General features: G+C 42.3%; 2 protein-coding genes across 2 annotated transcripts; one reads left to right on the top strand and one right to left on the bottom strand.

Moving 5' to 3' along the window:
- Positions 1-28682: 28682 nt before the first annotated feature.
- NRIP2 (nuclear receptor interacting protein 2) lies at positions 28683-37194 on the top strand. Its single transcript, XM_063447737.1, has 6 exons — positions 28683-28931; positions 29826-30074; positions 32240-32322; positions 35522-35625; positions 35912-35964; positions 36076-37194. Exons 1-6 carry the CDS (start codon positions 28731-28733, stop codon positions 36211-36213), a joined length of 828 nt encoding a protein of 275 aa, XP_063303807.1. The 5' UTR covers positions 28683-28730; the 3' UTR covers positions 36214-37194.
- Positions 37195-43453: 6259 nt separating this feature from the next.
- Positions 43454-115669, bottom strand: ITFG2 (integrin alpha FG-GAP repeat containing 2). The gene is made up of 12 exons (XM_063447747.1): positions 115110-115669; positions 114758-114853; positions 114604-114645; positions 111675-111834; positions 87486-87622; positions 82172-82317; positions 63723-63817; positions 47499-47552; positions 46717-46808; positions 44602-44719; positions 44320-44493; positions 43454-43799 (listed from the first exon to the last, which is right to left on the bottom strand). Exons 1-12 carry the CDS (start codon positions 115203-115205, stop codon positions 43708-43710), a joined length of 1302 nt encoding a protein of 433 aa, XP_063303817.1. The 5' UTR covers positions 115206-115669; the 3' UTR covers positions 43454-43707.
- Positions 115670-144179: the final 28510 nt, after the last annotated feature.

Raw genomic sequence — 144179 nt, 5'->3', positions numbered from 1 at the left:
TTCACCCTCCCGCTTTTCTAACTCAGTTCACCCTCCCTACTTCTGTCTCAGTTCTCTCTCTATACATGAAAGCTAGTTTTTTTTCTTTACTGTCTTTAGGCAGTTCATGTGTTGTCTAAATTCATTCCCAAGATACTGCAGCTGGGTGCAGCTGTGCAATAACTTATGCAAGCTTGAAGTCGTTTAGTACCCTACATTATCATAGAAATGGATGCAATATTCTGAGCGGTGGGTGGGGGCCCTAAATACTAATAAGGGGGGGAACCTAATGTCCTCCCCCCTGGCCCCCACCCCTTTGCCCCCAAAAATAATTAACCCCCTACCTACCCCCCTCACCCTAAAAATAATGAGGGGGGACCTTTAACTAAGTACCTGTAAAAAAAAAAAAAAAAACTTACCATTCGATGTTTTCTTTCTTCTAAAATCTTATTTTTTCAGCTCCAAAAAAGGCCAAATAAAAATCCATAATAACCGACGCAATTAAAAAAAAAAAAATTCCCACGCTGTGTAATTTGACTCATAACACTCTGGTTACTTAATCCACCAATCAGAGTGTTATGAGTCAAATTACATAGCGTGGGAAAATTCCAAAGACCTTTCCCACGCTGTGTGAAATGACACAGAGCACTCTGATTGGTGGATTTCAAACCAACCAATCAGAGTGCTGTGACAGGTAAATGTAGAGACTTACCTGTCAGTCTCTTCAATTACCTGTCAAAGCACTCTGATTGGATGGTTTAAACCCACCAATCAGAGTGCTCTGAGCCTACTTGCAGGGCGGGGCAAGGCTTTACAAGCCTTCCCCCGCCCTGCAGAGCTCAGTCTGCGTGGAGCCCTCGCTGTGTGAAGATGGATTATGTTTTTTCGTGCTCCCCCCTTATTTTACTGTAGGGCCCCTACCCACCGCTCAGGGGTGGGGGCCAGGGGGAGGACATTAGGTCCCCCCCTTATTAGTATTTAGGGCCCCACCTACCGTTTAGGGGTGGGGGCCAGGAGGGAGGACATTAGGTCCCCCCCTTATTCTGATTTAGGGCCCCCACCCACTGCTCAGGGGTAGGGGCACGGGAGGAGGACATTAGGTCCCCCCCCCTTATTCTGATTTAGGGCCCCCACCCACTGCTCGGGGGGGGGGGGGGCAATAGCCATAGGCTGCTCACTGTTTAATAGACATGCTATAGCGAGTAGGGGCATAATTTACTAATACTAAGTAATCTTTACTTAGTATTAGTAAATTTGTCTGAAAGACCAATTTAGGTCTTTCAGCTTTTTAGTAGATAGCTCCCTAATATCGTGGGAATTACAGCTAAACCTGGCTTTGTTTGTTTATTTAAAATTGTATACAATGTAACATTCTTCTTCTTTCACAGGGTAAGTATATTAGTACTTAGGCAATACTATGCTTCGGAAATTCGGTAATTTTGGAACTTCAGGACATCGGCAATTCGGAAGTACCCGAATTTCCCGAAATTCGTCCGAATTCATATTCGGACCAAAACGAATTGCACATGTCTAATTCCTAACACTATTGATGACCCGAGTAATCCTTTAAAGGGAATCTAAACAACTTGCTGAAGTTGTTATGGCGCGAGGAAGTCCTGGACGCCGGCTTACCTGAAGGGGTTATACTATTTAATTGATGGTTTAACCTGCAAGTGTTTCCAGTTGCTCTGCCCCAGTACCTCCGCTCAATGTTTAAAGTTTAAATCAGGAAGGCTATCAGTAGCTCTTAACTAAGAGAAGACAATGAAAAAAGAATTGCAATAAAATTAGAAGCAAAGCTAGAAATATAGTTTTTGTTTTTTCTCTCCTATTCAGCATTTTCAGGGTAAAATTTCCTAATGGGTTCGCAACAATTTACAGTTTAGTAAATAATGCTGAGTAGGTTATTTACTAAATGGTGACCTGCCTGCAATTTAATGAGGAATAGCACATTTTAGATCAAAGAAGATGAGCAGGAAACAGAGCTTACTTTGAGAATATTTCATAGTTGGTCATTTTGTACAAAAATATGAAATTCCCAATATTCACAGTTTAGTAAATAACCCTGACAGTCCATATGTTAGGCTAAAAGGATTCAAGTGGAATGCTTGGGTCCGAAAATGTCCAGTTTGCCTTGTAGCAAAAATAGTCCTATCTAGTGAGGGAACCCACGTGCTATCAAATAGTTGATAGTGGAAATGTCAATGTGACGTCTAATGAATCAACGCTTAGATATAATATGAGCATGATTAATTAATATGTCTTATTAATTATGTATGCGAGTCTGTTAAATGAATATATCAAAAAGGCATACATAAATGCATGACACTCCAGCTGTTGTGAACTAACCATACCCTGCCAGCTTCTCTATGAATATATGTTTAGCAGAATGGTGTGGCTATGTTTTATATAGCAATGTATGGAGTATATATCCCAGCCTGAACAAAGGGCTCCAGACAATAACACTGCAGTTCTGTTACATCTGCCTTAGCGTCTGTCTATAAGAAAGTTAGAATGATGGTAATAGTAGAACGCTGACCGTGGAAACAGAATGCTATGGAGTAAATTGATGAGGTGGAAACTGGGTTGAGCTCAAATGACTTCTATAAATTAAGTAGAATGTGAATAATTAAAACCAAAAGAGTCTGTTGACCAAAGCAACTACTTTACAGCATTGTTTAGGGATGTGGCTAGGCTAATAGAACCAAAAAGTGAATTTGCCGCTACATGCTATACAAAGGATCAAGGAAATGAAATTCACTTGATTATTAATACTATCACCCATGGTGAAATAACTAAACTAAAAGAAAAACTCACTTTGGGAAAGATTCATGATCAAACAGCCACTCACCAAAATCCTTGAGTAGCCCTACTTGTAATACACTGGGCAGAGACTTAGCTAGGTCACTTGGCACCAGGAGGGAATACTGTCCACCCCCTCCCCTGAATTTTATATCTTTTGTGTGTCGTTTTCAAGTCTATTCTTCCCTCCCCCCCATAATTTTCTATCTTTTGTGTGTCGTTTTCAAGTCTACTCTTTACTTTGTGTGTTTCTCCTAATCGCTCTCTAAACCTTGTGTCTTAAATCCTCTGTTTCTTGTGTGTCTCTTAACCCAGACTACACCTTCTCTTCTGTATCTCTTAACTACAGCCGGTTTCTTAACTCTCTTACCCTTTTTTTTTGTCCCTCATATACATATACAGATATGTAATCATACATGCATTCACATACAAACATGGACACACACAGTCATATACCCAGACAGACAACCACACACAGTCACAACAAAAAATGTGTGTGGCCGTGTACTCCTGCTCTGGAGCTCCAGTTTAAACTTTATATTCGGCTGACACATTTGCTGCCACAGTAGTGCCAGCAGCATTTTTTTTTTTGGGCCATATTTCATAGCATTACATGATTATACACACAGTCACTTACACATACATATACTTAGACACAGTCACATATACACAGACACACAGGGTCATACATCCAGATGCACAGTCAGACACAGTAGTCAGATGCACACAGACAGACACATACACTATGTTGCAGTTACACACACATACACACCACATATAGTCAATGGTACACAGTCATACACATAGTTACAGACACACACACACAGGGACCACACAAATAATTACAGGCATACAGTCACAAACAAAGTCACAGTTACAAGAACACACTCATTACGTTTTGGAAAGATTTATGATCACATACATTTACAGGTACACACACCGTTACAGTCACACATCACAGTTGCAGTCACACACAGGCGTACACAATCACCAAATCTACCTCCAAGGTATTACCTTAGTAGGTGAGAGGTGGGAGGAGCTGAGGGTGGAGCACATTACCTGGTGTTTAGCATGCGGCTGTTTCTAGTAAAGCATAGCTGAGTCTGGGCTGGTGGAGCGAGTCTCTGAGGCTGTTGGTTCGAAGGACCGGTGGCGCGGCGTCCCTCTCCATCCATAGCCCAGGGCACATGCTATCCCAGGCAAGAACTGCACCGCACCGCACAGCACCCCAGTTTTGCTGCAGACACTTGGTTGTCTATTTTTACAAATGGTATTATGGGGTAATTGTATTACCATGGCAGCTATACTGTGCCATATGTAGTTTAGGCTCAGGAAAATCTACCAGCAAATTTAGATCCAGTAAATTCTCCCAGTTTGAAGAATTTTTCAAATTTGGCTATTTTGACCATAAATTTAAAATCCAGTTTGGATTTATTATAAATTAATACAAATTCCCACTTTAGTGAATAGCTAATATTCTAAGCCTGATTGCTGCTCATGCACTTTGAGTCTCAATTATGCTCTATACGAGTGGAGTCGAGCTAAGTAAGTTAACAGGAGGCGCAGGAGATGAGTTATACATAAATGTATTCAGAATGCCAGTGTGTCCATTTTCTTTCAAATGTATATTAAAGATTTAGCAATTAAAATTGTATTAGAGAAGGAGGAGCACAAAACATTTTTTCTCGTTCTCTTCCTATTTTATCTAGGGACAAGTACAGATTTAGAACAATGATTGACAGAGTCTCCAAACTATTTTTAAGGACCTTAGATACACATATTTTTTTTAATATGGAAGATAGGTAAATATATTATTAAATGCCTTGGAATGTAACAGTTTTCCTTTAAAATATGAAATATGTAAAGGGATACTATAGGCACCAAAACAACTTCAGTCTAATGAAACAGTTTTGGTGTATAGATCGTGCCCCTGCAGTCTCACAGCTCAAATCTTTGCCATTTAGGAGTTAGTTCACTTTGTTTATACAGCCCTAGACAAACCTCCCTGCATGTGACTTACACAGCCTTCCTAAATACTTCCTGTAAAGCGAGATCTAATGTTTAAACTTTTATTATTGCACATTCTGTTTAATTTAGGCTGTTAACGGCCTTTTAGACCAGGGATGTTCAAAAGGTAGATCCCCAGTGGTTGTAGAACTACAACTCCCATGATGTTTTGCATGCCTTTAGAATGGCAAACCTTTATGGCACCCCTGTTCTAGACCCTGCAGGAGCCTCCTGTCTGTGATTTACAGAGCAAGAGATAACATCTGATTTAAAATGAAACCATTTTTTTCTTGCAGGCTGTGTGATTCACAGCCAGAGGAGGTGTGGCTAGAGCTGCATGGACATGTATGTACGTAGCGGGGAATGTGGTGCGACTAAGAGTAAGGAGACTACCCCAATTCTCCCCCCAATAATGACAAACAACGAATATTGGATGAAACAGGCCACAGCATTTATTAAACTTACAACTGTAGTACTCAACCGAACTTTATTCTTTTTCTTTAATTCAAATATAAATAAACATATAAATATATACATATACATACCATAATTAACATATAAATTACACTTATTGCCCTACAGCCTCCAACTTAAATAACCGTCCTTGCCAACAAACTTAACCAGGTGCCTATGCACCAAAACTTTTTTTTTTTCGACAATCTTTATTTTTGGTTTTCATAGCAAGATGCATAATAACAATATCAAGTAATATTATGACGTAAATACATTTCAACAAGCATATAACAGGTATACATAGGTTAATCCAGGGTAGATAATTTTTAGATATTAAGCATGTGAATGCGCGCAGTATTCTCAACTGCCATACTTAGTTGAATAACCCCTATTAAATTAGGGGTGGTAGGGTGTTGTTGAACTCTTGTGTAAACCTACTGTAAGACATATCAGGCTATCTAGGTTCCTGTTCGCTGATTAGTGTTACAAATTTATACCCCTACAGTGCTACGTGTTACTTCATCCTATCTTACTTCATCTCAACTTTTCGTCCTGCCCCTCTAATTCCCACCCGCATCATGGCAGTCTTGCTATTTTTTAGTAGTTATGCTATGAGTCGTCGTCTCAGGGTTATAAGGCCACGACTGAGTAGGTCGAGTGTGAGGTGGCCATTACTGGTTCAGATGAGATTGAATGGTAAACTGAGTATTAGTAAGTCGTGTTGGGGGAGGGGGGGAATCGACCCTCTGGGGGGGGGTCTGTGAGTCCGTCACTCGGAACGTCCAAGAACGGTTCGTGGCAGTTACCATAGCAACTGGTCACAGTGTGGAAGTCAGGAGGGCCGTCTCTACGGAGGCTTTAACGAGTCTGTCCGTCGGGACAAAGGGGAGGGGGGGGGGAGAGAGAGAGAGAGGGGGGGGAGGATGGGGTGGGCAGGGTTGCGTGCCTCCGGCCCCCCGCTCCGACAACCGATATGTGCCACAGCCAGGGTGTCCAGATACGGGTACATTTCTCCTGTCTATCCTGCTAGGCCGCCGCAAGGGATTCCATAGTGTAGATTTCTCCCACCCTATCCATCCACTGCCGGAGCGTGGGCGCATCCCGCTGCTTCCACATCGTGGGGATCAGTGAGGTGGCTGCCGTCAGTAAGTGTTTTAGCAGGGACTTTTTATAGGCTGCGAGCGACATGTCTGTGTGGTGTAAAAGCATGGAGAGGGGTTGGAACGGCAGGGTAACATCCGTGATCTGTTGGATGGAGTCTCTGACCGAGGTCCAGAAGGGGGTAATCTCGGGGAAGCTCCACCAGATGTGAAGGTAGGAGCCGTCTGTAGCTCCGCACCTCCAACAGTCTCCGGGTATCTCCGCATCCATTCGGTGCAGAGTGTCTGGTGTTCTGTACCAATGCGTAAGGATCTTAAAGTTTGTCTCTTGGAATTTGGAGCTGATGGAGCATTTATGAGATAGTGTGAAGATCTTTTCCCACTCCTGGTCTGTGAGCGTGGTCCCCGTGTCCCTTTCCCATCTGGATACATATCTCGGGTGTGACAGGTGTTCACTAGTGAGGAGATGTGCATATAGCCTGGAGACCCCCTTATCTGGGTGAGACCGAGTTGTGCAAAGTGTTTCAAACTGTGTGGTGGCTCTGTGTAAGCACCGTTTGGCTGGAAAGGTCTTGTAGTATGATTGAATTTGTAGGTAATGGAAGGTGTCTAGTCCCGTGGGTACCTTGTCCCCTAGGATGTCCGCCAGAGGCTTAAGTCGGTTCCCTTGTGTGAGATGGTGAAAGCTGAGCCAGTCGGTATCGGTGGATGTGTTGAGGTCTGCGGGTGTTAGTCCCCCTCCCACCCCCGGGTTATGCGTTATGGGCGTGAGAGGGCTGTCCGTAGTCGTGAGTTGGTGCGAGTATCGCAGTGTGCACCAGATTTTCAGTGTGGCGTCAATCAGTGGGTTGCCAGTTCGCAGGGATCCTAGCGTTAGAGTGCTTAGCCAGAGACGAGAGGGCAGCGAGCCGCCAGCCTGCGCGAGTTCCATGGGGACCCACAGTTTGGTGGTTGGGCGAGCGTGCCAGTCAACTAGCCTCAGTAGGTGAGCTGCTTGGTAATATCTCAGGAATGAAGGGAGCCCTGCACCTTCCACCTTCCAACAGGGAGTTAAGGCCCTGCAGCAAATGTGGCAGCAGTGTGTTTTTGAATTTACGCAGGTACGAGGTCGGCAGGCCATCGGGGCCTGGGGCCTTGTTGGACTTAGACTGCTTAAGGGCGGCGGCGGCGAGTTCCTCCTCAGTGATAGGGCGGTCTAAGTCCTCGGCCATTTCTTCTGGGACCTTGCGCCCCACGTACTCCGAAAGGAAGGCCTCTATCCTATGCTGGTGCAGGGAGGGGTCTGTACGGCGCGAGGTAGCGTCGATGTTATAAAGATCCGCGTAAAAGAGCCGGAAAGCTTGTAAGATGTCGGGCGGGGCCCGTTTCACCGTCCCGTCCCTGCCCCCTATCTGATGTACATGTTGTTGTCTATGTCTCTGTGTCAGGGTGCGGGCAAGCATTCTCCCGCATTTGTTGGAGAATTCATAAAAATGTCTGTTGGACTTTCGGATAGTGTGTAACAAATTCTGAGAAAGTAAGTCCCTGAGCTGTCTACGCTGGTCGGTGAGAAGGCGGTAGGTGTCGTCCGTTTGGTCCTGTTTGTGCTGTGTCTCTAAGTCTGTTATTGTACGTGTCAGTGCCTGGATCTGTGCGGCATGGTCTTTCTTTCGTTGGGTGCAGAGTTTGATAAAGTGTCCCCGGATCACACATTTATGCGCCTCCCATACCTTGAGGGGGGCTACGTCGGGGCCGTTGTTCTCAGCGAAATAGTGCGTCAATATTTGTGTGGTGAAGGTGGGGTCCGTCAGTACGCTTTCATTAAGTCTCCAGTGACGCTCTCGGGGTTTGAAGAGCGGTGATTTGAGTGTAATGAGTACTGGGGCATGGTCCGAGTCATGTTGTATCCCAATATTGGATGTGAGGAGGAAGGGGAGGTATTCTTGGGCGAGAAAGATGTAGTCTATCCGGCTATATCTATTGTGTACCGCGGAATAGCATGTGAAGTCTTTAGCGTCGGGATGCGCCACTCTCCAGCAGTCGACCAGACCCGATTTGCCCAATGCTTGTTTGGCTTGCCTTAAACAATGTGCGGGTATGGTGCTGGTGCCCGCGGATGTATCCATCCAGCGGGATGTTAAGATCGCCAGTTAGTATCAGGGTTCCCTCCCGGAACCTCTCCAACTGTGTCAAGGTTTTTGCCATGAATCGGTGTTGTCCCTTATTGGGGCAATAGATCGTGCCGAAGGTGTACTTATGTGCTGCGATTGTGCCTTTTACGAATAAAAACCTCCCCTGTGGGTCTGCTTGCGAAGCAGTGTTCTCGATCGGGGTTGTATGGGCGAATATAATAGCCACACCTGAGCGTTTGGAGTCCGGGTTGTTGGCGTAAAATCCCAAGGGGTACCGTCTATCCCGTATCTAGGGGGCCTCGTTTCCTTTAAGGTGCGTTTCTTGCAGAAACGCTATCGAGGTCCTCTGTGACCACAGGGTTCTCAGCAGTTGTCGCCTTTTTTCAGGGGAATTAAGACCTCGAGTATTGTGAGAGAATAGGGTCAAAGGAGTGGGGGTGAAAGTGGTCGCCATGGCTGTCCGGGGAGGGGGGGGGGGTGTGGAAGTGGAGAGAGGGGGGGAGAGGCGTGGGTACTGTCTCTGTACAGGGGTCGTGGCCCGTCGAGGGCGTCAGAGGGTTAGGCAACTAAGACCCTAGGTCGTGCGAGGTTGACCTGATCTACAGGTGGGTCGGTTGCTGGGGGATGAGGTAGTCCGGTAGGAGAAGTTCGTCTAAGGAGATCGGTGTCCGCTCTCCCTCGACCCACGTCGTGGGGCGTTCATCTTGTCTATTAGGCGTCTGGGGAGTAGGAAGTCTCGTGGCGGAGGGCCAGAGCAGTGGTATAGGCAGGGCAGATTACATCTCAGAGAGGTTGTGCACGAGCCGCTAGGTGGCCATCTGTACAATAGGAGGGAAGGGTGGGTTCCGTCTAGGTTGGGGCTTTTGGGTCGCGGCTATGCAAGTGCTGCCGCCGCACGCCACCAGCATACCCCGACAGCATTAGGCAGTTTGCATACAACTTGACAGTGCTTAATAAGGTAGTCGGCCCCGGGGTCCCCCCTCCGAGCCATAACCCACCCAGTTACTCATTCCTCATGGGGGTGGAGGCTGTGGCATAGAGCCCTGCGCAGTGCCAAAGCCTGGAAGCCTACGTGTTTGGTTAGTGGGGGAGTACATAAAACGGCTTGACAAAGTTGGCGCCATGCCTTGGGAGGCCCAATAAGGGGCGATAGCTTCACCAAATGTAAGGGCCAGCAGGTGTCCGACTCGCAGCCGCGGGTCGGAGGAGTTGATGAATTGATGAGGGGGGCCCAATTTGGTAGTGAAACCTATCGTCTCAGGCTGCGAGGTGACCCCGAGGCCGTCATAAGAGGTCAGGCCGGACATGGTCGGCCCCACCTCGACAGTACTGATGTAGAATTCAGCAAACAAAGCTAACCATAACGAAGATATAACAGCAAGAAACCAATCATAACATTTGACATATATTAACTTTTAGGAACCTCATGGGGTGGGGGGCAGCCCCAGAGCCGCGACCCGGACCACCCGCCACAGCATTATAGGGATACCTCTTGCAGTGTAACTGGGGATGACAGCTCGTGATGTGTGCGAGACGGTGTGGCCCCGGGGCTGCGCCTGCGGAAATGGACAGGCAGCTGGACTCAGTCGCCATTCAGTGCCGCCAGACCGCAGGCGCAGACCCAACAATCCACGGCCTGTTGTGGGGCGGCTGGCGCTGCTAGGTCGGTTAGGGCAACACTCCACAGTATAGTACGGGCCCCCGCCCCCGCCCCCGTGCATTATTCATGTACAATCCAAATGCAATTATAAAACGTCCCATCTTCCCCGCGGGTGCCCCCTTGCAAAGTGTGTGTCAAAAGTTCAGCCTGGAAGGCCTCCGAGGACAACATGTTAAGCTTGGCCTTATACTGCCGCCGTATGGTAAGGTGGTCGGTCCCCAGGCGGTGGAGTGCAATCGTCCAAACTGAATGGACCCGCAGGGGGTGTTAGGGAGTATGGTCTCTCAAATGTCCCATGCATGACAGTGTTAGCGTTTACCCGTTCCCCACCCAAAATCGGCAAGGGCCTAGACGAAGCCTTGGAAAAGCCGTGGCTGTTCAAACTGCCTCAAATGTGTAGGGAGGCCCTGCTGGCGGAATGTCCCGGTTCCCCCCCATACTGTGTGCTAAGTGTTCTCGTGTGAGTGTGAACATGGTAACTTATCTGTTATCAACGTCGTCTGGGGAGGCGTACCTGGGTCAGCTCCTGCTGGTGCTGGACCAAGACGACGGGACACAGATCTGGTGAAAAGCAGTTATTCTTCTGGGCCAGCAGGGCCCCCCTAGCGAGCGGGTTGCGCGTCTCTTCTTGGTTGATTGTGGAGAGCCTCAGGGACCTCGGGGTGGGATGGACGCGGTGGAGGCTGGTCCAAGATCCAATTGCGGATGTTGACTGGCGGCAGATCGAGGGCTCTCAAGAAGCTGGGTATATCGTTAGGCCAGCGCAGGGAGCACCACATGTTGCCCTTCTTGGCCTGGAGGTTAAAAGGGAAGCCCCATTTGTATGGGATGCGTTTTTCCTGGAGGATGCTTGTCAGTGGGCGTAGGGCTCTCCGTGCATCTAGAGTGAGGGCTGAAAGGTCCTGCTATAAGGAGATCGGGGCATCTTGATAGGTGACGGTCTGCGTGCGTGCCGCCTTCATAATGGCGTCTTTAAGCTGGAAGGAGAGGAGGCAACAGACCACATCTCGGGGCAGGCCATCTCTTCTCGGGGGCCGCAATGCCCTGTGTGCTCGTTCGATGTGGTAGTCGTCCTGAGCTCTGTCGCCCAGAATACGTGTAAAAAGCTGTGTAAGGGCAGTACTGAGGTCTTCAGATTCAGCTTCTGGCATGCCTCTGATCCTAATATTATTCCGCCTTCCCCTGTTGTCCAAGTCCTCCACCTGCCTGCAGAGCTCCAGGAGCACTGAGCCCTGTCTGGCAGTGGCATGGTCGGCTGCCTGGGAGTGTTGTATAGCTTGTATGTTTTCATGCTCTAACTCTGCGACACGCTCCTCTAAGGCTGTGAGGTCCCTGCGCACCTCTAGAATCTCCTCAAGAATCGCCGCTCTCAGTTCCGCTACCATGGCGGTTTTATCATGCTTGGTGAGCATATTAGCCGATATGGCCGCCAGCTCTGCTGTGATTTGCGTTAATGTTTCCCCTCTTGCTGAACTAGGCTCCGAGCCTGCTCCGCTCTCGGCTCCAGGGGATGCCGCCGCCATTTTGTCTGCCTGCCTCGTGGCTCGGTAAGCGTCGGGTGTGGAGAGAAAATCGTCCATCGGGCCGGCCTGCTTTCTCGATGGGCTAGTGCCCGATGGTCCTGGGGTGCCCTAGCGCCTAGTTTTCCCCATTTTACATGCACTGTTTCGCTAATATTAGGGGCTGTGTGGGTCGAGATCGCGGAGCTCCGGGAAAGTACGTCTCACTCCATTCACCGGCAAGCCACGCCTCCCATGCACCAAAACTTTACCCACTGGTGTCTCGCCTCCCCCTCGTCCAAACCAAAAATGCCCATCATCTTAAATGCTCTACCACCAGCCGGCTTTTTGCTCGGTGGGCACGTCCTATTCGGTAACTTAAAAGTTTACCTTACAGAGCAGGGGAGGTTGAGACCCACCATGTCCATCTCCTGACTGTTGGCAAGGACACGCTCCCCGCTAGCTGTGACGGAACAAAAACAGAAAATTAGGGTGGGTGGGAGGGAAGATGTTTGCTGGCCAGAATCCTAAAAGGCACTGAGGTAAGATGATCCCTGCCCCACTACAAACCCATAACCACTCCCCTAAACACATACAGCCAATCACTAGCACCATCCCCACACTCATTCATGTGCCCTTGTCCGTTTAGCTGTGCTGACTCCCCAGGGCCTGAAACAAAAGTTAAAGAATTTAGCTGTGAGACTGCACGGGCATTGAGCTATGCACCAAAACTGCTTAATTAAGCTAAAAATGTTTTATATCTATAGTATCCCTTTAAGTGATTTAGGGTGTCTTTGTTCAAAATATAACTCTATATTAGCCCTAAGTTAGCAATACTAGCTGTCTGCTTTAATACTATTGACACACTCAATATCACAGCATAATCTAGCAAGTGCGATACATAGAAATATTCATTAAAAGAGTATGGCACATAAAAACATCTATTCAGAGGCAACTGATGGAATGTAGCCTAAAAACCCAAATCCACCAGTCCGAATTCTTCAGATAAATCTTAGTGCAATGCTAAAATGCTCCTGCCCTCTCAGCCTCCCTATAGTAACTATAATCAAACTTTAGCTGGTAAGAACCTTTGTTTTAAGTGTATGTATCTTCTACCAGACACAGGAACAGCATCATATTGTTATACAACCCAAACATTTTCAGATAAATGTTTATCTTTCAAATTATTAACGTTCTTTCAGAATCCCACCCCGAGAAAGCTAAAGAGCTCCCCTGTGCTTTCACAACACAATTGTAATTAAGTTAAATAGCATTCTTGCTCATAAAGCAAAATTGCTTTTCCTCTGTGCTGTTCCTTTAACTGAACCACAAGATGCTCGTGTTCTGGATGGATAGGTCCAAATCACTCTCTACAAATCAAAGGCACAGGCCGACAGAGCTGCTGTCAAGTAGATATATAACAGAGATGAAGTACACAAAATGGGTAGCAGTGCATCTAATATAGTAAATCAGCAAAACACACAAGAGCCTCTGGCCTTGGAGAGGAAATCAAACGTGAGACCATCAAATGCAAGACACAAGTCATTACTGTAACGTCTCTGGGAAACAATTCAATAACTCTGTACCAACCAAAATTAATAAACCACGATTGTTTTATCTTAATAAGGCCACAGCATTTTTTGTAAACAATATTATTACAGTCCAAGGGCATAGATCATATTAGAAATGCTCATTAGAGAAGTAGCAAACAGCAATGTAATCCTAGCACCATCTCCTTCTAATCATGGGGACCACGTCCTATTTTCTGACATCCTCTCTTGTCCTACGGCCTTTCTGATCCTCACTGGGTGGCTGATTGTACTAGCAAGGGAATGCAGGTCAAAAGATTTATATCACATGTAGTATATGGGAAATCCAGCCTTGTGCTGAGAAATGTTGTGATATATCTATATCCATGACAGGATGACAGGCCAGAGCTCAGTCTTGGGACAGAAACTGTACCAGACTAGTTTGTCTAGATGTGACTAATAGAAAAGTCTTAGGTCTGTAGAATTGACAAGTATGCTGATAAGGATTGCAGAAACCAGAGTTTGAGATTAGGGTCAATGCCTCATGGGTCTAGGGTAAGCAAAGGCTTTGCTGGGTCTGTTTGAGGGTTAGCTGTTAGGATTCAAAATTCAGTTATTGGGGGTCAGTGCTTTAAGGTTTTATGAGATCCATAGTAAACATAACTAGAAATTGTAATGTATATGTTCCATTTCAATGGTATGCATTTAAAACAATGTATCATTACAGTGCCATTACAAATGGTTTTATGTGAGTTATACTTACCTGAACCTTTCCCTCATGTCCACTACCATGATCTTCCATCCAGCCCTCTTCAGCTCTGGTGCTTCAGCTACCAGGAGCCAATGTCAGTGCTGTACTCTTGTGCATGCGTGAGAGCACGACACAAAGGTATAGGGAGGATCCCATGAGATCACAGAATCCTCTATAGCAGGGATTCCCAATTAATTTTTCCCATGGACAAACACATCCACATAGTGTATCAACATTGTGGACACTGACATACACCTTGGCACACAGATACACACAGACACTCACTGACAGATACACTGACACATACACACTGACATAAAATTATTATTTATATAGCGCCATCAGATTTCATAGCGCTGTACAATAGGTGGACTAACAGACATGTAATTGTAACCAGACAACTGGAGGTACAGAAACAGAGTGGGTAGAAGGCCCTGCTCAATGAGCTTACATTAGAGGGAGTGGGGTATAGTGACACAAAGAGTAAAAGTAGGGGTACAAACAGTGGCGTACATACCAGGGTCGCAGGGGTCGCGGCTGAGACCGGGCCCGGCCCACCAGGGGGCCCGGCCGCCCTGCGACCCAGGTATGTACCCACAGGGCCAGCCTCTTCTGCTGGGGGGCCCAGGAGCCGGCCACCTCCGGGCCCCCCGAGGCTGGCCCTGCTGTCACCCGGCTGGCTGGCGGGCGCGCGAGGGAGCACTGTCCCCTGGGTGCTCCCTCTTCAGCTCCCTCGCGCACCGCACTGAAACCGGAGCCGGAAGATGACGTCATCTTCCGGCAACGGCATCAGTACGCGGCGCGCGAGGGAGCTGAAGAGGGAGCACCCAGGGGACAGTGCTCCCTCGCGCGCCCGCCAGCCAGCCGGGTGACAGCCTGGCCAGCAACACCACTGGACCCCAGGGAATCCCCCCCAGCTCTCCCACAGGTAAGGAGGCTGGGGGGATTAAAAAAAAACAAAAAAACGTTTGAGTATGTTAGTGTGAGTGTGTGTGTTAGTGTGTGTTAGTGTTAGTGAGTGTGTGTTAGTGTTAGTGAGTGTGTGTGTTAGTGAGTGTGTTAGTGTTAGTGTGTGTGTTAGTGAGTGTGTGTGTGTTAGTGTTAGTGAGTGTGTGTGTTAGTGAGTGTGTGTGTGTGTTAGTGAGTGTGTTAGTGAGTGTGTTAGTGTTAGTGAGTGTGTGTGTTAGGGAGTGTGTGTGTTAGGGAGTGTGTGTGTTAGTGTTAGTGAGTGTGTTAGTGAGTGTGTTAGTGTTAGTGAGTGTGTGTGTTAGTGAGTGTGTGTGTTAGTGAGTGTGTGTGTTAGTGAGTGTGTGTGTTAGTGAGTGTGTGTGTTAGTGTTAGAGTGTGTGTGTGTTAGTGTGTGTGTGTCTGTTACTGAGTATGTTTGTGTGCGTCTGTCACTGAGTGTGTGTCTGTCAGTAAATGCGTGCGTCTGTTCGTGTGTGTGTGTGTGTGTGTTAGTGAGTGGGTTAGTGTTAGTGAGTGTGTGTGTGTTAGTGTTAGTGAGTGTGTGTGTTAGTGAGTGTGTGTGTTAGTGTTAGTGAGTGTGTGTGTTAGTGAGTGTGTGTGTTAGTGAGTGTTAGTGTTAGTGAGTGTGTGTGTTAGTGAGTGTGTTAGTGTTAGTGAGTGTGTGTGTTAGTGTTAGTGAGTGTGTTAGTGTTAGTGAGTGTGCTAGTGTTAGTGAGTGTGTGTGTTAGTGAGTGTGTTAGTGTTAGTGAGTGTGTGTGTTAGGGAGTGTGTTAGTGTTAGTGAGTGTGTGTGTGTTAGTGTTAGTGAGTGTGTTAGTGTTAGTGAGTGTGTTAGTGTTAGTGAGTGTGTGTTAGTGTGTGTGTTAGTGTGTGTGTCTGTTACTGAGTATGTTTGTGTGCGTCTGTCACTGAGTGTGTGTCTGTCAGTAAATGTGTGCGTCTGTTCGTGTGTGTGTGTGTCTTAAGCACTTACCTTTCTCCAGCGCCGGACTCCCTTAACGCTGGGGATCTCTCCGTCCCCATCCGCCTCTCAGCTCCGAATGCACATGCGTGGCAAGAGCCATGCGCGCATTCAAACCGCCCATAGGAAAGCATTACTCAATGCTTTCCTATGGACGTTCAGCGTCTTCTCACTGTGATTTTCACAGTGAGAATCGCAGAAAATCCTCTAGCGGCTGTCAATGAGACAGCCACTAGAGGCTGGATTAACCCTCAGTGAAACATAGCAGTTTCTCTGAAACTGCTATGTTTTCAGCTGCAGGGTTAAAACTAGAGAGACCTGGCACCCAGACCACTTCATTGAGCTGATGTGATCTGGGTGTCTGTAGTGGTCCTTTAAGTGTATGTGTTTATGCATGCACTGGCATACATACCGCGGTCGCACGGGTCGCAGCCCTGCGACCAGGTGCCCGCCGCCATGTGTTGCGGCCCCAGCCTGCGCAGAGTGAGCGCTCGCGTAGGGGGAGGGGGGCCCCCGGATCAGTTATCGCACCGGGGCCACATGGGTTGTGTGTACGCCACTGGGTACAAAGTAGGTTGTTAGAAAAGTATTCACTGAGGGCTTAGTAGGTAGTTTTTTGACACAGATGCACACTGACACATACACACACTGGCACAATGATACACCTATTGGCACATACACACACCTTGACACACAGATACACATCGACATACACTTTAGATATCTATTTAAATATTAGCAGATGTCCCACTTAGATATAAACAGGGAAGAGAGAAAGAGAGGTGTGTTTTATTTCTGTTGAATTAACTTGAAGAATTAAAAAAAGTTAGCTGGATGTCACCATAACAGCTGTATTGCTGTGCATGCAAGGGTAATCCTCAGTGTCACAGAATTTCTATTTTCAATCACGCGGAAGATGGTTCCTGCTAAATAAGCGTGTGATGAAGTTGGAGGAGGCAGACGCTGGAACAGCTTTTCAGAGTAATGCATTGCAAAATCACATGCTAACGGAGACTATGCATAAGCTGACAGTTTACAGGCTAAACATTGCTCTCATTATGGTCCTTAACCAGCAGAGAAACACATTCATAACCTGTACCATCTTATGGAACTGTCCGTTCTGTAGAATCTGCACTATTTAAAAAAAATCATATGTAACTTATGTTAATATTTTTATTTTTTTCATAAGATGCTCTGTTATTTTATAAACCAGTTCAGAAAAGGCAAAGCAAGGGCATACATTGCACATGGAAAGAATAGGAATATTTCATTGTTTAATTTCTCCTCCTCTCTGTAGGCTTTCTGTGCTGACGGCCAGGTGCAAAGGACATAACTTTTCAACAATGATTGACAGGGAGCTAAGATGGAGATGCACAGTTGCAGGATAAAAAGTTGTAGATTTCTATGTTTAATTTTATTTTGCCCACCTCATAAATACATATGTGTTAAAGATAGCGAATAGTAAACATAATATAAAAAAAAATACCACAGAACGTTTCCCTTTGATAACTCTTCCCTGTGCTCTACAAGAAACATCAAATAATGTTATCTTCTTTGAAACACAGATGCCTGTTTTTAACAAGGCAGTATGCTCACTGAATGTGTACCAGGCCATATGAAAAGGTGAGGCAGTGCAAAAGCTCCATTGCTGTGGGATAATGACCTAAAAGAAATATATAAACAGTTTGCCTATAGTAAGATTGCACATTTGTTAACCCAGAGATTCACCACTAGATTGCTCTGTGCTTTTTCTCCAGGCTCTGACCTCCTTCCGAGTGCAGTCATGCTGTGTGCCTCTGCACTTGACCCCTTGTTTCCAGATCCTCCTGTTCATTCTGTTGCCTTTAAAACACGGAACATACACAAGCTGCTACATAGAAACCCACCAAACACAGAAGCCAAACTGGAACTGTTGAGGAAACTGCGAAGCCCCCGTGAAGACTTTCCTCTCCCACCCAGTTCTGGCTACATCACTTGGCTGGAGGTCAGCAACTTGCCTCCACTCATTCCATTGCGTCCAGACAAGCCGTATGACAGCGCAGTATGGAGGCAATTGACTGCAGTTCCCTCAAGACCATCAGGGATGAGGCCCATTCCACCACCTTCTCGTATGGAGGAGAACACTTGGGGAAAGTATGTACGGAGTAAAGGCATCAGAAGAGAAGACTGGGAGACACATTCACTACTGATGCGCAGCCTGGCCAGAGTGCCCCCTACTGATTCCCAAGGAAACATTCTCCCACCTCAGGGCTTCAAACGGTGAGAGTTTGTGAGCAGATCAGCCAAAATATATTCCCAGTTTGTATCCACATAGTAGTTTTAAGTTCCAACTCCAGTCTTACTCTACAGGATATGTTCTTTCTTTCCGTCTTATTAAAAAAAACCAAAACCAGCCATCCTCAGCAGTACCACATTTAACTATCTGTAAGCACTCTACCTCAATCTTTGCAGCTAATCCCAACAGTGAATGTGCCAACCTAAAACAGATATATCGTCTTTTTTTGTTTTTACAATGCTAAATTTCATTTCCCAAACTAATTATATGCAGGTTTTTTTTGTTACTTTGTTGTAAATATAAATATACCACAAGCAGAACATAAATTACTTATGAAGAAATTTGATTGACAACAGAACTCGGCCAACAGTCAAGCATCAGATGGTAATTAAGATCTTGACTGTGCCATACATGACCTTCAGAGATTAAATTAGAGTCATAAATTTTGCAATTACATAAACATGGAAACCTAACATACAGCAGCACTGTTTTGACAAAGTGTCCTTTACTGTAAACGTTACAATGGCTCATTTAGAAAAGCAAAATTGTGGTTTCTAACTCATATAATTTGTGTCAATTTGCAAATATACCAACTTCCCATGTAGGAAACAAAAGGTAACCCGCCACTTTTTTTACAGGTATTTTTTTTTTTTTGATATACACTCTTCATACCTGAGTAACATATACATAGATCAAATGTGTACATGTATATCTGTTTGGTCAATGCTTGTTTGTAATCTTTTTCATAAGAAGCATTATGCTGTGCATCATTCATGATCTAATATCTTGTGGCCAGATTCCCAGGCAAATTGTATTTATTCTGTTTGAAAATTCAAGAGGCCGAGAATTCTCCTTCTAATGACAGCCATAATTACTAACAATTTCTGCTTCAAACTGCGAGCAATTTGTTATTCATTCTTTTAGAAATCCCCGTAATTAGAAATTGGATGTATTTTTGCATCTAACGGGGTAGCAGTATATCCAATTCTTTGCATGCTGAGATTATTTTTGCCAGAGGACAAAATTAGTAATGGAGTTAGTATTATTTTCAATCTCATTTAAAGAAACATTTCATATAGCATAAGCGTTTTAGAATGGTTTGACTTCTCAGCAGTTTGACCATTAACTGATAAAGGTGGGAAGGCAGAGCACTCCTGCACCATAGCCACAACAGTACATTGTGTAGTGGTTTTGGTCCTCTTCTTTTTTTTTTTTTATTCTTTACATTTTCTGTGCACAAGATAACAAAAGGTCTTACAATGCCACGACGGCAGAAGTAAGCGATAATATCAGTGCAATACAAATACATGGCAGGAATAAGTGGCACATTTTTGTAAGTATTATGGTAAACAAGCTAGTCATAGTTGTCCAGTTAGGCACTCAATTAGAAGTAGAGACAAGTGTAAAACAAGTTAAACAATATTAACGTCGCTAGATGGGCAATATTAACCCCTTAACGCCGTTACAGCGTTCTATGCCGTCGCGGCTTTAAAGGGCTTTAAAGCCGTTGCGGCGGCATAGAACGCCGTAACGGCTTGCAGCCCCAGGAGCAGAGGTGTACTCACCTCCGCCGCAATCCTCTTCTGGGGGGCTGTCTGAGAGCCCAGGCAGCCCCCCTCCGGCAAATGAGGCCCCCGGGGGCCATGTGATCGCTCTCAAAGAGCGATCACATGGCCCCCTATAGCTGGCTATGGATCTGCCAGCAGGGGGACTGTCTAAAATATTAGACAGTCCCCCTGCTGGTAGGTAGTGTAAAAAAAAATATATTAAAATGTTCTAAAATAAATTAAATGCCTTTTTATATATATATAATATGTATATATATTATATATATAATATATATACATATTATATATGTAACGTCATACGTAATGTATTTTAATATTAATATTAGTATATATATTAATATTAAAATACACTTAGAATGACGTTACATATATATAATATGTATATATATTATATATATAATAGATCTACATATATATATTATATATATATACGCATAATTACAATAATAAATAAATAAAATAATTAAATAAATAAATAAAATATTGAAACAAAATATAAAATAAATTATATATTCATATGTAATTTCATTCTAACTGTATTTTGTTATTAATATATATATATATTGGAAACAGAATACACTTAGAATTACATTCTATATATATCTATCTATATATAAAATACAAATAACCGCAAATATATATATAGAGATAAATACATATTACATAAAAGATTACATTAGTATACACGCAGAATTTATATACCTATAAATGCATATATATTAAAATTCTACGTGTATATTTAAGTAATTTTTTAACATAATTATGTCATTTGATTAATTAAAATTTGATTGACATGCCTGACAACACAGGGAGAAAGTGCAGAGAATTTAATTCGCAAGCACTAAATTAGACCCTGTAACTCTCCAAGACACCATAAAACCTGTACATAGGGGGTACTGTTTTACTCGGGAGACTTCGCTGAACTCAAATATTAGTGTTTAAAACTGGTAAATTGTATTACAACGATGATATTTTAAGTAAAAGTGACGTTTTTTCAATTTTTTACAAACAAACGGCACTTTTATGGACTATATTATTGTTGTAATATGTTTTACTGTTTTAAAACACTAATATTTGTGTTTAGTGAAATCTCCCGAGAATAACAGTACCCCCCATGTACAGGTTTTATGGTGTTTTGGAAAGTTAGAGAGTCACATATAAGGCTTGCATTTCATTTTTTTGACATTGAAATTTGCCAGATTAGTAATAAGGAATAAGGAATAGGAATTAGGAATAAGAATTAGGAATAAGAATTACCCCGATGATGGCATACCATTTGCAAAAGTAGACAACCCAAGGTATTGCAAATGGGGTATGTCCAGTCATTTTTAGTAGCCACTTAGTCACAAACACTGGCCAAATATTAGTTTTTTGCTTTTTTCACACAAAAACAAATATGAACGCTAACTTTGGCCAGTGTTTGTGACTAAGTGGCTACTAAAAAAAACTAAACATACCCCACGTTCAATACCTTGGGTTGTCTACTTTTTCAAATGGTATGCCATTATGGGGGTAATTCTCATTCCTGGGCTACCACACCGTCTCAAAGGTAACATTACTAATCTGGCAAATTTCAATTTGAAAATGGAACGTTCTATATTTGACCCTGTAACTTTCCAAAACACCATAAAACCTGTTAATGGGGGGTACTGTTGTACTCGTGAGACATCGCTGATTACAAATATGTGCATTTTGTTGCAGTAAAACCTAACAGTATTATGACATTTACAGCTAAAATGTGAGGCGGAACTACAAATTTAAAAAAAAAAATTAAAATTTCTCACAGTTTTTTTTTATTTTATTCATAATAAATTGTTTCATATACAAATATTTTATATGAAATGAAAGCCCTGTTTCTCCTGAACAAAATGATATATAATAAGTGTGGGTGCATTTAATATGAAAGAGGGGAACTACGGGTGAACAGACATATAGCGCAAATTCCAGTTTTTGTATACGTTTTGTTTTGATCAGAACGTGTACTATTGACTCCATCCTGAAGGGGTTAAAAAACAATATGAACGTCGCTAGATGGGCAATATTAAAAAACAATATTAACGTCGCTTGGTAGTGCTATAAATTTAAGTAAACATGCTTAAGTGATGTAAAACAGAGCAGCAGGACAGTTATATGTTATAGTAGGAGAACGATTAAACATATACAAAACATAGCGTGACCTCGCTTCACTTCTAAACATAAAATTAAGATGCTGTGACAAGAGCTAATTAAGCTTTGAGTAAAGAACCACTGGGTAACTGCACTGGAGTATGTTAATGTATGGCAGTGGGCTGTATTCTTCATGGAGTTGCAAAAGGGATGGCTCTATGCTGAGGTAAAGAAGAGGAAAAAGTCAGCGTTAACCCCTTCAGACCCATGCTAGCACCCGGTTGTGTAGAAAGTGATTCAGCCAATGCCTAATGTTGGAAAGTCCCGGTCAGTGTCAACATGAGTCCTTGCTTTAAGGCTTACGGGTGTGATGTCTCCATGCCGGGAGTCAGCTCCGGTGGTGCCTTGAGGGAAGTGCAGTCGCTCCGACATGCGTTGTGTAGCGTCGCCCGCAGGGATCCGGATCATGCTGCGCTGTGTAGTCTTGATCAGGGCTGGAGGGTTCCCTGCGTGTGCCGTTTGTGGCATGGTCGCGGATTTATGTGATGGTGGGTAGTGGTGTGTTCTTGCGGGGTGCCCTTTCCTGCTTTGAAGACTGCAGGTACCTGCGTTGCCGGACGGTCGCTTTGGAGGCTCTGGGTAAACGCCTGTACTGGCTGCGTCGTGCCGCTGGTCGGAGCCATGCGGCCACCAGAAACTCTGCTTGGCGGTATGTAGCACCTTGGTTGTGCAACGTCTCCCAAAATATGTTGCATAGTCAGTCGAAGGTTCGTTTTAGCGGTGGGGGCGGTTTATTGTGTGCTCCCCTCTCGTGTTGTCTATGCTGGGCAGCCATATTGGAAGTGCCTTGGTGGCCCGTTGCCTCTGCATACTGTGGGGTGGACTCCTCCGTTTTTTGTTGAGGTCGGTGCTTCCAGTGGGGACCGGGATATCCCCCACCGGTCCATGAGGGGTGTGGGGGGGGGGAAGCTGCCTTTGCGCGCTTGGGGGTTCCATCGCCGAGGGTAGCGGCCGCCTCCCCCGAGCCCCAGTAGGCCTCATGCCGATCTCCGCTCTCCCGGCTTCGACAGGTCCCGGGGTCGCAAACGTCGTTTCAGCGGTGCACCCCCGACGTGGATGGTGCACCTTCAAAGGGCTTTGGGCCATATAGCCTCCGCTTTTCCCTGATTGCGGCCCCGGCTGTCGGGAGCTCGTGGCAGGCACGGCTCAGTGTCCAGGCTCCGCCCCCCGGTCCTCTTCTTTTAAAAGCATTAAAAACAAAAAGACACACATGTACCCTCTGAGGATTCTTTGACCCATTTAAAGGCATGGCTTAGATCATGGATAAGCAAACTGTAATTCTAGATGTTGTAGACTACATTGCATATAATTACCTTAGAGTCAAAATGAAGGCAAAGCATCAGGGAATATGTAGTTTGCTTATCCCTGAGCTAGGTATACAGCTTTATATCTTATATTATCTTTCACGAATGGAAGTAATTATAAAATATAAGCCTTGCTAATTAGTAACAAGGGTACAATGAGTTCTACATGAAACACTGTGCCAGGCATTATTCATAAGGAATCATTTACAACAGTTTCAAAGCGAGATTGCTGATATTGGAGGAAACATCAACGTTCCCTCAGTTCTTTCTTGGTATTGCTTGTCAAATTGGAAATATAGATGAATTTAATAAAAAAAATAAAATCCAAATCCGCTATTTTGGCCAACATTATATTTGGTGTACAATTTACCACATTTTTCTGTTACAAATCAGTTTGGGAATCTATATATGGATTGCATAATTTGATTTTAATGATGTTGTTTACTTTGGGCAGATACCCAGTAAGCAGTTCAGGAGCTGCTGCTGTTTTTTTGCATGAGCCACATCATCATCACAAGTCCATCAAGATAATGCTGCACAAAAACAACTCAAATTACAGAGAGATCCTACAGAAGTTTAAAGAACTGCAGATGGGATCCAAAAGCATCGTTCCCCATAACAGTAGAATGACAACTCCAAGAGCACCGACCCAAGAGACCAGACTGTAACCTTAAAGTAAAGGTATGCAGTAAGATGATGAAAAGCGCCATGGATATGTAGTTTGCAAATATCTGCAAGGTTATCCATCACTGCTCCAGGAAAGTAACTGCATATGGTAAAATGATACACTAGTATCACAACAAAAGAAGAACTACAAGAAGCACTACCTATTATATTCTCTGTATACTCCACTGTCTTTGCAACAGATACACTTACAGGGTTATTTAATAAACAGTGTATTGCTTAGAATTCACCAGGGAATTTAAAGGATCACTATAGTGTCAGGAAAACAAACTCATTTTCCTGGCACTGTAGCACCCTAAGGACCCTCCCCTGGCGCTGAAGTGGTTAAAACCCCTTCAGTCACTTACCTTTATCCAGCGCCGGGCTCCCTCAGCGCTGTTGACCTCTCCTCCCCCGTCGACGTCAGCTTCTCTGAAACTGCTATGTTTACATCTGAAGGGTTAAAACCTGGGGGACCTGGCACCCAGACCACTTATTGAGCTGAAGTGGTCTGGGTGACTATAGTATCCCTTTAAGGCCAAAGGATCTTATTTGAAATCTCAAATGCAGCAGTGTTTCAAGCTTGGTTATTTTGTCCTAAAATTTGACTCACAACCTTCATGAGAAAAAAATAGGTTTCATTTTCAAATATATCTTAAAGCACAGTGTGTTTACTTTAGAAGTGTTAACTACCCTACTCTGTTAATACAACCCTAAACACACAAGATGCTCCTGCAGGCTGTAGTAAACTTTTAACAGGTCAGGAGATAATAAATTCTAAATTAAACATACTGTGCAATAAGAGAAGCTAAACTTTTTAAGCTTTTTTTAAGGAAGTGTGTAGGGAGGCTGTGTGCAGCCAGGGGAGGTGTGGCTAGAGCCGCATATACAAAGTGATTTAATGGCAGATAATTGAGCAGATAGACTGCAGGGGAATGATCTACACACCGAAACAGCTTTATTAAAGGTTTACTCCAGCACCATTACAACTTCACTGATTTGAAGTGGTCATGGTGCCAGGTGTCTGTATGTGCACCATGTGCTTTGAAACGCAGCACATACCAAGTTTAAGGCCTCTGCTGTAGTACAAGCATTCTGGGATGGCCAATATCAACTTTGTACAAATTTTGATGCACAGAATCTATTTCACTGGTTGAGAGCGGTCACCTGACACTCTCAGCCAATGAATAAGTGGCAGAATCTGCATCCGGCTTCTGCAAAAGTCAGTTGTTGAAAATCCTGCTTTAGTGGAGATCCAGCACCCGGCAAAACCAGTTAATAGGGCAAAACGTTGTAAAACAGATCGCCCCATTATTGATGATCTATGCCAGTGTACTTCTACTATCATAACCAGTACAGCAGTGGCTATGATAGTTATTGGATTAATCCTTAAAGCAAAAGCTGTTTTGTTGTTTAACCCCTTAAGGACACATGACATGTGTGACATGTCATGATTCCCTTTTATTCCAGAAGTTTGGTCTTTAAGGGGTTAATGTGTCAATTTATTATTACTATTATTTTATGATGTGTCTGGTCCATGTACTAATCAATCCCTGGAAAACAATTTTACCAACTACACCACAAATAATCTTGCTTATCTTGTGTGACTATGGAAGAAATTGGTAATAAAATGGATGTATGAAAAGTGTCAAACCATTTTGAGATTTCAAACAGTACTGAACTCCTAGTAATATGGAAGCTGTAACTGTCTAAAATAGATGAGAATCCTAGACATATCAGTAGTCCCAAAATAATGCAAAACAGATTAATTTAATTTTCGGCACTTTACCATAGGCTAAATAGCTGTATGCAAAATAAATTTTAAAAAAATACCATTATCTTCCTGGACTAAATTAGAAGGAAATGCAATACACAATTCAATACAAATGGAAATAACAAAATTGCTCTGATCTTCAGCTCTTTGTAGCATTAAAAACCGTGGTTGTGAAGACATTATTTGTTGTATTATTGATGTTGTATTCCCAACTCAGCCTTTAAACCACACGAATAGTCCAGGCTGTTTGATGTCCCTTGTAGACAGTATGGGGAACACCCGACCTAGATAACAGACATTGGGGGGTATTTATCAAGGTGATTTTTGGTACAAAGAGATAAATGCTTAGATACATTATATTGATTTTCATGGTGATTACTACATATTCAGCACTTTACCTCATAAGGTGCCTATTTTTGTCCCACTTTGCCCCAATAGTACCTGTTTTTCCCTTGATAAATCTTATCCTATGTTTTTTATTCCTTATTATATGTGGATGTCTTCCAACATGTGTGCCATTTCTGTTTTCTATATTGTACTGTATATTTCTTATGTTAAATTTACAATAAAACAGTTTGGTGGCTAGATGACACAACACAGACATTTATCAAAGTGTTGCAGAGTAGTCTGCTCCTTTTTTTTCTTTTACATTTTTTAAACATAACATTTTTTTAAAACATGTACAATAATATAACAAATTGGAAACATAAAAGGGAAGGGGGGGAGTAGGCGTATGATGATGCAAATGTAAACTGTACACAATCATGACCAATATTACCAATATATCCATTTATTCAATGACCCAAAAAATACAAAAGATTTGAACCCACATACAATAACCTTTTCATAACTATAATAAAAGAGGGATATATATATATATATATATATATATTTATTTCAATCTGCTCCTTTTCTGAAATTGTCTTTTTGGAGTAAATGATCAATTCTAAATATGTTTTCCAGTATTGTATCCTTTTGCAGTACTTTTCGCGCAGTGCATTCCATATTATTTGCACTTTTTTACATTAGAAAAGTACGCTGTTTTCTGGCGTAGAAGGTAAGCACCATCCAAGTAGAATATTCATACTTCCTGGGACTGTGGATATGCAAGTATGAGGAATCTGAATATAGAGCATAGAGAGGAGAAATACAACAATGTTTCTGTTTCTCTTCTTCCAAAGCAATGTGTGGTCTGGCTGTACCAGGACTAAATTGTATTGTAATGTAAATTGCCAATCTTTATATATACATTTAAAAGAAGCAGAGCATGTAAAAAATGGTTAACATTATAAACAGAATTTAGTGTCGTAATTAAATAAAAGCATTAACCCCTTAAGGACAAATGACATGTGTGACATGTCATGATTCCCTTTTATTCCAGAAGTTTGGCCCTTAAGGGGATAGCAGTGATAGAATTACTTTCAAAAATGCCCACAAACAAGATCACTATATTCACTGTTCCTTTTATTTCATGGTGTAAAACCAATTAATTTAGGCTGTTTTGTTTGTACAGATCCAAACCTCACCCACTCTCTGCCGATAATAGTAGGACCATAGAGCAATAAACTCAAGGCTTTTCACACGGGTCACTGTTGGCAGCCTTCAAACATTACAGAACGCCTTTCTTTTGCATAAAAGAAGTCATTAGCACGATAACGCAGTTGCCAATTATATGCAGAAACATAAAACAACATAATCACAGTAATTCATGAATATTTCAAAATGACTTAATTACATGGAATGCACCATCATATGTATAATTGTTGTCTATAGAAGAGTTGTTAAAGCAAAACAAAATCATAAAAAAAAAGCACAAAGAAAAATAAATAAATGAAATGTATTGTAATTTTAATGGTGTTGTTTATATCCATCTGGGTCAGCCCAAGTTATTTGCACATACCCCAAGGCTACCTCACATATCATGCATCAAAATCCCTAGCGTTTTTGACATGACCTGGCTCATAAGAGTACCTTTGCAGTTAGATGCTATCGCAAGGGATAGGCAACCTTCGGCACTCCAGATGTTGTGGACTACATCTTCCCTGATGCTTACGGCTGTAAGAGCATTCTGGGAGATGTAGTCCATAACATCTGGAGTGCCGCAGGTTGGAGTTCCCTACTTTCTTATACTGTGTATTTATTGCAGTAGATTTCTCTTGATCTGTCATCAATGTGTATATGATGCACAAACATTTTCATTCACACATTTTACACATCTAAGCTAAGTTGTGTGCTAGTATGGTAAAGAATATATGGGAAGGGCAATAAAAGCACTAAATATATCACTATGTGTAGATACTGTTATATATTCTCTTGGGTTCTCAAGACCGTGGGAATGTCTGTTCTGCAAATATTCAAGCTGAATCTAAATATTTCTAACATGTAAGAATTACATGTCCTTTTTTGGCTCATGCCAGCGTTTAACCCGTTGCGTTCCAAAAATTCCTAATGGTCATTATCAACATCTGCCTCTGGTGCATATTAAAACAGGTTTAAAGCCTAAGATTAGATACATAAATAAATCACTGCTTCTATTCAGAAATGAATTTGTAAAATGAAAACGTTCCTTTTATTACACCGGCAATATTTGTTTTTACAGAAGCTTTTTAATCCTTACAGAAGTTACCCAAAGCTCAATCTCTATCTCTGCATTACTGTCTTCCCCCTCCCCTCCTTCCTTCGCTTATATCTAGTTGTGGGAACGTGATGTTATTAGTTGAACAGGAGGAGCTGGCAAACAGAGACCTATTAGCAGAATAACAGTCAGAGACACATAGCGATAGGGTGGAAGGGACAGGAAAACAAAAGAGAGAGGATGGGAGAGAGGTTTACTAGTGCAGACATCAGGCAAGGAATTAAAAAGCAGGAGCTGTTATGAGAGAGGGAGGGATAAAAAGGGAATCACTGCAGAGCAGGAGGAGGGGGCAAAGCAAGGGATCCCCAGAATACAAGAAAGGGAGTAAGGGGTACATTTAAAGGAAAGGCAGAGTGTAAGAGAAGGGAAAATGATTATGGAAAGAAGAATGTAAAGAGAAGAAGAGAAGGGGTTCAGGCAATTGAGAAACAAATTCAGAGAGGAGGGCAAAGATCTGATAGGGAAAGAGGGTACGTTGCTGGTGACCAGGCAGAAGGACCAGTTTTGTTTTTTTGAACCAGCGCCATGAGCTGTCAAAAGCATATTAGAGGTCTAGGGGGTGATGCAAAGCTTGGAGATCCCACAAAAAAGGAGCAGGATATCAGAGGGGGAGCTCTCCTGCATCAACAGAGACGTCTCAAACAAGCCACGCAGTTTGTGCACAAAGACTCTGCAGATCTACTGCCACTGGACCAACTAAGGAGGCTTGGGACCTCTAAGGACTTGGTAAGCTGGGGAAGTCACTTGGGCAGGTGGAAACTGTTCTCTTAAGATTTTTGGTTGGAAAAAGTTTATCCTCGTTAAATAATGGGTAGTGAGGAAAATATATGCAGTATAATGTAATATAATCATTGATGTTGGGCTGTTCTTAGCAACTGTATGCGTGGGCATTCATTGTTAGACTGCTAAAAAGTTGTGTTAAAAAAAACTTGAAAATATCAATGACGATACAATAATGACTGCAGCATCAATAAACCTCCCCAAACAGATGTGGTGTTAAAAAGAATGTAGTCCCTCCTGAAGGTTTAAGGAAATTTAGGGTTAGGGCATTCAAGGAGTACTGTAACTCATGTTCTTATCGGTCAGGATAAGAATCAGGGCAGTTACAGTACCCAACGCATTGAAGACAGGTACCCCGTAAACCCACCTTACATTAAACATTCTATTTCTTGGTTTCTCCAATTCTATTCCAAAGCTTTCTTCTTTCAAACCCTTCCATCAAACCTACTCACACCTCAGTACATTCATTTTAAACTGTTTAACTGTGCTTTTTGTGATTAATGATGGTGCTGTCATATAACTAGTGTCATTATTGTATTATCATATCATAATTTGTATTGTCAATTAAAATGGATATTTTTAAAGGTGACATTACAAATGTATACTCAGTATACTCAAGGAGAAAGTGTTTTGGTAGGGATGGATCTATTGTGTAAGCTGGTTTGTGCAGGGCCCTTTTTCTGCAGGGACCAATTTGTCATCAGTTACTGATGTTTATCCTACTAGCTGTACACTACAGCTGAATATGGTGGTACTTAATAATAATAATAACAAGCAATGAAAATGAGTGGCGACTCTGAGTCACTTTGCTGATGAAGGTCTTTATGTTCGTGAAAACAGCAACCTCATAGTGTGATACAGAGACGTCTTCTGGAGGGCAGCCCGGGCAGAGAACCCAGTGCCTTGGCAAAAAACTCATACTTGTTGGACAAGGGAATCCATTCTGTGTCTGAAACAATACAACCTCCCAAATGGCAAGATGAGGCTGCTACCCAACAGCCTAACTTTCATGACAAGAGCACACCGTTAAATCTACCATCTGGGGACACAGTTGGGTGGAAAGGAGACTCTGTGTTTATTCCATGTAAGGTAAGCAAAGGCAAAAACACTAACATATCTACTCTTCACATCAACACCATGGGATACATTTACATAAATAATAAAAGTAACCCGAGTGGTGACAGTATTTCAGAATCTATTCTTCACTATGTGTTTATCTACAAATATCAGACTTGTAATATTTTCATCATTAAAAAGAAATGCAACTTTAGCCAATTTCCTAAAACAAAAACTTCTACTGACATACTGCGAAAACTAACAATAAACAAATCATTGGTGTTGTTAACTACATCAGATTAGATTCTGGATTAAACTGATTTATAAATCCACAAAACAAAAAAAACAATGTTTTAAAATGGGATTGTTTACACTAACAGATAGAAAATGGCAGATTCATTATTACATGGATGGAGGTCACTTAAAGGAACACTATAGTCACCTAAATTACTTTAGTTAAAGGGACACTATAGTCACCTGAACAACTTTAGCTTAATGAAGCAGTTTTGGTGTATAGAACATGCCCCTGCAGCCTCACTGCTCAATCCTCTGCCATTTAGGAGTTAAATCCCTTTGTTTATGAACCCTAGTCACACCTCCCTGCATGTGACTTGCACAGCCTTCCATAAACACTTCCTGTAAAGAGAGCCCTATTTAGGCTTTCTTTATTGCAAGTTCTGTTTAATTAAGATTTTCTTATCCCCTGCTGTGTTAATAGCTTGCTAGACCCTGCAAGAGCCTCCTGTATGTGATTCAAGTTCAATTTAGAGATTGAGATACAATTATTTAAGGTAAATTAAATCTGTTTGAAAGTGAAAACAGTTTTTTTTTCATGCAGGCACTGTCAAGCATAGCCAGGGGAGGTGTGGCTAGGGCTGCATAAACAGAAACAATGTGATTTAACGCCTAGATGACAGTGAATTGAGCAGTGAAATTGCAAGGGAATGATCTATACACTAAAACTGCTTTATTTAGCTAAAGTAATTTAGGTGACTATAGTGTTCCTTTAAATAAAGCAGTTTTAGTGTATAGATCATTCCCCTGCAATTTCACTGCTCAATTCACTGTAATTTAGGAGTTAAATCACTTTGTTTCTGTTTATGCAGCCCTAGCCACACCTCCCATGGCTATGATTGACAGAGCCTGCATGAAAAAAAAAACTGTTTTCACTTTCAAACAGACCTTAAATAATTGTATCTCAATCTCTAAATTGAACTTTAATCACATACAGGAGGCTCTTGCAGGGTCTAGTGAGCTATTAACATAGCAAGGGATAAGAAAATCTTAATTAAACAGAACTTGCAATAAAGAAAGCCTAAATAGGGCTCTCTTTACAGGAAGTGTTTGTGGAAGGCTGTGCAAGTCACATGCAGGGAGGTGTGACTAGGGTTCATAAACAAATGGATTTAACTCCTAAATGGCAGAGGATTGAGGCTGCAGGGGCATGTTCTATACACCAAAACTGCTTCATTAAGCTAATGTTGTTCAGGTGACTATAGTGTCCCTTTAATAATTTGCTCATTGCCACTGGAAATTTCCAAAGGCTAATTTTAACACATCAATACCATATTCTGAAAATTGGTAAACAGTCTTTTTAACCAGAATGTAGTTTTATTAATTTTACAGTTAGTCAAGCGTATAAAAAGCTCTTGAATACTTTTGGTCTTCAGTAAGTAAACCTGCTATGCACCGATGTGCACATGGCATGGTCCTCTTCTGGCAAATTGTAAAATGTAATTATACCAATCACCAATAAATGTAGAAATGTAACATTATACTAGCTGAAAATTGTATTTGAGTGGAAGCTGTGATCTACCCACATACATCTACCACAATGTCTAGCATGTAGTTGCATGCTAGACCTTCAGTGCATCTGCTATTGGTAGAAGCTAGAAGGTTTAGAGCGAAAGGTTTCTATATGTACAGCTAGCACACTATAAAGATGGAATAATTGCATGTTAAAGCGCCTCTCTGTGATATTTGATTGAAATGTTCAATATACCGAGAGCACAATACCATTTGGATTTCCACAAACAAACAATGATGGTTCACCAGGAATTATGTTACTCTACAGTTTGCCTTCCTACACTGCAGTTTATTTGTCTTGTAGTATCCATCACTATGATCTTATTATTCTGTCCCAGAAGTTTAATTTTACTGTAATATGTAAACGCCATCACAACCTTCTCTAACTCTAGGTTTGTAAGCTGAATGTCAAGGCCAAGCTGTGCACTGATCGACAACAGAACCTCATTTCCCAGAGCTGTGTGGAACGACTTAGGTAAGAGGAAATCCCAAGATCTAAAACCCCCACGTAATAAAAACTACCATAGGGAGGCTGCTAAAACGGAGCTTTAAAAATGTTAAGACAGCACCTTTCACCATTAGGGTATGTAGTATATTTACTTTAATGAACCATGCATGCACTTGGTCACCTTATCAGATTGCTTGGACAGCCACTTTTCATATGTGGGCATAATCCTTATACTTCTTTATCAACACAACTACAACTGAGCAAAAACATGTAATAAAAAAAAGCTGATATTATCTGCAGAGGACTTGTGCTAGTGCCTAAGGTGTCAATATAATGTTAGAATATCCATCCTGTGGATGATGCTAGGACATTTAATTTAACACACTAAGAACTGTGTGAGACTCATGAGGATTACACTTCAGCAGGGTCTGAGAATTGCAAGCTGGCTGTCCCTGATTTACAGCACATACAGGCAGCCTGCAACACTCCATCTGCATTGCCATTGGGTTTTTACAGCACATTTATTTAATATATATTTTAGAAGTACCCAGCTTGAATACTAATTAGTTTCTGTTTGACTACCTCCGTTTTCAAACAATTTATACAGCAGAGAAGATCAATTAACATTCTAAGAGTGCTACCAGAAATATGGCATAACCCATGATTTTAAAAATTCCTTTACCTTTATAAGACAATAACTAATTATTGCACACATCATGTGGGTAAAAAAACAAAAAAACACCGCCATCACAAGTTGAGGAATAATATCCCAAACCAAACAAGGAGATTATTTTTAAAACGAAAAGACCTATTCAGATGAGATTGGAACGGGTGCAATACATTGAACAAATCAGTCATTTATGGATGGGGTTGAAAGATGTAACTAGAGAGATGTCAAGAAGGATATGCTTTTATTTTCCAATGTGGTAACAGGGATGTGGGCTGGGATTTTTTTGCGTGAGGGGCATTAAACAACAAATAGCCCAATTGGAGTACAAAATATCATGTATTTTGTTTCATATTCAACATTTAATATTGCTAACTAAAACACAATAATAAAATTATATATATTCGTATTTTACCGCGAGGCACAGCTTACAATTGTTTCTAAACTACCACCAGGACCCTACCTGGTGATTGGATGTGACCATGTATCAAGGCAGATTTGGTTCTTGTCACGGGTGGCGGTCTGAAGACCGGGACCCCTGTATGCCTGATGATGATGATGATGATATGAGTCACAGCGTGGAAATGGACTACTATCAGGGCTTGGTGCTGGGTAACCACATGCCCCCTGGTGTTGAGCACCAGCGTTTGTGCAGCCACATACCAGAGCCCCGATGCAGCTTCTGCGGATCCCAAGAGCTAGATGATAATATGCAGGTCTCCCATGATCTGGATAGGGAGGCTCTGCAGCAGAAATGTATCCAGTACTAGAAACAAGTCAAGACTAAAACAGGCACTAAACAAGATAACAAGACAAGACTAGAAGAACCCAGAACTGGAGCAGGACAGAAAGAAGAACCCAGAACATGTACACAATACATGAGGGGAACATGAACTGGGCATGGACAGGGCAGGACTGTACATGAACTGGGAATACAAGACAAATAAAACAAGACAAGACAAGAGATACAAGGCAAAACATGATGAGAAATAACAAAGTACTATATATGTAATAAACATTGGAGATTTAGACATACATAAATGGCCAAGATGTATGCAGCCCACTAGTGCACCAAAGTACTCCAATTACGGTGGGTCCTAACTGCCTAGATATGCATGACTAAAAGTACAATAATAAAACACACACAGCACTTACCTGCAAGGAAAGGAGCAGAGGAAATGAAACCAATGCCTGCAGGAACAGACTGAAACAAAAGGATTAATTGCAAAATAACGGGTGTAGCAACAAAAAAACAAACACTTAAAGGAATCCAAGAGACTGGAAATTCCAGGAACGGAATAAAGGAATGAACCCAGAAAACCCAGCACAAAGAAAATCAGACATAGAATAGAAAACCAGAAAACCCAATAAAAACTAAACAAGATTTGTAAAAAGAGCACTGGATACCAGAGGACATTGCCATAAATGATCCATAGCCAGGAACAGGAAGTGACAGAGAATGTGATGGCTGAGGAAACCTTTAAAACATTACAGCATTAGAAATACAAATATATATTCCTAATGCTGTTGTGCCTTAGTCACCATTTAGTTGACAAGGCCAGCGCTGACTGGGTTAGAAAAGGCAATTTACTTACCTTTCAGCCCTCACCGTGCAGGTCTCCTCCATGTAGCTCTTCCTTTTTGGCTGAGATCGTCGATGATCTAAGCTAATCCAATGCTTTCCTATAGAAAAGCATTGGAAGGCTACTGCGTATATGCGGCAAAATGCCGCTCTGCACCAATCAGATGGTCTCAGGAGTTTTACTCTGCTATTTTACAGAAGCACTCATATTGACAACCACTAGAGGCAGGATAACCCCGCAATGTAGACATTGCTGTTCCAACACCAGTGTTTTCAGCTGCAGGGTTAAAATGGGGGTCATATTGCACCCACACCACTTGATCGAGATTAAGTGGTCTGTGCGACTAAAATGTTCCTTTAAATCATTAAAAACTTAGAAGCAATTACTTTTTTTCTGGTCCTATACCAATTCTTTAATGTATTTAATTAGCCTGGACTAGATCATTCTACTGAACTTGGCTCCTAGATCGTGTATTCATTACGAACTGAAATGGACCGCGTTCATGGATAACTGAAAACACTTAGGTAAGTTGAGTTATTGTTCAAATCAATAAATACATAACAAGGTCATCAGGGTCACCCGTGCCTTGTAAAAAGTGAAGTTGAACTCCACATATATACTGAAAATCCTTTTTGTAGTTCACCCAAATCTCTGCTGCATCATTAAAGAAATAATACAGAGCACAGTAATGGTTATAAGAGCAAAGAGTTCTGGGTGCTGTTCGTCAGAAATTCATCAAACCATTTACAAACAGTTTGACATTTACATTGTTGAGTCAGGTGCCTGTGGCCATTCTGGTCTGGTTCATACTTTCACGTTATGCCAACTCAAACTACAGTATGCACTGACTCTTGCATTTCACACAGTTATAAAAAGGATCTGGTAAATAATATCCCAGGTCTGTTGGCATGATATAGCTTTTTATGTATGACTGGATGGACTGGGCACACAGTGACCAATGCATTTTCTACCACAGGTTGCTGGCATCAAATGATAATATCCAGAGTGGACATCATAAGGAGCTGATTGTGGACATAGAGTTGGGAACAGAGAAACTGCAGAGCAAAGCTACAATAGTAGGTGAGAGGCACACAGAAATAAAATGGTACAGGTGTATGGGGGAGAGGGGACACAGTGAGGGCATCAGTGTTCTTGGCAAACTAACAGGAAATTGTAAGCTGGAATAGTCAAAACAAAAAAAAAGTATCTTACAGATGTTTTCCGATTCAGCTATTTTGGCCACCGATTGCAATTCCCTGCTCAGTTCAGTTTAAGGAATAGCCCTGCTTACATGCAGGGTAAATGTGTAAAAACACATGTAAAGTAGCTAGAGAAATTTAAAAGTATGTTTGTTTTGCTCACCTAGATGACGATATGATGGAATTCTGCCTAGGTTTGGAGACACTGATCTCTCTCAAGGTATGACTCTTGCACCTCCATCTGGAGGGGTGGGAGGGGAACATGACATTATTTACATTTTATATTAAACACACATACAATCTATATGTTAAAATCACTGTTTGTGTTTAGAGCTGCATTGATCTGAGCAACGGAATCTTGAAGACTCCTTTCCAAGAAATAGGATTCATAAATCCAGAGAGGAGTGGATTGACAACAGAGAAGACAGAAACTGTGGCCAACTGTTACAGACAAGGACTTCAAAACTAACGCTATAACTCAAAGAGCACCAGATCATTCTACACAGAGCACACTCATTCCTTGAGACATGTATTACTATCTGAAGCAGAGACAACAAAAATAAAGGAGAAGAGATACAGTCCAAATGTATAAGTCTCATGCCTCAAAAAACTTGCTTGGCACTATCGTATTATGTGCCATTATTACATATTATTCAGATCACTTAACAATACTGTGTTTATGTTTTATGTTTATGAAACAGCTGATATGAAGAATATTAACAGTACAGCCTTTTCGCCCAAATTTCATATTCTGTCTGTGTTTCCATCACCTCAATTGGTAAGACATTCTATGCATCCTCCACCAATTCTGCCAAAAATTTAGATAAAAAAAGTGACAGCTATTATATACATAAAAATTTATATTTGACGTTTGCTGTTGCCTCTTCCAAAACAGCCATCAATGGACATATCTGGCCTCTCCAAATGTGGGTAACAGAACTAAAAGCAGTGTGGTCTGCCACCATCAACAATTTGGCAAGCAAAATGTATAGGAAAAATAACATAACGGTCTATAAACTGACCATGGTAGTGTGCATGAAGGGTAAACGTGAAATCACAGCAAAGAATTTTGACCTTGCATGCACATTACAACATCTGAAGCTTTACAAACCCATTGTTACAGAAGAAGTAGACCTTTCACCCCACCAGCATTCATGAATTGGAATATCTGACATGCAACAACGGTGACTCATTCTGATGCAGAGCAACAGAGTGTTTGCTGGCAGATAAAGGCTTTTTAGTATGTCTGTTATATTATCCCTGTAAAATCTGAAACCTGTATTCTTCATAACAGCTTTAAGCATTGCCAATGTTTTAAAAACAAAACAATATTTTACTCCTTGACCCTCATTTACATCTCATTCACACTTTGTGACAACACATTTTCAATGTGAATTGTTCAAATTTGTTTCTTGTATTCTATATAAAAGGTTTGTTTTAATGGAGTCTAAGTTATATACACCACTAATTAGTTACAGTGTAATACTGTGTATTCACTGTTTATATATATATATATATATATATATATATACATACACACACTCATATATATATATATAGTTTAAAAAAAAAAAAGGGGGGGGGAGTAATCACCATGTAAATCAACTGAGATTTGCACTGGCAATTAAGCCACATTTACAATTGTAAACCACATTTCAAGTGCAGCAATATATATCATTTTGTCACAAAACAATGATATATATCTTCCTTTTTATGAAATGATCTGTGGACCAATATTATATACAGGTTATATTATATTAAATTATACTCTTACTTTACAGTATCTGCAGTGAAGCATATACTGTTATTGCCACATAGTTTCAAAGCATTAGAAGTCCACCTGGACAACATGGGCAGAAAAGGATAGGCTAGGACTAGTCATAGAGCCATGTACTTTTCAAATTTAACCATATAACCAGTAACCATAAAACAATGACATTCCAAAGTTTTGGTCCCTATTTACCATAACAAAAAAAACATACATAAAATTAATTTGAATAGGAAATGTAGTGTTTGGCAATGTTAGAAATATTGCAGTTTAAGTGAAATAATAATATAGTGTCCTTCAAATTTTGCTGCACTTGTAGGATTTTTTTGACGAAAGCAATTACAGCCTTCCAGACCTTTGGCATTCTAGCTGTCGATTAGCTGAGGTAATCTGAAGAGATTTCACCTCATGCTTCGTATAGCACTTCCCATAAGTTGGATTGGCTTGATGGGCACTTCTTATGTACAATACGATCAAGCTGCTCCACAACAGTCTACTAGGGTTGAGATCTGGTAACCGTCTTGGCCATTCCATTAAAGACAGACTACCAGCTGACTGCGTGTTCCCTTAATAGGTCTTTCATAGTTTGGAACTGTGCTTTGGGTCATTGTTCTATTGCAGTAGCAAATTGTCTCCAATGCAGCGCTGTCCACATGGTATAGCATGGATTTTAAAAATTAAGTGATAGCTTCCCCTCTTCAAGGTCCTTTTTACACTGTATAAATGTCCAACTTTACCACCGCCAAAGCACCCACAGGCCATAACACACAGATGGCGTCAAGCACTGCCTCTCACAAAGGTTCTTCTTTGTGATCCGAACTCCTCATACTTACATTTGTCTGTCTGTTACACTGTTTCTTCCAATCTTCCTCTGTCCAGTGTCTGTGTGCTTATGCCTATCTTAATCTATTCTTAATATTGTCCAGTCTGAGATATGGCTTTTCCTTTACAACTCTACCCAGAAGACCAGCATCTCATAGTCACCTCATCATTCTTAATGTTGATACTAGTGTTTTGTGGGTTCTGTTTAATGAAGCTGTCAGTTGAGGACCTGTCAGGTGTCTCTTTCTTAAACTAGACACTCTAATGTATTTATCCTATTGCTCCGTTGTGCACCAGAGCCTCCCACTTCTATTTATGTTCTGGTTACAGCCAGTTTGTGCTGTTTTGTGAAGGGAGTACTACACAGCATTGTATAAGATGTTAAGTTTCTTGGCAATTTCTCACATGGAATAGCCTTCATTTTTCAGCACAAGAATAGACAGATGAGTTTCAGAAGAACGTTCTTTGTTTCTAGCCATCTTGAGCCTGTAATCACACCCACAGTTGCTGATGCTCAAGAAACCCAACTAGTCTAAAGAAGGCTAGTTTTATTGCTTCTTTATCAGCACAACAATTTTCAGCTGTGCTAACATAATCGCAAAGGGGGTTTTCAAATAATCAATTCGTTTTTTAAAATTATAAACCTGTCTTGGCAAATACATTGTGCCACTGGAACATAAAACAGACTGTGGCTGATAAAGGGCCACTGTACACCTATGTAGATATTTCATTAAAAAAAAATCTGTTTCCAGCTACAACAGTCATTTATAACATTAACATGTCTGTACTGTATTTATAATTGGTTTGATGTTCTTTTAATAGAAAAAAAAAAAGTAAACATCAACGTATGAATTTTATCTATAGGATTCATTCTGAATCTTTATTTCTCTCTTATACACTGAACAAAATTATAAACGCAACATTTTTTGTTTTTGCCCCCATTTTTCATGAGCTGAACTCAAAGATCTAAGACTTTTTCTATGTACACAAAAGGCCTATTTCTTTCAAATATTGCTCACAAATCTGTCTAAATCTGTTATAGTGAGCATTTCTCCTTTGCCGAGATAATCCATCCACCTCACAGGTGTGGCATATCAGGATGTTGATTAGAAAGCATGATTATTGCAAAGGTGTGCCTTAACCCCTTAAGACCGCAGGACGTACTATGCCGTCCTTATTTTGGTGGCTCTAAAAGCCGCAGGACGGCATAGTACGTCCTGCGATCTTATGTACTTACCCGGTCGCCGGCGATCCCACGCCGGCGATCGCGGTATGGGGGACTTACCTGGGAGCCCAGGGAGTCCCCCTGCGTCATCTTCAGCCGCCCAGGGCCATGTGATCGCGAGGTCCTTGCGAGGACCCCGCGATCACATGGACGGCATAGCCGTCCAAGGCATTGCCAGCAGGGGGAGTGCCTGTAATGACAGGTACTCCCCCTGCTGTCTGAAAAAAAAATAAAAAATGTTAAAACAGTGTAAAAATAAATTATATATACTTAGATCATATATATATTTATTATATATATGATCTAAGTATATATATACACACATATACACATAAATATGCATACACTGTCTACGTGTATTTTAATATTAATATATACATAATTATATATATATATTAATATCAAAATACACGTACAATGATATTGATTAAATATATATATATAATTTTCATTATATATATATTTATATATAATAAAAAATAAATAAATATATAAATACGTTAAAAAAATAATTAAAAAATAATTAAAAAATTATAAAAAAAAAATAGATAAAAAATATATAAACATGCGTAATTTCGTTCTAACTGTATTTTAAAATTAATATATATATATTGATATCAAAATACATGTAGAACGAAATAATATATATATCTATATACATAAGTATATACGTATATATCACTATGTATATACCTATATATAAATAAAAATAATTAAAAAAAATTATATACATATATATACACACATATATATATATACACACATATATATATAATAATTCTACGCATATATTTATGTAATAATTTTACATAATTAGGTCATTTTATTAATTACAATTTGCAGGACCTGCCTGCCAACCCAGGCCAAAAGTTCAGGGAATTACATTGTCTAGCACTATATTTAACTCTGTAACTTTCCAAGACACCATGAAACCTGTACATGGGGGGTACTGTTTTACTCGGAAGACTTCGCTGAACACAAATATTAGTGTTTCAAAACAGTAAAATATATTACAACGACGATATCGTCAGTGACAGTGACATTTTTTGCATTTTTCACACAAAAATGGCACTTACACTGACGATATAATTGTTGTGATACGTTTTACTGTTTTGAAACACTAATATTTGTGTTCAGCGAAGTCTCCTGAGTATAACAGTACCCCTCATGTACAGGTTTTATGGTGTTTTCAAAAGTTACAGAGTCAAATATAAGGTTTGCGTTTCAGTTTTTTCACATTAAAATTCGCCAGGTTGCCTTTGAGACCGTATGGTAGCCCAGGAATGAAAATTATCCCCATGATGGCATACCATTTGCAATAGTAGACAACCCAGGGTATTGCAAATAGGGTATGTTCAGTTTTTTTAGTAGCCACTTAGTCACAAACACTGGCCAAAATTTGCGTTCAAATTAGTTTTTTGCATTTTCAAATATTAACACTAACTTTGGCCAGTGTTTGTGACCAAGTGGCTACTAAAAAAGACTGGACATACTCAATTTGCAATACCTTAGGTTGTCTACTTTTGCAAATGGTATGCCATCATGGGGGTAATTCTTATTTCTGGGCTACCATATGGTCTCAAAGGCAACGTAACCAATCTGGCGAATTTCAATGTAAAAAAACTGAAATATGTAACACGCTATATTTGACCCTGTAACTTCCCAAAACACCATAAAACCTGTACATAGGGGGTACTGTTTTACACGCGAGACATCGCTGAATACAAATATGTGTATTGTATTGCAGTAAAAGCAAACAGTATTATGACATTCACAGTTAGAATGTCACGTAGAACTAAAAAAATTTAAAAAATTCTTATTTTCTCCCATTTTTTAAATATTTTTTTCATATTAAATTATGTTCCATACCTAAATATTTGATGTTAAGCGAAAGCCCCGTTTCCCCTGAATAAAATGATATATAATAATGGGGGGTGCATTTAATATGAAAGAGGTGAATTATGGTTGGACAGACATATAGCGCAAATGCCAGGTTTTGTTTAAGTTTTTTTGGATCACAACTTGTACATTTGGCTGCGGTCTTAAGGGGTTAAGCTGGCCACATTAAAAGGCCACTCTAAAATGTGCAGTTTTATCACACAGCACAATGCCACAAGTTTTGAGGGAGCATGCAATTGGCATGCTGACTGCAGGAATGTCCACCAGAGCTGTTGCCCGTGAACTGAATGTTCATTTCTCTACCATAAGCCGTCTCCAAAGGTGATTCAGAGAATTTGGCAGTACATCCAACCGGCCTCACAACCGCAGACCATGTGTAACCAGACCAGCCCAGGACCTCCACATCCAGCATCTGCACCTCCAAGATTGTCTGAGACCAGCCACCCGGACAGCTGCTGCAACAATCGGTTTGCATAACCAAAGAATATCTGCACAAACTGTCAGAAACCGTCTCAGGGAAGCTCATCTGCATGCTCATCCTCTTCATTGGGGTCTCGACTAGACTGCAGTTCGTCGTCGTAACCGACTTGAGAGGGCAAATGATCACATTCGATGGCGTCTGACTCTTTGGAGAGGTAAATACAAATATAGAAGAAAGTGCAAATTCTTTCACTACATCACAAAAATAGACAGTGAATAATTTAAATACAATACAGTGTATTTGCTTATAGTGGCACCGATTAAAATAGTGAAGAGCTTAAATGAGTTGAAAGTGCATATAAAAATATATATACTTGACTTCCCTTCTAGCATTGGATGAAACCCGAAGATCTCCTCAAATCTTCAACTAGTATGCATACAATATATAGGGTGAATCCAGCTAGGGGAGATAAGAATACAACATAGTGCAACACTGTGGAACCCAAATACTAGTATATTTATGTGCCAATTGGTCACTCACACTTAATAGTAAAAAAAATAAGCATTCAGGAATCTTTTGGGGTCTTTAGTTGTGTCTCTTTCTTGATTCTTGATATTGTGGGTCTCAATTACATGTAAAATAGAGTGCATCCAAAGTAAGATAACTGAAGATCTAATATATAGTATAAAAATGTATTTACTTACACAGAAGTAAAAAACAGCTGGCATCAAATGCAGGTAAATTCACTGACAGATTTAGACAGTTTGTGAACAATATTTGAGAGAAATAGGTATTTTGTGTACATAGAAAAAGTCTTAGATCTTTGCGTTCAGCTCATGAAAAATGGGGGCAAAAACAAAAGTGTTCTGTTTATAATTTTTTTCAGTGTATTTCTAAACCATCCTCTGTGTAAAGTAGTATTTTAACAAATAAGAAATGCGAGAGCAGAAGTAACAGATAGGCCAACAAATACTACTAACTAGGGCCCAGAGAATGCCAGACTGCAAAATGGGCCCAGCAAGCAGCATACAGTCCATGTTTACTCATGTAATCCTCACTTATATTGAATGCTGGGCCTAATTTGGTACACTTCATAAGGATTTAAGTTATCCTAATTTTGCTCAGTTTGTGTTCCTACGTCATATCCTTCTAATACACTTAGGTAAACCTTAATAGATTTATCTCCTAAAGAGATGTTCTACACTAAAATCACATTGTTGATACTTGATAATAATATGCTCTCTAGGGGGTCCTCGGAGCTATATCTTAATGGTAAGAGTTATCCCTCTTTGTTTCAAATTCTTTTATTGACAGTTTTTCATATTTCAAGTATTAACATAACATGTTTAATATGAAATAATACATAATATAAATGTAAGGAGAAACAAGGGAAAAAAATAATAAAATAAAAATAAGTGATAATAATGATACACATATCTCACCAATATTCTAATGTGAATTCCATATCACTGGGAAAAGAAGAAAGTAAATGACAGACACGCTACTGAGAGCACCTGTTGTTTTACCTGTCATTTTGGCAAAAAATTATAATTATTCACACTGTTCTCCATCATTAAAAAATGCCTATGTAGAGGCTTAGATGTTGGTTCCCCTACACTGCAATCCCTAGGTACCCACGACACAACAAAAAGGCAAAAAAGTAAAAAACTTCCAGTGTTATAATGCAGTCTCTTATAGACACACCTCTAGCAAACACTACAAAACATGTGAGTGAAATGACAAGTCTTCACATACACAAGTGCCTTCTCTGCACATGTATTTGAGTGTTCACAGTCCCTTGGCTTTTTTTAACCCATGAAGTTCTTTTTCACTGTGAGCCTGCAGGATGCTGGTGTCCTTTGTAGGGGAAATACATTGTCTGGTGAACTAATTCTTGAACAGCTGAAAGATCTGTGGCATCTAAAGGTTAGAGAAACAACAAGATGACACCAGAAATTTGTTTGCAAACAAGCTACCTGTCAGCAAGTAACAAGCACATGACTAAATATTGCTGCCTTTCATCTCATTCATATATCCTCTTACTCCACTTCAGTAATTGGTCTCAGACACACAATAACAAAGTGACTACCAAAGAATGTTTACTCTTCATCAAAGCTCAAATACAAAAGTTGTTTTCACAAATGTCTTTATTCATTAAACTTAATATCACGTGGTTATGCACGGATAAGAAAATGAATGAAAATGAAAAGACCTATTAAAAAAAAAAAAAAAAAAAAAATATTCCTTCCCCTCCATCCCCAAAATACCACAATTTGTGATCCTCGGCTGACCCACTTTCTTCTCTTATTCTTTCTCCTCATTTCCTATAGTTACCGATCACTTACCCTATTGGTCACTGAGATACTTTTGTCAAATAAATGAGGGTGTCCTGAGTGTAGAAGGTGAGAGTTCATATGGCAGCACAGATATATTATCTTACCCACATTAAGTTTCTTAAGCAGGGAGGCAAATTCATGTTTTTGTTCCAAAACTCGAAGTAGATTAGAGGACTCAATCCTCTCCAGCATTACTGCCCAGTACACATAGATCTTCTGGTTGAACCCAACATACACAAGGCAGGGGCTGTTTTGGCCTCCCCTGCAGGCATAAAGTCCTATAGAATAACATAACACAATAGGTCATTGAGTGAGAAGAATGAAACCATTACAAAAATAAAAAATATATATTAGGGTAAATTGATAAATAATTATCAATTCATTACCAGCACAGAAGGCACTGACATTCTCATCCACCTGGAAGCGCAATACTGTTCGATTGTGGTCAATGATATATGTCTGTCCATCCCATGCACAGGCCACAACTTCTTCCTGACCATTACCCTGTAAGAAAAAAAAAAACAACAATCAAGCCATCTACACACTAAAACAACAATGTCCTCATCAGGGACTAACAAAAGGGCAAGGTTTTTTTCTGTTCTCTGTATTTTCTTCTGCCAGGATTTGTCTCTTTTTGAATATTACGCACTTGTTTTAAAACTCCACGAGGCAAAGGAACGTCGATTGGACACTCTTCAATAAAGGAAGTTTTACTTTGAAAATCCCTGTAGTGCTGTTAACTTTTTTTGGGATTATCTATATATTTGTGCTATCGAGGACTGTGTGGAAGCAATTGTGAGTAGGAGTGCAAGACTTTTTGTATTCTATATATATATATATATATATATATATATATATATATATATATATATAGTCTTGTTACTATATTACATTAGCTTCATTACAGCTATCCTTCAATAATTAGGTGTGATATAAGTCAAGAAAATGTGCAGAGGTAAATATGCTAGTTGGTGAGTGTTCTAATGCAGCAAATAAATTAGGTCTGATACCTCAGACGTTTTTGAGGAAGAATACAGGCAAAGATAAAGCTTATTTGAGAAATGGGTTGATTACCATGCAAAGCTTTGGAAAAGGAATACACTGGAGCACTATATTTCAGGCTTTAAATTCCATCAGAAGACAGTGACATGGTGTAAACTGGTATAATTACTATTTTATATTTAACCCCTACACGCCACCAGTCGTGTCTATACATTTACCAGGACCACAAGGGAAATCTCTGGACCATCAGAGAATAAGGATTAAATAACCACTCATTAGAAAATGTAAGTAAGGGGAGGGGAGCTTTAAAAAAAAACAGAAGAAGAGCAGGAGAGTGTGGGTAAGCTGGACAGAGAAACACAGCCTCCCCTCACACAATCTAACATTATCACACTTATCCCCCACACATAGACACCCCAAACTCAGTCCCCACAAAGTGTCACCCATCACAGGTGTCCACCCCCACAGACAGTAATCCTGAAACTCACAGTCACCCAAAATGCACACAACACAGTCTCGACATACATACAACGCACATATCATGACTACAAGCAATTCCCACATACACACAATAGACTGCATGCAGCTTACACACACACACACACACACACACACACACTCCAGGTACTCACAGATACACATAGATATGCAGCCACAGACGCACAAGGACACTCCCTGCCAGACACACTCAGGCATATACAAGCTACACACTGCCAGATATGCACACACAGGAAACAATACACTGTGATTGTATGTTGTAGCAGGCCACCGCCACTAAGTGCCATGCCCACTGAATATTCACATGTTGTGCTCTGTATTTTTTTTGTTCCCAATGTTTATTCCCATGATTTTCCCTTGTACTCTGTGTTTCCCCATGTATCTATATGTAATTGTGTTGTATTCGTGTGTTTTACCTGTTATGTTCGGCTCCTGAATGGGGACCACCCTGACACCTCATTTAGAATCGTAACGAGGTGTGAAAACCGAAGACCGCAAGGGAAACAAGCGGCGCATGCACCCCCTGTTCGTATAACCAAACGCCAACCACGGACAGCTCTTTTTGTCCTTGGAACCATCTTTATTTTTAGGCTTGAAGTAGCATAAATAAACTAAAACATGTTCTACAATTGGGTTTACTAACTAAAGACTTAGATGGCAGTAAATTGTGGGTTTGCTTAAAAAATACCATCTCACTTTATTAAAATGCATAATATAAAGTTAACCCAACCTTACTTGCAATGTGTTAAAGTTAACCTTTCATAAGTAATATGAGAAGATTTATCAGTTCCCATTAACTGACCTGCAAGTCATATTTTCATAAATTCATCCAATGGTGTTTCAACATATACACAAACAGAAGGACCTAACAATCTTGCACCTAAATAAGGGTGAACAAAAAAGTTAAATGCAGATCATTATGACTGTGGTGATCTGTCAACTCTCACCCCCTTCAAAATTATCTGGAGGGAGATGTGTCACCCACACCACAAGTATCTTACCGTTATATCCAACTTCTCTAGTGCAAAAAGTTGGTGATCAACCTGAACAGACCAAAGAAGTCTGTCAGAGCCCTGCATTAGTTTTAAAGTACCTGGAAAAGAAGATACAAGGGAAGTTGTGTGTGAATAGTAAACTTGCGGACACAATTTGCTGCATTTAAGAAAACTTAAAGTGGAAGTTTCTCAAAAGTAAAAATATTAACAAAAGTCACAACATAAATATATGAATCGTAACTTAAAGGGTTATTCCAAGTATCATGACCATTTCAGTGATATGACGTGGTCATGGTGCCTGGAGTCTGAATGTGCAGTGTTTTGCTTTGTAATTCTGCACATACAGAAACAAACTCCTAAGCTGCTGGAGGTGTAACCCCCCCCCCCCCCCCCCCCCCCCGCTCCCTACGTCAGCATCATAGGGGTGTCACCAGCCAGCCTGGACCTAGAGTTGCTGTTTTTGTTCCTCTACGAAGCTTCTGGAGCAATGTATACAATAAATTTGGAAGCACAAACTTACAATACAGCAGTAATAGTAGTTTGTTTAAAACATTTTATTTTAGAAGATAGAAACGACAGTTGCTGCTACAGACAGCAATTGAAAGACATTCACCCATGTCAAGGTCAGATTACATAATTTTTTATTTATAGAGCATCAAAATATGTTGCAGTACTGTATGATAAAATAAATTATATGTTGCACCCTGAGCTGTCCCTTGCACATTACTAGAAAGAAAGCATGTTCCAAGGACCATGCAGGGAATTCTGTTGTAACATTGAATACTCACCATCCAGTGTGCATAGGGCAAACAAACCAGGCTGCTTATTCCCAGCAGAGGGTCCTGGAAGGGAAACATAGGCAAATGAATGGGCTTACAGATCAGGAAGCAATGTCACAGTTTGATAGATTATGTCAGGGTATTTATATCGGCAGACATTTTGTGCTATGATAGAAATACAAAGTGTATGTTCTGAAGTCACAATGGACAGACCAGACTCCATTTTGTTATTTTCAAGTTAACAAAAGACACAAAATTTCTATCCTTTCTCTAAAACTGAGCCAGGGCTAAGAATGTCTTGTATATACAAACCAAAGAGATAAGACATGAGAACGGGGGATGGACAGACTGTCTAAAATGCTAATGGAATAGAATAAATTCTAAACCCAGACATAGGTGATAGAGAAGATTAAATAATTAATTTTACTTTCTATATGTACAAAGTCCCATTGTGAGTGGAAGTTGAAATTTAGTTCACAAACTGTCATATTAGGAATTACTACAGAAAATGGAGACACATAGACTGAGAAAGACCCTTTGAAGTGAAAGGATAAAATAAGTTATAGTAACCATAAAGATAGGCCAAAATGACGTCAAAATAGCCACCAGGAAAAGTTAACTCTTTCCTGGATAGGTATGTTTAGTGGGACAAGACTGCCATCTAGAGTCCAAATACTAAAATGGTTATCTAGAAGGGAACCACACCCACAGTGTTGCTATTGGTTCATAAACCAGTGACGAACAGAAAATCTATCCCTTTAAAAAGTTAAGAGAAAGGGGAGAGAGGACATTCAGGCAGTCAGAGATCCAGGCATTAAGAGATCGATCAAGGCAGAGCCAGGAGGGGTAATGCAGAGAAAGAGACCCATGACAAACAAAATCCTGAAGCTACCTGAGAATATCTGATGAGAAAATATCTACTTAACTGGTAAACATACTGGCTTCCATTAATTAATTTAAATTAATTAAAATTTTCTAATAGCATGATATATGACTGGATAAAATCACGATCAGATTTCGGTATTCAGAAATCTTAGTTAACTAAGAAATATATATTTATAACCATTTCATACTGCAGATGAAGTTGGGATAAGTGTTTATTTCTGTGACATATCACATGTTAGCATATCGTGACATTTATCCAGCTGTATTGATTTGCTCTAAAATAAGATAAAATATCTGTTAGACAAATTAATTAAATATCAGCTTATAAAACATAGGAAGATTTTCTCTTAATTGGATGAATTCAAGGTAATGGCTAATGGACTGGTTAAATGTTATTTTATTTAAAATTACATAAGAGTAGATCTTAATTACTTAGGAGGTCTAGCCAGCATTGAAAGGGTTACTCTGTCAGCCAAGTTTTTATGGCTTTACGCTGCAGCTCTAAGGAATTCTCGTCTCTCCGTGAAACTTTTTCTTTATCTCTGTGAAAGAAGGTCGTAAATCCTGTCCTGACGGCCTAATGCTGTAAGATTCTAAACTTCGTTAGTCATTAGGAGAGGTTATATTATATAAAACCATATCGTATTGCATACTCATGTTATACTGAATTTCCATTGATTATTATCATGCATGTTACCGGTACTCATTATTATTATTTAAAGTGTTAAAAATAAAAATTATCTATTTTTATAACAATTTGTGATTTTATTATATGATATACATTTCACTTATAACGATCTTTGGGATCTGAGAGTTGAATTAGTGGGCAACTTCTCAACTGTTACAATTATTATCCCATAAATATCCCCACAATTATAAACCTCAGATGGCAGTAGATGCCAAAATGCAATGATTGAATCTCAATTCAAGACTGATAATATGTTAGTCACATATTCCCCATTACAAAAACGCATTGACATTATTGGAGAACCACAATAAATACATCCATGATGAGGGGGCGGGGCCTGATTGCCATGCCGGGCAGATGTGTCCTGAATGAGTACCGGACTTTTAGGCACTTGCGATCTGTTTTTCTTTGCTAAAAATGCGACTGATCAGCAATTTACAAAGACATCCAAACGTCTTTAGCTGCACCCGAGCCCTATATAAGCAACAGTTACTCACTTTGAGCGGACATGCTCCCAGAGAGAGAGATCTGTGGCCTGGTGTGCTCTGACAAGTGGAGAGGCAGCTGATTTCCCATCTGGACCACCCAAAGAACTGTCAGTGTGATGGGATTCCAGCATGGTCAAAATTTAGTAGGCCAAAATCTCCACATTGCATATGCTCATTAGTATCTGATTACAAACAGTTGGATGAGTCATCAGTATACTGACCATGTGTGGAAGTGGTTAGTAAATTCCTTTGTCTTCAACAAGCCATGTGATCTGCCCATATAAGGTGATCCTGAATAGCCTGTGTACTGATTGGTCTAAGTGCATGTGTGGGTGGAGCTATTAATGGGAGGAGTTATTGTTTAATAAAATGCTTCTGAAACATGTGCTCAGGGCTCATTCCTTTTGAACACAAGTTCAGTGTAAGACCCGATCGGTACGTGAATAAAGGCCTATTACATCCTGAAGACTTGTGTCCATATCTCTATGTGTGGCTTCTGCGGTTTGTTCCTGTTATTTCCACGGTAACATTTGGTGCATTGTGTCCGGGAACCTCATCGCATGGAAGCTGGCGCAGAGATTTGAGACGGTAATCTTTTACCAAATCCTCTACAAACCCCTGGACTTCTACTGCGTGGACCTCCTTTCGTCTCGGCACCACTGGCCTTTTGTCCAGGAGATCATCGGCTTCTGCGCAGTGAGTACCGGGGTGCCCCGTCGATGAGTGTGAGCCCAGGTCCAGGAACTAAAAGGTAAGACTGATACCGTTAGAGCGGTAGGCCCACAAGGGGTTTGTATTTGGAATTGGAATTGGTTGTATGGAATCTGCCCTGTCCTTCGGGATGGAAGAAGCAAAGGCGCACTGCTTATGTTGACATTAGACACTCTGTAGTCAGCCCGTCTAATACAGGTGGTTTTGGGTCAGACTGAATTCTGGTGTAAATAGTTCATGTCAGACACCGGGGTCCTGTCTTGACTAGCTTATCAATGTGTAAATTTTGGTCGCTAGGTCGGGGGGGCCGGGAGACTAAGCGGACTCTGTTATACATTCCGTTTAGTTGTGCTGTAACTGAAGGCGGGGGTTATGCTTTGGGCACCCGGAGGGCTGCTATTTTTGCACTGGCGTGTCGCTTGATAGCGCTGGGGGGGGGGTGCTTTGGTACTGAGCTAGGTCTAAGGCTTACTGAGTCGGCAACATAACATAATAGAAATAGAATAAAATATAGAAGCATTTAAACATGGTCAACTTTCGATCCCTTTTAAATAAAATAAAAAGGGAAAAAGGCAACAGTTATAGGGTTAGTGTGCGTGCATACGGCAGTGCACAGGCAAAACTCAGTCCCAAAGTTCAGGGTGGCTGTGCCGCTGTCGTGGGTGCGCCTCCTCTTGGCACGAACGGGGTGATGTCTGCTACATTCCAGGCTGGATGGGCTGTGGTCTGTGGTTGTGTTGTCGGTAGGCCGAGGGCTTGCAGGAAGGTTGAGGCTTCAGCAGGGTGCGAGATAGCATGTGTTTTCCCTGCCTTATTGGCGAGTAGTCTGCGGGGGCCCCACTTGTAGGTAATGGACTGCTCCTGAAGCACTTGGGTTAGGGGCTTGAGAGAGCGCCGCCAGGACAGGGTATATCTGGAAAAGTCTAGATAAAATGCAAGCTGGTCACCTTCAAAGGGCACCGTGGGAGTACCCCTTACTGCCCCCATAATAATGCCACGGTCAGCGTCACGTACCAGTTTGAGCAGAACTTCCTTAGACGTCTCCTGGGTCGCAGTAGCTGTTTTATTAAGCCTGTAGCAGGAGTCCACCACTATCTTTTTGGAGTGCTTGGGCATTAGAAGGGTGGCAAGGAGCCTACTGCAGTAGTGGGGGAGTTCTGTGTCTGTTATTGTATCCGGAATGCCTTTTATTCTTAGGTTGCGTGCCCTGGCTTTGTCTTCCAAGTTAGCTAGTTGAGCTTGGTGATCTGCACATTGTTTCTGCAGCGCTCCTATGGCGGTATCTGTGGCTGTCTGGGCGAGCTTGTGGACTGCCATACCTTCCTCCATTGTGTGCATGCGGGTATTGAGCGCGGATACCTCCTCCTGTATTGGTGCCAAATCAGCCTTGAACATGGCTTGAATCTCTGGTACCAGGGCTTTAATATCTGCCCTCGTTGCGGGGGCCGAGTCCCCAAGCGCTGTGGTCGCCAGTGGCTCTGTTCGTCGCCTCGGTGGAGGGGAGAGGTCGGCTATACTGCTATCCTCGTCCGAGGACAGATGCGGGTAAGCCTCCGCGGGCGCCATCTTGGCGTGTGTCAGCCTCGCTGCATTCCGCATGTAAGAGCCAATATCTTGCGAACCCGAGCCCGGGTCCGGACGCAGCTTCTTGTTTTTTCCCCATACTGTCGGGGTTCAGGCAGCTTCCAGTGGAGGTCTGGTTGCAAGGGATTCTCGGGCTTTGCAGACCTATTCTCGGTCTGATTAGCAGAGCAGCTCCGAGACGTGTCCAGCTCGTTTGGGCGCCGGCTCCGCCCCCCCATAACTACTTTATAATACCATAACTACTTCAAATTACCATAACCACTGATATTACATTAACAACACTTAAATTACTGTTTAACATTGTATGTGTAACACCTTAACTATTACTAACTGATATTGTAACTTTAAAATCATAATTGTCTAAACTGTTTAATAGTTACTAACCGTACCATAACCACTGACTGTAGAGACAAAATTGTTGAAATGTTATGCTATCGGTTAGTTAATGTTGATGAATCGTGTGCACAATTGTATGACTTGCTTAATAGTTGCACTGATTAGTATATAGTGTTTGGTGAGTCTTGATTTTACTTGTGTGTGCGACGTCGTGATATTGTTGAGCGTGTGAGGATCCTGTGCGTGTGTGTATGTTTTTGTCATGTGGTGCTGGTGATAAGGAGATTGGTGTGAGTGTTGAAAACTGTGTGTATATTTGTACAGCTTTTGAATCAGACGTTCTGTTGAAATCATCTTCTGATTCACAAGGCTGTTGGTCATTTGTCTTGTATGTTAAAAAAAATTTAAAAAAAATTGACTACACTGCGTAGTAGGGAGTGGCCTGTCCTGGTGGCCGCATGGCCTCCATGTAGCAGTCTTGACTTAAATTTAGTGCAGGGTGTACATGTGGCTGTAACTAGTAGGCCAGAATTCTATGATCAGTTTCCATATATTGACTGTTGGAAACCGATTGTTGAAAAACTGCCTTGGTTAATTAAACTGTGCCATGAGGAACAATGGAGCCACATGGTGGTCAGAACTAAGGCCTTAATTCCACCTAGTTTGGACACCTCCCCCCCTTGCATCTGATTATCATCCTCCAGAGCCAGAGTAGCCATTCCCCCACTCTTCCTCCCAAGCTAAAACTGGTATTTGCACTCCCCCTGCTCTATTGTCCCCGCCTACCCACACACCTATCTGTTCTTTTGTTTCAATCCCCCACTGATTCCAACCCCCACTGATTCTTTGTAAATTTAAACTGACTTCCTTTTTGGTAGGAGTGTATTTTAGCATTGAATTTTATTAACAGTTAAATTGTGAGGAGAATTCTTAATAACAGTAACTGAGTCTATTGGATCAGATAATTCTCAGCAATGACATTGTACCATAATCATTGAAATAGCACTAAAACTACTGAACAGTCTAAAATACAACTGGAAGAAATGATCAATGGTATAAGATGCTAGAGTACACTTGTATCCTTCTTTAGTGACTGGATGGGCCCCTCCCAGCTTTGTTCAAAATATCCCCTTTACTAAAATACAAGAGATGTTTAATTTACCTTAGAACTAAAGCTTTAATCAAGCCTAGATATCAGGGTGGACAATGATTAAAATAAGTAAAAATAAAATAAGGACATAGACTAATTATCTGCTTCATTAGACTTTATTAGACTTTAGGGAGGCACTCTAGGGCCACCTATAGGCCATCTTCAGGATTGCTTACCCTCTTTTAATATATTTATTGTTCTAAGGTTTTTTTTTATGTATAAATGTATTAAAAGCTAAGTTTTATTATTAGACCCATAAAGATTATTTTGATACAATTACTTACCCTCTGGTGACACCTACTGGTAGGTTTTTGGTTTAACACTTTTTATTATTTTTTTTCATCTGCCAAATGCTAACTAGTAAAATTAGCTCACCCCCTTACACCTATCTTACTACTCCCAGACCGGAACCTATTACTGAGCAGTCTTATGGAAGCCCCATACTAACCCGACAGATGACTGGTACCCTCCAATCCCGACATTTCCAGATGCCGCTCAGGCTTACACCTGGTCCACCACATATTGACGGTAATGGACAGTTGCAATTGGCAGATCCTGTATTTTTTAGGTCCTTTTTACCACAACCGACCTGTTCAATTGGAAGACCCATAACTCTTCGTACACCGATAAGCCTCAAGCCTCAAGCCATGAAAGATTTGGTCACCTCTATTATACAAACACACAATCTCACCTGGGCTGATTGTCAACAATTATTACTGACCTTTAGAGCATAAAAGGTGCTGACATGATCCATCTAAAGGCCTATCAAGCCATTATTGCTGGCATGAAGGCAAGAGGGAAAAAGGCAATTAATATGTTCAGGACGGCTGAAGTGTTACAAAAAGCTAATGAATCACCCAGTGCCTTTTATGAAAGATTACTGGAGGCATACAGATTGTACACTCCTTTCAATCCTGAAGCCCCTGAAAACATCCGAATGATAGACTCAGCATTTGTCAGCCAGGCCCAGAGCGATATTAAGATAAAGCTACAAAAATTTGAGGGATTTGCAGTGATATCCATATCACAGCTAATGGAGGTTGCAAATTAGGTGTATATGAATAGAGGAATTGAGAATAGGATGAGCAGGGTATCATTAGGTAGCGATCAATGTGCATATTGTATAGAGGAAGGGCATTGGAAGAGTGACCACAGAGGGTATATATTGCAGGTGGTAGACAAGAAGAGAGAAGAGGGCGAGGTGGTTTTGCTCATAGCAGCATAGGTATGTGGCAGTAGAACATTTGGTCCAGCAGGGCTTGCAGGCCTCCATAAACATTGAAAATAGTGAAAACCGTAAGCACAGTGAGTACTCATCTATTGATTCTGTGGTGAAGTTGGTAGCTCTTCCTTCTGAAAAGACTATAACTGTGACAGGAGCTACTGGGAAAAGCGCTGCTAGACCAATTCTCAGGAGTCGTACTTGCATTCTAGGAGGCCATTTTGTTAAGCACCAATTCCTATACATGCAGGAGTGTCCAGTTCAACTTCTAGGACGAGATCTATTATCAAATCTTCAAGCTCAGATAACTTTTCTACCTAATGGATCAACGTCTTTGAAGTTTAATAAATCACCTGGCATAATAGCGGTATTGGTGCCAAAAGATTTGGTCACCTCTATTATACAAACACACAATCTCACCTGGGCTGATTGTCAACAATTATTACTGACCTTTAGAGCATAAAAGGTGCTGACATGATCCATCTAAAGGCCTATCAAGCCATTATTGCTGGCATGAAGGCAAGAGGGGAAAAGGCAATTAATATGTTCAGGACGGCTGAAGTGTTACAAAAAGCTAATGAATCACCCAGTGCCTTTTATGAAAGATTACTGGAGGCATACAGATTGTACACTCCTTTCAATCCTGAAGCCCCTGAAAACATCCGAATGATAGACTCAGCATTTGTCAGCCAGGCCCAGAGCGATATTAAGATAAAGCTACAAAAATTTGAGGGATTTGCAGTGATATCCATATCACAGCTAATGGAGGTTGCAAATTAGGTGTATATGAATAGAGGAATTGAGAATAGGATGAGCAGGGTATCATTAGGTAGCGATCAATGTGCATATTGTAGAGAGGAAGGGCATTGGAAGAGTGACCACAGAGGGTATATATTGCAGGTGGTAGACAAGAAGAGAGAAGAGGGCGAGGTGGTTTTGCTCATAGCAGCATAGGTATGTGGCAGTAGAACATTTGGTCCAGCAGGGCTTGCAGGCTTCCATAAACATTGAAAATAGTGAAAACCGTAAGCACAGTGAGTACTCATCTATTGATTCTGTGGTGAAGTTGGTAGCTCTTCCTTCTGAAAAGACTATAACTGTGACAGGAGCTACTGGGAAAAGCGCTGCTAGACCAATTTTCAGGAGTCGTACTTGCATTCTAGGAGGCCATTTTGTTAAGCACCAATTCCTATACATGCAGGAGTGTCCAGTTCAACTTCTAGGACGAGATCTATTATCAAATCTTCAAGCTCAGATAACTTTTCTACCTAATGGATCAACGTCTTTGAAGTTTAATAAATCACCTGGCATAATAGCGGTATTGGTGCCAAAAGAAGAAAAATGGCGTTTCTATTCTGTAATGATAAATGCGAACCCAAAGAGTGATGGATCTGTATTTGACATTCCAGGAGTATGGGCAGAAAATAATCCTCCAGGACTTGCTCGTAACATCCCACCGATACATATTGAGTTAAAGCTCAGGGTGTATCCTGTTAGCCTTTGTATGTTGTTCTTTTATCTACCCCAACAGCTGTAAAGGTGGCAGAAGTGACTCAGTGGATTCATCACTCTAGGGTTAAACCAGCGGCAGATTCCTGGCAAGCTACTCCAGATCGTGAGAATCCTTGCAAGATCCGGTTGAAGCGCATGACCTAGTCGAATTGAGCGTGACTTGAGAAGTATGAGGTGATTTTTTAAGAATCGTGGTTGAAAGTAACATCAGAGATCAGCAAGTAGGTGTTTTGACGGCCATAATAAAGCCTGACCACCTGCCTACGTTTCATAGCCAGAGTGTCTCAAAGGGACCTCTGTGAAGGAAAGTGAGGATCAGAAGAACGCCAATCCTTGCAACCCTCACAGTCGGGAAGCTGAGGTGCCGTCGCACGGTTGAAGAATAAAGATGAGGACCGCAAGAATAAGTGTTTTATTATGTGTCTTAGTATTTTGATGATTTTTCAGGAGGGTAAAGGTAAGGATATTCCAGGCTGTGTTAGTTGTATTAAGACTACGAAAACAGGTAACCAGATATCCCAGACCCTAATTTGGCACTCATAATATGAATGTAAAGGATCTGTGTCTAGGTTTAGGTACTTAGATACTGATTATAGTGTGTGTGTTTACCGATATCAGGTGAGCCCAAGTGTTTTGATCCCCAATTCCAACCCCGTACAATTTGGTTGGTAATTCGGAATAGTAACTCCCAGGGGACATTAATAAATAGGACTGTGATAAGCACCATACATTCCACGGGTATTCCATTATTTGATGCATGCAAGGCGATTTCGGGTAGAGGAAAACCTTGGAATGTATGTGGTAATCTTAAATGGGAACCGACTTATGGGTTCAATGATAAATATTTATGTCCCAGTAAAAGATCTACTGATCCTGACTGCCCAAATAGAGACTTTAACTGTTGCCCATATTGGTCATGTGTAGGGTGGGCAACCTGGGGTAAAACAGTAGATCAAGATATAATTATCCAAATGTTGCCCACTGCACTGTATTGTAAAACTATGGAGTGTAACCCTGTGCATATGACCATTTCCAATCCACAGAACTTCACTAATAAGTTTGGGAATCTCTTTGGGTTTCAAAATACATGGTACAGGAGTAGATCCAGGGACCGTAATATATGTAGGTCTTGAAATGGACAGTAGCAACCCAGACTCATCAGGTTTTTCATTCCTTCTATGAGGAGATGAGTATTGAGGATAAAATTCCCCATAATGTTAAGAACCTATTTATTAATTTGGCTGAGAGTATTGCAGGTAATCTTAATATAACTAACTGCTTTGTATGTGGAGGTACTAATATGGGAGACGAATGGCTATGGGAGACAAAAGAGATTTGGTACCCTGGTTCTGAGACAGATGAACAACAGATGCCTTCTCAGTCTGATCATCAAGTAAGTACTAGAGGTAAATCAGAATGGCGGTTAAAAGACATCTATTATAGGTCACGTATGTTTAGCTAGAAGAGGGCCAATGTATAATACACCTGTTGACGAGTTAACATGTTTGGGACAGAAGGCCTACAATGCCGATACTAAAGATACTACTTGGTGGTCAGCTTCAAATGTTTCGGAAGCTACTAATCCGTTTGCCAATTACACCAATTTGAAAGAGGTATGGTTTGACTTATCTGCTACATCTAATTGGAGAGCCCCATCGAATTTGTACTGGATTTGTGGTAAGAAGGCATATGGACGAGAAGTGAGCAAAAACTGATCCACAAAATTACATTGGCCGCAAGGCGAGCAATCGCATATACATGGTTGAAACCGGAAACACCACATATAGCGAGCGTTATTGCGCGAATTAGGGAGGTACGCCTTATGGATGACCTGACGGCTAGGATTAGGGGGTCCCTGGGAGCGTTCGGTAGACTGTGGGAGCCGTGGGACGAAAGTCCGCTGAGCGCATAGCATGCGAGTAGGGACTTCTAAAGATGTGGGGGCCGGTCTGGGGGCCCGGGTCCTCCCCTCTCCCTCCTCCCCCTCCCCTCTCTCCCTCCTCCGCAGCTGCCTTCCTCGCGCTTCCATGCCCCGTCTTGCCTGTTCTCTATACTTTTCTTCTCTCTTCTTTCTACTTACACTCTTCTCCTATCGGCACCAAGAGCCTTCTCCTATAAGGAGTGGTGCTGAGGCTTCTTAAAGTACAGTGAACCTTGCATTTGCATCATGTGATATTATACTCTATGTCTTAGCCAGAGAGTTGCATAAGTGACTGTGACACATAGGTTCAGGTTAACACCTTGTTGTTAAAGATTTGTTATTTTTTTCTCTCATTGAAAACTTGCCATACGCTAATACAGGGATGTCCCTGTGCTATACTGACACATGCAAAATATGTTGTTTTCACTTGTCTGATTGTGATAATATATTGCACAACAAAAATAAAGAATTAAAAAAAAAAAAAAAAAAGGCATATTCAGAGTTACCATAAGATTGGGAAGGGGCATGTGTACTAGGTATGCTCAAACCATCCTTCTTCTTGTTGCTAATCGAAACAGGAGAGACCTTGGGAGTTAAGGTTTATGATGTAAATCATAAAAAGAAGCAAGCATCTTTGAATATAGGTAGCTGGGAAGATGATGAGTGGCCTCCCCAACGTATCATTAATTATTATGGACCGGCTACTTTGGCGGAAGATGGTACTTATGGTTACCGAAACCCCATATCCCAATATATATGCTCAACCGTATTATAAGACTACAGGCGGTCGTTGAGATTATCACCAATGAGACAGCACAAGCGCTCAATCTCTTAGCTAAACATAATACTCGAATGAGATCAGCCATCTATCAAAATAGATTAGCTCTGGACTACCTATTAGCAGTAGAAGGAGGTGTATGTGGGAAGTTTAACCTTAGTAACTGTTGTCTGCACATAGATGATGAAGGGCAGGCAGTGGCTGAATTTACAAGCCACATGGATAATGATGCATGTACCAACTCAGATCTGGAATGGGTACAAGCCTAGTGGTTGGTTTGGAAGTTGGTATGAGCAGCTTGGAGGGATTAAGGCATTAGTAGGAGGAGTAATATTCATTATATTCTTATGTCTCTTTCTGCCCTGCCTAATTCCATTAGTGGTCAGATCTATACGTAGTATCATGGAGAGCACTATAGAAAGAAAGACAGCTGCCCATGTAATGGCTGTCTGGAAGTATGAACCCCTAGCCCAGAGAGAGAATAATCGGGACGAGGAATGCTGAAGGAGTTTGTGATGATGCTAAGATGCTTACTAGGTCTGTTCTGGTTCATGGTTACTTGAGTGGTGTTGGCAAATTATGATTAGTGATGCATCTGGAATAATGTTATATCAGAAGCATCAAATGGGGGGAATGTGATGGGATTCCAGCATGGTCAAAATTTAGTAGGCCAAAATCTCCACATGGCATATGCTAATTAGTATCTGATTACAAACAGTTGGATGAGTCATCAGTATACTGACCATGTGTGGAAGTGGTTAGTAAATTCCTTTGTCTTCAACAAGCCATGTGATCTGCCCATATAAGGTGATCCTGAATAGCCTGTGTACTGATTGGTCTAAGTGCATGTGTGGGTGGAGCTATTAATGGGAGGAGTTATTGTTTAATAAAATGCTTCTGAAACATGTGCTCAGGGCTCATTCCTTTTGAAAACAAGTTCAGTGTGAGACCCGATCGGTACGTGAATAAAGGCCTGTTACTTCCTGAAGACTTGTGTCCATATCTCTATGTGTGGCTTCTGCGGTTTGTTCCTGTTATTTCCACGGTAACATCAGCACCACCCTCAAGTGCCCTGTTCCCCCCTCTGGTCCGGTGGGGGTTAACTCAGTCTGCTCCTAGGAGGCATCCCTGTTGAGACAGGGCTTCAGGTCCATACACCGCTTGGGCGTCATGACGTGTGACGTCACGTCAGAGTGTTTCGGCACATGCGTATCGGCAATCAAGAGGTGTATTTAAACGCTGAAGAACACTAAGGATAACAAGCTCCTGAAGAAGTCTTTTGAAACAAAACGCGTCGAGCGAAGAACAAGGCAAAGTGATTAAGCGAATCCAGAAATCTAGCAGTGGAGTCCCGAGTTCTAGGCCCAAAGAACATCCTTTACCGTGGACCAAGCTGCATCCTAAGGACTTGGTGGAACTTTTTGCCTTTGGCAATCTGCGCTTTTGCACATTAATTTATTATGTGCCACTTCTCCATGTGAGTGTGTTTGTTTGTCTATATTTATTTGTTATAAATTGAAGGTTACGCTATGATTTCTGTTTTTCCCTTTCTCTTTTTATGAGATCTCAACATTCCAGCTGGTAACTATCAATATACAGTAGTGACTGTGGCGCCCTGGTCTCCTTTGTTTTTTGCTTCAGGCACTGCGGTCTGACTAAGCAGAAGGCACAGCGACCAACCCAAGATGGTGGATGTCATGTGCACACCGGAGCCCAGTATTTAGGGCTCATACATGTCCACGCTAGGCAGGATCTTCACAGACCTCTGGATAAAACTGAACCACCGACTGCAAGCACCTGCCACGCAGGGCTAGATGATGGCCTACCTCAGGAGCTGCTTCCGAGTACTTTTCCCCCCTCAGAGGACTCAGTATCAGATCGGTTGCCTTGAAACAGCCACCACCTGTCAAAGCTCACCAGAGAGAATAACTGGCACTTGAACCGAGTGGTAGAGGAGACTGGGCGCTAGGTTGCCGCTAGGATGCCACTCGTCATCCAAGTCCACACAAGCCTGTATGGCATTCTTGCCTCTAAGCCGAAGGAAGCAGTTAACCCACTCCGGGCTGGGGCACTACTGACATACTCATCCCTCACCTCTCCACATGGCAACAGCACATCGCCACAGCATGGAGGCTATTCTAGGGAGACCCCAGTGCACAACTTAATGGACCTCAGCATAGTTCCGACCCTGAGGGACTTAAGAGTACAGTGCCTGGGGCCCTGTACAGTCAGTATCAGCTAAACCCAGGCCAGAGGGGCGGGGGGAGGTTTGCTCACTCATTCTGTGCTACGGGGATGGCTCCAATAATCTTTCTTCCATTACCTGCTAAGCTATTTGTCCTACTACTTACACATGTCATAACACTTGAATCTAATCTCAGTGCATATGCTTTGCTTTATACATCTCTCTCACTAATGTTTCCCTAGCATAGCACAGTGATACGTTTGCCTTATTTTATAAAAAATGTGCTGTTTCCTATACACTATTCGTTTGATATGTCTACTTTCGTGTTCACTTTTATCCGTTGATGACAATATCCCTGTTGTAACTAATCACATCCAAAAATAAAGAATTACAAGAAAAAAAAATACATCCATACATTCCTACAATTCTGTGAAGTTAGATTTATAGCATAAACACAGAATAATAAAATAACCATGACTCTAAGATTTTTGTGAAACGTTTCCCATGATGCTCACCCAGCATTTTGAGTAGCAAAGTTAACCAATATTGCCCAGCTACAGTCCCTAAGGCCTCTAGGTCCGTTTTCGGACTTGCCTCTTGAAATCAGCTCTGCTTCGGACTAAAACAGTGATGTCCCTTTGGATGTAGCCAAAACAAACACACTATAAATTTACCTACAATCTAAAGATGAATTCAAACTGAAACAAAGTCTATTGCCAAGAGGTCGCAGATCCGTCAATCAAAAATTATTTACACAACATACACAAAACATTGGTGCTGCAAATGTTAAGTTACGGGCAGGGTTCTCTAGTGTTTCACACGGGTAAGTCTGATTAGATATTGTAGTGTCTGTAAATCATTCTGGATGAAGGCATTTCACGAATGCAAAGATAGATACATCGCTGCAGCAATACTATGATCTCAAGGTAGCATGATGAAATATAAGGCCATAGGTCCTATCAGAAAGTCCCCAGGGAACATAGCTAGCTGCAGCTTTTCACAAAATAAGTCATATTTAAACTTCCCTGGGATATAAATATTCTAACAGCATTCTTCTCTGGGAGATAACAGTTGGTCTTCAATTGACAGCCAACCCAGGGTGATATGATTTGCCTTAACACCATAAACAAAGATGAGGTACCATAGCAAATCAGAGGGGAGGCAAATTAATAGTGGAAGCTGATGTAATACGAACAATACGCAACATGAAGGGAAAATCATGCCATCTCTGGGTTTTTGAAGCATCTGTAAATCTAATGTCATAAATGTTTGCTTAACTTAACATTTGGTCCTGTGATTCCTAAATTCTATTACTTCATTTATCATGTATAGATGCACTTTATGTGCATCTATACACATCAAGGGACAAAGTAAAACACAATATATTACAGGAAAATATATGTTGTGAAATATTAAACATTTTCATTAACAAATAAGCACTTGATGGGTTTTGTTGAATTCACATTATTATATTATATATACACAAGAATAGGGATCTAGAATAAAGCAAGTGAAGGAACACAGCTGGCATAATAAAGGCAGGACAAAGGGGAAAGAAAGGCAGACATACAGCAAGACAGATGTGTGTGCTAAAAGACTAAATATGCCTGTCTCTGGGGCTGCTGTGATTATGACATTACAGGGACTATTGCCTGCCTGATCCCAGCATTGAGATGCACTCTGGCCAGCAGGTGAATTAATTTACTATTTATCTTGGACTCCCCAGAGTAAGTGTCTTAATAAAAGACATTAATCACAAGAAACGAGATGAAGAGGGCTGGAGAGCATGGTTACATGTAAGAAGATCTGACATCTCCCCCCCTCCTCTCATCCCTCCGCGAAGGGAAGCCTAACACACTGCTCTTTGAGAGAGGACAGCATCAGTCAATAGGTGTTAATACTGCTCCACTCAAGACAGGGGAGGGGGATCCTCCATTCAGTATAGAGAAGACAGCACAATTCAAAAGAGGGGGGGGAAGCACTGTTTACCCGGGTGGAGGACAAATCCATTCACAAAACTATTTCAACACAGGAAAAATAATCAGCCTAAAAGGCTGGAAAGGAGATGCCTAAAAAAAGGTGGACTTATTGGTTTAAAAAAATGTTATTTTCTTTTTATCTACACAATTTGGCTGCATTCTATACAATATATGCCAGGTTTTTGTCTCTACGGGCCTGTTAAACCATGCAGGTGTAATATATTTTATTCACTGCCACTGGCTATTGTGAGACGTCATTCTCTAGTCTCAGGGCTAATACGTGAAATAGGCAGCTGACTAGAATATAATTTTGTTTAGGCCGGAGCAACAGTATATTCCACTTAATGATTCGTCACACCACACCTTACCACTTAAATCATCCTTTTTGTAGGGGTGCAAAAGTATCTGCACTATTTGTATCTGAATCAACCCCAGCCTAAAATGTCAATGTATTTTCTATTTTCTTTTAATAAGTCTGGTGCTTTGGTAAACACTTGTGCAAGAGAAACAATAAAATGGATGAGGCTAACATGACATTACAAATTCATCCATTAGTGAGGCAGAAAGAGAAAAATAGTAAGGGTAGACTAATTTATGTGCCAAAACCTTCTTGCAAAGGTGGTATCCATGCGCTCTAGGATTACACAGCCACCATAGCCTTGACAGGATTGATAAGCTTCTCAGTTATATTATTTAAATCTCCAGGGCTACCTTTTAAGACATTTTCCAACCAGACACAGATGATCATCACAAAGACTGCAAAAGCCCCGCTCCAGCAGAATACACCAGCTCACCTTGTTTTATGCTACCGATGAGGTGAGTGGAAACATTTTTATTATGGATCCGTCCAGATGTTTGATGAAGGATTACATCTCGAGCAGCTACGTCCCTGCAAGAACATGCATTGTAGTTTCAATAAAGTGAAAAGTAGAAACACCACAGAACATAATTGCTTTTTATCCTGTACCAGGGATTCTATTGATTATTTGCCGAATGTGAGTGTTGTGTGTCTGTGAGACTCTTAGTGTTGCATGTGTAGTGTTCAAGTGCGTGTTGGGAATTTTTTTATTTTCCCTCCTCCTGCTTACATTTTAGCAGAAAGGGGTGTAATCCCTGCTCGTCCAATGGAACATTGTTTGCAGGATAACTGGTGGTTAAGTGGAGGCACTTTTGGGAGCAGGATGCCTGGTTGTCCGCTGGGGGAGCACTGTGGTCTGCACCAATATGAGCAGCAGATCATTTTAAGAGCTCCCTTGGGGTCCCGTGTTCAGTCATTGAGAGTCCCAAGCTTTGAGGCTCTGAATCAATAAGAAGAGTCGGAGGAACGCAAAGGAGCTCTTTAAGTTATCTCATGAAGATGCTGTGAGCAGGTGGGGGGCACCAGGTCGAGCAAGGACATCTATTAATCTCCCTGATGGCCCCTCACAACCACAGGTCATGTTCCAGGGCTAGACAGGGGCCCACCTGTTTAAGACCAGGGCCTATGCAGCCGCCTAATGGGTAATAGGGCTCTGCTCAGAGGTTTGTGGGTTTTAATTAGTATACACCAGCCTATCAGTCCTGCCTTCCACCTTTCTAAAATGTCATTTACCCATCCTCAGTGCTACTGACATGCTGGATTCACTGCAAGTATATTCACATCAGAACAGAGCAACATTGGTCATTCCAGTCCTATATTCCGTAAAGAAGCATCAGAAATGCTTACTTGAGGAATAGCCATGATGGAAATATAGGAAAACCATCTGAGAGATCTACGCAAACAACTGACTAACAGGTGGTAGGAGGGGGCAAACATCTAAATAGATTTTAAGATAATCAATACATTTGCAATTAAAGGGAGACTCTTAACTGCAGATTTACTTCAGCTTAATGCAGTAGATGTGGTGCACAGAGACTGTCCCTGCAGTCTAACAATTACAATAACTGCTTTTTCTAAGAAAAGGCAGTGTTTACATTTGCCCCTAAGTACCCCTCAAGTGCCTGTCACTTTGAAAGCTTTTTCCTGTAGCAGTCCTGCAATCTTTGCAGGACAAGCATTTGGTGTCTTCATGTTCTGCCGGGCAAGAGCCTCCCAAATGTTTTCCCTAAGGTGAAGCACTGGATGGGCTAAGATCAGTAAAGATGATCACAGTCAGAGTGGAGGAGCAGTAGCTTAAACGGATTTAATTTTTAGTTGCAGAGGGTACTGAATCTAAGCAGATAGAAAAAACACTAGATGTTATAAACACAAGTATTTAACTTATGTAATCAATATATCCAACATGTTGCCATTTGTCACCGTAGGAGTAGGAAACCTGGTCGTTTCTAAAAGGTTAAACATATAAACATTCATTTTGTCATGTGTGTAGTTTACAAATATTTTATATGCCTGTCAAGCATTCTGTAAGCATAATATTGGCTTTTGTCATGCTGCTTATCTTTACCTGTGTTAAGAAGATTTTGCAAAATATATACACACATATATTTCTACCTTTAAGGAAAAAGTATAGTCTTTGCTTCTCACAAAGAAGTTTAAATATACCATAATATGTTTCTCACCATATTACCTAGGAAACAGATAACAATGGAACAGACTCTGTATCCAAGACAGTAATGCAGTCACAAAAACTCTATTCTTTACTTGTCTTCTAATAACCAGATCCAATTTCTGATGTTTCTATGCTAATACAATACCACAACACCCAGAACTCTTAGTAAAGTGGGCCTCACCTAAACTGTTTTTGGCATCACTAGAGCAGGGGTTCACAATTAATTTTTCACGTGGAACCCCCCAAAAAATGTTTGCGCCATAGCGCAAACCTTTTAATTAGCACAGTGTCTTTTATAGCAAATTAGTTTTTCTGCTATACATACACTAATTTTTACAGATAGTAAACAGATTGTAGTACATAGGAGCAGGTGTGCCTTTTTGTGTAAAGTTGGTGTTTGTATGTAAATTTAGCTTCTTAATACAGGGGTGTATATGTAATGATTGCATTTGTGTGCAGGGGTGTGTTTAGATGTAGTGTTGGCTTTTAAACATGGATGTACATTTGTGAGTAGTATTTTTGTTTATATTCAGTTTTTTTGTGTGTGTAATGTTTATGTTTGCATGTTGTGTTACTGTTTGATTGCTTGGATGTATTCACATACACTCCTACATACATATTTACATACATACATTTGATGTAGAATTATTAAAAATCTTTATTGAACTTGTATTGAATTGTTGTACTAACTCCATTTTAACCTCACACTGTGACAAATCCTCCATTTTGTCCTCATTACCTGACTTCTCCATTTTGAGCTACATTACATGACAGAATTTCCCAGCTACACTTAATACAATGAACAGAGACTGTATTTTCTATAAAGACATGACTAACTCAGGAATTGCTGAATTTCCCTATAACTTGCAACATAGTATAATCTGAAGGCCATGAGAACACTGTACTAATGAAATGTTCTATTCATAAGAGAACCTTGCACCTGACCACAAGACCTGACATCACGGACTGTGTAAAATGACGCTCAAGCCCCCCTTTCCACCGAGTAAACCTCATGCTAGGGAAGATGGCGCTTGAGCCCTCTGTCCCCACCCGTGTCCAGAACAATACCACCTATTGGTGGGTGGACACTTAGCTAACCACTTAGTTTTTGAGCCAATTAATTATATTGATAGGTGGACACTAACACAGACACTTGACAATTAATCCAATTAATGATGTTTATTTACTGATATCTTAATAATCAATGATGCCGCAAAATGCCTCTTAAAAGGGCCTGCGAGCCCGCTCTTGCTTCACTTGCCAATAAATTTCCTCGAAGTTATTTTAACCTGAACTCCGTGTGTCAGTCTGAATTACTTCAGCGTATATACGCAATTGAATTTTCTCTAATTTGGACAGGAACAGATAGACATTTAAACATCCCATCCCCCGGTTCTGTCACCTCAGGTGGTCCCCTCACGTAGAAGGGCCCAGATCATAGAAATAGAGGAGGAAGAGGATGACAGGGTATCCCAGGACTCATTGGAGGCTGCGGGAGTCTCAGCCCACCGTTCCATCGATGATCCTTTTGGACACAAGGGTCGGGGAGAACGGGCTCCTCCTAAATATGTTGCCTTCAACCCCACCCAAGCTAGTGCTCTAATGAAATCACTCCCTGACCCAGAAAAGCAGCCTATGCCTTTTTACCGAGGGATAGTTCAAATTCAAAAGACTTATTCTGCAGCATGGCGTGATTTACTAAGCATTTGTGCTATTAAAGCCGGGGATGCATATTGGCCCAGCATGGCCCGCCACCTCAGTACAGATCTGCTTGTAAGTGATGTTGATTACCCCTCTGGAGTAACTTTTTGCAACCAATTGAAAGACTGGGCTAAGGACAAACTTGCAGATCAGGCTGCTGGCCTCACTGATGTTATACAAGATAAAGGAGAATCAGTGGAAAGGTTTCATGCAAGACTGTATCAAATGTTTACAGATTTGGGGTTTGATCTTACTGACAAGATTCATTCGCAAATGCTGTCAGGTGCGTTTGTCCAAGGTGTTAAAGACTCCATACGCAAGGGAATCATTGCTGCACGCCCTGAATATAAGGTTGTCCCCCTGGATACTTTACTCCTAGTTGCTAGAGGTCTGGAATCTGCCCAGACCCCCAAAAGGCCCAGTTCAGCTCCTCTCATGGTGTCCCGCATCACCCCTGCCCTCAAGGGTGCTAAACCAGAGGATGTAACTTGTTTTAATTGCAAGGCTAGAGGACATTATAGAAGTGATTGCCCAGAACCTAAAAGAGAGCCAAGAAAGCCGTCCAAGCCAGCCCCGGCCCCCAAGGCTGAGACAACAGTTCCAATAGTTGAGGAACCTGATGATTAGGAAATTGGCAAGCCTGTGTCTGTAACCCCTGTCATGGCAGTGTCTACAGGGGATAAGGGGGGGGGGCACTTGCTACAGTGACTTTACCCATTGAGGGCCAACCAACCACATTTCTTGTTGACACAGGTGCAGCCCGAAGTGTTCTGCGAGAACAAGACCTGCCAGACCCATCTTTTCTGTCAAATATTGATGTCTCTTGTGTTGGAGTGGATGGCCAGCCAAGACACAGTCCTTTAACAACTCCACTACGAGTTGGCACTAGCCTGCTTGCTCGTTTTGTGGTATCCTCCACATGCCCAATTAACCTGTTAGGCGCTGATGTCCTCTCACGCCTGCAGGCATCTATCACCTTCACTCCAGATGGACAAGTAGAAATGTCTAGACCTCTATCTGAATCAGACACCTCAGCCTTGTGCTCCCTACCTCTGATGCTGCATTTAGAAGAACCCCGTGGGGAAGCAGCAGAACAGAGGTCCAACTTTCCAGATGTGTTAAAAACAAAGGTGCCTGCTAAATTATGGTCCTCAGGCCCAGAGGACATAGGTCACCTAAATGTCCCACCTGTGGTGGTAAAGCTTATTCCAGGAGCTAAGTTACCAAGAAAACCACAATATCCTTTAAAACCAGCACAGGCTGCAGCCATTTCAATTCAAATCAAAGCATTCTTGGAGAAGGGTGCTCTAGTGAAATGTAAATCAGAATGTAATACTCCATTATTTCCTGTGAAGAAGAAAACTCCAAAAGGTGAGCCAGAAAAGTACAGGATGGTCCAGGATCTTCGTGCTGTTAATGAAGCAACTGTCCTGGACACCCCTCTTGTACCAAACCCTCACACTCTGCAAAGTATTTCACAGTCATTGATCTGGCTAATGCCTTTTTCAGTGTTCCACTGGATCCAACCTGTCAATACCTGTTTGCTTTCACCCATGAAATGCAACAGTATACCTGGACTGTCATGCCCCAAGGGGCACAAAATTCTCCAAGTCAATTTGCAAGAGCCATGTGCTCCATCCTTGACCCATGGCAAGCTGAACACCCAGAAGTTGTCTTGCTCCAGTATGTGGATGATTTACTGCTCTGTGGAGATGATATACCCACAACTGAAGACTGTTCAATTAGTCTCCTTTGCTATCTAGCAGAACAAGGATGCAAAGCTTCACTTCTCAAGCTGCAATTCTGTCAACCTTCAGTAATTTTCCTTGGTCATTGCTTATCTCAAGGTACCAGACATCTCACTCGGGACCGAGTCAGAGCAGTTCTGGATATTCCACCTCCAAGGACTTCAAAATCTCGTCATGCCTTCTTAGGCCTTATTTCCTACTGCAGGGCATGGATCCCAGAAGCCTCTCTGCTTAAGCAACCTCTCTATGATGCAGTCAAGTCAGACCCATTCTGCCTGACCAATGAAGCTCTGGACAATTTCCGCGCTCTAAAACGTGCCATTGCATCTGCTCCTGCTTTAGGCCTACCAGACTATACCAAACCCTTCAAATTATTTGTCTCTGAGAGACAAGGCCATGCTACAGGAGTCCTTACCCAAACTAATGACTTAAGAGGCCGCCAAAGGCCTATTGGATATTTCTCCTGCCAGCTGGATATTGTGGCCAGAGGGACCCCTTCCTGCCTTAGGGCTGTTTTTGCTGCAAGAGAACTTATTGAAAGAACTGCAGACCTGGTCCTCGGCCACCCTCTGGTTGTTTTGGCCCCTCATGACATCTCTGCCATTATCAACCAAGTCCAGCTCAAGCACGTGTCTCCTGCCAGACACCTGCGTCTACAATGTCATCTTCTTCTGCCTGACAACATTTCCATACAAAGATGTCAAGTTCTTAATCCGTCCACTCTTCTTCCACTCCCTGAGGGGGGTATCTACTATGGGTTTATCATGGATGAAACCTACATCTACCTTCTCTGCGGGTGCATCAAGAGAATGCATCCAGATTTAACATTTTATGAAGAAAAGACACCTCTTTGTGAAGGCCCGGATTACGCCTTCTGTACCATGTGGTACAAGCCAAACATTACTCCTGAACCTTGCTATGAAGATGAGCTTTATCACTGGATAGAGGTGAAGCTCACTGCTCAAGATTTCTATTGTGACTCTGAAGGCAATAGCATGGTTCTGATCCAACTACCTCCAGAACTCAATTACCTGTACCGTCATTGGGATACTGCTATCCCACATGTCCCCGTTACCAAGTTAAAGACAAGATCATGGAATGATCTTGGGCCCATGGCAAAATTGTGGGCCACCATGGATGAATCACAGCTACAGGAAAATGGTATTGCCAAATACCCAACAACTGATCTTCTTGAAGCATGGCCACGCCATTTCCTGGAAAAAGAATTTCAAGATCTGGTCATAGTGAATGATTATGACCCAGAAACACCTCATGACTGCTTTGAACAGATGAAAATGGAGACAATACACTTACCAACTGTGCATGAGAATCCATTACCAAATCCTGATTTTACCCTGTTTGTGGACGGTTCAAGGTATGCTGATGAAGAAGGAAAATACCATACAGGATATGCCGTAACCACAACAGATGAAGTTATCAAGTCATCATCTTTACCACCTGCGATGTCTGCGCAGGAAGCTGAATTACAAGCCCTGACTTCAGCATGCAAAATTTCCGAAGGAAAACGTGCCAACATCTATACAGATTCAAGATATGCTCTGGGTGTGGCACATGACTTCGGCCTCATTTGGAAGACAAGAGGATTTCTTACCACTGCCGGTACACCAGTCAAACACAGCTCTGCAATCAAGGAGCTAATGGATGCCCTCCTACTCCCTGAAGAAGTGGCCGTTTTGAAAGTCAAGGCACATGGGAAGTTGGATACAGATGAAGCAAAGGGCAACCATTTGGCTGACCAGGCTGCTAAGCAAGCAGCCAGAGACTTGCAGGAAGTGGATGAAGAAGTGTCCGGACAAGAAGAAGAAGTTCCTATTTTTACCTTGCAAACCCTTCCTACCGATCTAAGAATTTTGCGAGAACAGCAAGCTGCAATTACCCCTGAAGAGATCCAGAAATGGAAGAAGAAAGGAGCTGTCCTAAAGGACGGAATATATTACAACAACTTCAAATTCTGCCTTCCAAAAAAATTATATCCAGCAGTTGTCCAATGGGCACATGGACCTGCACATCTGTCAAAGCACCTAATGGCCGCCCTCATACAAAAGTATTATGAAGCACCTGGAATCACAACATTGATCAACAGCTTCTGTAGGGCCTGTGTCATTTGTGCAAAATGCAATCCAGGAAAACCAATCAAGGTGCCTTCAAAACACCTGGCAAATCCCATGTACCCATTCCAGAGAATTCAGATTGACCATATACAAATGCCCAAGAGTGGGCCTCATGAATATGCACTAGTAATAGTGGACATGTTCTCAGGCTGGCCAGAAGCCTACTCAGTGGCCAATATCACTGCCAAAATAACAGCTAAACGTCTACTTGCAGATATTGTATGTAGATTTGGACTTCCAGAAGTCATTGAAAGTGATCAGGGCCCAGCTTTTACAGCAACAGTGACTAAAGAAATTTGGACTGCTCTGGGGGTGACCCTAGCCTTTCACACCCCTTACCACCCACAAAGTAGTGGTAAAGTAGAGCGCATGAACGGCACTTTAAAAGCCAGAATGTTAAAAATGTCACAAGAAACAAAGATGCCCTGGCCAGAAAGCCTGTCAATAGCTTTATTCAGCGTTAGGCACACACCTAGAGGGAAGCACTCATTATCCCCATATGAGATTTTATTTGGGACAGTACCCAGACTAGGTTGTTATTATCCGCAACAGTTACAGCTTCAATCTGATGTTTTAGTAGACTATGTAACTGAACTTGCAAGTGCCTTAAACAAAATAAATGCCCAAGTTTTCTCTTCAATTCCAGATCCCGATTTGGATACAGGTACCCACAACCTGCTTCCCGGAGATTGGGTTCTGGTCAAGAAATTTGTACGGAAAAATACCCTGGAACCAAGATTTGACGGACCATTCCAAGTTCTCCTGATCACCGCAACCTCCGTCAAATTGGCCGGCAGGCCACATTGGATCCACGCTTCCCACTGCAAGAAGTCTCTTGCCCCAGAGGAAGCAGATACCGCACAACCATGTACCTCTGGTACATCATCTCCTTAGTCTAATTAAGGCCCAGCAGGTAGCCATCACCAAAGATGTTAGTGGGTACACCTTCTGGTATAATTCATCATGTACCCATGTGGCTACCTATACCTTTGATTATTGTGACATCGTAGAATGCCCATTCCCTACATCCCAAATTCAGAATATCTATAGAGATATCCCTCATGCAAAAGACCCATATGTTTGTGTAGTTGACAAACAATGGGGGCACAATTGTGACCATTGGGGGGCGGCAGGATGGAATGCCGGGCCTGCCTGGGGTTACAAACCAAAAAGTGCCTTATCTAAAGTAGATGACATGGTAGATCCCTTCTCCAGAGAATGACTTTGAGAAAGCCTGGGGGGGGGGGGGGGGGGGGGGGGGGGTACACCAATGAAATTAATCCTTAATATTGAGCATCCAAGTCCAACTGATGCAGACCAGTATGTAATGGGAATGTATTGGAAAAAGGGTTCCTATAACAAGTTAGGGCATTTCTACCTCAAAGATATGTGCAACTCTTCTGAGTGGCAAGGGGCCACCCATATGGTCCCTAATCCATTAAAACCACACATCCAGACCTTTCAAGACATGATGGCCATTGCTAACCCCACTTTTGAAGATACCATGGCCGCTGAAACAGGTTTTAATGATGTTAATTTATGGTTAGAATGGATGAAATATAATGCCAACAAGCATAACAAGACCGCATGCTATGTGTGTGGCGGCGCCCGGCCTCATCTGGGCACCGTGCCTTTAATCCTGCCAGTAGATATAGAAGAATGTGTTTTGAGTCTTTTTGCCTATCACTACGATTTCAACAGGTCCATATGTAAAGCATGGACAGTAGAGTATCCTCTTCTAACCAAGGATGTCAAACCCCCAGATGGTATTACAGTATATAAAGGTAATTACACTTGTTATGCTAATTATGATGGAATTGGTAGATTCTTGGGTAACTTCTCTAAGGGGTATTGTGCTACCTACAGAAATGTCTCCATGAACTTGTTGCAGTTTCATACTAGATAGATGTGGGGATTTACAGCTAAGATCCAGAATGGACAAAGAATGGTGGGGGGAGTGTACTTTGGCTAAAGCCATTATGCCCATACACATTATCTCTGACACACACCTCAACACCCATGAGTCCAGTCACACTAAGGTTAAGCGCGAAGCCCCAGTAAAAGGAAGTTTTGATCCTCACATTTATATTGATGCCATTGGGGTGCCTAGGGGGGTGCCCGATGAATTTAAAGCAAGAGATGAAGTTGCCGCAGGATTTGAATCACTTTTTACCATAGTTACCGCAAACAAGAATTTAAATTGGATAAATTACATTTATTATAACCAACAGCGCTTTGTTGATTATACCAGAGATGCCCTCCAGGGATTAGCCGAACAGTTGCAGGCCACATCCCAAATGGCCTTCCAGAATAGAATGGCCTTAGATATGATTTTAGCCGAAAAAGGAGGAGTATGTAAAATTTTGCCGACACCATGACATGTTGTACCTACATCCCAGAAAACACAGGCCCTAATGGTAAAGTTACCTTAGCCATAGAAAAATTGAATGAGCTCTCTGAAGAGTTAAAAATGAATTCTGGGATAAAAGATCCCTGGGAAAGATGGTTTGGTTGGATGACAGGATGGCAAAAGGCTTTAATGCATATTGGTATAGCAATACTAATTTTTCTTTTTATCTCTGCTCTTCTCTTTTGTTGTGTCCTCCCTTGTCTGAGAAAATCCCTCATGAAGACTGTTGACCAAGCGGCACCCACTTTCACACATCTCGAAGTTGATGACCAAGATTTCCAAGATCTCAACTCACCCTGTTTACCGCTGCAAACTATCCCTTTTGTTGATAAAGTGCAAGAGTTCTAGGAAGGGACCAGCTTAGGGACAGCATCTGTCAGTGAATGGTAAAGGCCCCGTGTGGAGAAGTGGTGGGCAAGCCACCATGGGCCACCCATGGGAGTGAAGTGTTCGAGAGCCATACTGACGATGAGTTAGCCTATTAGGATCAGAATTAGGGACAGAATTGCACTTTGCATTAACACCTAGCTAGCGGCCACGGGGTTTCTGTGCCTTTGGGCTAACACGTCTTCTGGTATTAACAAATAAAGTTTATCTCTTAGAATCTAACATTTCATAGGGGGGACTGATGTAGAATTATTAAAAATCTTTATTGAACTTGTATTGAATTGTTGTACTAACTCCATTTTAACCTCACACTGTGACAAATCCTCCATTTTGTCCTCATTACCTGACTTCTCCATTTTGAGCTACATTACATGACAGAATTTCCCAGCTACACTTAATACAATGAACAGAGACTGTATTTTCTATAAAGACATGACTAACTCAGGAATTGCTGAATTTCCCTATAACTTGCAACATAGTATAATCTGAAGGCCATGAGAACACTGTACTAATGAAATGTTCTATTCATAAGAGAACCTTGCACCTGACCACAAGACCTGACATCACGGACTGTGTAAAATGACGCTCAAGCCCCCCTTTCCACCGAGTAAACCTCATGCTAGGGAAGATGGCGCTTGAGCCCTCTGTCCCCACCCGTGTCCAGAACAATACCACCTATTGGTGGGTGGACACTTAGCTAACCACTTAGTTTTTGAGCCAATTAATTATATTGATAGGTGGACACTAACACAGACACTTAACAATTAATCCAATTAATGATGTTTATTTACTGATATCTTGATAATCAATGATGACGCAAAATGCCTCTTAAAAGGGCCTGCGAGCCTGCTCTTGCGTCACTTGCCAATAAATTTCCTCGAAGTTATTTTAACCTGAACTCCGTGTGTCAGTCTGAATTACTTCAGCGTATATACGCAATTGAATTTTCTCTAATTTGGACAGGAACAGATAGACATTTAAACATCTTTGTTTATTTCTAAATTACACTATAACAATTTGGCGCCCAACGTGGCGTACCTATTTTGTTACATTACAGCCCTAAGTGCAATGTTTTATTAATCTGAATTTTATGTGATGGATCAGATCACAATAGTCTAAGTTGGTGAAGTGAACAATTTTTTAGAAATAGAAAACAAAAAATTGGCATTTGCGTATGTATTCACCCCCTTTGTTATGAAGCTCATAAAAAGCTCTGGTGCAACCAATTACCTTCAGAAGTCACATAATTAGTGAAATGATGTCCATCTGTGTGCAATCTAAGTGTCACATGATCTATCATTACATATACACACCTTTTTTGAAAGGCCCCAGAGGCTGCAAAACCTAAGCAAGAAGCACCACTAACCAAACACTGCCATGAAGACCAAGGAACTCTCCAAACAAGTAAGGGACAATGTTGTTGAGAAGTACAAGTCAGGGTTAGGTTATAAAAAAATATCCAAATCTTTGATGATCCCCAGGAGCACCATCAAATCTATCATAACCCCATGGCACAACATCAAACCTGCCAAGAGACGGCCGCCCACCAAAACTCACGGACCGGGCAATGAGGGCATTAATCAGAGAGGCAGCACAGAGACCTAAGGTAACCCTGGAGGAGGGAGCTGCAGAGTTCCACAGCAGAGACTGGAGTATCTGTACATAGGACGTACGCTCCATAGAGTTGGGCTTTATGGCAGAGTGGCCAGAAGAAAGCCATTACTTTCAGCAAAAAACAAAATGGCACTTTTTGAGTTTGCGAAAAGGTATGTGGGAGACTAATGTGGAGAAAGGTGCTCTAGTCTGATGAGACTAAAATTTTACTTTTTGGTCATCAAAGAAAATGTCTGGCACGAACCCAACACATCACATCACCCAAAGAACACCATCCCCACAGTGAAACGTGGTGGCAGCATCATGTTGTGGGGATGTTTTTCAGCAGCTGGAACTGGGAAACTGGTCAGAGTTGAGGGAAAGATGGATGGTGCTAAATACAGAGATATTCTTGAGCAAAACCTGTACCACTCTGTGTGTGATTTGAGGCTAGGACGGAGGTTCACCTTCCAGCAGGACAATGACCTTAAGTGGTTTAAGAGGATACATGTAAATGACCTAGTCAAAGCCCAGACCTCAATCCAATAGAAAATCTGTGGTCAGATTTAAAGATTGCTGTTCACAAGCGCAAACCATCCAACTTGAAGGAGCTGGAGCAGTTTTTAAAGGAGGAATGGGCAAAAATCCCAGTGGTAAGATGTGGCAAGCTCATAGAGACTTATCCAAAGCGACTTGGAGCTGTGATTGCCGCAAAAGGTGGCTCTACAAAGTATTGACTTTAGGGGGGTGAATAGTTATGCACATTGACTTTTTCTGTTATTTTGTCTTATTTGTGGTTTGCTTCACAATAAAAATAAAAAAAAATCTTCAAAGTTGTGGGCATGTTCTCTAAATTAAATGATGCAAATCCTCAAACAATCCATGTCAATTCCAGGTTGTGAGGCAAAAACACACGAAACATGCCAAGGGGGGTGAATACTTTTTCAAGGCACTGTATTCAAACACTGACATATAGATACACATACAAACCCTGGCACATACACACACATTGACACACATATTCAAACACTGACACACAGATACACATACTGAAACTTATACAAACACTGGCACATACACAAACACTCTGATACACAGATACAAACACTGGCACACACACACTGGCACAGACACACACACTGACACAGATACATACACTGATGCGCAGTTACATACACTGACACACACACACACAGATGCACAGACACACTCACTCACACACACACTCAGATACACACACTGGCACATGCACAGATTGACACACATACATACACACACACACACTGATACACAGATAAATACACACACACAATCTGACATACATAAACACATACATGTTAAAATGTATTTGTATTTGCTAACCCTCCTGTTAGCTTACCTTGGCCTTGCAGCTGCTCACTTCGAGCCTCTCCTATGTCTCCATGCGGTGTGCTGCTGCCTCCAGTCTGGTGATCACTCACTGCATTACTCCTGCGCGTCGGTTTCTCTAATGAGCCTGGGAGGAAGTTCTGTCACATCCTCCCGGTTCGCCCATAGTGCAGGTGCCCGGTCAGGCTCTTAAAGAGTCGTGGCACCCGACTTGGTCCTTGTTCAGCCATAATAACCATGAGTGGCCCTGAGTGCATTGTCCACCCGATGGTCAGATCGCAAAGGAACCCCAATTTTGTTCTCGCGGAACACTAATTGGGAAACGCTGCACTAGAGCATGAAAAACCATAAATATTTTGTATGACTTATTGGAATAATTAAAGAAACACACCAAGCACTATAAATACTACATTGTGTTTTAGTGGTTTTGGTGCAAATACTGTCCTGGCAACCCCCATTGTAAGTAGTCATATATTAAAAAACTGTTTGATTTCTTATTTTGGGTCCACAAAGCACAGCTCAAATCCTCCACTATTTTTAACAAAGAGCCACAAGCTCCTAAACAGTGGCGGATTAGCTCATTTGCTAAGAGTGTCAATTGACTGCTCCCAGCTAATGAGCTAAGTCTTGCTCTCTTGGGCATAGCACAGAGAGCTTCTGACTCACTCTAGGAAGTAGTGCAGCGCCTGGGAGACCCGAGGTAAAAAGTCAAACGGTTCTAAAATGGTTTGACTACTTACAATTGGGTGCACAAGAAAATTACTAGCATCATAACTGCTACAGTAAGCTGTAGTGCCAATGATGCTTGGAGATTTCCTTTATGTAATTAAATTGCAATCACATATTTTATATTTTGCAGAATAGAAAAATACATACTTTATGGAAAATGTTTTAATGGTCATTAACTATAGTCTTATAAGGTAACAATCTAAAGGTAAGGTAAGCTAAAGGTATTAAGGTAACAATCTAAAGTAAAAAATATATTTATTTTTAAAATTAGAGTGTTTTTGTTAGTGTTTAGATTCAGACACTCCCCTTAAAATGTAATGAATTTACTTATCCCATATGTCTGTCCCCATGTTTCCCAGTGTGCCCTAGTTCTTAGTGTCCCCTAGTGTCTCAGTGTCCCCACATGTCCCCTAGTGTCTCAGTGTCCCCATGTGTCCTTCAAATAAATGAGCTGTAGTCTGTCTCTGCAGGCTGGGAGCTGCTGCCTGGACTCTCTTTGCTGTGTAGCTGCTCCCCTGTGGATCACTAAGTAGAGAGAGGCAGGGAGATGCTGTAACTTCCTATCCCTACCTCTCTCCATACACATCCTCTACTGGCCTGTGCTGGTATTGCAGAGTAAAACAAAAAAAGTAACATTTTTTTTTTTTTTTTTTAAATGGGCCTATTCCAGCCCCTATGTTAATCCGGCCCTGAAGGTGAGAGTAAAAGGGGCACATATGAATTGGATTTGAGCTGACCTCATTCAAATGTACCAGTTTCGGGATTCATTGTGGTCAAAGCTCAAACGTACTGGCTCTATGAACAATCACTGTGCATATAAAGATTGGTGAAATATATGCACAAAACAAGGAAAATTGGCCACGGCCCAATATTTCTCTGAAAATCTGAATAATCTATCAAACCCTAGAAAGTTTTGGAAAGTCATAAATAAATTACAAACTCCCCCAATCCACTCCCAACCCTCCACTGTCAAAGTGGATAACCAAACTCTGTAACTTCCATTACATGTAGCAAATGCCTTTAACAATTATTTTGTTGGATGCTCCACTACTCTGATTGCCAAGCTAATAAATGACACTCATCTTGAAACTACAAATGTTGATCAGGCCCCACTAAATTTGCAAAGACCCAATATAGAAAAGTTTAATTTTAGACCTGTATTAGTGTCATTAAGAAACAGCTTAATAATCTAAAAATGAAAAATCAGTCTGGACCTGATCCCAGCAATGCTGTTGAAGCTCAGTGCGCCGGCATTTGCTAAACCTGTCACAACCCTAATTAACGAATCCTTGGTGTCTGGATACATACCCAAACTTCGGAAGACTGCAAGAGTAGTGCCTATCCATAAAAGTGGTGACACTACTTTGGTTTCTGTCGCCCAATATCATTGCTCCCAGTATTGTCAAAAATCTTAGAAAAATGCGGCCATATGCAACTATGTGAGTATTACCAACAATCTATCTATCTGATCCCTGATCAATCAAGTTGTCGCCCAAATCACTCCACTACAACTGTCCTCCTAAAAGTTTGCAATGACATCCAAACTGGCATGGAACAAGGAGACCTAACTGGAGGTATTTTCCTTGATTGACATTCTACTGCACAAACTAAAAAAACATAGGTATTGGTGATCGTCCGCTAACCTGGTTTTGATTATATGTATCGGATTGCTCACAATATGTGTCCATTTCTGACAGCGACTCCCTCCCTCCCCCAGTCACGTGTGGTGTTCCCCAGGGTTCCATTCACAGCCCCCTACTATTCACATTATTTATAAATGATCTGCCTAATGTCTGCAAATCTTCAAATGTACACATGTACGCAGACAACACAGTAATCTACGCAAGCAAATGCGATCTACCGCAGCTTGAGGCTGTGCTCCAAGATCAGTTCACAGAGGTAGAAAAGTTGATCACAAAAAACAAACTCTTCCTAAACACTGACAAAACTGTCACATGATCTTTGGAGCAGTACCTAAATTACACAATTCACATCTATCCATCAAAACAAAATCAAATGGCACACTGACCGCAGTCCACTCTTTCAAATACTTGGGTATGTTGTTAGACCCTTATCTATCTTTTGGCCTCCACATAGAAAAACTTGCTTCTAAACTTTATCCAAAACTAGGTGCCCTGTACAGAAACAAATCCGGCCTAAGAAAAGGAAAAGATTGTACAGCAAATGCTGATGCAAATCCAGATGCACCGTTCATCTTTCCAGCCTTGTGTTTAAGAGCTTTTCTGGGAAGCCCCCACCCTACCTGAGCAGAATGCTCTCCCGGCTGTTCCCACCTCCTATAACCTCCGATCCAGTACCAGTACTTTATTTAGTCTACCTCAATACAAAAAGATAACAGCCCGATCCTCCTTCTCCTACAGAGCGCCGCAATTGTGGAACAACCTCCCGCACACTTTAAAATCTTGCCCAAGCCTAAAGTCTATTAAGAGATCCCTCTCTACATATCTCAAAACAGAATGCACCTGTCATGGTTGATTATATAATTCTCACCTGTTCAATGTTAAATGTTGTATATATTGCGTATTAATATTGTTTCTGTATTTTATTGGACCCTATTGGACCCAGGACATACATAAAACAAGAGAAATCTCAAAGTATCCTTCCTGGTAAAATATTTTACAAATAAATACTTTTAAAGGGCTCTCTTGTGTGTGGCATGCAAACAAACAAGATTAAAGGGGTACTATAATGTCAGGAAGACAAAGACCTTGTCCCACCCCCACCCCCACCGACGTTAACAACCCTTTATTTACTTACCTTACCACAGAGTCGACATCCCACAACGTGCGGGTGCTAATGCAAATGCGGGGCGAATGTTGTGCACGAATTAGACCTCCCCATAGGAAAGCATTGAATCGATGCATTCTGACGGGGAAAAAGTCTGACGCTGGATGTCCTCATGCAGCTTCAGTTACTGGACTAAAGGTCTGTTTGGATCCAGGAAGTGCCTCCTGTGTCTCTGGGAGACAGCCACCAGAGGCAGACTTAGTGCTGCAATGTTTTACATTGTAACACTAAGTGCAATAGGGACATTGCACCCAGACCACTTCAATGAGCTGAAGTGGTCTGGGTGCCTATAGTGTCCCTTTAACAAATATGTATTTAAGATGTGCGAGAAAAAAAAAAACAATCAATCCACACTACTTTATCCTTCAAATAGGTGCCTCCATCGTAGCTCCCTGTCAATAAATGTCAAACAGACTTCTGCAACTGGTATTCAGCATATAGAAAGAATAGATGTAAGTGGAGAAGTGAAACGATATTACTATTTCTTCTCTTCATTTGCAATGTTTGCCCTGCTTTGCCTTATTTGAAATTAATTATTATGTGATATGCTAAATATTTAATATTTATTTAAGTAAGTGGAGCATCTCAGGAAAAATTGGTTAACACAAGTTATAAAGGAATTTCAATTGTGTAAATTCTGGACAGGTCCCCATATAAAAGAAGAAGAAGAAGAAAAAAAAACAACTTAAGACAATTGCTATAAGCACCATGTTAGTATCTTTGGTGCAGCCATCAATACTGATGAATATTGCAATAAAATACAAACCCTGCCAATCAAGTGTTACTCTCTTTAGAATCATAATGCTGGATTTAATTTTAAGCTATTAATATTAACAGAACAATCCAAGCATCATAACCAGTACAATGTCCATGATCCTCCATAGTTCTTACCTGGGTCAACCCGGCACCACTCTATGCCTCCACCGCAAACTGGCGGTGCACGGCTTAGCTCAGTATAGCTAACGGAAGCTCAGAATCAAGATCTTCTGGTTCCTCCGAACTTTCCAAAGAACAGTTCTAAAAAGGCTTGACTACTTATAATTGGGGGTGCCAGGGCAATCCTGGTACAAAAAAACACTACAGCACATAGCAGTGGTTATAATGTTTGGAGTCCAATAAACGTTAAGGTCCAATTTAGACAGTTTGCATTTCTTGTTATATTGTATTTTTTCTATATTGATTTTCTACAGTTCCTTCTAAGTATCCGCTCCTGATTGTATGATCGATGTTAACTGGTCATCATAATCATGGTGTTTGGAGTGTACTTTAACTAATGGTTGAGATGGATTAGGGCCACCACGAAAACAATATTCGCTAATTACAAGGTTGGAAACCCTTTTTTCTGGAACCACGCTTACTCCTGCAAAAATGAATATATACATAGAGCAATCACCAGCTTAAGAAGTTAAATGGCAATCAGGTCCAATTTAGACAGGCTGCATTAGATAAATGAAAAATCCAAGCTGGTAAACCAAGACCAAACCAAGTCTATAAAGAATAGATCTGCAATTTTCTGCCCAAGTAGCCTGATGCTTATCTGATTAAAGTGAGAAAACTCTGGGCTTACTGACTGCAGTACCTGAAATTAAAAACCGCAAAAGCCTTGTTACAAAATACAATACTATAACAGTGCACCCTCAAAGGCAAAACCTAAATATTACACTACCACCTAGTGTCTATAAGATGAACTGCAACATAACGTTGAGTCATTCAAATCCTATTTGCAAGTATTTTTATGTTTGTTTAAATCTCCATTCAGTGCTCTAAAATCCCTGTGCTCAATTTATGTTGGCATGAACCTTGCAGCTCTGTTGACTTTGCAAGTGCTTTGCTTCCCACCTATTTTCAGCTGTTGCATATCCTTCGGAACCCAGGAAAGGATCATCACACCAAGTGCAGCACAGGACTGCATATCCACAACCTGGCTGAGACACCATTAGCTCAGGTGTACCGTCTGGCCCAGGATTTACAGAGAGACTATCCACCTGCAAAGAAAACCACAGTATATTTTACAGAGCGGAACAATACCATAACGAATAGCATGTAACATATTAATTACTAAACAATTCTTTAAAAGCATCTTTATCTTGGTGTTTTAAATAGGCAAATGATTATGCAGCTATCAGAGAGCACACTGAACAATAGAATCTGGTGAAAACAAGATTCATGGGATTTTGCAAGCATCTGATAAAACAGCTGTATATTGAGGTAACCTCTTGTCAAAACCAGTCTTTCAAACTGTATTCCAGTCCCCTAAAGTTTTTAAACATTCATGATTCGATGGCTACCTATTGAATTCAAGGAACTCTTGGAGTTGTACGCCATCAACACCTAGGAGGTCCAATACCTAGTCTAAACTCTACTGAGATAATAACCTATTTACTCCTGAAATGAATAATCAATCCTTGCTATGTTTGCTTTAAGGCAGAATCATGCCCGAGTACAATATATGGAGTTCTATACCATAAACTGACAATGCATATCTCGGCATAGAACACATTCTGGCTATTACACTGATCTAGAGTGCTTCATCTGATGAGATATTCAAAAACTGAAAGACCCAGAAGCTCATTACACAGTTGGAAAAAAAAAAAAAAAACACAATACCTTTTTAGAATCCCTTTTGAAGAACTGAAAGACCCAGAAGTGTATTACACAGTTGGAAAAAACACATGATCCCTTTTTTTAAGTAGAATATTATATAATCTAACTCTTAGAGGATAGAAGAAGACGGCATTCGGGAGAACCCAAAATAACTACTTATTGTTATGTAAAGTATCATTATTGTCAAAACAGACTTTGTTGTAGACATGTGCAATTTGTTTCGGTCTGAATTAAAATTCGGCTGAATTTCAGGTAATTCGGACATTCGGGTGCTTCCGAATGTCCGAATAGTTGAATTACCGAATTTCCGAAGTGTAGTAGTGCCGAAGTGCCGAAGCACAGTATTGCCTAAGTACAAATATACTTACCCAGTGAAAGAAAAAGAATGTTAAACTGTATACAATTTCAAATAAAAAGTATACAAACATAGACAGGATTCAGCTGTAAGCATTTTACCACGCTGTGTTATTTGGCTCAAAACACTCTGATTGGTGGATTATGTAACCAATCAGAGAGTTATGAGTCAAATTACACAGCGTGGGAAAATTCCAAAGAACTTTCCCACGTTGTGTAAAATGACACAGAGCACTCAAACCAACCAATCAGAGTGCTGTGACAGGTAAATGTAGAGACTTACCTGTCAGTCTCTTCATTTACCTGTCAGAGCACTCTGATTGGATGGCTTAAACCCACCAATCAGAGTGCCCTGAGCCTAATTGCAGGGAGGGGCAAGGCTTTATAAGCCTTCCCCGGTCCTGCAGAGCTCAGTCTGCGCGGAGCCCTCGCAGGGTGAAGATGGATTATTATTTTTTGCGCTTGTTTTTTTTTTTTTAATTGCGTCAGTTATTATGGATATTTATCTGCCCTTTTTTGGGGCTGAAAAAAGAAGATTTTAGAAGAAAGAAAACATCGAATGGTAAGTTTATTTATTTATTTTTAAAATTCTTTATTTTTGGTATGCAGGTAGTTACAACAGTGCCTGTGTCGCCACAACAGCATTGACAGGCTCGATTTTCGAAGACATATGATAGCATTATTGTGGCAAGTTGGGTATGCATACATTTTTTTAGGTGAAAGAGGTTAAACAATAGCGTCATACAAAGTTATGGCAGAGTAAACAGCTCATTTAAATTTTAGATATAACAGGTTTGGTACACGTTGATAAAACTTTATAGCTGAGCTATACATGCTTATTTGAGTAGGTATGATATGATTAGTAAGTTACAGGCTTATGTAAATTTATGTCAGGTGTAAATTTCTTCACACTGCTTAAGATTGACCACCAGGGGGCAGCGAGTCACTGAGCTAGCCAGATTTAGCTTTCATGCAGGTTTAGGCAATTTTAGATGATATCTATGCAGGTTAGCAGTAATACTATCTATTGTATTAAAATCAAGGATAATAATAAGAGGGGTATGCTAGACTAAATAATATACAGTGCTCTGCTAGAATTTTAGTTACATACATAGTGATATATATATATACAGCCGCTTAGCTACTCCTGCCGCTGGCGCTGGTTCGGCTGGCATCCTGGCCACCATCAATTCCCTTATATTTCCCGCTGGTTGCTTGATTGCTTCGGGACTTGCTAGCCAGGGGTGTGTTTGTTTTTGTGCTTCTTCCAGCATCAGCCTTGGGTGCAAAATACTGCCTGCGTGCTGTGTCCGCTGCTTTGTGTGGGCAGAGTGAGAGTCCAGCTAGAGTCCCCTTAGGGCCGCTGGCGGTGCTTGGGGTTGTAGCTTCCGATTGTGTGGATGGATGTTTAGTCTCATGTGTGCCAGCATCGTTGCCTGATGGGGAATGCCCAGGGAGGTCGTTAGCACGGATGTCACCAGGTGGGCTTGGTGAGGAAGCCGCAGCAGTTCTCGGCCACGAGGTAACAGCCCGACTCGTTTGTGCGCTGCTCGTGGTTATGCCGTAGAGCTGGTGGTCGGCCATCTTGATGCGCGCCGCCGTCCACAGTGCTCGGCCAGAGTGGAGATGTAGCTGTGTGCGGTGGTGGTCGCCCGTGGGGACGGCCGTCCCACCCGAGCTCAAGCCCGTAGGCCTCAGGCCTCGATCGGGTGACTTTGGTGCCTTTGGGGGTCCTATCGGGTACCCCTTGAATCGCCATCGCCTGGGTGATGATGTGCTCGCAATTTCAGGCTGGTGTGTGCCCATGGCCCGCGGTTTGCTCCGATTTTCCAGCTCCGAGGCAGGAGCTCAGACAAAGCGTGTCTGATCCGGCCGGCGGCCAGGCCCCGCCCTATTTTTATTTTTAAAGGTACTTAGTTAAATGGTCCCCCCTCATTATTTTTAGGGTGAGGGGGGTAGGTAGGAGTTTATTTTTGGGGGGGAGGGGGTGACTAGGGGTTTGGGGACCCCTAGTCACCTGGGGGGAGGGGGGTTAAATTTTCATTTAGGACGCCCACCCACCGCTCAGGGGTGGGGGGCCAGGGGGGAGGACAATAGGTCCCCCCATTTGTATTTAGGGCCCCCACCCGCCGCTCAGGGGTGGGGGCCAGGGGAGGGGACATTAGGTCCCCCCATTTGTATTTAGGGCCCCCACCCACCGCTCAGGGGTGGGGGCCAGGGGGGAGGACAATAGGTCCCCCCCAATTTGTATTTAGGGCCCCCACCCACCGCCCAGGGGTGGGGGCCAGGGGGGAGGACAACAGGTTCCCCCCCATTTGTATTTAGGGCCCCCACCCGTCGATCAGGGGTGGGGGACAGGGGGGGGAAGACATTAGGTGTCCCCCCCTTATTCTTGTTAAGGGCCCCCACCCACCGCTCAGGGGTGGGGGCCAGGGGGGAGGACATTAGGTCCCTCCCCCCCCCCACAGGCTGCTCACTGTTTAATATACATGCCCCTACTCGCGGTATTGCGAGTATGGGTACAATTTACTAATACCAAGTAATTTTTACTTAGTATTAGTAAATTTGGCTGAAGACCAATTTAGGTCTTTCAGCCTTTTGGTAGATAAGAGCTATCTACCAAGCGGCTGCAACAAAAGTCCCGAAATGCCGGAGTTCCGAAGTTGGCGAAGTTCCGAAGTTGGCAAAGTTCCGAAGTTGGCGAAGTTCCGAAGTTGGCGAAGTTCCGAAGTTGGCAAAGTTCCGAAGTTGGCAAAGTTCCGAAGTTGGCAAAGTTCCGAAGTTGGCAAAGTTCCGAAGTTGGCAAAGTTCCGAAGTTGGCAAAGTTCCGAAGTTGGCAAAGTTCCGAAGTTGGCAAAGTTCCGAAGTTGGCAAAGTTCCGAAGTTGGCAAAGTTCCGAAGTTGGCAAAGTTCCGAAGTTGGCAAAGTTCCGAAGTTGGCAAAGTTCCGAAGTTGGCAAAGTTCCGAAGTTGGCAAAGTTCCGAAGTTGGCAAAGTTCCGAAGTTGGCAAAGTTCCGAAGTTGGCAAAGTTCCGAAGTTGGCAAAGTTCCGAAGTTGGCAAAGTTCCGAAGTTGGCAAAGTTCCGAAGTTGGCAAAGTTCCGAAGTTGGCAAAGTTCCGAAGTTGGCTAAGTCCCGAAGTTGGCTAAGTCCCGAAGTTGGCTAAGTCCCGAAGTTGGCTAAGTCCCGAAGTTGGCTAAGTCCCGAAGTTGGCTAAGTCCCGAAGTTGGCTAAGTCCCGAAGTTGGCTAAGTCCCGAAGTTGGCTAAGTCCCGAAGTTGGCTAAGTCCCGAAGTTGGCTAAGTCCCGAAGTTGGCTAAGTCCCGAAGTTGGCTAAGTCCCGAAGTTGGCTAAGTCCCGAAGTTGGCTAAGTTCCGAAGTTGGCTAAGTTCCGAAGTTGGCTAAGTTCCGAAGTTGGCTAAGTTCCGAAGTTGGCTAAGTTCCGAAGTTGGCTAAGTTCCGAAGTTGGCTAAGTTCCGAAGTTGGCTAAGTTCCGAAGTTGGCTAAGTTCCGAAGTTGGCTAAGTTCCGAAGTTGGCTAAGTTCCGAAGTTGGCTAAGTTCCGAAGTTGGCTAAGTTCCGAAGTTGGCGAAGTTCCGAAGTTGGCGAAGTTCCGAAGTTGGCGAAGTTCCGAAGTTGGCGAAGTTCCGAAGTTGGCGAAGTTCCGAAGTTGGCGAAGTTCCGAAGTTGGCGAAGTTCCGAAGTTGGCGAAGTTCCGAAGTGGCATAGTTCCAAAGTGGCGAAGTTCCAAAGTGGCGAAGTTCCAAAGTGGCGAAGTTCCAAAGTGGCGAAGTTCCAAAGTGGCGAAGTTCCAAAGTGGCGAAGTTCCGAAGTTGGCGAAGTTCCGAAGTTGCCTAAGTTCCGAAGTCCCGAATTTCGGAATGCCGATCCGAGCCGAATATTTTCCCCATGCACACGCCTACTTTGTTGTCATATGTCAATGGTCATTGTATGTGATGTTTATTGCTCGTCTTCCTCTTCTTTTATATAAAGAATTAAAAAAAAAAAAAAATAGATAACACATGAATCTGCTAGAAGCACAGACAGCATTTGGTGTGACAAAACTTTAGATTTATCAGTTCAAATATTGTGGGATTCTATATCAAAGTAATAAAAAAAATGAGCAGTCACCAGAAACATGCCATTGGTTGTAATTAATTCACGGTTGATAGTTAATCCACAGTCTCTACGGATTTTACCTGTCCTTCCAGCAGCCATTTTTTGAGAGGAACTAACTGTCCACATGCCAGATCGGCATCTGGTGGACTCTCCCAGCGGAATGCACGCACCACTCTGTCTGTGTATCCCAAAACTAACTCACAGCGTCCATCTCCATCTAAGTGAGAGAGAGCATTGTTAAGTTCACGCAGTAACTGTCACAGGGATATTTACTAAAGGGAGAATTCAAAAAGAATCTAACATTTAAAGGGACACTCAAAGAACTAAAACAATTTTAGTTTAATGAAGCAGGTTTAGTGTATATATTATGCCCCTGCAGTCAAACTGCTCAATTTTCAGCAATTTAGGAGTTAAATAACTTTTGTTTCTATTTAAGCAGCCGTAGCCACACCTCTCACGGCTGTAACTCACAAAGACTCCATGAGAAAAAAAAAAAGTTTTATTTTCAAACCGATCTTACAGCTCAGATGTTCTTATTTGGGGAACTGGGCAGGCAAGTGAAAAACAAAATTACATAGTTACATAGCTGAAAATATGTGTCCATCAAGTTCAGCCTTCCTCACATTTGTTTTTTGCTGTTGATCCAAAAGAAGGCAAAAAAAAACCCAACAGTTTGAAGCACTTACAAGTTTGCAACAAACTAGGGGGAAAAAATCCTTCTTGACCACAGAATGACAGTCAGATTTATCCTTGGATCAAGAAGATATTACCCTACAGTTGAAAAATTATATCATTGAATATTGTGTTTTTGCAAGTATGCATCTAGTTGCAGTTTAAACATCTGTACAGACTCTGATAAGCGGAGAATTCCACATCCTTATTGTTCTTATGGTAAAAAAAAAAAAAAACAACCTTTCCCTTGTCTTAGACTAAAGCTTATTTCTTCCACTTTAAATGCAGGACCTCTTGTCCTATGTATAGTCCTGTTTGTGACTAGGTTTCCACGCAATTGGTTGTGTTCAATACAGATAAATGCAAATTCAATAAATTTGTGATAAGGAACCCACGAGCATTAAAATGTGGTGAGTTAGGGATAGCAATAAATAAAAAATGACCATTGTCCATATTAAGGGCTTGTCTTGCTGCACATAGTTTCATACCAGAGTTTCTTGCAGTTCTTTTGTTCCAGCAGCCATTTTGCAGGTGCTAGGATATTGCAGAGGTGTATCTTGCCTGCTCTACTACTCACATCATTTTCTGGAGGACATATTCTTGAAGCCATAACACTTGATATGTATTTTATTATATCCTATACTTCCAATTAATGAGACTAAGATTGTCTTCTTTATGTAGAACTATTATTGCCCAAATTAATCAAATATATTTGATCTAATTTCTATTATTTACATTCATATAAAGAATATATATTTGACTTTATAGTTTACTTGGATTCCATTATTTATTATGCAACATTTTAAAGATTTATTAACACCATCGGGCAGTGGCATTCATTGTAAAGATTCCTCAAAAACAAATTTACCACAAATTTAATTTTCCCTAGCATTAGAGACAATACTCAAATTTGGGGGGTTCCAGCCATCTCTTCACAGGGCAGGCAGAGTACTGAAAACTAAAGTTATTAAAAATTAAGTACCTCATTCAATTCCCACTTAGGCCCACGTAAAATAAAAGAAAACCAATTTAATGCAAAAGTATCAAAAATGGATTTAAGGTGTGGAAACAAATACGGTCTTTAATCTGAGGAAAATATAAATTTATGTTTTTCCCTACAGATAACGGTAGTGCTCACATATGGTGATTTAACAAGCTACATATTCAAAGGGTGGCTTATGTCTTGCAACCCCTTGCACCCAAAACTTCAGTCGTCTGAGGCAAGTATGTCTAGATGAGGGTGCATTAATTACTGATACATTCTTTTGTTTTATTTTTCGTAAGATACTTGGTATCCGATACAGAGGATGATGAATATAAGCTAACCGTAAATTCCACTGGTTTGAGAGAGCATCTAGAAAGTTTGGGTTGTTTGCTTGGTTGAATTAAGCAAAAAAAAAAAAACTTTTCTGTTTCCAATAAACAGAAAGAGTCCTAAATCTCCTTGTTATTTGCCTCATTATGTAGGAGACAGGGACCAATCTGCTTGTTTCAAATGGTTTCTGTTTAGGACGTCTGCTAGGATATTTGTGGAGCCCTATATGTGAACTGACAAAATGTTTTTCTGCCCTATCCATGATTACTTTGCAACGGTGGGCATATTGTGAGTGCCCCAACAGAAGTCTGCTGAATATAAAACTTAGGAAATATGTTGTTAACCACCAAATTAATGATATTCTTGTTAGAGGCCATATGTTCATCTGTGAATCTAAAGCCAGATTGACAAAGATCTCATGGCTCGCAGCTCCCTCCTTGTAAAATGTAAATATAGAAGCGGCAAGGAGCTGTGCTCCCTGCCACTTCCTAAGCCCCCCATGTCCTCCCTCAGTCTATGGGGGTCAATATGACCCCCATATAATAGCATAAGAGAGATTAAAATCTCCTGAATGCCCCTACTCGCTATACTGCGAGTAGGGTCATGTCTACTAAACAGTGAGCAGCCCGTGGCTCATGACTGTTAAAAAAAAAAAAAAAAACCTTAGTACCCCCCCTCCAGCTCCCACCCCTGAGTGGCGGGTGGGAGCCCTAAATTAGAATAAGAGGGGATGGGACCTACTGTCCTCCCCCCCCCCCCCAACCCCTGAGCGGCGGGTGGGGGCCCTAAATGAGAATGTGGGGGAGGGAACCTATTGTCCTCCCCCTCCCCCCCGCGCAGTGGCTGGGGGCCCTAAAGGATAATGGGGGGGAAACTTACTGTGCTCCCCCTGGCCTCCACCTCTGAGTGGTGGGTGGGGGCCCTAAATAACAATAAGGGGGGACCTATTTTTCTCCCCCCCCCCGGGTTAAGGTGATTTTACTTACCTTTTCTCCTTTGTAGAGGTCTTCAATGTGCCATGCGCCAAGAGTTGATAGTAGCACAGGGGCTTCAGTTCCTAAGGTGATTTTGTCTGTGGCACCTTTATAAGTGACTATGAGGGATTGTGGGGTACTCCATCGGTATGTCAACCCTGCTGTACATAGGCGGTCGGTGAGGTGGCTGAGTGTCTTCCTCCACTGTAGCGTAGCTTTAATTACGTTTTGGTAAAAAGTCAGTTAGAACACCTCAAAATTGAGAGGGGTCTTGCCCTTTATCGAAGCCATAATGTGACCCTTGTTTTGGGGTAGGGTGCATCGGATGATATCTCCAGCAGGAGGTTTGGTCAGCATGGGTAGGCAGTATATCCCCGCAAAGGTAAGTTTCCTCGTCACTGTTGGGGGTAGTATAGATTGCATGAGCCGTCTCACAGTAGTCAGGTAGTTCCTCTTTGGCAACAGAGGTTGGTATGCCTCGTAATATGATGTGGTTACGTCGATTCTTGTTTTCTTGTGCTGACAGTTGTGTTGAGAGGACTTGTTGGATATGCTGTAGTTGGAGGATAGACTCTTTTAGTGTGGAAATTTCACCTTGCATCACCTTTACATCCCCCTCTGTATTCACCACTTTCTCAGTGATTTTTTGCATGCTCGTTTTAAGGGCAGGTAAGTCTGCAGCCAGGAGACTTTGTATTTCCTGCACCATATTTTGTAGGTGCTTCAGGTCCTGTTTGGTTGCAGTGTCTGGGCTTCCCTGCAGTGTTGTGGTCTGTGGCTGTGCAAAACAACTTGTGGTGTTTGCTCCTGAGGATTAACCCAGGGGCATGTTGCGCCCTCCGCGGACGCCATCTTGGCGGGTGTTTGCCGCTGGAGCATTGTGCTTATATCAGGCTGTACAGCTGCCGTACCTGGTTGGGGCTTCTGTGATCTACGCCCCATCTCTGTGGCTGTGTGGTTGGTGCTGCGCTGTATCTGGCCTCCGGTGACTTCTGAGCAGTTACAGCCAAGCAGTTGTTCCAGTCCGTAGAATGCCGGTGTGAGGTAGGTTCCAGCTCGGCGCTTCGGCTTAGCCTGTTTTAGGGTGTACCAGAAGAGCATTGGGTGGTGCAGCAGTGGTTTTCCCGTTCAGGTCTGGCATTTTTGTCCCTCGATGGCTTTGGCAAGTCGAGATTTTAGGTAGATTGTGTCGGGAAAGACGGGATTAGCCAGAAATGGCATCTGGTCCGTCTCCCTGCTAGGCTCCGTCCCCTGGATAAATCAGAAGTTAACTCATCTTGTAGGAATTTGAAAATAACTTGCACAGGAGGATTAATGTTGAGAAAACTTTTGTTTTGACACCAGAAAAAGAGCTTTCCATAATCTAAATTTTCTAGTAAACTCTCTTTAATGCCTCTATTTATCAGAATTATCCTTGCAGCATACATGCCCTTAATCTGAATGTTAAAAAGGCTTCTTCTGATATCCCTTTGTTCTCCAGTATTTGAGTAGAAATTGGAAATTTAGAATGATGGACGCTTTAGCCTTCCTGATCTTTTGTAAGTTTCTTGGAAACTAGGCCCACTGGGAGAAACAACCTATTGCAGATGCATCTGTAGTAATCTTCAGACAGTTTTTCTGTCTAATTGATAGGTCTTGAGATCTAAACTTTGAGTGGGTACAGCAGTCCAGTTACTTTGAGACATATTCTGGAATCTTGATTATTGTCTCTAAGTCTTCCTGTTCTTTGTTCCAACTCTGTAGAAATTCTTCACTGTAACTGAATCTGTGATATGTCCCATTTTACTGCTGGAATTGAAGCCAGCAGCTTTCCCAGAATACTTATTGCCTTTCGATATATATTATTTTCCATAATTCTAGCCCCAGAAAGATGATCCTTGTAGATGAAATTGTATTTGTTTTTTCCTAGTTTATCATTCAACAATGTTCTTGAAGAGTCTTAAGTGTAATAGAAATGTTTTTCTAAGGACGCGCTCTTGACTCTGCTTTTAGACGCCAATTGAATAGTTAAAGCACAATAGCTCTAGGTCTTTCTCTGAGAGATGCTGCTATCGGAATAAGAATTATTGTGAAAATCCTTGGAGCGGTGGAAAGAGCAAATGGAAGTGCCTTGACTTGATAGTGGATAAGCCGTCTTCATGGTTGGATAGTAAACTGTAGAATGTTCTTGATTCTCTTGTCATGGGAACATATAGGCAGGCGTCTTAAAGATCTAGCGTGGCTATGAAATATTCCTTCTTCATGGGTGTGTGTCACTGATAAGATGGTCTCCATCCTAAAGCTTTGGTATAAGTTGCATTTGCTCATCTTTTCTAAGTCTAGGACGAGTTGAAAGGTTTTGCCTGGTTTCTGTTCCAGGAAGAGTCTGGAGTAAATGCCCAAAAACAGTTTGTGAATTTGTTCTATTACTCCTTTTTTATTTTAGTTATCCTAGATATGTTGTTCGGACAGCCTGATTATTCAATGGTTTGCTTATTAACTTTATTTTGCAACAATGCTTTATGAGATTTAGTATCCAACTTTTTTTGATGTAAATTCCCCTTGGTGGCTGAATGCTTTCAGTCCTTCTCCAACCTGTATCCTGGCATCATAATTTACGAAACATGCTTTGTCTGACGTTCTTATGCCTTGGATTGTAGTCTGGTTGTGGTTTCCAAAAGGAACAGAATCAGAGTTATTGTAACAGATCTCCCTTTACCCCTGGCTGGGTATCTCCGCTAAGGACCGCTTCCAAGCTGGAACAGGAGGCAAACCGCAGCACCTCTGCCCACAGTCGCCGTGGCTTGACTGAGGCCCTGGAACCGCTCCCGCCTGGAGCCAAATGGGGAACTCGCTCTATCCACCCCCAGGCACGGGACCACACTCAGTCCTGGGAGCTCCAGTCCTTACAAGGACTTTCCCTGTTGAATCCTCCACACTGGAACAGTGATTATCCCTTTCCCCTCCCAATAACCAGACAACATATTTCTGGGAGTACAAGCTGGAATGCTTTAAGCCTGCTTTTATACAATTCTGAACACAGTTAAGCAAGCCCCAGACACTCCCACACAAACACGATAATCCCTCTTTTGGACCTGAGAGGGGACTAGTTACCAGTCCCAAACCCCTCCCCTGTGCCGGAGAGTTAATTGAGTCAGGAACTCAAGGAACAATTATCTCCAGACACACAAAAAGCACAATTCACAGACATCCCAAAAATACCTTTAAAATACATTTTAGAAAACCCTAAAAGTTACATCACCTGAAAGCCAACATATCCAAAAATCACCCAGATTGGTTCAGAGGTTCAGAATTTTCATGGAAGTCATGTGCTAACGGTCGGTCAAGTTCGGTAATCTTTTACGGGTTTCCCTGCAGGGCCCATAGTCTGTGGGCAGGAGGCTGGCAAGCAGGCTCCTCCAGGAGCTCGTGGCAAACTCACGTGGAAAGGGGAGTTTGTCACAGTTATATTGACAAGATCTTTGATTTCTGTGAAAATATATTTTGTTCCATTTGTTTCTTCTGTCTTCTTTTGTGGAATAGCAATGTTTGCTTCTGACATTTGTTTGATAAGTTCTTCCTAGGGAGCACTGAAATATTATGATGAAAAATAGAATCTTCTAAAATCTTCTAAAGCTAAAGAAAGTTTCTCAGACCTCAGAATAACTTCAAACCATGGAAGCGGAGGCAGGCTGGTAACAGAAAAAAAAAAAGAAATCTGACAAGCTCCCTTGCTGTCAGGAAAGCTATCAGAGCCTAACGCACATGAGCAGTAGTGCGTTTGGACTGCAAACACCACCCGGGAGTGCATTCCACGGCTGTGCACAGGCTCTTGTGCGTGCCAAAGATAGCAGTGACACCAGGACCACCTCCGAGACCAGATGCACCTAAAGAGTGCATATTATATTAGGATACACTGCAAGCGTCCTGTAACACTGCCAGAGAATGACTGGTGGCTCTCAGATTACCACTAGGGGAGCTATTTGGCCAGGAACTCCGCGGATTGCAACCAGTGCCTATCCCACCATTTCTGTGATATCTTGAAGCTACCATCTGTCCTGACCACAGGACAAGAAAGAAGTGACCTGCAGGGACACGTGGGGGACCCATTTAAGAAAACAGGGGCAAGATTACTAAATTGTTTTAATTTTTAGGTACAGGCTACTTGTCCCATGGAATGAAGAATATCCCAAATGTACTGCCGCTATTCTATGTTTTCAGTTTCAGGGATAAATATGGTGAACTTGGCATCCAGAGCACTTCATTGAAATGAAGTGGTCTGGGTGACTTTATTATTCCTTTAATACTACTTAATATTACTATATCTTTATTTTATTTTATTACAGTTCCTGTTTAACAGTGTTCTTGAACTCCTATCTTATGTTTATTGATAGCCATCACACCAAAGAAAGATGACTTTGGAAAATCATATAATTCATTAAAATGTTGGTTTGGCTGATGATGGTGGGATGGACATGTTGTCACTTGTACCTAACATGTGTGTACCGGAATACCTAGACCATGTTAATTTTCTGTTAACATTAAAATTTTTTTCTTTTCTGCTGTTGTGTGTAAAAAACAAAACAAAAAAACACCCATTTTTTTAAAATAAATAAAAGATAATTTGTAAAATGCCTTTAATAAAATCACAACTTTCTATCATGACTTAGTAAAATCCTGGAATTCTAGGTAAGAGGTATCCAGCCTTGGCTCTCCAGCAGTTTTTGTCTTTAAAAGAGTTATAGGAAGAAGTCCAATGGAAGAAAAACTTGACAAAAAAAAAGTTAACCTCCATAGTATGAAGAACTAAACATTGACTTTTGAATGAAGTAGATTAAGTAATTTCAATTAATTTGCAAAAGATTATTTTTGAAGGAAGGTTTGAGTGGAAAAAAAAAGACCAGCATCATGAAGAATTAACTTCATCTTTAGAAATACTCTTTTTCCATACTGATTTATCAGTAATATAATATAAGTTTTATTGTTTTTGGTAACAAATAGACATTTATACAAACCACACATATATAAAAATTAACAAGCAGCTTTCCAATTCTAAGAAGAGTCTATCTAGTAAACTTTTAGATTTTGCTAATTTCTATTGATTAAAAGACTACTTTATTTGAGTTAAGATAATTTAACCGTAAGCTACACTCATCCTATACAACATAAAAACATCCCACAGAGGAAAAAAAAAAAAGAAGAAAAATTTACCAAAGAGGGTTGTTAGATATTATCTAGTTATATTGTGGTCCGAAGTTGAATAAAGATTCTTTTTAAACATTATGTTTTTTGCAGTATGATGACCAGGTATTCCAAGTCTCATTATAGATTGTTAAATTATTTAGGGCTTTATATGTACCTTTTTCCATATAACTTTGGAATTTGATCTGACTTATTTCCTGGAATACCCTTCAACTTCCAATAGCGCACCATACAGAGTTTAATCGCCATAAAGATATGGATCACTATAAATTTTGCATATTTGGGAATCTTGGGTAAAGCCAGATGAAATAAAAACATATCTATCTCAATATTTGGTTTTATATTTAGAACTTCTTTTATTAACTCCTTCATCCAACTTTTAATTAAGTCAAGTTTTTTTGCAAGACCACCAAATATGCACGTGAGTTCCTATTTCCATTTCACATCTCCAACAGATTTCCGAGTTATCTATATTAAACTTATGTAGTAAATATGGAGTTCGATACCATCTATGAATAATTTTAAGCTGGGTTTCCCAGATATTAATACAATATATAGTCTTTTTAAACCATCTAAAAGAGCTAAACCAGTTCTCTAGAGAGTATGTCTTTTTGAGATCTCTCTCCCAATTTATCATTCCCAATACCTTCCCTTTATCTTTACTAAAGTAAAATATTTTATTCATTTTGTAAATGATTTTTTTTATCCACAGATATCAGTGGCTTATCTATGTTCGAGTCTTCAATAATTAGCTTGTTTTTTTTTAAAAAAGGATGTCACTCTTAGATATGAAAAATGTTCTTTGAAAGATATTTTATCTGGATTTGGGAGAATCACATTATCTTTCCTTTGTCCATGAGATCTCCAAACTGCTTTTTATTCCTTGTTCTTTCCATTCTTTTAAATTGAAATCTTAAATATATATATATTTCTAAGATTTTAATTGGTGTTAAAAAAAGTAAAGTATTCTAGCTGTCTTACGTACTTATTTTTTATACTTCTGACTAAGGAGTATAACTCGTGGATAATTCTATTATCTACGTTTAAGATTTTGAAGAAACTTGGTTCCAGCCAGTATATCCACATTAAGTTGAAATTTTTACAACATGATTTCTCATATAGATACCATAATGGTAGGTTTTTAGCAACTGTATGCCATGCTCGATAAAGGGAAAACATTATAGAATAAAAAATAAGATATCAGGGAAAGACATTCCACCTAGATTTTATTTTCTCATCATATTTGTCTTAGAGATCCTTGCCTTCTTTTTGTCCCATACATAATTCCACATCAAGATATGAAAATGTTCTAATATTTTAACTGGAATTATTATAGGGATATTTCTCATCACATATTCTATTTTAGCCAATATGTAGGCTTTCACAACATTATTTTTTCCCTAACCATGAAGCCCAAGCTTTACTCCATGAGTCCAAAATAGTTTACATTTCTTTTAGGAGATTACTGTAATTTAAGGGCACTATGTTATCCACATCAAAACATAGCTCAATGCCCAAATGATCAATTGTTTCCTTGTTCCAGGAAAAATTATATGTTGTCTGGAGGAACTCCTTAATTTCATCTGTAATATTGATAGAAATAACCTGCATTCAAATTGAATTGATAATTTGAAAAACAAAAACAAATTCTCTAATGATATCTAAAGTAGCTGGAATTGAACTTCTTAAATCGCTAAGAGTAAGTATGATATCATCAGCGTATAAAAGAAGTTTACCCTCCCTTACTATCATGGGGATTCCAGAGACTTTATTTGACTCTCTAAGTGCCGCTAGCAGTTCAAAAGACAGGGTATATAATAAATATATAATAAAGGAGAAAGTGGACAGCCTTGACAGGTCCCGTTATTTATTTTAAACCAATCTGATATTGCCCCATTTCCTGCTATCTTAGCCGATGAACAGGTATATAGACTCATAACCAGGTCTTTGAATGAACCAATCATCCCAAATATGTCCAAACCTGTGATAAAAAGTTCTATTTTACTCAATCAAATGCTCTTTCAGCATCTAAAGTAATAAAAGCAGATGAAAACGTCTCTTATCCTGTGATAATCGTGGTAGTGATATTTTATTAAGTAAACAGTTAATCTGCTCGCTTGTTAACTTGATGACAGGAAGATTATATAAAGATTTGTAATAGTTAACAAACGCCTGACTTATTTCTTTAGGGGAAAGGTGAATGTTATTGCCTTCTATTATTTTATTTATTCTTTTATTTTTTTTTAATGGTTTTCAACTGACTTGATAGTAGTTTCCCTGTTTTGTTATCTTGATGACACCAATATTGCTTTTAATTACTTAATGCATTCTGGGATTTAATCTTGATTTTTTTCCCTTGATTTCGATCTGATTTTTTTTAATATCTTCACTAAGGTTATGTGAATTTTTACATTTTTTGATTTACGCTTTCTTTTTGTGCCAATAAAAGATACAGATCATTTTATTGTTTTCCTTGGTTTTTTTTTTTCCTTTCCGCTCCTAGTTTCATAAAAAAAAGCCACACATATATGATTTGAAAGTACACCATAGTGTTGATTCTGACACTTCTTTGTTATTATTTATAGTAGAAAAATCTTTGGCGATGTTGGTTAAATATTTTATATTCTCTTCTGTTATAATATACTCTTGTTGAGTCTCCATGAGGAGGATTCGTGGTGGTCTGACCATGATATTACGTCTATTTTTGACTTAGAATAATTCTTTAAACTTTGAGTATTTGTCAGAAATAGATCAATTCTAGAATATGACCCATGTACCTTTGAAAAATAGGGAAAGTCTCTCTCTCTTGGATTATGAACCCTCCAGATATTAAATAAATAATATTGCCCCAATAAATTAAGAAAAACCTTAAATTTTTTCTTAACCACTCTCAATGATTTATTTTTAATCTTACTGTTACTTCTGTCTTTTGAAGCATCAGGAAGTATATTCATATCGCCATCTATAAGTAGCACTCCTTTTTTTTTTTTTTTTTTTTCAATCTATCAAAAATCTTTGAAAAAAAATATTTTAGAAAAAACGTTAGGGGAGTATATATTTTATCTTCAATTTTACAGATCAGAATTAAGTACCTTCCAGACTGATCTTTTTGTTCAAGGATCAATTAATATTTGATCTTAGATGACATAAGGATTGCCACACCTCTCTTTTTATGGTTTAACAAAGAAGAATATCCTTTAACTTCAGTTAGAATATTTCCATTTAATCTCTGAGTCGTCTTTCCAATGAGTTTCTTGAAGGAAACATATATCGAGCTTATTCCTTTGTAATGCTTTATACAGAAATCTTTTTTATACAGAAAACTTTTTTCGTGGAGTATTTAATTCCTGCGCATTAATTGAACCTATTTTAAAAGACAGTATATCTATTTTTACTTCAATTTTGGACCTTTTACAGTGTACACCAACAACCCAATAAAAAAAAAATAAAAAAAGTTAAAACACAGAAAAAATAAGAAAAAGATGGACTTATTCCACCAGAAAAAAAACAAAATAAATCTATACAAAAGTAGTAACATCTCAGCTTCCTTTTCCCATCTATCAACTCCTTTTGGTCAGTCTTTCTAACATGTCCTTTCATACTATCAGACTATTTCCCCTAAAAAGCTAGAGGGGGTGTCTGAACCGAATAGAATTTAGGAACCTGTTGCTGACAGAGTAATCCAACACAGGTAAGGGGGGGAAGAGAGAGAGCCTTTCATCATAGTGCCTTTTCATAAACTCTCTTACTACCAACTCTTTAACACTTTCTACTTATATACCTTCCTTCTTCATGTATCTTCTCCTCTTAAGTGGAGATATAAAAAAGAAAAAAAACTCCACTTATGTTCCCTTTAATTATATTTACCTAAACTACCTTAAGTTCTTACCCACATTCCGTACTATTAACACAATTTCTCTTCACATTGATATAAGTGCACAGCAATGACATGTCTCTGTATTGTTTAACATAACATCGAATTGTGCAATGAACAGTGTTAAAACAGGGGGCGTGGCCTGAGGTCCGAGCAGCATGGCCGCCTAATCCCTGAGCTCCTCGCCACCGCGCTCCTAAAAGCCACTTACCGCACGTCAGCCGACTCTGATGGGGCGCACAAAAAGAGCGGAACACCCGCAGACCCCCAGGACTGCACCCCAGGCACCTTCCGCGGGCCCGATGGACGGGTTCCTTCAAACCCCGCTGGGATCTAGCCGGGCCGCGCACGGCTCCAAAATGGCGCCGGTCTCCCCTGCCTCTTCAAACTCCGATCAGGAGCAGCCCACGCTGGCTGATATAAATGCTGAGATCAGGCGCCTGGCCAGTAATATGGTCACAAAGGCTGACCTGCAATCCCTCACCTCCACCCTTCAAGCCTCCCTTACCTCAGCAGTGACTGTACTGAAGGCTGACATGGAAGCACAGGACGGCCGGATACAGGCCCTGGAGGCGCAGGCCCAGACCACGCGACGCCAAACATCAGCAGCTGATACAGCACTCGCAAGACAGGGCAACATGCTACTGACCCTGCGCCGCCAGATGGAGGATCTGGACAACAGGAGCCGCCGCTCCAATATCCGGGTAAGAGGGGTACCTGAGCGGGATGGCGCAGAAAATGCGGAGGTCCTACTGACCGGGCTATTCCGGCACATATTAGGGGGCGAAGCTCCAGCGGATATACGCTTTGAAAGAGCGCACAGGGCCCTGAGACCCCGAATCCGTGAGGGGGACCCCCGAGATCTCATTTGCTGCCTTCACTCCTTCCCACTAAAGGAACGTATAATGCGCACCGCCAGAACGCGACCTTCATGGCAGTACCAGGGTGCTGATGTCTCTCTATACCAAGACCTCTCCCCAGCCACGTTGGAAGCGCGACGTGCCCTCAGACCCATAACAGCTGCCCTCAGGGAACGCAATATACCGTACAAATGGGGCTTCCCCTTCAGCATACAGGTGCGCCACCGCAACGAGTGGGTATCTGCACGCTGGCCAGATGAAGTCCCACACTTTCTGCAACGTCTGGATCTACCGCCTATAGCTGTGCCGGACTGGATCCTGGAACCGCTGGATAGGGAACCCAGACCCCAGAGGCCACCCCGGCAACCGCGGAGGGATTCCAGGGAGAACCGCCCAGGCGGTCTGCCCGCCCACCCGACTAATCCAGAAGAATAAATATCTGCGACCGGGCAGAAGCCCACCTGTGACCTGCTGGCTCAGTAGGCCTACACAACATGGAATTCCAGTGAAAGGTTGCCCATAAGCTTCGCCTTAGCCGTGGCTGGCTGGCCGACCGGCGCGGGTGGGCACCTGGCCCGCCACCTGAAAATGGTTTTCTCCTTCTTTTATTGTTTATTCTCTTTTGTCTCTTTGGGTGGGGGATGGGAATAGGTCTCCAGCTATTGCCGCCATGGACCGGACGGAAGGTCCCCTCATCCCACTGCGGAGGCCGGGTTACGAGCCTAACACCGCCATATGCCTCCCCTAATGCAACTTAGCCTTCAATTGCCCCCATGTTGTTTTTTTTGTTCCTTTTCTTCTCCCTCCTGGAACTGGCCGGGCTGTTTTGGGAGGGGAAACTGGGTCGGGCATCACTGACTTGGAGGGGTCCTGCCATCCACAGTGGTTGGCTGAATCCGACACAAGACCTGGGACGTCTACCTTTAGCGCTACACCCGAGCCCCCCAAGCTATCGGATACACCTGGCCTGCTCGCATCTGGTTGAAAGCTGGAATGCAGGACGCTCCGCTACAGGTCTCTGTGGGTGTGGGGGGGAGTGGGGGGGGGGGGGCATTGTGAGACTTGACATGCAAGGGAGTGGGGGAGGGGGAAGACATACAGGAATCACTATGCTCTAATATAGTTTTGCAGGGGAGGGGAGGGGGTGAGAGGGGAAGGAAGGGGGGAAGGAAAGGAATGATAAAAAGAGGGGGGGAAGGGGGGGAGAAAAGAGAAAAAGCAAAAAAAAAAAAAAAAAAAAAGAAACGAAAGGGGGGAGGGGGGAACAAGGGAAATGTCTCAATTCTAGGATTACATGCTACGGGGGGATTTATTGTGTTTTATGCATTTAACCATGTTCATGTATACCGGCATTTCTATACCCGGCTGTCTCATGTTTAGGCATCAATGTGATAAATGATATGTCTTATCTGTTATACCTTTTTCCCATGTGATACACCTGGGCCTCCCCCATCCCGAGTACGCAGCTGATGTTAGTCCAGCCAGCTCCCCAGACCACTAACACCCCTTGTCACACAGGTGACGCTACACGAGCCACAGCTGTTGGTGGTGACTTAGCCTCCTCCCGGCGCCCCCCAAGCTACACTGGACCTTATGTTGGGCGTGCTCAACTTGACCGGCCGACACCCCTGTTCCTGGACATTAGTCCCCCAGCCCGCAATTATGCTGTACTTTCACCCCATCCCACGCCCCAGAGATACCCGACGACCTACTCTGACTTGCCCCCGCCAGGACCCCGCTGTACTTCCCAAGAAGGCGATTTAAGACCCTCTTCACCCAGGTTCCCTTGTGCCACTGACACAACTTGCTAACTAAACTATCCCATGTAAGTGACTGACATATGACTAATGACGAGGAGGAATCTTGACTGCCATGGGGAAAGGCAAAAAGGGGAACAATTAACAGATAACAGGGGTGTGGGGGAGGGGGGTTGGCGGGAGTGGAGGGACAACCCTGGTAACTATGCAATACCTGGAGGCTATTATTTAACCTATTGTCTCAACTCTCGGCCTGCGTGCTGCGGGGGGGGGGGGGGGGGGGGGAGGGGGGGAATGTATTGTGTTTTCTGCATTTAACCATGTACATGTATATCTGCATTTCAATACCCGGACGTCCCATGTTTAGGCATCAATGTGAAAAATGACATGTCTTATCTGCTATGCCTTTTTCCCACGTGATACACTTGCACCTTCCCCATCCCGGGTGCGCATCTGATGTTAGTTCAGCCAGTCTTCTAGTCCACTAACACCCCCTGTCACACAGGTGACGCTGCACGAGCTACTGCTGGTAGTGGTGGCCTGGCCCCTTCCCGACACCCCCCAGGCTATGCTGGACCTACTGATGGACGTTGAGCAAGCTCAACTAGACCGGCCGATACCCCTGTTCCTGGACATTAGCCCCCCAGCCCGCAAACATGCTGTACTCCCACCCCATCCCACACCCCAGCGATACCCGACGATCTACTCTGACTCCTACCGCCCTCACAGAAGACCGTGATATAGGTGAGGCTCGCCCCCTGCCTGGTCCCCACTTTACTCCCCCACCCCAAACAAAAAACAACGTAAGACCCCCTTCACCCAGGCCCCCTGGGACCGCTGACACAACTTGCTAACTGCACTATTCCATATAAGTGACATATGACTACTGACGAGGTGGCGGAGCGCCCGTAGGCTGCCCACGACCCTAATCTACCTCTTCATACGAGAGAGGTATCACCCCAGGTGGTGATGCTTGCCGGACACACACCCACTAACCCCGAACATATTCGTGTGAACAAACCCTTCCCGCGGGGAATCGGTAGTTGGACGCTGCTGGACTTGCTCTGGCAGACCCGACTGTCGCTTGCCGCCGTGGTCACACGAAAACACCCTCCTAAGAGGGTTCCTCTGCACCTACATCTAGGTGTAGTTGCCGTCTCTCATCTGAGGCGTACACTCTAACCCCCGTTTACTACTCTCAACTCTAACTGAGGTAACGTCACCTGGGAGGGGAAAGGGAGCTAAGGTGTGACTGACGCCCCCTCCATTCTCTCACGCTCTTCCCTAACTCCTTCTTCTCATTCCCCCCCCATAAGTTTATTCATTTATTTTTCTCTTCTCCCCGCCCCTTACCCTCTCCCCGCTCCCCCCCCCTGCCCGTGCGGACCACGATGCCGCGGGGAACGGCCGCGGCCGCTCGCCCCCTTGCGACCTACGAGCCCGACCCATACCGAGTTTTATCTTTGAACTGCCACGGTCTCAACATCCCGGAACGTCGGACGCAGCTCCTACGGGACCTCTACGCTAGGCGTATATCTGTAGCCTTCTTACAGGAGACGCACTTCAAGGAGGGTGCAGCCCCAATGCTAAAAAGCAAGCACTACCCCAACGCCGCCTGTAGTAACCACCCCACGGCCCGCAGGGCTGGGGTGGCTGTCCTCCTGGAGGCGAAGCTTCAATTCCGCGAAGCGGACCGTCTATCGGATGCAAATGGCAGATACCTCTTCCTTAAGGGAGATATTCACGATAGACGATACACTTTCGCTACAATCTACGTCCCGAACAACAATCAAGCTCAATACATACGCAAAACCCTCCTTAAGCTCTCTTCCTTCATGGAAGGAACCCTGATTCTAGGCGGCGACTTCAACGTACCGCTATACCCCCTTGCTGACTCGTCTACAGGACACAGCTGCATCACCCAAGGTGCCCTCCGCAACATACTGAAATCCTTACGGAACCTTCGGCTTGTGGATTGCTGGCGTGCACTGCATCCCGATGACAGGGAATACACACACTATTCTACGATCCACAAACGCTACTCGAGAATAGACTATATATTCATGCAACAAGAACGATTGTCGACAATTCAAACGGCGGAGATAGGGGCTGCACAGTGGTCAGACCATGGCCCCGTCACTTTGACGATAGATTCCCCAAGGATGCGCCCGACCTCATGGACATGGAGGCTCCAAGATTCGCTACTACTAGACCCGACAATCAGGGAACAGGTGTCCGAGGAACTCAATACATATTTTACGCTCAACACAACGGAGGACCAACTCGCGACCACGATCTGGGAGGCGCATAAAAGCGTTATCCGAGGCACACTAATGCACATCGCTTCCAAAAAGAGGAGGGAATCACAGCGACACATGACCGACCTTCTGGACCGCATATCCACACTCGAGGCACAACATAAGAGATCACAACTCGAGTCGACATACGCGGAATTACTAGAAGCCCGGAGACAACTACAGACGCACATGACGACCTGTCATTATCGTTCATTGCAACGCACGAAGGCCTGCTTTTACCAGCATGCTAACAAAGGAGGGAGGCTACTGGCCAGGATGCTTAAAGGTCCACAGGGACTAGCCCAGGTCAACAGAATACGGCAAGCTGATGGTACTACTACACAATTCCCGGATAAGATCGCCTCGGAATTTCGGACGTTCTACTCCTCACTGTATAACATTCCGCAACCGACGCAGCCACAGGAGATAGCGGATAGAAACGAAAAAATGCGGAACTATATCGAGACCTATGTGGGGCCGAGATTGCAACGAGGGGAATCGGAGGACTTGGAGATACCGATCACAGAGGCGGAGGTAGCAGGAGCGATCAAAGCAGCTAAAACAGGGCGCGCTCCAGGTCCGGACGGCTTCACCTTAGACTATTATAAGAAATTCCAGCACATCTTAATCCCAAAACTCGCTAATGCATTCAACGCTCTCATCGGAGACGCTCGATTCCACCAGGAATCACTGGCTGCTACCATCACGGTTCTCCCGAAGCCGGGGAAGGATCCCGAACTCTGCAGCAGCTATAGACCTATCTCCCTACTCAATGTAGATATAAAACTGCTGACCAAGATACTGTCCATCAGGATCGGAGGCCTTCTGCCGACATTGGTCCACCCAGACCACACAGGCTTCATACCCGGGCGTGAGGCCAGAGATAGCACTCTCAGAGTCCAATCCATCCAACATCTGGCGAGACGGTCAAATGATAACCTTCTATTGCTCTCCACGGATGCTGAGAAAGCATTCGACCGGGTAAACTGGTCATTCCTTACGGCTACGCTGCAGGAGATGGGCTTTGGGGAGAACATAATGAAGTGGATAGGTGCGCTGTATCATTGCCCAAGCGCCAAAGTAAGAGTAAACGGTGCACTCACCGAACCCTTTCAGATCCGGAACGGAACGCGGCAGGGATGCCCGCTCTCCCCCATGCACTTCGCCCTCACCCTTGAACCGTTCCTGGAAGCTGTGCGCAGATCGGATGAGATCCTCGGATTTCCCAACAAGGACGTCACCCACAAAGTGGCGGCGTATGCGGACGATCTTTTATTCATCATCAATAAGCCCGAGACCACCCTGCCTCACTTGATGTCGGCATTTGAGTCCTACGGGGAGATATCGGGATTTAAACTGAATATACCTAAATGTGAGGTGCTTAACATTTCGGCCTCTCCGGCGCAGGTCGACGCATTGAAGCGCCAATTCCCGTTCAGATGGTGCCCGAACCACATGCAATACCTGGGCATCGCCCTTAATAGGGATCTAGGAGACATGTACCGGACAAACTTCCTACCCTTGCTGCAAAGAATAAGCCGGGATTTACAGGCGTGGTCGTACCCATATATTTCATGGTTCGGCCGCATAGCCATCCTGAAAATGAATATATTGTCCCGGATCCTATACCTCTTCCAAACGATACCTCTAGCCCTACCGACGGCGTACTTTCAATCGCTCCGGACCGCTATGATACGATTTGTGTGGAGCGGACGACAGGCGAGACTCAGACAGGAGATCCTATGCCTGCCACGAGCGTGGGGTGGAACTGTACTCCCGGACCTTCGCAAATACCATCATGCTACAGTGCTACAACGGATCTTGGAATGGCATACTCATCCAGCACACAAACAATGGATTGAACTAGATAAGAGCCACATGGGGTCGTCTCTTCTCACTACGGTATGGAACTCGAAGAGACCTCCGATGTCGCCCCATGACTGCCCCTCCACAGTGGCACAAACACTAAAAACATGGGACACCATCAGAAAACTACCGCAACTGTCTCCAACGCCGAGCCCGCTGATACAGCTGTCACATAACCCACACATAGGAGGTGGACTACCACCAGCATCCTGGAGTATCCTAGGAGGGGTAGAATCCCTCTCCATCCATAGATTGCTGAATAACACAGGCGTAATACCATTACGGGAATTGATAGACAACGACCAACCGTCCGCAATGCAAATCTTCCGCTACACACAAATTACACATTTTTACCAAACCCTACCACACAGAGAATCTCTACATAGAGACCTGACGTGGTTTGAGACACTCTGTGACCGACGGACCAACCTAGCCAAACCCACGTCCCTCATTTACCAGCATCTCCTTACAGGCCATCTGGAGAACGCGGACACCTTTCGCCGACGCTGGGAACGCATCCTGGGTATATCATTCACCGCGACTCAATGGGAAAAAATCCTGGTCCTGCACCACAAATGCTCCTCTAGCTCCGGCTATCAGGAAACTAATTATAAGCTCCTGTCGTTCTGGTACAGAACGCCTGACAGCCTACACAGGATCTTTCCGGCGGTACCTGACACTTGCTGGAGATGTGGGGAGGGACGTGGAACGATCCTGCATATCTGGTGGGAATGCCCACGCATCACGCCATTCTGGGACGAGATCAAACGGCGAACGGAGGAAATACTGGGGTCGGACGGTGGATTCGATAGAGAGGTGGCTCTACTACACTCTACACCAGACACCATCGGGGTGTATAGAAGATCTATACTCCGACACCTGTTGAACGCCGCCAAGGCTCTGATCCCATTACACTGGAAGCAAGATGTAACCCCGACGATAGGTCTCTGGATGGAAAGGGTGGAGGAGATATATAGGGCGGAATCGATCCACGCTTCATTGATAGGTATGGAGGAGAAGCATACCGAGAGGTGGCGGCCGTGGCTTTCTTACGTGGCGGGGCGGGGTGGGGGGGATGGGCGGGGGCGTGGCCCGTGAAGGGTGCCCCTTTACACCCCCCCCTCATCCACCTGCGCCCCTGGACGAGTGGCACCTCATTACGCGGAACACCTCGGTCCCACATCCCCTCCCCCCACTCCCACCCCCCCTCCCCCTTTTTTTTTTTTTTTTTTTTTCTTTTCCTCTTCCTCTCCTTATTCTCTCTCTCTCTTCCCTCCTCTCTCTCTTCCATATCACCTTCTGTTACTGTGCTCTCTTTTCTACACCACTGGCTCTCTTTCCCTGACCCCACGCAATAATTTGTCCCCATTGCCCGTGCACACTAGTTTCACCAACAGTCTACTAGTAGGGTAAGATGGGCTGGGGCCTCAAGTGCCATGCGGATGCTCCGCTAAATCATTGCTGCCCTCCACTATAGACTGAACCTACAGATTTCACCGCCCGCACGACAAAATAGGGCCCGCGCGAGGCAATGGGACCCAATAGAAACCCATCATCCCTCAATAATTTATAGGACGACGAGTCTCCTCTCTGACTTATCTCTTCAGGTCAACCTTACCACAGATGTTATAATAGCCCCTATCCGCTTCAAAGATACTCCTCGGCTGTACACGGCCATTATGATGACTGGCGTATCTTGTCCATACACTACACAGTCACTATCTGGCTCACACAGAATTGATAAACCTACCCTTTTGCAACCGATTATAGGATACAGATGTTTGCATATTTACTACATGTACTGTAACGAAGCTAACAATGTTGCTACTGTACTACCTTTTACTTGCTAATATTGTTTTGGTGTTCATCACTTTATATTTATATGGCTGCTCCCACTGTTGCGAGACCTGCGTGTCTCCTATTTTACTATCTTATCGCATTGTTATACGTATCCGATGACACGAATAAAAGCCGTTTGAACACAGTGTTAAAACATCCACTGCCCAACTCATCAAAAAGGGTATAGTGGTAAAAGTATTCTCCAAAAAAAGAAAAAAAATTCATTATAAAATGCAAGTTCAACATTCAAAAAATGTCTCTTCCCCCCCCCTTATTTTCTCCTTCTACTAATACCATTTAGTGACCTATTTTTATATTGTATTGTACTCAACTTATAAAATCTTGCAATACCAGTGTATTGAATTTATACAAAATCTAACTTTAGATTTCAATTAGATGTGTATCCCAATTATATTTCATAATATTCATCTGTTAAATTATTTTAAAAAATTCTAATCCTACCATTGTTAATTTATATTTGTGACTTGTTTATAAATCGTGCCGTGATCCGTATTCAAGAGCCTCTTTATTGGGCTCACTATAGTGATTAACATGGTATTTATATTCGTATATATATATATATATATATATATATATATATATATATAAAAATAAAAAAAAAAGGAAAAAAGGCTGTCCACCATCGTATTTATTCTATCCCCAATTTTAGAAGATCTTCCTGGGGATCAGTAATGTAAATGTTTCTTCCCTCCTTGTTGATTATGATTTTTGTTGGAAAACCCCATTTGTAGGGAATTGCCATATTCCTTAGCCGTAAAGTCATATCTGAGAATTGTTTCCCTTGAAGTCTTGTAGCAGCTGAGAAATCTGGATATACTTGTAGTCCTGAAAATGTATTTTTCTTTTATTGGATTCTTCCTAATTTTCTGTAGAAGAAGATCTTTAAACTTGCGGTTTACAAATCTTATGATGACGTCTCTAGGTTGATTTTTAATCTGGGGAGGATTCCGTATTCTGTGGTATCTTTCAAAGGGGAAATTGCCAGTTTCTGATGGATTGATAGATAAGGCTAAAAAATTTTCCATATGTCTTCGGAGATGCCTTTAATTCGGATATTATTTCTCCACATTCTGTCTTCAATATCTCTTAGGTTGACTTCTAGTTTACTTTTCAGACTTCTAAGTAGAGTATTTTGTGTTTGAAGAGATTGAATTATTTCCACATTAATTTGTGTTATTGTTGTTGCTTGATGTTCTATTTTCTCCATCATCGTTGTCATTTCTTTTTTAAGATCCATTACACTCTCGTTAAGAACCTGCTTTATTTTATTGTAAACATTTTTTAATGACAATTCCAAACTTTCTTGAGTTATAACTGATGGAGCTCCCACCGTAAAAGCAGCAGCCGGTATTTGTTCGACCAAATATGTTTATTGCGATTGTTACATTCCGGGGGATAAGGATTTCCTTAGTAATTCAGGCATTTCATTACTGCTTTTTGGAGAGTAAAATACATTTAAAGTTTTTTTTTTTTTTTTTTTTTTTATTTCCGTTAGCTGTTTTGTCTTTTTTTGGTGCCATAATGAATTTTCTTTCCCTTTACTTTCCTCTTTCCTTCCTTGTTTTCTTTTTTCTCTCTCTCCTAATTGTGCATTTCTCACGTCTAGTTAGTATTCTTTCTCTTTATTCCCTTCCTCTTAGGGGAGTTCAACTTTTGTTCTGTTGCTTTAATTATAAATAATTTTTGTTTTATTTTTTCCTTTTTCCACCTTTCCTTATGATCAGCAGAAGTGTGTTGGTTTGTTAAGTCTTTTTTAGTAAACTGCAAGATTCCTTGCACCTTCTCTTATATGTGCCAACAATTACATCAATACTTGTGATCAGATACCTCGATCAGGGCAGAATTAATTATTAAAGTAGCAGCTGTTAGCTATATTTCCTGAGTAAACTTTTCTTTCATCCAAGCCTTAGACTTTATTAAATTAAATTTCTTGGCTATCTTTGATGTTGTTAGCTTCTAATTTTAGGAGTATGTACTCCAAATATTTGGGAAGTTAAATGCTGTTCTGTTACTTTAAATAAATGTATTTATTTTCGTATTTATTTTATCTTTTTTCACGATTCCTTCCACTTCCCTTTTAATCTCAGAACCAGTATATTGGCTTACTGATCCTGTTTTAGTATGTAACACACTTCACTGTACTGTACACACTCCCATATATGTAATCAGTTACCAACAATATTTGGTTTTCCGTAGATTATACTTATCGTTCCATTGTTTGGTTGGATAGCTCTTTTCAGGGAGGAAATAATTGTTAGCGTGGCTGCTGCTGGCTCTTTTTCTGCCCTGATATTTCACTCCAATTTTTTCATAACCCTCTTCTTCGTCTGAGCGTTGGACTTTTTAAACTTCGTCAATCCAACGGTCGATCTCCACTGCTACACGCTCTTTAACTTTAGGCATTGGTTATCAGGCATTAGACGGGTGGCGGATAGCTTGCTTTCATGGAGTCTCTCCTCGCCTTTCCCGTGTCGGCAGCTCCGTACATGCAACGTCACACATGCTTACGTCATGCCGCCCTTTTTTCCATACTGATTTAAAGCACTATATCCTCTATGCAGGAAACTAGCAATGCTATATATATTGCAGGTTTCTAGGTGGTACATAACACCAAAGCCTACATTAAACTATAAAGCGGAACAAAATACCACCGGTTTACATAAACCTAGAGCAATAATTCTGAGATGCAACTGCATAATATATTTACCCCTAGTGGGGTATGATTTTAACTACAACAGAATATTTATAATGAATACTCTTAGTGACCTATTTTTATATTGTATTGCACTCAACTTATAAAATCTTGCAATACCAGTGTATTGAATTTATACAAAATCTAACTTTAGATTTCAATTAGATGTCTCATTGGCAAAACAGAGGTAAAACAAAATCATGTTGTAACAATAGCTGAGATTAAGAATTTTCTCAGATCAGCTACTTTAAAGTAACACTAAACCATTAGTAATACATATCTGTGTTTCTAATGCTACATTCCTGATGTCCCTTACTAATAAGGCTCCCACTCCCCTAGTGAATTAAAATAAATCTAATTACTCACCTTCACTCTAGCGCCGATTCTTGATTTGCACTACCACAGTCACCTACTCAGGTTGTAAAATCCAGGAGGAGTGCCTCCAGGACGACGGCCTATCAATATTCCTCAAAGGGGAGCATCGCGGAACATAGGCACATGCGCAGCGCTCACCGCGATGAGCATACCATTTTCTCTTGTATTCAATGATTCTCTATGGACAACTGTGACATCATGGTATGAGAGCTGGAAAGTAAGATTGCCAGCTCTCATACCCAGAGGGCTTGGAGGCGTGGCTTGAGGCCATGCTTCCAAGCCTTCTGTTTAGTGAAATAAAGGGTTTTGAGGGGTAGGACGGGAGGACTGTAGGAATTGTAATATTAATAAGATCAAGTTGTTAAAGGCCTGAACTGTCCCTTTAACATAGGCTAACCATTCAGATTTAAATCGTGAAAATTCTGAGTTTAGTGAATAACCCTCTATAAATAAAATGCATCTATACAAATACATAGCCATGCATTTAAGACAGACATTCCCTGTCTGCATCCATAATAAAAACAGTCTACATATTTGTTCTCCTACCTATATCGCTGATCAGAACAAGCTTGGTATTAGCGGGGAGATGCTGCATGTATACTGCTTTCTGATCTTCTCCAATTGCAGTATCCCATGTGGCATCAGGTTTGGAGCTCAGATCAAAGAGGTGAAACCAACCTTCAGCACTGACAGCAATCACAAAATTCTGTAAGGCATGTTGTTAGAGAAAAAACATAAGCTCTACGATAACATGACATTACCGAAAAAACAAACGTTATTTCAACAGCCCTAACAAATGATGAAAAACACAAATCACTGATAAACTAAGTCATTTAATTGGAAGGAGTATAAACTGGCACCAACTCACCACTACAACTGACCGTCGAGAAATGCCCTACACCTTCACAGCACTTAAAGGGACACTCCAGGCACCCAGACCACTTCTGCTCATTGGAGTGGTCTGGGTGCCAACTCCCACTACCCTTAACCGTGCAAGTGTAATTATTGCAGTTTTTTTTAAACTGCAATAATTACCTTGCAGGGTTAAGTCCTCCTCTAGTGGCTGTCTATTAGACAGCCACTAGAGGACACTTCCTGCTCTATAGCACAGGTTTTCTGTGCTAGAGCGTCGCTGGACGTCCTCACGCTGTGTGAGGACCTCCAGCGTCGCTCTATTCCCCATAGGGAAGCACTGAAATTCATTTTCAATGCTTTCCTATGGGGTGCGCTAATGCGCATGCGCGGCATTGCCGTGCATGCGCATTAGGTCTCCTCGGCCGGCGGGCGAGATCAGTCTCGCCCACCGGCCGACGTAAGCAGAAGGAGGAGCGGCGGGGGAGGAGGAAGCAGCAACGTGGGACCTGTCGCTGCCTCTGGTAAGTCACTGAAGGGGTTTTCACCCCTTCAGCAACTGGGGATTGGGGGTGGGAGGGAGAGGGACCCTCCAGTGCCAGGAAAACGGATCATTTTCCTGGCACTGGAGTTTCCCTTTAATGAAGTGTTTCAAATGCTAAAGCTTTAAAGGACCACTATAGTGCCAGGAAAACATACCGTATATACTCGAGTATAAGTAGAGTTTTTCAGCACATTTTTTGTGCTGAAAAAACCCTCACTCGACTTATACTCGAGTTAATGTCTGTATTATGGCAACTTACATTGCCATATACAGACCAGGACCGCCGGCTCATTACAAGCCCGGCGGTCCTGTTGGGGGCTGGCAGGAAGCATTTACTTACCTTTCCTGCAGCTCCTGTCAGCACCCTTCTCTGTCCTCCGGTCAGCTCCCACTGCAAGTCTTGCGAGAGCCGCGGGGTCAGAGCGTTGCCACGGGTTACCGCGAGACTTGCAGTGGAGCTGACCGGAGGAGAGAGAAGGGAGCTGACAGGAGCTGCAGGAAAGGTAAATAAACGCTTCCTGCCAGCCCCCTCCTACACAGTGCACACCACTGGACCACCAGAGAATGAGAGCCCCCCTCCCTGGCCAGGAATTAAGCAGGGAGGGGCGACAAAAAATTAAATAAAAATTTAAATAATAATAAAATATTAATAATATATAAAAAAAAAAAAAAAAAAATATATATAACAAAAATAAAAATAAATTATAATTAAAAAGAAAATAATAAAAATGCCCACCCCCCCACCAAGGCTCTGCATCACATACACAAACACACACTGCATCACACACACACACTGAATTCATACACACACACACACACACACACACACACACTGAATTCATACACACACTGCATTCATTATATACACACACTGTAAATAAATATTCAATTAATATATTTTTGGGGGGATATAATTTTATTTAGAAATTTACCAGTAGCTGCTGCATTTCCCACCCTGGTCTTATACTTGAGTCAAAAAGTTTTCCCATTTTTGGGGGGTAAAATTAGGGGTCTCGACTTATATTCGGGTCGACTTATACTCGAGTATATACGGTACTCGTTTTCCTGGCACTATAGTGCCCTGAGAGTGCCCCCGCCCTCAGCGCCCCCCGCCTGCCGGGCTCTAGGGTGAGGAAGGGGTTAAAATCTTACCTTTTCCCAGCACCGGGCTCCCTCGGTGCTGGGGAATCTCCTTCTGCCGTCATGGCTGAAAGCGCATGCGCGTCAAGAGCCGCGCGCGCATTCAGCCAGTCTCATAGGAAAGCATTCTCAATGCTTTCCTATGGACAGCAGCGTCTTCTCACTGTGAAAATCACAGTGAGAAGCGCGGAAGCACCTCTAGCGGCTGTCAGTGAGACAGCCAATAGAGGCTGGATTAACCCTAAAGTAAACATAGCAGTTTCTATGAAACTGCTATGTTTACAGCAGAAAGGGTTAATCCTAGAGGGATCTGGCACCCAGACCACTTCATTGAGCTGAAGTGGTCTGGGTGCCTATAGTGGCCCTTTAACTTCCAATGTATGAAGCCCTTGAAGGGGGAATGGCAGCAGCAGAATATGATTGATAGATAAATAGATAGATAGATAGATAATTTGATTAGCCGTATTAGTCCAGTAGACAAGATGCCAAAATAGCAGAGAATTGCAGTATGCAATGATATGTATTGCTTCAAACCTGAATCAGAGATTAAAACTCTCGAAAGCTTGTCTTTTAAATATCATCTTAGTCCAATAAAAAAAAAAAAGGTTTTGGCACAATAGAGATAGATATATAGATAGATATATAGATAGATAGATAAAAGCCAATACCAGATTGCACCACAAGGACTTGTGTCTTATATATTATATAAATAATATAACATTTATTTGCTCAAAAATAAAAAGTCAACACTTCAGTTTGTAAATCTAACTTGTATAAGAGATATATATCTTTATCTCAATCAGAGTCTGATATAGGCCATACATGTACTTAAAAGATGATATAAGAATATAAGAACAAAAAATGTCTGCTCAATCTAAAATAGGCACCTATATAGTTAAGAAAGCAATTTAAAAATGATTGACACTGATAGTGACATACCTTGCCTTTATTGCAGACATCTCCTACACCAACACATGTCAACTAGGAAAGAACATTAAAAAGGCAGCATTAAACCAGAAGTCATACTCAAAGAGCATTTAAAATATGATATACTCATGGATGTTTCGGAAGGTAATATAGATTGAATACTCACCATTCCAGTGCAAGAACGAGTAATCCAAGGTTTACTTTGGTCATTCTTATAGACATGTAGCTTCCCACTGGTATCTCCAATCACTAGTTCATTCAGCTAGAGAAATGAGAGAACCAAATTAAACACTTTGCTTGAACACCAATTCCAAAAACAAATCATTCTATTAATTTACAATATACCAGATCTCTCTTTAAAATGTTTACACTTCTAGAAAATGCCTCAATTGCAGTAGCATGCAACCATAATAAAATGTTTTATTAGGTAGTGTGGAACAGAATTTCCCAGGCACTGAAAGAGTGAAAGTGTACATATTCTACAATTTCCACAAATCCCAATATTTATCTCCATTTACCGAGTCATTATCAGCATCACCCAAGCATAATCCATGAGGGAAAAGAGAGCCACTGAATTCTAGAATTGCACGCTGGACATAACTGAGGGACCGCATTGAGGAAGTTTATACAATTTCTGACTAAGATATTCTGTTTAATTAATAGTGTTGAAATTAAAATGATCAGTATACTGGCAGCTTGGCTAAGTGGTGAAAAGCATGGTTACCATAAAAAATATAATAATGTGTGTAAGAAAGAGGCTGAATATACAGAGTCTGTAATTGTAAGGGTATGCTACAATTTAACCAAACAAGAGGGGAGATCCTGTATATCCATACAGTAACACTGTGCAGTGCAGTGAGATTAGTGTAGGGCTGACAGGCAGGGGGTAGGCATGCAAGTCAATGTCAGATTATACAGATTACAAACTCTCAGAGGTAGAGTAATACATAGAGAGAAGGTGGTACGAGGTGAAAACCGGTTATTAACGTGCACTAAGGAAGTTTAGGGCAAAAACGTTGGCAAGACTGTCACATTCCTGTCTACAAGGTACAATTCTCTACATTCATATCTAAACTTCCGGCGCCTGACGAGGGACGTCACTGGCTGGGATGAGGAGATTAGCTCGCTTGGCGCCTAACGAGTGACGTCACTGTAAGGCTGGATTGAGGGTGGGTGGTAGATAAAGTTCTAAGTACTAGAGTTGAGCGCAATCTGACTGGTTCGCTGTACTGCCGAAAGATGCGCCCAGTGTGACTTAATTTAGGTCCATTACTAGTGGAACATAGGGGATCTCATTTTTGTCTTTAGACTTCTCTGACATTATAAAAGATAAACAAAAATGTTACCAGGCATTAGCTAGCATTAAAGCAATTAATTACTGATTAAAGTGTGGCTAGATATGGAAACTGTTTTTTGTTATGAAACTGAGAAATTATTTTAGTATTTAACCCCTTAAGGACAGAGCTTCAGAAGCTTGTCTTTCACTTAATGACACAAGCATTTTTTGCATTTTTTTGCTGTTTGCGTTCAACTGCAATTTGCATTTTACTAATTTATTGCACCGACGCATATTATATACCGTTTTTTAAAGGACAGAAAGGGCTTTAATTTGATGTAACATATATTTACATAAATGCTTATTTATTATTAAAAAATACAGAAAAATGCAAAAAAAAAAAATCTTGATTTTTTTAACAGTTTTTGCAATAATAATGTGTGCCTAATTAGTGCAGGTTAAAGAAAGTAATTCAAAATAAATTTATTTAGTTGTCCTGATTTACAGAATATATAATGTGTCTGGGATTTTAAGTTTTTTTTTGGTAGTTACAGGTCACAAAGCACAAGGAGTAAAATAAACTTTTAATGTGGAGCGATTTTAGAATTTGGTATGTTTGTCTTGTAAGCTTAATAGCCATAAAAGAAAACAAAATTGCCACACAAAAGTATATATTTATATAAAGTAGACACCACAGGCTATTTACCTAAGGTTGTTTAGACACTTTCTACGTAGCCATTTTACCGCCAACCTCTGCTAAATATTGGAGTAAAATTGTGTTTTTTGGGGGGTTTTCGCACACAAACTTATAACAAAGAACTTCTCATGTGTATTTTGTAAAGTTGGTGTGTGCTATTCCTGTACAAAGTTTTATTATGTGTTCAGTTACTTCTGCTGAGTACAACGGTACCCCCATTGTATGTCTTTGGCACTATTTTGTGAAGCTACAGTGCCATATAGGAGACCTGTCCGTGTCAGTATTCACAGTATAATTTTGAGAGACGGATTTAATGAGCCTATGCTTCCATTTGGGGTATTATAACAGTTTGACTGTTCAAAAAAACCCCACAAAGGCCTACCATTTGTAAAAGTAGACACTCCAGGGTATCTCATAAGGTGCATATTGTGCCTTAACATGCCCCCATTTTTTTACCATTACATGCCAAAGTATGTGGTAAAAAATAATTTTGTGCATTTTTTACATACGGATTGCATTTTTGCTGGGCATTTTGTATATTTCATATGTGCCACTAAGTTCAAACCCCCCAAATTATGCTCAGCTAAGTCTTCTGAGTAAAAGGACACCCCCATTGTATGTCTATGGCACTATTTCGTGAAGCTACAGTGCCATACAGGAGACCTGTCCTTTTCAGTATTCACAGTAGAATTTTGAGAGATGGATTTAATGAGCCTATGCTTCCATTTGGGGTATTATAACAGTTTGACTGTTCAAAAAAACCCCACAAAGGCCTACCATTTGTAAAAGTAGACACTCCAGGGTATATCATAAGGTGCATATTGTGCCTTAGCATGCCCCCATTTTTTCACTAATATATGCCAAAGTATGTGGTAAATAATAATTTGGGGCATTTTTTAAAAAACCTCCAAATTATGCTCAGCTAAGTCTTCTGAGTAAAAAGACATCCCCAATGAATGTCTTTGGCACTATTTTGTGAAGCTACAGTGCAATATTGGAGACCAAGCCATATCAGTTTTTACAGAACTTTGGATTTTGACGCTGGGCCTATGTGCAATTTCCAAGCATCTTCGCAGGTTTTAAATTCAAACTACCCCACAAAGGCCTACCATTTTGATACCGGAGAAACTGACGGAAGCCAAGCACAGAGAGATGGACACAGGTTTCTTCAGGAAGGAAGAGATTCTTTATTGGATCACCGATCGGGACTCAGAGGGACTAACGTCACCAAAATACAGCAAGTTCTGAGCCCCGGACAATAGTGCAGGCTCCTTATATAGGCACATAACTCCGCCCATATTAAGCTCCACCCGCACATTCTCTTAACCAATCAACACAAATAAGAATTAACTTCCTGTTTGACCGCATGGCTTGTCCAGCACAATGGAGGAGGGGGAATACTACATCCTGTATTCTTGCACATGCTCCGTACACTACTGATCGTATCTTGCCTCGTGCAACCAACTGATCGATACGTCAGCATATGCACGTACACATGCCACGTGGTAATCTCGGCCTACTAAATTTATTTTTACTGAGATTCCACCACATTCCCCCCTTTGATGCCTCTTGATATTTTACAATTACTTGAGGCATCACTTAACCTTGGTTTGCATACACCGCAAGTTACCTTGAACCAGACCAGACTTATCTTATGATGTGAATCTTTTAACACTCATCTTCCTGCATTGGTTCTCCCTGATCTAAAGCCTAATACTTATAAATCGCCATTATCTGTGCAGCAGCCTTCCTCTCTGCTATATTTCCTATCAGGCTTTGCACAGACCTAACTACTAGGGGTATAAGACACGGCAAGAGTAGACACAACATTAAAATCAGTAGGACTCCACCTACCACTGCCTTAAGCCCTCCAAACCACTCATACCAGCTACCAAACCAACTACTTGGATTATACCCTTTCCATACCTGAGTAGGCACATGCGCTAGTTTAACCATATGGCTAGTAAGCTCAGCTATTGCTTGCCCTTCGTCATCTATTTGAAGACAGCAATTGCTCAGGTTAAACTTCCCACATACACCTCCCTCTACTGCCAAAAGGTAATCCAAGGCTAATCTATTTTGGTAGACTGCTGTCCTCATCCTGGTGTTATGCTTCGCTAGAAGATTGAGCGCTTGTGATGTTTCGTTGGTGATAATCTCAACCACCGCCTGTAATCTTATAATTCGGTTGAGCATATAAATAGGGGTTCTGTAACCAAAGGTACCATCCTCAGCCCACGTGGCTGGCCCATAATAATCTATGATACGCTGGGGAGGCCATTCATTATCTTCCCAGGCACCTATCTCTATGGGTCCCCTTTTCTTCCTATGATTCACATCATACACTTTAACACCTAAAGTCTCACCTGTTTCAATCGGTAACAAGAAGAAGGATGGTTTGAGCATACCCAACACACATGCCCCTTCCCAGTCCTGTGGCAACTCCGAATAGGCTTTCTTACCACAGATCCAGTACAAATTTGCTGGGGCTCTCCAGGTAGATGTGATGGATAAATCAAACCACACATCCTTTAAATTGGCGTATCTAGCAAACGGGTTAGATGGTTCTGAGACATTTGAAGCCGACCACCAAGTTGTATTCTTTGTATCATCATCATAAGCTTTTTGCCCTAGACAAGTTAATTCTCCTACAGAAGTATTATACATTATTCCTTTCCTTGCTATGCAAACATAACCTATGATGGAGGTCTTTAATCTCCACTCAGATTTACCTCTAACACTCATATGATAATCGGCTTGTGTAGATATTAATTGGTCAACTGCCTCAGAACCAGACATTACCTCCTTTGCTTCCCAAGGCCATTGGTCTCCCATGTTAGTACCTCCACACACATAGCAGTTGGTAACATTAAGACTACCGGCAATACTTTCGGCTAAATCGATGAACAGGTTTTTAGCATTATGGGGGATCTTATTATCTATACTCATCTCTTCATAAAAGGAATGGTATACTTGATGAGTTTGGGAGGATACCGTATCAGTCTCTATCCCTATAAACAATAATGTCCCAGGATCTAAACCCGTCCCGTATATCTGAAACCCAAATAAATTGCCATATTTGTCTAAGAACTTATCAGGGTTATTTATAAGTATATGGATGGGATTACATTCCATAGACTTACAATATGGGCTAGTCGGCAACTTAGTCACTATCATGTCTTTGTCTACTGTCTGTCCCCAAGTCGCCCATCCCACACAAGACCAATATGGGCAAAAGTTATAGTCTTTATTTGGGCATCTAGGACTTACATATTTATTTTTACTACTGGGACAAATATATTTATCATTAGACCCATACGTCCTCTCCCATCTAAGATCCCCACATACATTCCACGGCTTTCTACCACTTGATATCGCTTTACACGCATCAAATAGCAGAACACCCGAAGAATGTACGGATTCTAACACCGTCTTATTAATTAGGGTCCCCTGAGGATCTCCATTCCTGAGAGTCAACCAAATTGTACGAGGTTGATACTCCGGACTGAAGCACTTAGGTTCTCCTACTCCTAAATGGCACACACTATAGTCTATATTTAGGTATCTACATCTCGATACATCTCCTTTACACTCGTATTGTGAATGCCAAATTAGGGTTTGGGAAATATGGTTACCTGTTCTCGTAGTCTTAATGCATACCTCACAGCTAGGAGTGTCGGTACCTCTACCTTCCTGAATATAAAAACACATATAAATAAACACTATCAAAAGCACATCTTTCGCCGTCATCCTCAGTCTTCGTCCGTGCGAAGGCGCCTCAGCTTCCAGGATGTGAGGGCTGCAGGGAATGGAGTTCTGCTCGTCTTCACAGGTGTCCCTTCGAGACTTTCCTGGCTTATATACTATGTGTTGGTAAGCGGACAGGCTTTATTATGGCCTTCTCACTCACGCACCAAATCCCAAAAATAATAAAATTTGTAATCCACAATAGTTCCTCGTTACTCCGACTGAGTAGTGCGTTTTAACCGGATCTTGCAGGGATTCTCTGGATCTGCTGTTACTTGCCAAGAATCGACTGCTGCTGGTTTAACCCTGGAGTGATGTATCCACGGAGTCACTTCGGCTACTTTTATCGCTGTAGGGGTAGACAAAAGAACAACATAAGGACCTCTCCACTTGGGCCCTAACGGTACATTATTCCACTCTTTAATCCACACTTGATCTCCTGGATGATAACTATGAACAGGGGGATAAATATTCACAGGTAATCTATCTTGTACCCATTTCTGTACCTCCTCCATAGTCTTACCCAACTCTACAACCTGCTGCCGGGTAATTCCTTCTCCCAACTGACTCAAATCCCCCCTTAAGTTACCAAGTACGGGAGGTGGTCGCCCATACATAATTTCAAAAGGAGAGAGGCCCATCCTTCTGGTAGGGGTACTGCGGATTCGCAATAAAGCTATGGGTAAGAGAACGTTCCACTTAAGTTGGGTTTCCTGACACATTTTAGCCAACTGGTTCTTTATAGTTCTATTCATTCTCTCTACCTTACCAGAACTCTGGGGTCTATATGCAGTATGAAGCCTCCACTTTATACCAAGCATATGAGTCAGTTGTTGTAGGCACTGATGAACAAAAGCTGGACCATTGTCCGATCCTATAGAACAGGGTAGTCCATATCGGGGTATTATTTCTCGTAGCAGGAATCTTACAACTTCTCCTGCTTTCTCTGTACGAGTAGGACATGCTTCTACCCAGCCTGAATAGAATAGGTGCACACAATTACCAGCAGGTAACGATGTCCACCTGATTTAGGCATCACTGTAAAGTCTATTTGTAGATCGAACATGGGGAGTCCCCCCATAAACTGGACTCCTGGTGGCTTTACTGGTCCTTGTCTTGCATTATTTTTAGCACATGTTACACATCTTCGTACAATGGCCTGAGTCAAGTTGGACAATCTTGGTATGTAGAAATGTTTTCTGAGAGATTCTTCAGTACTGTCTCTCCCAGAATGTGTCCCGTTGTGATAATTTTGGACAATTTCTACCGCTAGTGATGCTGGTATGACTATTCTTCCATCTTCTAGCTGATACCACTTGTTCTCCAAATACTTTCCTGGTTCAGTCTTTAACCACTCCTCTTCTTGAGCTGTATAAACTGGAGTCCATTGGGACAGTGGAGTTGGTATAAGAGCAGCTATATGCCCCACATACTCCTGTCTTCCTGATTCAGCAGCACGCTTAGCTGCACTATCTGCCATCCGATTTCCCTTGGTTACATCACCATCTCCTCTCAGATGCGCTCGACAATGTATGATACCGACTTCTTTCGGCTCCCACACTGCTTCCAATAGTTGTAGGATTTCAGCTGCGTACTTGATTTCTTTTCCTTCTGAATTCAGTAGTCCTCTTTCTTTATACAAAGCTCCGTGGGCATGAGTGGTTAAAAACGCATATTTGGAGTCCGTGTAGATATTCACTCTTAAACCTTCAGCCAATTGTAACGCTCGTGTTAGTGCTATTAATTCTGCCTTTTGTGCTGATGTTCCTTTCGCCAGTGGCCGAGCTTCTATCACCTTGTCTATTGTTGTTACTGCATATCCTGCATAGCGGATCCCTTCTTTCACATAACTACTGCCGTCGGTGTAATATTGAACATCGGGGTTCTGGATGGGAAAATCACGAAGATCTGGTCTACTTGAGAATACTTCATCCATTACTTCCAAACAATCATGTTGACTTTCAGTAGGTTGTGGCAAAAGGGTAGCTGGATTTAAGGTGTTTACAGTCTCTAAATGCACTCTTGGGTTTTCACACAACATTGCTTGATACTTGGTCATACGGCTGTTACTAAACCAATGATTTCCTTTGTAATCCAACAACGTCTGTACTGCATGTGGGACTCGTACATGAAGTTCTTGACCCAGAGTGAGTTTATCGGCTTCAGCTACTAGCAGGGCGGCTGCAGCTACGGCTCTTAGACAAGGTGGAAGTCCGCTGGCCACTGCATCCAATTGCTTAGACATGTAGGCAACAGGTCTTTGCCATGATCCCAAGTACTGTGTCAATACTCCCACAGCCATTCTTCTTTGCTCGTGTACATATAAGTAGAATGGTCGTGTGTGATCAGGTAGACCTAATGCTGGGGCACTCATCAAAGCCTTCTTCACATCTTCAAATGCCGTTTGCTGTTCTTGGGTCCATAAGAAGGGGTCGTGCTCTGTACCTTTGATAGCTGCATACAGAGGTTTCGCCAGTATCGCATAGCTGGGAATCCATATCCTACAGAAGCCTGCTGCCCCCAAGAATTCTCGCACTTGTCTTCTATTCTTGGGTATTGGTATTTGGCAGACAGCCTCTTTTCTCTCTGGCCCCATAATTCTTTGACCTTCAGAAATATGGAATCCCAGATATTTGACAGTTGGCAAACACAACTGAGCCTTCTTTCTAGACACCTTGTATCCTGCCTTCCAGAGAATGTGCAGTAGATCGTGCGTTGCTTGCTGGCAGATTTCTTTTGTAACTGCTGCTATCAACAAGTCATCTACATATTGTAACAATACACACTCTCCTGGGATGGACTCGAAATCCAATAGATCTTGACTTAGGGCTGAACCAAATAGGGTAGGTGAATTTTTAAACCCTTGGGGCAGTCTTGTCCAAGTCATTTGGCGTTTTGAGCCCGTTACAGCGTTCTCCCATTGGAAAGCGAAAATACATTGACTTTCTGCGGCAATTCGGAGGCAAAAGAAGGCATCTTTGAGATCTAAGACTGTGAAGTAAGTAGCCCCGCCCGGAATTAAAGCAAGCAGGTTATATGGATTGGGTACAACTGGATGTATGCTAACAACCGCATCATTGACTGCTCTCAAGTCCTGCACAGGTCGATACTCATCTGTACCGGGCTTTTGAACAGGCAGCAATGGGGTGTTCCAGGGGGAAGTACAGAATTTTAGGATACCATACCGTATGAACTTATCCAGATAGGATTGGATGTTCTTCTTAGCCTTCTGCGGGATGTGGTATTGTCTTAGGCTCACTGGATAAACCCCAAGTTTTAGTTCAATTTTTATAGGTGGAATATTGCGGGCCAGTCCTGGTGGGTTGTTCTCTGCCCAAACTCCTGGTATGTTAAATAATGTCTCATCACTCCTAGGGTTTTGGCTAGTCAACGCTGTATAAAGTCGCCACTCTTCTTCCTTTGGTACGGATAATGTCATGATACCTGAAGGTCCATTAAACTTTAAAGATGTTGTTCCATTTGGTAGGAACGTAATCTGCGCTTGTAATTTTGATAGCATATCACGTCCCAGCAATTGGACTGGACATTCAGGCATATAAAGGAATTGATGTTTTATTACGTGGCCTCCCAATGTACAGAGTCGACTTTTAAGAACCGGTTTTTCAGCACTTCTTCCAGTTGCTCCTATCACAGTAATAGTCCTTCCAGATGGAGGAGCAACTAGATTAGTCACCACTGAATGTTCAGCACCAGTGTCGATCATGAACGCACTCCTTTTCCCCCCTATTGATACATCGACCATAGGCTCCGCTCGACCAAGGGGGATGGAGCCCGGTCGGTATCAATAGTCCTCCATGACCGTGTCAGCCAATCCTACGAAGTCCCTGCCTTCTCTATCGCGGGACCTTTGCGCTGCTGGAATATACCTGTCTTCCCTAACACTTCCTCTGTTCCCATTACTCCCTCTATAACCATTACTCCCTCCGGGGCCTCCTCTACCTCTCGCTCTGCCTCTAAAGTTTCCGTAGCCTGCCCTGGGTAGGTCTCTCTCGTACTGCTCTCTTTGCGGACATTCGTTCCTCCAATGCCCTTCTTCCTTGCAATACGCGCACTGATTCATACTCAAAGGCTCCCTACTCCATCTACTATCGCCTCTATCTGGGCCCCGTCTATCTACGCCTGCGATCGCTACCGCTAGCATATCAGCCTTTTTACGCATCTTGCGCTCTTCCTCTTTCTTGCTTTCTGTTTCCCTATTCATATAAACCTTATTCGCTACCTCCATTAGTTGGGTGATTGACATACCTGCAAACCCTTCTAACTTTTGTAGCTTGCGCTTAATATCTCCGTAAGCTTGGCTGACAAAGGCGGAGTTCACCATTCGGGAATTATCTGCGTCTTCCGGATTAAAGGGGGTATACAAGCGGTATGCCTCCAATAATCGGTCATAAAAGACACTGGGCGCTTCATCGCTTTTCTGAATCACCTCAACTGTCTTCGACATGTTAATAGCTTTCTTTCCTCCGGCTTTCATGCCAGCAATTATAGCGTCTCTATAGGCTCTGAGTTGAACCATATCGGCACCATTTACATTCCAATCGGGATCGGTGTTGGGATAATGTGTTGCGGCCCATGCTGATGGATTGGCTTGGTTTAAAGTACGGGCTTTATCCTCTAGTGCTTTAATGGCTGCTTGATTTATTCTTGTCCTTTCCTCATTGTTAAACAAAGTCATTAATAACTGCTGGCAATCAGCCCATGTCGGGTTATGTGTCTGTACTATTGAGGTGAACAGATCAGTCATAGCTTGTGGTTTCTCAGTATACGAGGAATTGTGGGTCTTCCAATTTAAAAGGTCGGTTGTCGTGAATGGGACATATACAAAGACTGGGTCAGCATGTGCCATTTGGCCTGCGGCATCGATATAGGCTGGCCCAGGATTCAGACGAAGAGGCATCTGATAGTGTCTTAATTGTTGAGCACCGGTCAACTGTCGGGTCTGTATGGGGCTACGTGGAGGGGCGTCAGTCATAGGTTCCAGTCGGGGAGAAATAGGGTATGGGGATGTGGGAGCTTGGTTTTGGGAAAAGGTGGTAAATAAAACACTTCGAGTCGAGCTAGATGAAGCTTGACGGGAAGTCTGAAGTGGCGCCAAATCAGGATATTCGTTTTTAATGGGGGTTGGTTCTGATTCCGGAAGGGGAGATTTAGTACGAGGGGGGGTGGATCCTGTACTGGAGGAGGAAGCGGAAGTGGATGGGGGTAATTGGGGTTGCAGGACTTCCTGCGTTTGCGTCACTTCCTCTTAACGGAAAGTAAGGGGGCGGCAAAGGGATCTCGGACTCAGGGGGCGTGTCCAAAATGGGCCTAACACCAGTCCTAGTGGACGAACAAGTCCTAGCTACCATGAGGCGACATTGCTCCTCGTGGCATGTCCGGAGCCATTTTGGCGAGTCATTTACGGCCTGTCTCCAACAATCAACATAAGGAAACTGGCCGTAAAGTTCAGGCCTACCTGATACAGCCACGTGTAAGCGCTGTACCAGAGTTGGATCCAAACTGCCACGTGGCGGCCATGCCGCAACCAAAGTAGGCCACTCCCTAGTACACAAAGTGACCAAACGTACAGGAGACATTTTAACCCCAAAATCACAAGTTTTAAATCCCTTTTTAAAATTCTTCACCATACAACCTAAGGGATCTGGAATCGTTGACTGCGACGCACCCATACTTAACAATGGAACGTCGTTGACAACGAATACTATACACGCGTACTATTCAACAGTCACACCCGTTTCCTCTGGCAACAGCACCACGTGGTACGGTTACCAAGTGAAACGTACACAATAACAATAAACACTCAGGGAATTCCCGTACACACACAGCTGCTACACCAGTCACTATATAATCAATATTATGCCTTTTGGCGTAACTATACAGTCACCCACGCTATAATTCTCTATATACGAATTACCCGTCTATAACACACCCCAGTAACATCGTCTTTTACAAATAGCGGTTACAGTACGGTTAGCATAGGTCAAAGCACAAGTTAAGGTCACAATACAATTATTAGTGGTTATGGTGTTAAACATGCAATGGACGACAATGATTAGTACTTATATACAGTGTCAGTAAATATACAGGGTTATGGTACCGTGCACTATAATACAGCAACACACTATTAACACTCTCGCTAGACGGCTGAGCTCGCGCTATCTAACAAGATATACACTTTACTAAACAATCGTTAACACATTTACAATTCCCAACTAAACTATTGGCCAGTACCTTGATGGACTACCTAAAACTATATACACCCGTTTTGGTTAGCCACACTGCCCAATCACCACATATAGCGAGCTAGAGAACCGAATTTACACAGGCGCCTCTTAGTCGCACTATCAAAAGTCTAGTGGGTTCCAAATTTACACGCCTTCCCACTTAGCCCAGATAGGTTGAGAGCTAGCGAACCGAATTTACACAGGCGCCGCTTAGTCTCCCGGTCCCTCCGACCTTGCGAACGTAATATACACCCTAGAACAGGGGTAGGCAACCTACGGCACTAGTGCCATGCACGGCACTCGAGGTGCCTTTGCCCGGCACTCAAGGCTGCTAGAGACAAACAGGCTCTGGCCTATCAGGAGTCCCAGTAAAACTTCAGATATCTGCTAATCCGAGAAGGTGGTGAAGGACAATCCTCATTGCAGCACGTAGAGGTAGTGATCTCAGAGCACTTGTAAATAGGAATCCACACTGTAGTAGAGTAGCCTGCAGCTACTGTTGCAGCTCCTGTCCTTGACCTGTACCTGGCCAGCCTGGCCCCCACTGGAACCCAGGGAAGCCACCCACACTGCTAGATATACACAGAAATGCAGAATAACCCTCCCCTCATACAAATAATACGGACAGCCCACACACAAACATACACACAATCCGCACAAACGAAACACCACTAACAATCCACATACATGCACACAACCTCACATGCAATACCCCAAAAATCCCCCACACACTACCAAACACACACTGTGACATATCCATCCACACACACACACACAATTGCACAAGCGGCCCCCATACACAGCCCACATTCATATGTATCATACACAATACCATAAACTACTCATGAACATAAACAATATAATAGCTCATAGACGCAGGGCCATCTTTAACGCGGGGCAAACTGGGCAGCTGCACCGTGAGCCCTGCTGGCCTCAACTATTTCTAACCCTCTGGCCGGTAATCTGCACACTAAGGAGGCCCACCGGGTGGCCCATGCACAAAGGACCACCTGGTGGGCTTCTGTCAGCAGGGGCCCGCCGCACGCTGAGGCGCTTTAACAGCGCGAGCGGGCCCCTTGCTTTTCGGCAGCAGGCTGGGAGGAAGTGACGGCTGCGCATCACTTCCTCCCACAAAGAGAGGAGCGCGCGGGAAAGAAGAGTAGGCAGATTGGAGGGGGGCTGGCCGAGAGCGCTAGACCCCAACTCCCAACACCTTCAACCACCAGCAGGAAAGGTAGGAAACTGGAGGGTGGGTTTTAAAGTGTATGTCTGTGTCAATATGTCTGTCAGTGTGTGTGTGTGTGTGTGTGTGTGTGTGTTAGTGTGTCTGTATGTATGTGTGTCAGTATGTCTTTGTGTGTCAGCATGTCTGTGTGTCAGCATGTGTCAGTATGTCTTTGTGTGTGTCTGTGTGTCAGTATGTCTTTGTGTGTGTCAGTATGTCTTTGTGTGTGTCAGTATGTCTTTGTGTGTGTCAGTATGTTTGTATGTCAGCATGTCTGTGTGTGTGTCAGTATGTCTGTGTTTGTATCTGTGTGTCCGCATTTCAGTGTGTATATATCTCTGTGTGTGTATATGTGCATACATCTCAGCATTCACACACTAACACTACACACAAATACACCTCTGCATTCAAATCTCAACACTATGTACAAACACATGTCTGTGTTAAGAAGAGTAGGCAGATTGGAGGGGGGCTGGCCGAGAGCGCTAGACCCCAACTCCCAACACCTTCAACCACCAGCAGGAAAGGTAGGAAACTGGAGGGTGGGTTTTAAAGTGTATGTCTGTGTCAATATGTCTGTCAGTGTGTGTGTGTGTGTGTGTGTGTGTGTGTTAGTGTGTCTGTATGTATGTGTGTCATATCTGTGTGTGTCAGTATGTGTGTCAGTATGTCTTTGTGTGTCAGCATGTCTGTGTGTCAGCATGTGTCAGTATGTCTTTGTGTGTGTCTGTGTGTCAGTATGTCTTTGTGTGTGTCAGTATGTCTGTGTGTGTGTCAGTATATCTGTGTGTGTCAGTATGTTTGTATGTCAGCATGTCTGTGTGTGTGTCAGTATGTCTGTGTGTGTGTATCTGTGTGTGCGCATTTCAGTGTGTATATATCTCTGTGTGTGTATATGTGCATACATCTCAGCATTCACACACTAACACTACACACAAATACACCTCTGCATTCAAATCTCAACACTACGTACAAACACATGTCTGTGTTACACACCAAAATTATATGTAAATACACCCCTGCATTCAAAAACCAACACTACACAAATACATGCTTGCAATCACGCCAACACCATGTACAAACAAATTCCATACAAAAACCTGTTTACATTCAAACAAACAAAAACTGTTTAGTGCTAAATACAGACCTGCAAACATGGGTAAATGGTAGAGCCCCAGCTATCAATGCATTTCTGGAGTTGCACGACAGATGGGGATCTACCTTTTAATCACCCGTGCAACAGGGAGACCCCCAAAAATTATTGCACCTCTCTACTTTAGGTCCGCCACTGCGTTGAGGTGGAGGACGTGATTGCATGCCTGGGAAGGAGGGACAGGGTCCAGGGGGCCCTAAGCAAATGCTTTGCCCAGGGTCCAGTCACTATTAAAGAAGGCCCTGCATATACGCACAAATACAACAAACAAAGCAATTACAGTAAAAGTAACACAAGCAGAATACGGCAGCATACACACCTTGAATAAAAAAAAAAAAAATAGGACCGGCATGCTACGGGACATCACAATCCTATATCGGCACAGTGCTGCTAAAAGGTTGCCTACCCCTGCCCTAGAACGCTAGTCTAGACAAGACACCGGTGTCCGGCTAGGGCTATTTACACCAGGACCCCGCCTGACTAACAAAATCAAACGGTCTGACTAAAGAGCGTTCGATCGAGCGGTGCGCCTTCGCTCCTTCCCTCCGACAGAGGGGGCAGATACACAGATTCAAAAACCCCTTTGGGCCTACCGCACAATCGGTATACCCCTAGTGGGTCCTGCCGTCTAAAACAGCAGTTGTCTTACCTCCTCGTTCCTGAACCTGAGTTCACACTCATCGACGGGGACACCCCAGCACTTCTCACGTAGAGGCCGATGATCTCCTGGACAACAGACCAGTGGCGCCGAGACGAAGGGAGGTCCACGCAGAAGTTCAGGGGTGCAGCCGTAGAGAACGTGGGCAAAGATAGACCGTCTCACGCCTCTGCCTCTCAGCTACCGTTGAACGATGAGCTTCCCGGCCAATGCACCAAATGATACCGGAGAAACTGACGGAAGCCAAGCACAGAGAGATGGACACAGGTTTCTTCAGGAAGGAAGAGATTCTTTATTGGATCACCGATCGGGACTCAGAGGGACTAACGTCACCAAAATACAGCAAGTTCTGAGCCCCGGACAATAGTGCAGGCTCCTTATATAGGCACATAACTCCTCCCATATTAAGCTCCACCCGCACATTCTCTTAACCAATCAACACAAATAAGAATTAACTTCCTGTTTGACCGCATGGCTTGTCCAGCACAATGGAGGAGGGGGAATACTACATCCTGTATTCTTGCACATGCTCCGTACACTACTGATCGTATCTTGCCTCGTGCAACCAACTGATCGATACGTCAGCATATGCACGTACACATGCCACGTGGTAATCTCGGCCTACTAAATTTATTTTTACCGAGATTCCACCACAATTTCTTAAAGTAGACACCCCAGGGTATTTCAAAAGGCATATTTTGAACCTTAGCGTGGGATCATTTTTCCGCTGGTAATAAGCGTTTTTTCTGCCTTTTTGACACACAAAGTGAGTTTGCACAGTATATTTTGCAAACCTTATGTGTGCTACGACTACAAAAATACCCCCGTATGTACCTTTGCCAGGTATATGTGGACATCAGAGGGGCACATTTGGGACATGGTCATTCCAGTTTTTTTCAAACTTTAAATTTTTACGCTGTGCCCATGTCCCATTTTAGAGTATTTTACCAGGCTATATAATTCAAACTACCCCACAAAGGCATACCATTTCTTAAAGAAGACATCCCAGGGTATTTCAAAATACATATTTTTTTTTTTTTTTTTTTTTTTATAATTCTTTATTTTTGTGGTGCATTGAATAGGTACATACTCTTGTAATGCCACAACAGCAGTAACAAGAAAGGTGGAGAACATAGTTTTACATACATATGGCATAGATGATTACTGCACACATTTTTATAATAATGAGCATAGTTACAGGCTTATCTTCCATGTCTAGAGTATATGCTAAAGTGTGTCACCGTTAGTGAGCTGGTCATAAAGGTATACGCTTGTGGTACATGTTAGATACTGAAGAATTCAACAGTTATGTATACACGCAGGCTCTTTTAGTTATGCTTTGGGTAGACAGTAGTGAGATGTGAGGCTTAGCGTGTGTGTGAGAGGCTGTGGGGTTGTTCCACTGCATAGATAAAATAGGTTAGGTAGGAAAGATACATAAGCTAGGCGATATGGCTTGGCTGGTGTTTGCATTATACAGAAAAGTCATGCCACAGTGCTTAAGGAACCCTGGGTCCCCTGACAGAGACTCCCTCCCTTTTCGTTGTTGTTCAGGTGGCAGAGAGTAGGCAGCCCCAGTCCCTGTGCAGAGAGCGACTCCCATCACTGGCAGGCTACGATGCTTTGCTTCACAGCTCCATCAGCGAATGATTCCCCAATGCTGTTGTGTGGCTTGTCAGGCAGTGACGGGTATGCAGTTGGGAGCTAGGTATGTGCCTTGTCCTCAGATTGATCCGCAGCCATCTTGTGTGTAACTTTGTGGGATCTCACCAGCTCGCTGCCGGAATACCTTTATAGCCGCTGTGTCGGTCAGATTGCCACTGCTCAAGCTCCTCAGTGTCGATTGGAGCACTCCAAGCCGGGTCTCAGGATAGGTAAGTGTCTCGCTTGTTATCTCCCTGAGTTTCCTGTGATGAGCGCCAAGAGCCCCGAGGGGGATGGGGACGCCATCTCCACTGCTTGCCGGTCAGACTCCGACGCCATCTTAGGTGGTAAGCAAGGTCTCCGACCGGGGTAGAGCCCCAGGGTAGGCCGGGATAACCCCCACCGGCCCAGAGGGGGGGAAGCGGGGCCATAACCCCGTTGCATTAGGGGACCACCATGCGGTCAGGCAGGATAGCAGGGCGGCGGCCGTCCTCCCCACTCACCGCCCGGGTAGGCTTGACTAGGCCTCGGTCACAAAGCTCCGTTTTCTCCCCAGAAGTAGCCCGGAGTCAGGTTACTGACCGATCTCCAGATTTAGCACCTCACAGTGCGGTTGTCTGCTGTGTGCCAGCGCCAGAAATTACGTTTTTTCAATCAATTTGCAGGAAAATAGCAGGAGCCATAGTGTCATGTGACTGCTCCGCTTGGCAGTCCGGCCCCGCCCCCCTTCAAAAGGCATATTTTGAACCTTAGCGTGGGATCATTTTTCCGCTAGCTCGTACCAGGTGTAGTGGTAATAAGCGTTTTTTCTGCCTTTTTGACACACAAAGTGAGTTTGCACAGTATATTTTGCAAACCTTATGTGTGCTACGACTGTATAATACTTTATATGTTGCTCAGCTATGTCGGCTGAGTACAAAAATACCCCCGTATGTACCTTTGCCAGGTATATGTGGACATCGGAGGGGCACATTTGGGACACAGCCATTCCATTTTTTTTCAAACTTTACATTTTTACGCTGTGCCCATGTCCCATTTTAGAGTATTTTACCAGGCTATATAATCCAAATACCCCATAGAGCCATACCATTTCTTAAAGAAGACATCCCAGGGTATTTCAAAAGGCATATTTTGAACCTTAGCGTGGGATCATTTTTCCGCTAGCTTGTACCAGGTGTAGTGGTGATAAGCGTTTTTTCTGCCTTTTTGACACACAAAGTGAGTTTGCACAGTATATTTTGCAAACCTTATGTGTGCTACGACTGTATAATACTTTATATGTTGCTCAGCTATGTCGGCTGAGTACAAAAATACCCCCGTATGTACCTTTGCCAGGTATATGTGGACATCGGAGGGGCACATTTGGGACACAGCCATTCCATTTTTTTTCAAACTTTACATTTTTACGCTGTGCCCATGTCCCATTTTAGAGTATTTTACCAGGCTATATAATCCAAATACCCCATAGAGCCATACCATTTCTTAAAGAAGACATCCCAGGGTATTTCAAAAGGCATATTTTGAACCTTAGCGTGGGATCATTTTTCCGCTAGCTTGTACCAGGTGTAGTGGTAATAAGCGTTTTTTCTGCCTTTTTGACACACAAAGTGAGTTTGCACAGTATATTTTGCAAACCTTATGTGTACCACCACTCTATAATACTTTATATGTTGCTCAGCTATGTCGGCTGAGTACAAAAATACCCCCGTATTTACCTTTGCCAGGTAAAGGTGGACATCGGAGGGGCACATTTGGGACACAGCCATTCCATTTTTTTCAAACTTTACATTTTTACGCTGTGCCCATGTCCCATTTTAGAGTATTTTACCAGGCTATATAATCCAAATACCCCATAAAGCCATACCATTTCTTAAAGAAGACATCCCAGGGTATTTCAAAAGGCATATTTTGAACCTTAGCGTGGGATCATTTTTCCACTAGCTTGTACCAGGTGTAGTGGTAATGAGCGTTATTAAATGTATTTTTTAACTTTTTAAAACTTTTTTTACTTTTTAAAACTATTTTTTAAACTTTTGTTATGCTTATTAATTTTTTTAAAGTTTCTTAAACTTTCGTAAAACTTTTTTTACAGATTTAACATTTTTCTAAGCTTTTTTTTTTTACCGTTAACCCCTAACTAGCAGTAAGCAGCACTAACAGTAAATTCCCCATTTTCCCATAACTCCCACCCACCCCAGCTAGCAAAATATTTAATTATACAATATTTAAATTAGTTAATTAAATAAATTTAACCCCTGAGGGTTAAAAAATAAATAAAAGTTAATCGTCAGGGGTTAAAAAAAATTAGATCACAGTATAATACTGTGATCTGTATTTTGATCACTGTAGGCAGTGATCGACTGGCAGGGAAGGGGTTAATTTTTATTTGGACTGGGTAAAGGGTTTATTTTTTTTATTTTTTACTTAAACGTTATTAAAACTTTTTGGAACTTAATTTTTTAACTTTTTAAAGCTTATTTTAAAACTTTTTTAACGTTAACCCCTACTTAGCCTAACACTAAATCCCCCAATTCCCCACTAACTTCCACCCTCCCCAGCTAGCTAAATTTATAATTTTCAAATATTTAAATTAATTAATAAAATAAATTTAACCCCTGAGGGTTAAAAAAAAAAAGAATTAACCCTCAGGGGTTAAAAAAAAAATCAGATCATATTAAAATGTAATCCCTGCCAATTGATCACTGTAGTCAGTGATCAATTGGCAGGGAAGGGGTTAATTTTTTATTAAAATGGGTAAAGGGGGGTGGGATTTTAAATTTACTTTTTTTTTTTTTACACTAGGGGGCAGGATCAGCACTGATCCGTCTCCCTGCACTTCACTGTGAACCCGGAAGTGCAGGGAGGTGGAAGGTAAGTATACACAGCACATGTGCTCGCTCTGACATGCTGTCAGAGCAGGTACATGTGCTGGGGCAGCCCGATCCGGTGCTCCCGGTCTGCCTCTAATACAGAGGCAGACCGGGAGCACCATTAACCCCACGATCGCCGCAATTGCGGCGATCTGGGGTTAATTTTACCGCGTGACGGACGAGGTCCGTCACCCGTCATTAAGGGTATTCCCTGGATGACGGACCTCGTCCGTCACCCGTCCTGAAGGGGTTAAACTGGAGGGTATAATTACTAAGCACCATCTGCTATTATGAAAGACACAATTCTTTGCATTTTATATCCAAGGAGATTTTTTTTTTTTTTAAATGTGTTCATTAAAGTCAGTATAAGCCTCAGACTGGTAAAATGTGGTGGAAATTTACAAGGATTTCATTCTAGATATTATTGTGTGACACAAATTGAAATCTGTCTTCCCAATCACCCACACAGATGGCGCCAGGATGACTGCTGTATTATTCAATAAAGGAACAAAAATATAGAGAAACATCCGTTAACCCCTTAACACCGCAGCCAAATGTACAAGTTGTGAACGAAACAAAATGTAAACAAAACCTGGCATTTGCGCTATATGTCTGTCCAACCGTAATTCACCTCCTTCAGGGCTTTCATTTAATATCAAATATTTAGCTATGAAACATAATTTAATATGAAAAAAATGGGAAAAAATAAGATTTTTTTTATTTTTTTAGTTCTACATGACATTTTAACTGTCAATGTCATAATACTGTTTGCTTTTACTGCAATAAAATACACATATTTGTATTCAGCAAAGTCTCACGTGTAAAACAGTACCCCCTATGTACAGGTTTTATGATGTTTTGGGAAGTTACAGGGTCAAATATAGCGTGTTACATTTGAAATTGAAATTCGCCAGATTGGTTACGTTGCCTTTGAGACTGTATAGTAGCCCAGGAAATAAATTTACATCCATAATGGCATACCATTTGCAATAGTAGACGGCCCAAGGTATTGCAAATGGGGTATGTCCAGTCTTTTTTAGTAGCCATTTGGTCACAAACACTGGCCAAAGTTAGCGTTAGTATTTGTTTGTGTGTGAAAAATGCAAAAGACGCCAATTTTGTCCAGTGTTTGTGACTAAGTGGCTACTAAAAATAACTGGACATACCCATTTGCAATACATTGGGTTGTCTACTATTGCAAATAGTATGCCATCATAGGGGTAATTTTCATTCTTGGGCTACCATAGGGTCATAAAGGCGACGTAAGCAATCTGGCAAATTTTAATGTGAAAAAAATGAAACACAAGCCTTATATTTGACGCTGTAATTTTTGAAAACACCATAAAACCTGTACATGAGGGGTACTGTTGTACTCGGGAGACTTCGCTGAACACAAATATTTGTGTTTCAAAACAGTAAAAAGTATTGCAGCAATAATATCATCCGTGTAAGTGCTGTTTGTGCGTGAAAAATTCAAAAACCGTCACTTTTACTGGCGATATCATCGTTGTAATACATTTTACTGTTTTGAAACACTAATATTTGTGTTCAGCGAAGTCTCCCGAGTAAAACAGTACCCCCCATGTACAGGTTTTATGGTGTCTTGGAAAGTTATAGGGTTAAATATAGTGCTAGCAAATTAAATTTCCTATACTTTCGGCATGGGTTGTCAGGCAGGTCCCGCTAATTGTAATTAATTAGGATACCTAATTATGTAAAATTATTACATAAATATATGTGTAGAATTAATATATGTATATATATACATATGTGTATATATACGTATATATATATCTATTTTTTTTATATATTTTTATTTATATATAGGTATATATATAGTGATATATACGTATATATTTATGTATATAGATATATATATTATTTAATTCTACGTGTATTTTGATATAAATATATATATTAATATCACAATACAGTTAGAACGAAATAAAACACATCTATATATTTTTTAATATTTTATTTTTAATTATTTTTTTTACGTATTTACATTTTTTTATATTATATATAAATATATATATAACAATAATTATATATATATTTAATCAGTATCAGTCTATGTGTAATTTGATATTAATATATATATATATAATTATATATATATTAATATTAAAATACACCTAGACAGTGTATGTGTATGTATGTATATGTGTATATATATACTTAGATCATATATATATATATAATATATATATATGATCTAAGTATATATATATATTTTTTTTACACTTATTTTAATTTTACAATTAATTTAATTTTATTTCCAGCCAGCAGGGGGACCAACTGTCATTACAGTTACTCCCCCTGCTGGCAATGCCTGAGCCAGCTATACCGGCCATGTGATTGTGAGGTCCTCGCAAGGACCTCACTCTCACATGACCGGGAGGGACCGGAGGAGGAAGATCTGCCGCGGGGGGGCTCCCTGGGAGTCCCCCCAACCGCGATCGCCGGAGGGCGTACTATTACGTTTAGAGCCGCTTTTAAAAGGACGTAATAGTACGCCCTCCGGTCTTAAGGGGTTAATACGGTGTTTTCAACAAATTGGTCATTAAAAAAAATAATCACAAACTGTACAAAACAGCTATTAACCCCTTAACACCGCAGCCAAATGTACAAGTTGTGATAATATATATATATGATCCAAGTATATATATTTTTTTTTTTACACTTTTAACATTATTTTATTTGATTTTCAGCCAGCAGGGGGACTAACTGTCATTACAGTTAGTCCCCCTGCTGGCATTGCTGCAGCCAGCTATCCCGGCCATGTGATTGTGAGGTCCTCGCAAGGACCTCACTCTCACATGACCGGGAGGGACCGGAGGAGGAAGATCTGCCGCGGGGGGGCTCCCTGGAAGTCCCCCCAACCGCGATCGCCGGCGTGGGACCGCCGGCGACCGGGTAAGTTACTAAAAAACGGAGGGCGTACTATTACGTCCTGCGGCGTTTAGAGCCGCTTTTAAAAGGACGTAATAGTACGCCCTCCGGTCTTAAGGGGTTAATACGTTTTTTTCAACAAATTGGTCATTAAAAAAATAATCACAAACTGTACAAAACAACTATTAACCCCTTAACACTGCAGCCAAATGTACAAGTTGTGATAATATATATATATGATCCAAGTATATATATATATATTTTTTTTACACTTTTAACATTATTTTATTTGATTTTCAGCCAGCAGGGGGACTAACTGTCATTACAGTTAGTCCCCCTGCTGGCATTGCTGCAGCCAGCTATCCCGGCCATGTGATTGTGAGGTCCTCGCAAGGACCTCACTCTCACATGACCGTGAGGGACCGGAGGAGGAAGATCTGCCGCGGGGGGGCTCCCTGGGAGTCCCCCCAACCGCGATCGCCTGCGCGGGACCGCCGGCGACCGGGTAAGTTACTAAAAACCGGAGGGTGTACTATTACGTCCTGCGGCGTTTAGAGCCGCTTTTAAAAGGACGTAATAGTACGCCCTCCGGTCATAAGGGGTTAAACCAATAATGTGTTTTTTCCCCCCAAGAACACCATACCCCAAATACACCACAGCCAGAGGTGTAAATAAATTAAATAGGTCTAAAAAATATTAAGGAGAAAGATAAAATCTACTACAATTCAGTATAAAAAAATATCTAAATTAACTAACTAACCAAATTAACTGTACAGAGTGGCCCATAAGTCCCAATTTCTTTTGAAATCTGCACTTTTTGTAAAATGAAATAAAGAGCACTCTTCACACATTAAGCAAATCAGCAAGCTAAAGTGCTTTAGGGGTCTGGACCACTATAGGCAACCAGACCACTTCAACTCAATGAAGTGGTCTGGGTGCCAGGTCCCCCTAGTTTTAACGCAGCGTGAGTTCAGATCCCCATAGGAAAGCATTGAGTAATGCTTTCCAATGGGTAGATTGAATACGTGCGCGGCTCTGTCGGGGGAGAAGAGGTCACCAGCGCAGAGGGAGCCCGGCGCTGGATTAAGGTAAGTGGCCCCTTCAGCCCAGTGGGAGGGGGGGCCGGACCTAATAACCCTAAAGTGCCAGGAAAACAGGTTTGTTTTCCTGGCATTATAGTGCTCCTATAAAGAGAAGCCATTAAAATATAGCGGAACAGGGGGGCGTGGCCGACCGAGAGACTGAGCGGACATCTCTGTGCGAGGCTCCGTGCTAAAAAAGCAGTAAGAAGACTTTGGCCGACAAAAACAGAGACCTACCTGATCGAAACCCTCACCCCCACTTTAGGACACAATGGGGCGAAAAAATAGAAAAATTCAGCGCCCAGAGACACATTGCCTACCAGATATCCGACTCTCCTTTGAAAGGCCCGTGCCGCGGCCGATATCCAAGATGGCGCCGGAAACCAGCACAGAACAGGAGATGTCGGACGACTCCCCCGAGGAGGAAGAACCCCTCACACCGCAATCGGGCAGGGAGTCCGACTCATCCGAACCAGAAGAGGACTCAGCCCCTGCCACAAAAGGGGACATAAAAAAGCTCCTACTGGACCTCAGAAAGGTATGGAAGGAAGACCTACAAGAGGTCCAGGCAGAGGTGGTGATAGTCCACAACAAGGTCAGAGCTATAGAGGCAAAATAAGCAATCAGGGAAAGCCAAATGCAGGAGGCTAGGACGCAGATGGAGGGCCTGACCTCGCAAGTGCAGAGGCTGAACCGCACAGTAACAATGCTGGAAACGCGCCATAGACGTAGAAACATACGTCTCAGGGGAATCCCAGAGATGATTGACACAGAGAAGCTGCTGCAATATACACAGAGCCTCATAGACACACTAGGAATCAGGGGAGGGACTGCCCCGCCACTGATCACCTCGGTGTTCAGGGTCCGAAAATCCCCAGCAGCACCCGAGGGCTCCGCCAGAGATGTTATAGCGGTAACACGTGATGTTGCTGTCAAGAACGCGATCATGACCTACTCTAGAACGCAGGGGAACATAACCTTTGAAGGCAGTAAAGTGGCTGTATACAGCGACATCCCGTTCCCTGTGCTCGTGGAAAAACGCAAATTGGCACCGGTGGCAAAGAAACTAAGAGACTGCTCTATAAAATACCGCTGGGGAGTGTAGGGATCCCTGGAAGGGACAACTGTTGACAAATCCCATACTCTGACATCAGCAGATGACCCCGAGGAGCTATATAAGCACCTGGACATGCGCCCACAAACTCTGACAGACACATCCTCCGAACAGCACCGAACCGGGAGAAAAGAGACCGGCACCAACACAGCTCAGAGGCGGGCCAGACCACTAGGGGGAACTACCTCTTGGCACTGAGCCAGAGACTTCACCTCATACCCCCATCCCCAGGCAGTGACCCATCCAATCCAGGAGCCCAGAGACCAATATGTACCGAGACCTAGCTCACACTAGACAGTAGTCCAATTATTAATGTGAAGCATCAGGGACTAACAATTACAGGCAGACCATCGCAACAATCTCCCTCACTATGTATCCTAGGACAGCGGTAGTTAAAGGTTCATAACTGTTAAACGTGGTATATAAGTCGCAAAAGTTATGCCTGCTTTACCCATGTTAATTATACATAAAATGAAAAGTTATGCTTTATTCATGATAACTCAATAAAATATAAATTGAACATTTTTTTTTTAAAAATATAGCGGAACAAACACAGCAAAATACTCAGTAAAGAATGCACAGAATTTCATAAAAGGCTAAATCAGAAAGGGTTAAAAGGACACACATATTCTTCTCATCTTTAAGTTTTAAATCTATTTTGACTGTCATTAAAAAAGTTCTGCACTGTTTTCATCACCTGTTCCTGATTTTCCTCTGTCTCTTAGAAAGTGCACAGCTCAGGAACTAAGAGATTAGACATGGAGTTTAGCTGCTCTGAGATAGGGAAGCTGCAGAGGGAAGGAGAATGACAGCCCAAGTAGACACATTATTATTTTTATTATTGGTATTTATATAGTGCCAACTTATTCTGCAGTGCTTTACAATATTATAAATGGGGAAATTTAACAATAAATGAGAATATTACAAAATGTAACAGGAACAATGGGTTGATGATGACCCTACTCAAATGAGCTTACAGTCTAGAGCACCTAGTGAGTACAGTATATCACACATGCCTGTGTGTCTGGCAGTATACCTGTTGGTCTTCCCATCTTTTTTTATGAACTTTTTATTTCCAAAATATTGTGGGGGAAAAAGATTGCAACATGGTCTAAATAAGAGAGATTATTTCACTTGCTACAGGATGTAATGTCCTGCTTTGATCCAGCTTGGGTTGCCATCTGCTCTGTTTTTTTACCAGCTCAGACTGTAATTGAAGGTATAGTAATCTGATAGAACACCGGCATCGCAAATATACCGTCATTTCAAATATTGGTATTTATTCTCACTGCTTGTGTTGTGATGTAAACCTCGTCCTAGGTGGACTGGGCGGACTGGCAGTACCAACTAATACATCCCAGGCCAGCATTATAAGAGGTAAAACAGGTCAGTGCAGGAGTGCAATATATGTAACATATTTACTGGCTTCATAGATCCCATGCAGCAGATGACGTTATTCATCTGTGGCTGAGGACAGATGCAGGGCTGGTATGATGATTGTTGTAGAATTATTAGGCCCCTTATAAACTATAACCATTACTGGGTTTCTTTAATACTATATTCTCATATTCAGTTCTTAGGCCTCATAGTTTAAACCTTACAAGATTGCTTTGTTCGTAGAAATAGCATGTCAGCAGGAAATGCTAGAATCTTGATTAAATGAAACACTGTAGCAGATAGTCTTAATAGAATGTATAATTGCTAAAAAGGCCTTGAGGATACTAACCTTGAACGACTAACGTACCAGCTACTCATTATGGATAGCTGCCAAAGCCCCCCTCCCATCGAGTAAGCTCCCTCGTGCCCAGCAAAATGGAGCCGAAACCTGTAGGAGCTCGTCATGACGTCAGCTATGACATAAAGATGTAACACCCAACAAGGAGGGCATTTGACTAACCACTTTGCACTTGAGCCAATTGACAATGTTTATTTGCCTATATCTTGATTTCTTTCAATGATGTAATTTTGCCTTTAAAAGGGTCTGCGAGCCCGCTTTTTAACAGATGCCAATAAATTTCCTCGAAGTTCTTTTAACCTGAACTCCGTGTGTCAGTGTGAATTTACTTCTGCGTATACGCAATTTAAACATCTCTAATTTGGTCAGGAACAGATAGTCATTCAAACTTATTGGTTTGCCTAAAAGATTCCCTTATCAGCTGGCGCCCAACTGTGCGGCCTGGGTTATGCCCTGCTAGGGCAGCCGTCCGAGAAAGACGTGGGGTGTATGAATCCTGGGGGAAGGAAGGAGATTGATCACCTCTGAATACACGGTTGAGTCTGCAGCACCTGCCCGGTATGTTCCAGCCCCTGTGATTGACCTGCCCCAGCGTCTGCGATTGGCTGGCAAGAGGTCATCAAAGACAGGTAATATCTTGCCCAGAGACCCCACACCTTAATTGTTGATATTTACTTTTACCTGCACATACTGACTATCTGTTACCTGGGTGTGCTCTTATTGATTTGTCCTTATTTTAGTACCCGGGTAGTTTTATTTGTTTATTTGCCTGTTTACCCCTTTTAGGTACCACGTGGCTGTGGTAGTAAGGAAAAAGGGGGGTGGATCTGTGGAAGTTTTCCTGGGGATCTTCTGTTTGCCTGTTTTCCTCTTTTAGGTGCCGAGTAGCTACGGCAGTAAGGAAAAAGAGGGGGGGATCTGTGGAGGGGTGTAGACTCACTGCCTCCTGGGGGTTTCCCATAAGTGTCACTTTGACTGCTAGCCTCATTGGACATCACTTTACTCTGCTTGTTATGTGCAGAGAGGTGGAATACTGCAGCCTCGAGCGCTGACGCTGGGTGTTCCAGTTTAACTTTTGTGGCAGGTGGATTCAGGCTGGTATTGCTGTTTCTATCACCACGTGGTAGTGGTACGTGCGGGTGGGTCTGCAGGTGTACTACGGGATTGAGGTAGGTGGCTTTTGCCACACGTGTAAGGGAAAGGGATTTTTGTTAACCCTATTTGAACTGTTGAACTTATTTGCACTGTGATGCATGTACTGTATTTGGACTTGAATATTGTTTTCATTGTCTGTCACGCTGGTTCCTATATTTACTTTAATCTTACTTTCTGTATCATTTACACTTTCCCCTCCTATTTCTCTGTTCTGAGAGAAGTGATTGGTCACACACTTCTCGCCTCGCTCCAATCCGCGGCTACCTTGGGTAGGCGGATTCAGTACGTTTGGGAAGACGTACGTTGGAATTTATTCTTGCATAGCAGTCGAGCATTGTAGACATTCTCTTCCATTTATATCTCTCTCTCTCTCTCTCTCTGTATCTGGGACGCCTTATATAGAGGGTATGGGACAGAAATTAGGAAAACCCAGTAAGGGGTGGTTCGCGTGTGATTTGGTAGAGGATAGAGAAGGGGAAGAGATGGTTAAGAAGGTTGATAAGATTGCTAAAGTGTGTGGAATTACCGTACCTCTGTGCGGTAGATTGCAGCCAGAGAGCTGGCGTAAGTTACTGACAGAAAAGAAAGGAAAGCTTTCGGATCATGACTTAGTCCGGACAGCTGAGGCTTGGTACCGGGTGGCAAAGGCTATTCAGCAAGAGGGATGGATTGAGGAAGAGGTTGATCATAAAGGTGTAAAACTGTTTGTGTACTACAAAAACTTTGTTTCAGGGAAGCTCTCCCAGCCAGCGCTTAATTATGGCGCACACGAGGTGACCCCTCCCAGCATCACTTCAGCAATGAGTGAAAAGCAATTGACCATAGCTCCCGCTCCTAGTCCCCTCTCTGCCACTGCCCCCGTTTACCCAGTCCTGAATGCTGATGGCTCCATATTTTCCCCACCATCAGTCCCACAACTCCCATCATCCTCATCCAACCCTTCACCCCGTCCATCTCCCTCCAGCCCCTTCCACCCCTCCAACATGACGTCCCTCCGCCCGTCCCCACCTATACGCCCTCGTGCCCGCCCACTTTCCACTCCTCTTCCCGCTGACCCATCCCCTTGGCCTGTCTCTCCTCCTTTTACCTCCCCTACTTCCCCTGTCCCACCTTCTCCTCCTCCTACTCCTCCAGCCCCGCCTACTCCACCCTCTTCCCCTCCTACTCCACCCGCTTCTCATCCCTCCCCTTCCGCGTCCTCATGTCCATATCCTCTGTATCCTTCTGCCTTTCCTAGTCCCTACTCATCACCACCACCCTACGCCTACTCCACCCAACTGTCTTGGCCCATCTCATATCCTTATCCGTCACTTCCGCCCTATACACCCACTTCCCCTGTGCCCCCCGTAGTCACGCAGCCAGCTCCTCTTACACTTGCCCTTGTCATGCCCACATCCAACATGGCCGCCACTTCCTCACTGAACCCAAACGTCACTTCCTTCCACGCCTCTAATATGGCGTCCCCCAGTAACACAGCACCTCTTATGCCGGTCCTTCCGAATGATCTACTTCCACCAACTCTTAGTACACCGGCAGCCCCAGCCGGAGGAGTGCCACTTCTGCCCCCAGCCTTGACACCCCAAGTAGTGCGTCCCCCGGGCATCCGGGTGACACAAACAGATGAATCTAGCTCGGTTAGCACCCATGGCTACCAGGTGCCACCGGACGCCAGGGAAACTTCACCCTAATCATCCCGGCGTTCTTTAAATGACCCTTTTGGCCGCAGGCTTCAGGGAGGTGAGGCCCCTGTAATGTATGTCACCTTTAACCCAACACAAGCCAGTACACTGATGAAATCGCTCCCTGACCCCGAGAAACAGCCCATGCCCTTCTACAGAGCAATAGTTCAGATCCAGCAAACTTATTCCGCCGCTTGGCGGGACTTACTGAGCCTTTGTGCCATTAAAGCTGGGGATGCCTACTGGCCTAGCATTGCCCGCCACCTCTGTACTAATTGGTTAGTCAGTGACACAGATTATTTGTCTGGTATTGAGTTCTGTGACCAACTGAGGGCCTGGGCCAAAGACAAGCTTGCAGATTTAGCAGCAGGCCTTACCGACATTGTTCAAGAAAAAGGTGAATCTGTAGAAAGATT

The sequence above is a fragment of the Pelobates fuscus genome, chromosome 3 (genome assembly GCF_036172605.1).
Source record: "Pelobates fuscus isolate aPelFus1 chromosome 3, aPelFus1.pri, whole genome shotgun sequence".
Lineage (NCBI taxonomy): Eukaryota > Metazoa > Chordata > Amphibia > Anura > Pelobatidae > Pelobates > Pelobates fuscus.
The sequence above is the reverse complement of the archived record's forward strand: the minus strand, read 5'-3'. Positions and strand labels throughout refer to the sequence as shown.

What these genes read in the sequence shown, in the direction of transcription:
- ITFG2 (XM_063447747.1), bottom strand. Translation starts at nt 115,205, where the DNA reads ATGCGGTCCCTCAGTTATGTCCAGCGTGCAATTCTAGAATTCAGTGGC. An exon ending in GTGATGCTGATAATGACTCG is followed by an intron (nt 114,854 to 115,109) that starts GTAAATGGAGAT and finishes TCATTTCTCTAG; the next exon opens with CTGAATGAACTAGTGATTGG. An exon ending in TATGCAACAGCTGAAAATAG is followed by an intron (nt 63,818 to 82,171) that starts GTGGGAAGCAAA and finishes ATGTTCTTGCAG; the next exon opens with GGACGTAGCTGCTCGAGATG.
- NRIP2 (XM_063447737.1), top strand. Translation starts at nt 28,731, where the DNA reads ATGAGCTGTCAAAAGCATATTAGAGGTCTAGGGGGTGATGCAAAGCTT. An exon ending in CTGTGTTTATTCCATGTAAG is followed by an intron (nt 30,075 to 32,239) that starts GTAAGCAAAGGC and finishes CTCTAACTCTAG; the next exon opens with GTTTGTAAGCTGAATGTCAA. An exon ending in AGCTGTGTGGAACGACTTAG is followed by an intron (nt 32,323 to 35,521) that starts GTAAGAGGAAAT and finishes TTTCTACCACAG; the next exon opens with GTTGCTGGCATCAAATGATA.